Source organism: Diospyros lotus, chromosome 9 (genome assembly GCF_014633365.1).
Source record: "Diospyros lotus cultivar Yz01 chromosome 9, ASM1463336v1, whole genome shotgun sequence".
Classification (NCBI taxonomy): domain Eukaryota; kingdom Viridiplantae; phylum Streptophyta; class Magnoliopsida; order Ericales; family Ebenaceae; genus Diospyros; species Diospyros lotus.
In genome coordinates, this window is record NC_068346.1 from 28,538,448 (window position 1) to 28,682,626 (window position 144,179).

The 144,179-nt window shown below is 37.3% G+C and overlaps 4 protein-coding genes across 9 annotated transcripts; 2 read left to right on the forward strand and 2 right to left on the reverse strand.

Moving 5' to 3' along the window:
* The first annotated feature begins 18,496 nt into the window (after positions 1-18,496).
* Positions 18,497-40,348, forward strand: LOC127809816 (probable LRR receptor-like serine/threonine-protein kinase At5g63710). Of its 3 annotated transcripts, none has more exons than XM_052348935.1 (12): positions 18,497-18,725; positions 20,156-20,320; positions 26,283-26,415; positions 26,575-26,646; positions 31,285-31,428; positions 31,583-31,654; positions 31,733-31,798; positions 36,283-36,353; positions 36,431-36,577; positions 37,462-37,803; positions 38,335-38,729; positions 39,743-40,348. In XM_052348935.1, exons 2-12 carry the CDS (start codon positions 20,170-20,172, stop codon positions 40,052-40,054), a joined length of 1,905 nt encoding a protein of 634 aa, XP_052204895.1. In that variant the 5' UTR covers positions 18,497-18,725; positions 20,156-20,169; the 3' UTR covers positions 40,055-40,348. The 3 variants fall into 3 exon arrangements, with proteins under 3 accessions (XP_052204895.1, XP_052204898.1, XP_052204897.1); XM_052348938.1 differs by having other exon boundaries at positions 36,434-36,577; XM_052348937.1 differs by lacking the exon at positions 18,497-18,725 and adding an exon at positions 19,988-20,008.
* Positions 40,349-49,479: 9,131 nt separating this feature from the next.
* Positions 49,480-64,738, reverse strand: LOC127810563 (uncharacterized). Its single transcript, XM_052350103.1, has 4 exons — positions 64,466-64,738; positions 61,798-62,089; positions 50,491-50,736; positions 49,480-49,967 (listed from the first exon to the last, which is right to left on the reverse strand). The coding sequence occupies exons 2-4, from the start codon at positions 62,011-62,013 to the stop codon at positions 49,707-49,709; spliced, it is 723 nt and encodes a 240-aa protein (XP_052206063.1). The 5' UTR covers positions 62,014-62,089; positions 64,466-64,738; the 3' UTR covers positions 49,480-49,706.
* A 23,302-nt stretch (positions 64,739-88,040) lies between these two features.
* LOC127809645 (spliceosome-associated protein 130 A) lies at positions 88,041-108,318 on the forward strand. Its single transcript, XM_052348605.1, has 4 exons — positions 88,041-91,277; positions 92,075-92,566; positions 94,647-94,788; positions 108,029-108,318. The coding sequence occupies exons 1-3, from the start codon at positions 88,272-88,274 to the stop codon at positions 94,782-94,784; spliced, it is 3,636 nt and encodes a 1,211-aa protein (XP_052204565.1). The 5' UTR covers positions 88,041-88,271; the 3' UTR covers positions 94,785-94,788; positions 108,029-108,318.
* Positions 108,319-109,832: 1,514 nt separating this feature from the next.
* Positions 109,833-111,797, reverse strand: LOC127809470 (caffeoylshikimate esterase-like). Of its 4 annotated transcripts, none has more exons than XM_052348279.1 (6): positions 111,618-111,797; positions 111,425-111,460; positions 111,004-111,287; positions 110,771-110,901; positions 110,463-110,600; positions 109,833-110,374 (listed from the first exon to the last, which is right to left on the reverse strand). In XM_052348279.1, exons 2-6 carry the CDS (start codon positions 111,454-111,456, stop codon positions 109,958-109,960), a joined length of 1,002 nt encoding a protein of 333 aa, XP_052204239.1. In that variant the 5' UTR covers positions 111,457-111,460; positions 111,618-111,797; the 3' UTR covers positions 109,833-109,957. The 4 variants fall into 4 exon arrangements, with proteins under 4 accessions (XP_052204239.1, XP_052204243.1, XP_052204240.1 ...); XM_052348283.1 differs by having other exon boundaries at positions 111,004-111,277; positions 111,425-111,494; XM_052348280.1 differs by having other exon boundaries at positions 111,425-111,494.
* Positions 111,798-144,179: the final 32,382 nt, after the last annotated feature.

Sequence of the window (144,179 nt, forward strand, 5' to 3'; positions counted from 1 at the left end):
AGGTACAAGCAAGGTAAAGCAAACAAAAATCAATTTACTTGTGCATGATTATGAATTATTCTCCATAAAAGCAAATGAATCCATCAAAGACATGTATAATAGGTTTAATGATATAGATATGACCTTAGAATCTCTAGGAAAGACTTGTACAACCGGTGAAAAGGTGAGAAAAATTTTGAGAAGCTTACCAAAAAATTAGGAGCCCAAAGTCACTGCCATAAGTGAAGCTAAGGATTTAGATACTCTTCCCTTTGATAATCTTTTAGGATCTTTAATAACTCATGAGATTATGATGAAAAAAAATGATATAGATGATTCAAAGAAAAAATAAAAAAAGTAGCATTCAAAGTAGAAGATGAAAATCAACACTCACAAAAATAGTGAGACAGAAAATTTTGCTATGTTTGCTAGAAGGTTCAATAGATTCATGAGAATAGGTAAGTATAATCAAAGAGGACATTTTAAGAAAGAAAAATAACAAAAGGAAGAAACTTTTAAACGAAATTAGATGTTATGAGTGCAAGAAAACAGGACACATAAGGACCGAATGTCCTTCTATAATGACCCGTTCCCGTCCCACTTACGAGTGTCACCAGTGAATAATCAATCAGATTACTCACTCGCTAAGCTAATAACTGAAGGGTTGGACTATGTTTCAACAAGAAACGCCCTAGGTGGGCAATAGACTTCGTCATTCCCTTCACTCCACTCAAGGAATCGTCCCAAACACAGATAAAGAAACACAGCGGACCGGGACCCGAACCCCGAGTAAGCTTCACATTTCTTCAGCTCGCCTCACAGCAAGCCAAAGGTAACCCAGGCACAAAACTAGCACATCAAACATCCACTGAGTACTGGGGATTTATGGGAACATACCTTTACGATCCTTGCCTGATCCAAAACTCGGCACCACCAACTAATCCGTATACATCAAGCCATCTCACAATCATCTATCACGCTATGGTGACTACAACAACTAAATACATCTAGCGCTCAACAACATTTACACTCAATCACATAAATACATACATGAATATATCACATACAAACTCAGGCGACAACTCTAGTCGCCACATCAACCTCCTGATACCATCCCTACTTGTATCTGGACTTACACATCTACATTACGAGGTAAAACCTCATGAGTCATAAAGACTCGGTAAGGGTGCAATGCATAAGTAAATGAAGCATGAGAAAAAGCATGTAATGCAAAGGCAATGCCAATGGGTAGTCTTCCATGCCTACATAACCTCCATAGGTTAAGGCATCAACCAACCCCTCCCACAGCACTAGTCCTCCGTATGGCCATAGGTACACTAGAACACATATCATGCAATGTTGACCACTACATGCAACTCATAAAGAAAGACTTACAAATGCAAGAAAGACCACCACCACTTAGGGTCATCCCTTACTTGGCTCGAAGCCTCTTCCCTACCTCGGCACGAGCTCCAGCCTGAACCTCGAGTTCTTCTAGGATCACCGCCTCCCCGGTCGAACCTAGATGCCACACAAAACCCATCACCATCAGACATTAGATTAAGGCCTTCGTTTTTGCAATACACCATAAAAACCACCCATCAACAACTACAACCAACCCCAACAACGGCATAATCCAACCATCACTTAATTCAACATCATCGCACATATTGTGAAGAATTTAAAAAGAAATAATTAATTACCTCGATCAATCTAGAGGATAAGTCCGGAAACACCTACACCGGCGTTGCCTCTCGAGCTGCCACCTGCACCCAAAATCTCATTTTCGAGCCTCTAACATGCTCCTCAAAGCCCCAGAATAATTTCTAGATCTTTTCCCAAATTTTTTGGAATTTTTCTCCTCTTTTTCCTTATTTTATTTTTCTCCATTTTCTTATTTTTTCAGATTTTCTTTTCCTTTCATTTTCTTTTCTTTCTTTCTTTTTTATTTTTCTTCTTCTCTTTCACTTCATCTTCTTCCTCTACTCTCCCGCGCACTAGTCGGCCATTGTCACTGGCCCTCTACCAGTCGTCACTTGTCGTTGTAGCCAGCACCTCTTCTAATGGCCGCCACCTGCTGATGCGCCACTATCGCCATCGACGACCTCGGCCGCGAGCAGTCCCAGCTGATGCTGACCTCCCTAGAGTGCAGCCACTGCTACTCCAATAGAAACCAGCACCATCGACCAACCAAGGCGACCTTCACCGTCGCCTCCAGTAGCTTCCAACTCCATCGGCCAAGGATCAACCCCCTCTTTGCATGACGCAAAATTGCCATGGTTGTCGCTTCCATGGCTGCCGCTGCAACAGACATGACCGACACCATTACCTCCCACTGTTGCTCTCCAGGCAGCCACCACGATCCCAACTCTCTTCCTCGCAATCTCTTCTCCTTCCTAGACTCTTTGTGCCCTACCATAGCTCTCACGAGCTCTCTCTCTCTCTCTCTACATTTGATGATCTCGGCCAAATGCTTCAAATCAGAGAAGAAATCAATTTTGAATTGCAGCTTCACTATTGCAAACTTGGCCCCCAATCCATATATATATATATATCACACATTTGTTGTCACTAATTTTCTTAAATTCCACTTAGGAAATTTCAAGAATTGCAGTCTGACCCTCCAAGCCTTAATTAATTACTGTCAACTACCCAATAACTTGATTTTTCCAAAATTAATAACTGGCTTTTACTCGATAAGGCCGATTTTGTCCCTACACTTACATGGGACCTTCATTCCACCCAAGAACGCTTTAGGGTTACCTCACTCGCAAAACTAGACCACCCCTAGGGTCCCCTCAACTTCCTTGAGGTCCCCTACAACCATTCGATACCTACACTAATTCGCTTATACAGAAATTTATTCCAAAAATTGTTCTCAATTGGATTGCTTCCAGTGTCATTAGTCTCCTCACCTCAAGACTCGCTAATCTCATACCCTCATCCTGGACATTCAAATCCCAGGGCATTCCCTGTTATCAATTCGACCACTTTTATTAATTAATTTCTCAAAATCGACTTTCGGCCTTTCCGGACCACCCAAGGCCCTTTCAAAATAACTAAGAATTATTCTTTTCCAATACCATGTAATACAGGGTATTACACCTTCCTTGAAGAGAAAGGAAAGAAATGGAAGAAAGAATGCTTAGTTGCATGGAGCGATGATGACCTCTCCTCAAGTGATAAGGCTTAAGATGAAGTGACAAATCTTTATCTCTTGGCTAACCTTGAAAAGGTTTCCCTTGCGATCAATGTTGTAAGAAGCAAGTGATTTCTTGATCGTGGATGCTCTAAACACATGACCGGAGATGAGCGTCTCTTCAACAACATCACATACAAACAATGAGCTAATGTTGTCTATGGTGATAACTCAAAAAGTAAGATTCTTGGCACAGGCTCTATATGTTTTCCAAATTTTTTCCTTGAGAATGTAGTTTTGGTAGATGGTCTTAAGCACAGTTAATTAGCATAAGTCAATTATGTGACAAAGAAAATAGAGTATGTTTTAATGCAAATTCATGTGAAGTATCATGTCTAAAATCAAATGAAGTTAAAATAGTAGGAAATAGAGTAGACAATATGTATATCATTCATCTAGATTTATCAAAGTCTCGAATAGAAAAATGTTTAGTTTCCACAATATCTCAAAATACTTGGCTTTGGCTTAATAAACTAGGACATGCTAGTATGAATCTAAAAGGATCACATTGTCTAAACATGATATTGTAAAAGGATTGCCCAAATTAAAATATTAAATAGATCACATTTGTGATGCATCCATGAAAGACAAACAAACAAGTATATCATTCAAACCTACAAATGAAGTAACAACCTCTAGGCCTCTGACCTTACTTCACTTGGATCTTTTTAGACCAATGAGAACCCAAAGCCTAGGTGGAAAGCACTATACTCTTGTTATTGTTGATGACTATTCTAGATTTACTTGGGTTATATTTCTAGCATCCAAAAGTGAAAGATTTAGATCTTTCAAAATATTTTGTAAAAGAGTTCAAAAAGACAAAGCCATATGTATCTCAAAAATTAGAAATGACCAAGGTGGAGATTTGGGAATGAACAATTCAAAATCTTTTAAGAAGATAATGGCATTGAACATAACTTCTCTTGTGCTAGAACACCTCAACAAAATGGGGTAGTAAAAAGAAAAAATAGATTGTTACAAGAAATGGATAGAACAATTCTATGTGACAAAAATCTTCCTAAAAATCTTTGGGCATAAGCAGTAAACACTGCATGTTATATCCTAAATAGAGTCTCTATAAGATTGATCTTAAAAAGAACCCCCTATGAGCTATATATAGGAAGAAAACCCAATATTGCATATTTTCATGTATTTAGTAGCAAATGTTTCATTTTAAATAATGATAAAGACAATTTAGGAAAGTTTGATTCTAAAAGTGATGAAGGAATTTTCTTGGGATATTCAACATTAAGTAAAGCATATAGAGTGTTCAATAAAAGAACTCTAACTGTAGAAGAATCTATTCAAGTGGTAGTAGATGACTTAAATATTGGTATTTCCAAAACTCAAGAGGACCATGAAGATAAGATAGACAAAATTCTTGAAAAATGTTCATTAGAACCTCAAGACATTCTATCACTAATTGATAATACTCTAAATGAAGATAATGTTCCTCAAGAATAAAAAGAACCATCATTCTCAAGTGATATGCCTTGCAAACTTGGAGAGTTACAGGACCTAAAAGAGTCACAAGACATGGACATGAAGCCAAAAGGGCCAACAGGTTGCAGGAGATCAAGGAAACAAGCCGAATGAGCAAGAGGTTGAGCTGAGACCAAGTAGGGAGGACCCACTCAGTCATGATCGAGTGGGTGTGACACTGCTTTGGTTTTTTGGGCATAATTCTCTCGTCTGGGATCCGATTGAGGTGATTCAAAATCCTATAGAAATCCAAGAGAATTATCTACAACTTTGTGTTTTTCATTTTGAGAGATCGCTTCACATCTAGGCTGAAATCAGTTAGGACCAAGTAGAGAGGACCCACTCGGTCATGACTAAGTGGGTGTGACACTACTTTGGTTTTTTGGATATAACTCTCGCGTCTAAGCTCCGATTGAGGTGATTCAAAATCCTATGGAAATATAAGAGAACTATCTACAACTTTCATGTTTTGAGTTTTGAGAGATACAGGCTGAATTAAGGTAGAAATGTGGCTTGAAGTTGAGATATAGGAACCACTCAAGACCAAACCAAGAGGAAGCACAAAAGAAGGCGTTGAAGCCAAGTGGGAATAGACCCACTAGGTCATGACTGAGTAGGTATCATTTGCGCCCTTGTAGATGGGCTCTAAGACTCTCAAATGGGCCACGAAATCTATGGAATGGGCCGCGAGACTCTCGTTGAGATTATCGCACATCTCCCCTCCCCCTACTCTATAAATAGTAGGCCACGCCTTTGACACAAGGTACGCACTCTGGGGCCCCTCACACAACACAATTTGGCACTTTTGCTCTCGAGAACTAACTTACGCATCGAAGGGTTTGCATAGGGACCCCCACCGCGCGTTAACGTTACTCTTGTCTTGCAGGCCACTAGGTTATCAAGGCCACTCGGTCATCAAGGGTCACTCATTCATTAAGGCCACTCGGTCAACAAGGGCCACTAGGTTGTCAAGGGTCACTCAGTCGTCAAGGGCACTCGGTCATCAAGGGTCACTCGGTCATCAAGGGTCACTCATTCATCATGGCCACTCAGTCATCTTGGGGCACCCGTTCATCTTGGGGAACTCGTTCATCTTGGGGCACTCGTTCATCTTAGGGCACTAGGTCATCTTAAGGCACTCGGTCATCTTGGGGCACCTAATCATCGGACCCACCTGATCACCAAACCCACCTAATCATCAGACCCACTCATTCATCAGACTCTCAGCACACGATGGCGAAACTCATAGCACATTGGTGACGAGACTCTCAACGCGTGTTGACTCTCAAAATGGTCACGAGGCCTGAGCAAGACTACCGTGATCAACCACGCACAAATTGTATTCTCCCACGAAAAAAAAAAATAGATTGTTGTATTTTGGAAACAACACCAAGAGAAAGAAGATATATAGAAAATAATGAAATCATGGGATATCCTTTTAAAGGCATTAAAACTATATCATCCCTTAGAAATGAATGTTAATATGCAGCTTTTTTATCTCAAATAGAACTAAAAAACATTAAAGAAGCCCTACAAGATGAAAATTGGATCATTACTATGCAAGAAGATTTAAATCAGTTTGAAAGAAATGAAATATGAAAATTGGTTCTGAGGCCTAAAGATCATCCAACTATAGGAACTAAATGGGTATTTAGAAACAAAATGAATGAAACTGGGATTGCTACAAGAAATAAAGCTAGACTTATGGCACAAGTGTATAGTCAAGAAGAAGGTATTGACTATGATCAAACTTATGCCCCTATTGCTAGGCTTTAAGCTATAAGAATGTTAATAGCATTTGCATGCCATAGAAATTTTAAGTTGTATCGAATGAACATTAAAAGTGCATTCTTGAATGGATATATAAATGAAGTATATGTAGAACAACCCCTCTGTTTTGAAAATTCTCAATATAAGGATCATGTCTATAAACTTACCAAAGCTCTGTATAGTCTAAATCAAGCCCCTAGAGCATGGTATGAAAGACTTAACAAATTTTTATTGGAAAAATGATTCAAAAGAGGTTAAATAGACATAACATTCTTCATCAAAAATCATGGCAAAGATATCCTAATAGTCCAAAATTATGTAGATGATATTATATTTGGATCTTCAAATAAATATCTATGTGATTAATTTGCAAATTTAATGCAAGGGAAGTTTGAAATGAGCATGATGAGTGAACTAAAATTCTTTGTAAGACTACAAATAAGACAAGAAGATGAAGGAATTTTTATATCTCAACAAAATTACATTAAAGATCTTCTTAAGAAATTCAATATTCAAGATAGCAAGCCAATGGCCACTCCCATGGGGAGTTCGTCACACCTAGATAAAGATGAAATAGGTCAAGAGGTGGACAACTATTATACTTAATCGCTAGTAGGCCAGACATTATGTTTAGTGTATGCCTATGTGCAAGATTTCAATCCATTCCTAAATAGTCTCACCTAAAGGTAGTAAAAATAATTTTTAGATATCTTAAAGGATCATTAAACTTTGAACTATTCTATCCAAAATCAAAAGTATTTGATCTTTTAGCCTATACTAATGCAGACTATGATGGATGCAAAATAGATCGAAAGAGCACTAGTGGCTCATGCCAATTTCTAGGAAAATTCATTAGTATCTTAGTTAAGTAGAGAACAAAATACAGTTGCACTCTCTTCCACCGAGGCTGAATATGTAGGAGTGGGAAGTTGTTATGCTCAAGTACTATGGATGAAGCATCAACTTGAAGATTATGGCATAAAACTTTAAAAAATCCCAATAAAATGCGATAACACAAGTGTAATAGCCTTAACCAAAAATCATGTATTTCACCCAAGAACAAAACACATTGAAGTTAAACATCATTTTATTAGGGATCATGTGTAAAAAGGAGATATAATCTTAGAATTCATTGACTCTAATCATCAAAAGGCAGATATTTCCACTAAAACCCTAGATAAAGAAAAATTCAAATTCTTTCAAAGTGTGTTAGGGCTAATTATATCATGAATATGACTTTTGTGTTCAACATTATGATATAAATTATTTTGTTTTCAATATTTGTTGACAAAAGCCACTAAATTAGTCGACAATTCTTCATTTGTCATCAGATGTTTGAGACTTTGTCTACTAAAGGCTAACAGTGTAATGTGATACTAAGAATTGGTCGACAGATTCACTTCATTATGTTGACTAAATGAGTAATTTAGTCTCTATTATTCGAAAAAACACATCATTCTGTCAACTAAATCAAAATGACCCTTATAAAAATCGAGTGACCATCAACATTCCTCAAACTCTAACTCTCTCTCGCCCGACTCTTCTCCTCTCATTCCCTTGCTTTAATCGACCACTCTCTCTAACAAAACTCCCATTTCTCTTGATTTTCATCTCAAATCAATGATGAGAATAAAGAATCCAGGTAAGGGCAAGGGAAAAAGCAAGAAAAAAACTAGTTCAAGCAATCCTCCTCCTTCTCCAAGGCCTCAAATCCATCTCTTCGATAATGATCATCAACATGAAAGGTATTATCACTCATTTCATACTAGGGAGGTTTTAAATGGAAGATACCTCGATCTAGAGTTTTTAGACTCAACCGAGTTTCCTTACAATAGCCACATTTAAAGAATTTGGCTGGTGAGATTTTTTGTTGATTCATAGAAGTATATATGAAGACGTTGTTAAGGCGTTTTACTCAAATGCTAGCAACACATTCCACAAGAGAAAATCTGATCAAAGGTTTAGGACCAATATTGGATCTACTTATTTTGAGGTTAACACGAGCTTGATTCCCAATCGTTTTGGTATTCCATTAGACAATGAAAACTACTCTTCTTGGACTCAAGATTTAGTAAAAGTGTAATACCCCAAGTTTTTCTAGGCATTAAGTACAATGTTTTCTTGGAAATCAAAGGATACGATTGGTACATGGGAAGTTCCTAGGTAATCGCTGAGGAACAAATGAAGGATTTTCCGAAAGATCATGGAAACTACCATGAGGGGGCATCATCTTAAGGTATCTTGGAGAAGTTTAAGGAGTTCTAGGGCTCAAGTGATATAAGTGCAAAGAATTTTTGGGCTAAGAAGTTATTTGTAAGAAGTTTAAAATATCTTGTAACTAATTGGTTAAGGAAACCAAATAAGCTAACTTAGTTAGGAAACATAATCATGAGCAATGATGAGGAATCTTGAAAAACCTAATTAACATGTGGTGACACATGTTTCAATGGACACATGTCGCAAGGAGGTGAAATGGCACAAATCTCTAGGGACACGTGACGCGATCCTACGAAAGCAATGATTACAACCTTATCCAAGTGACACATGGCACACTCGGATTGGCCATAGATACCTATAAATACTAAGCCCTTAGAAGGAACAATCTCACCATTAATCAAGAGCAAAAAAGAAGTGAATTTGAGAGGAAAAGTTATGCCCAAAAATAGAGTGGAGAAACGCTTAGTCGAAAAATTTGGACCGCCACCATAAACAAAGCCAAACAGCATTGAAACAGTAAGTTAATTATAATTTCTTTCCATGGTTTGATATAGAATTGAATAAGGAGTGTGTGGCTTCAAACGGAGGTCAAATCAGAGTCCGAACAAGGGAGAACGGCCGAAAAACCATAAGAGGTCAAAACGGGAAGAGCGGCACGTGCAGCACACGCGCCACCTGACTGCCGCGAGTGCAGCGCATGGGGGTCCTTCCCCCAACGCTTGAGGGCATGTAAAGGGTCCTCCTGGCCCCAAATTTTGTAGTCTTGGTCCTTAAATTTATCCCTAGGACCCTATGTAAAAATATTTTAGTTTTGAGTTATGAAAGTATGTTATTTTTGCAGAAAAGCATTCCCGAACCCTGTGAACAGTACCTTAACACTTTCGAACCAGCAAGGTGAGTGTTTCTTGCATCCTTTTGCTACATCCCTATCATTTTAGCTTCATTGGGTGTGGGTGTTGGCTTGCATATCATACCTTTGTGGCTTATATGTCATATTTTTCCTTGTTTATGCATTTCCTTCTACTTTGTCATATATCATGTTCATTGTGGTGACTGTGGCTAGTTGTTGGGACATCATGGGTGATCTCGTGCTCTTACGGTGAGCCAAGGAGTGACTATGATGACCGCGGAGGTGATTACAACACCTTGGCATTGCTACCACGGGGGTGGATTTCATAATAACCTTATTGCATTCTACATGCATGTACTTCATTGTTTGATTCACTCACCTAGATGTAATATCTTACTTGGGTTGATGCCCCTAGAACGTTCAACGTTCCAGGTATGTTGGAAGTTCCAAGTGTTTCAGGTTCTAGTTCAAGCGTGAGCAAGGAGATGATGCTTGGCTAGCTTTGGGGTTTTTTTGAGTTATTACGTACCCATGTAATTGTACCACAATGATATATTGTAATAGCAGCTAAGGTACTCAAGATTGTAAGAGATGTGCATATGTGGGTGTCCTACAGCTGTACCTACGATTTATGTGTTGAGTCATTTTTAGAGTATTGGATGTCGTGAGCTTTTCCTGTACATATAAAGGAATCTAGTAGAAACCCCTATATTTAGCTTTGATTAAGCTTGCAGGTTTGATCCATTGCTTTCGTTGGCAAGGGTTTCCATAACGCCCATGGTGATGTTAGCTTATATTTTACATCATTATGTATTTGGAAAAGTGGGGCGTTACAAAAAGCTTGTCAAGAAGTTTACGAACATGATACCATCACTACTAGGGTATCTAAAACAACTAGGATGAGCCTGAATACTAGGATACTCCACCTCATTTTTTTTCCAAATGCTAGTCCCTCGAAATGGAAGCTTTTCCCTAGTCACAAGATTGGACTTATGGCTTATGCAGTGTATCATGGCCAAAAGAAGACCAAATTTATATATGCTTATTGATGGTGAATCAGATGATAGTCTTTTTACGATAAAAATCGTTCTCTACCATATGGGATGGCCTTGAGTAAACTGCTAGACAAAGAAGTTGGTAATCTCAATTATGCAAGGAAGGCATACCTAAGTTCATCACAATACATAACTAGAAATACTGACCTCTGTATAGGATTTCATTGCTAAGATGGAGATTGGGTCAGTTCTGGAAAGAAAAGGAAAGCTGAAGAAGAACCTACTCCACACCTTCCTTCCACTGACATTCCATCATCCTTGGCTCCTCATGCCTCACCTATTCATGAGGACCTGAACGTTCATGGGTTAGCCGAACTCAAGTCTGATTTTTCGATCTTTCGAGAGGAAATTTAAGAAGACCTCAAGCGTATTCATAACCATCAAAAGGAGATTTAGCACCACTAAGAAGATATATCATCTTAGATGTCTCGCCTTATGAAAATCATGTTGTCTTATTTCCCTCTGTCGGTGTCATCCTTATCTCTTCCATCAGCATCTTCTCCATCTTCGTCCTTTTTTTCTCAAGACTCTTAGATTTCTTTGTATCACACATATTGTTTTGTAAGCAGACTTATGGGAAGCTAATGTGTATGACCATCTTTCGATAGTAATTATCTTTTACTCTTAAATGTCTCAATTTACTCTTGATTTCTTATTCCATATATGGGTTACTTAAAGTATCACTCTAGTTCAATGATCATAATATCGTGCTTATCCTTCATGTTTTTTCTTATATTTCTCTATTTATGCCATCTTAAGGGGTAGTATGTTTGCTATATCTCTATGGCCACTTACATGGGTGGATATTTTGTTTTCAAAATATATAACCTATTTTTGAGACTAAAGGAAAGTCTTTTCTCAACCTATGCGTCCTTAAGGGGGGAGCTTTGTCATAATCAAGCATATGTAAGTATTGCCTCCTTCTATCTTATATTGTTCAAAAGAAAATGTAAATCTTTTTGACTTATGACAAAAAAGGGGAGAAAATGGTGGAAATTGATTTCTAAGGATGGTTTTGTCATCATCAAAAAGGGGGAGATTGATATTTTACTCTTGATTTTAAGGTTTTGATGATGCAAATTTACTCCAAGTATGTTTCTCTCATATTCTTACTTCTCAATCAAAAATCAATTTCCAAGTGATAAATTAAGAAATTCAAAGCCTAGATATATGTATTGGAAAAACAAAGGGAAACACATCTCAAGTCAAATCTATTGGAAGAAATTGGAAAGATTTTTCTTAAGGAAAAATCAAACCATGTGTCGACTAAATCAACATTTTCCTTCAAAAATTGAATGAAAGTTTCAATTCTCTAAACATTTTCCTTAATCTATCGACTAACAGTGTGCATGATTTTGATTTAACATGCATTAGTCGACTAACCTATATGCATCTGTTGACAAACCCTTGAATTTTACTTACATCTGTCGACTAACTCTCTGTGTCTGTTAATAGTTTCTTTCTCTAACAAGTCTAACGGCTAGTTTCTTGTCCATTTCAATTTGTCTCCACCACTACCAACGACATGATTCTTCAAATGGATGTTCAAGCTCTATAAATAGAGATCAAGGACATGAATCAAGGGTTAGAGAATCTACACAAGAGGCAATCTTACAAGGTTCAAGTTCTCATCTGTTTATGTGCTCCATTGGTGAATTCATTTCTCTCCAAAAGGCTTTGTGTTTTTATTTGTAATTTTAATTTCAAGCCTTGGTTTATTATTGAGAGAATTTGTAACTAAAAGTGATAACTCTTAGATCCTCTCCTATCTTGTACTACTTTGTAAAACTCCTAACTTGTTGTACTAGAGGACTTGCTTATTAAAGCAAGGGGTTGAAATACCTAACTTGACGCTAGAGGGCTTACTTGGGTATAAGTAGGAGAATTGTAATTTCCTAGTCTTGGACTAAAGGGTCTACTTGGGATTAAGTAGGAGGTTTTAATGAATTATTTGAAAATCCTTAGTGAAGAGCTAAGGTAGTGGACTAAGCTTGGTTTAAGCCAAACCATTATATATTGTTGTGTCTCTTACTTGCTTGTGCAACTTGTGTCATTCATTATTTCAAACCTTTCAATAATCCTCACTTTCACTAAAATCTCATATTTAATCAAAAGGTTTTCAAAGCTTAAGCATTTTTTTAATCAACCCAATTCACTCTCCGCTTGGGTATTGGTGCCATTGCTACACAAACCTAATAGGGTTCCGTGGCATCTCAAGCATGGATTGACTAGGTCTTCCACACTTAAAGAGGCAGATTGGTCACCTAGCATTGCAGGTTTGAGGAAGCTAACCAGATAGTAAGGAGTATCCACCATGTTGGACAACCAACACCGACATTGATCTGAAAAGGTATACCTATAAACCCCCTATGACATGGTTTTTTGTTTTTGCATATGGGCGATGAATACCGGGTCTTGCAAGGTCAATTTTGTGTCCGTAGTGTTCTATTTTGCTTCCACTGTGCATGTTTCTATTTGTGAAAATGTTTTGAAAATGTAAAACCCTTGAATTTATCCACCAAGAGTTGGTGTTTTGCCTCGCTTCCTGTAATACCCGGTATTACATGGTATTGAGAATAAATAATTTTTGATTATTTAAAAGGGACCTCGGGTGGTCCGGGAAGCTCGAAAGTCGATTTTAAGAAATTAATTAATGAAATTGTCGAGCTGGCGGCAGGGAGTGCCTCGGGACTTAGATGTCCAGGGAAGAGGACAAGAGATTGGTGAGTGTCTCGAGATGAGGATAATGACACTGGTGGCGATACAACCGGGAATAATTTTCGGAATAAATTTTGTATACGCCCGAGTGGGTGCTAATGCCGAATGGTCGTCGGGGACCTCCGGGAAGCTAAGGGGACCCTAGGGTGGTCTGATTTTGCGAATAAGGCAGCCCCTAGGTGTTTCTGGGTGGAATAAAAGTCCCGTGCAGGCGCAGGGACGAAGTCAGTATTTTTGAGTAAAAGTCGAATATTAATTTTCAAAAAAATCAAGTTGGGAGTGGCTTAATTATAATTAATTTAAGCATTGGGAGGGCCCAAGTGCTATTATAAAAATCCCCAAGTGTGATTATTAATCTCCTTAAGTGGAATTACGAAAATTAAGTGGATTTAATGTGTTATATGTGCATAATATATATATATCGATATATAAGTGGGCGCGCGCGAGAGGAAGCTTCCTTGAAGCTTCCTAAGTGGTTGCCTCTGATATTTCAAAATCAGAAAGGATAGAAGGCAGAGCAACCGAGAGATGGCATGGCCGAGAAGGAAACCCGCGCGAGAGAGAGAGATTTCGAGGGAGAGAGATCGAGAGGGACGATAGCCAGCCTGGGCTAGCCGTTGCATCGATTAGAGGCAGCAGCGGCTGAAGGCAACAGCCATGGCCGCAGTGCTGGAAGCTCGGGGAGTGGCCGATGGCCACGATGGCTCGGGTGGAGGCGGCCTGTGGTGGCCACTGTGACCAGCGACGTCAAAGGAAGCCGGCGATGGCTAGAGTAGCAGGAGCGTCGGCCATGGAAGCTTCGGCGAGCAGGCAGCATGCGCCCATGGGGGGAACCAGCCACGGCAATGGTGGCCGGCCGATGGTTGCGCGGTGGTCCGGGAGCTGGCGATGTAGGGGGGCAGGCCAAGGTAAGGCTGGTGGCGTTCGGTGATGGTGGTGCGCGCGCAGGTCAGTTGCACGAGGAAGAAGAAGGGGGTCGCGCACAGGAATGAAGGAGGAAGAAGAACAGTGGAGGAGGAGAAGAAAATAAAGAAAAAAGAAAAAGAAAAATGAAAAGAAAATAAGAAAATCTAGAAAAAAAATGGGGAAAATAGGAGAAAAATCCTAGAAAATTCTGAAAAAGTTCTAAAAATTATTTCGAGACTCGTGGAGCATACTGGAAGCTCGAGAATGGGATTTTGGGCTTGAGATAGCAATCAATGAGGCAATGTCGGCATGGGCGATTGGCCAATTTTCGTTTTCAAATTGACTGGGGTAAATTTATTAAATTTCTTTACGAATTAATTTCCATTATTTGAGATAATGTGGAATAGGTTATGGTTGGATTATGACCATGGTATGGGTGGTTTCTGTTGAGTTGTTGTCGAGTGGTTTTGCAGCATACGGTGTAGTTGAGGGCATTGGTTAAATGCCGAATGTTAATGGAGTTGGGTTTGTGTGTGTTTGCATCTAGATTCGACCGGGAAGGCGGTAATCCTAGAATAGCTCGGAGTTCGGGCTGGAATTTTCGCCCGTGGCAGATGAGGCTTGGAGCCAGGTAAGGGAAGGCCCCATGTGGAGGTGGCCTTGCAAGTTGGTAAATATGTTTGATAATATTTTTATGTTGCATTGGCATGTAGCAGTTATATCTTGTGTGATGCAAGACCTAGTGGACCGATGGCCATATGGAGGACTAGTATGGTGGGGGCTGATAGGTTGATGCCTCAAACCTTAGTGGGTTGTGAGGATAAGTGGGACTAGCCTCATTTGCATGCATTGGGCATACATAAACATCTTTATATTCATATTTACATGCATTGCACCCTTACTGAGTCTTTATGACTCATGAGGTTTTACCTCATGTGTAGATGTTGCAAGTCCAGATGCAAGCAGGGATGGCGCCAAGAAGCTGTTATGGCAACTAGCTGTGTTGCCCGAGTTGTGCATCTTTGTTATCTCTTGTATGTAGCCATGTGGTACTATGTATGAATACCCATGTGAGTAAATGTATGTGTTGTTGAGCGTTAGATGTATCTAATTGTTGTAACCATCATAATGTGACAACTAATTGTGAGATTTTTCGTTATATATGGCTTAGTTGGAGAAGCCAAGCTCATACCAAGTAAAGATCAGCAAGGTATGTTCTCATAAATCCCCAATACTCAGCGAAATGTTTGTTATGCTAACTTTGTGCTTGGGTCACCTCTGGCTTGCTATGAGGCGAGCTGAAGAGAAGTGAAGCTCACTCGGGTTTCGGGTCTCGGTCCGCTAAGTTTTTCTTGTTTGAGTTGAGACCGATTCTTGAGTGGAGCGAAGGGAAGGACGAAGCCTAGTTCCCACCTAGGGCGTTTCTTGTTGAAACATAGTCCAACCCTTCAGTTGTGATTCATCGAGTGAGAAATTCGGTTGATTATTTACCCGTGGCGCCCGTAAGTGGGAGCGGGTCGTTACAATAAACTCCTTTTCGATTGAGCTTACTTAGCTAAGGGTTTTCCAACGACAACCAACTGAGACCACATCCCATTTGATGGAGGACAATGGATCTCATCAACAAGCATCTACCTCCTTACACCATTATATAGAGACCACATAGAGAGCATCCCCACCTCTTATGTTAGATGATTTCGCTTAACAGTAAATCCCCAATACCAGTGCACAAGATAACTCTGTTGCTTTCGATTTAAGGACTAGATATACAATTGAAAACCAGTAAAAAATTATTTATCCTCATAGTCATGTGATATATTACAGGTGTCACATTTAGTAGATGTTCAACTAACACTTGCTCACATGTCTACTATCTACATCTAATGCAATATGACAAGTGACTTGCCATCCATTATCATTAACATCTCATGTTAATCAATGGTAGTAGCCCATGTGTCGATCCATGATTGATAAATCATATTCCCCTTCTAATAAATCTAAGGATCGAGAATACCTTTAAGAATAAGATCTCTACTAGGAAATGTAGAGACTTATGCATAAGAAAAAATAAGAGTATAAATGAAGATATGACCTTTTATTAATGAACAAAATTACATCATTAGTGTCGTTTACATACATCTAGGGTAGCAAATGAGCTAAGTCATTCGTGAGTGGCTAGGTGTTCGGCTTAATGAAAGATTGTTTGAGTTTATTCGTTAAGGTAAACGAATCGAACTTAAGCCTAACTTTGAAACTCAATTTGTAAATGAGCCTAACTTGAGCTTAGTAAAGCTCGACTCATTAGCTCATGAGCTATTTCGATTAAAGGTTCACGAGTAGGGCCGATTAAAAGTTCGTGATAAGCTTGTGAAAACAGGTTTGTAAAAAAAATACATTAATAAATTTATTCATAATTGTATAAATATATTATTTTATGATTAGATAATATATGTTTATATTAGATATATATTTTATAAATATATATTATTTAACATATATGCATACATATCATGATATTCCTTTCTTCTCCAATAGCCTATACATACATATCAAATATTATATCATTTATTATTTAAATGGGTCTCTCTCTCCAAGAAATCATGTTTCTCTCGCTCATCTCTCTCTTCTATCTCATATTCCTTGTTTGCCTGTTTCTCTTCTTCTCCAACAACTGTATTTCGCCACCACCTCGCCTCTTTTCACTGACCTTCTCTTTGCCTCGACTCTCCTTGTTGTCCCTACTCTCGCTGCCAACCATCGTTGCATCCTCCATTTCCGCCACCTCTCGCTGTCGCTACACACCTTTCTCTTTATTGTTGCTGCTACACAACCTTCTTGGCCAACCAAGCTCGAGCTCAATTCATGTTAACTAAACTTGAGCCTGAGCTTTGGTTTGCCAAGCCAAGACTCGGCTTAGCTCGGCTTGATTGTAACCCTACATACATTTGATGAAATATAAATCTAGTATTTGGGCAATAACACTAACAATAGTTGAGCCTATTAAAAGTTAATATAAATGTTATAATTGAACTTTTCAAAAACTATCGTTATAGAAGATAGTGCTCGCCTCTCTAAATAAATGTTGCTTAGTGGATTCTAAAAATCCTTAATGAGGAGTCAAGGTAGTGGAATAAGCCGAGTTGTTTTGAACTTTTATAAATCTTATGTGCATTGTTTCTCCCATATTTTTTTACATTTGATTTTCACACATTGTGGACTCTTAATTTTATATTTTTTGCATTATTTTCAAAATTATAAAAGAGTAGAAAATAATTTTTATATAAAATTCTTTTAAATAGTAAAATTTTCAAGATACCCAATTCACCCCTCTTAGATATACACCCTAGATATACACCCTTATTTTACATTTTGATTAATTCACCAAGTAGAGCTGCAAGAGAAGCCCTTTTCATGGACCGGTTGTCAAAATTTTCTTTTTATTGAAAGGCATACATGGGTTAGTCTATTATTTCTAAATATCCGGTTTAACCAAAGGTCCCTCGTAGAAAAGGTGGGTAATGGATGGGGAGACCTTTTTCTCTCTTTCCAAAGGATAGAACAAAGGAGTGGTCGTTAGACACTAACAGTACAGTTCCCTACTTGTCGTGCACAATTGGAACCGATTCCACATCAGGTGGTAGCATCGCCAAAGCCAAAGCCAAAGCCACTCCTTTTTCTTTCTTTATTGCAAAGTCTAACCCATTTAGGTCTCGTTTATCCACTGTCTTCTTTTGCTGAAAACATTGTACTTGCAGTTGCCCGTCGCCTTTTCATCAATCCAGAAGGCAAAGCTAGCAACGTGACAAAGAACAAAGTGACAAAATAAAATCTGAAATCTTTCTCAAAGCATCACTCCAAACAATATATATAAAAGAAAAGACAGAGAAGTGAATCGGAATTGTGGCTTGATAAGACACCATCGGTTTATTTATTAGGAATAAACAAAAATATGGTTTGCAATATTTACTCGGAATCTTGTTGATCGATTGCAGAATATTGTTAAAGATAAGACAGGGATTGTATGCAAAAATTTGGGAAAATTACCTTTCAAATTCAATGAGGCTGTGTATCGGGCTGTTCTTCTGTCCACGGAGGACGATATAGATATCCAAATAAAGAAAGAATTATCCCAAACAGGGAATATATATATATATATAATCATGACGAAAGAGGTTTCTTCTATCATTGATTGTCTCTCTGTCTCAGTCTGGGCGTCTGAATTTTTAATTTTGAAAGAAAAGAAAAGAAAGAGTACATTTTCTTATTTTCTTGGTTGTTGACTATGGGATTAGTTTAGTGGGATTCTCATTCACCACCAACTCACCACTAGTAGCCCCTCCACTCTCCCATTGGCTTTGCCGGCATTTCAATTCCATTCCACCCGATCCTTCTTCCTTTTTCTTCCTTTTTCCTTTGAATGCTTGGCGGGTCCCTTGCACTAACCCTTGTGCAATTTCAGATAGTCCTGATGCCCATAATTATCAACTTCTACTTCTTCTTCTTCCCTCATGTTGGGTTTCTCAAGTACCCATCCCCCCCAACCCGCCAGGTATGTCTCTGTTTTTAATGATGGAACTTCGGCCTTGAATTTGATATTTATAGTGTTTTCCTTAATGGGTTCGTTTCAATTTGAAAGTTTTAACTATATCGTATTTGTGGCCGTTTATGGGGCTTTTCTAGCTCATATCTGCTCTCCCAGGAGCTCTGAAATAGCCGCATCATTGATGCTTTGTATTTCCTCAGCTATTTGTGTTTCGTGAGTAGTAGAACAATTAGTATATCGAACACTTTGGTTTGAGAGGTTAATTTAAGCTAATTCGAACTTTACCCCATTAATTTCTTTTAATTAATAATCGTCTTACTTTAATTTTTTGTTGTTCAGAAGTCTTAAAACTTCTTGAAACACATCAACAAACTTTTTGTCAGTAGCTCCATGTACAATTTCCACTAAATGATATACAAGAACTGATAGTAGAGTTACCGATGATGCCAACTTTGTTGAAGCGTTTTGACAAGTTTCAGGACGCAAGCGATACAAATAAAAATAGCACCTGATTTCTAGAGAATATGGTACAGTTACATGACTTTCAATATACTTCTCCCGATTGAGATTTATACATATATATATAGATATAGATATCGTTGAGCTAAATTTGCCAACACGCTTTTCTTTCTTTGGGGTTCTTCCTGTTGCAATTTGCCTTTACAGAGTGGCCAAGTCAGTTAATGCCTGGTTTAGGTAGCTGATGCCTTGGTTACTTAGTCTGAATGAACAACTTCATATACATTTGGAGTAATCTACTGTGTGTTTATGATCAGGCATTGTCTATGAAGTCCTTGAGTTCTTGGGTATCATGCCTCATATTTGTTGTTCACTTTCTGTTCATTAAAAAAATGTTAAGAACCATGTCATTAATGTCATTCCTTGACATGTAAGTACAAAAAAAAAGAGCAACATTTCTTACTTTTTTTTTTTTTTTATTCAACCTTGGCCAGGACTTGAGCATCTAAATTGTTTAGTTAAACAGATAACTTCTTTCAAACATGAAAAAGTTCTCTCCACCGTCCATAGTCTCCTTACCATGCTCACTTTTATCCAATGTATTCTTCAGCAATCTATCAAATGGAGGCATCCCATTCAATGAGCTTTTGAAAAAAATAACTTGCTCTGGAATGGTGAAATGCCAATGGCTGGATTACTCAACGGATTTCCTGTAAAGTGCTTGTAGCTGTGTCCTTAGGAGGCCTAAATCTGTCTCATATGCCTGAGGACGTCACGAAGTTAATTGATTTTTAACATGAATGAAAAAGTTGCTATCTTATTATGAGATGGTAATAGAAAATAGGAGCCTTTATTGATATATTATATTTTCATCGTGGTTTATATTGTTGCAAATATGCATCACACTGCAAAATATCATTTTATACTTTCTTTACATTTGTTATTAATTTTGTTATTTTACACTTTCTTTTGCACAGAAAAAGGTGCAAAAATGTACACACAGTCTTCCTTGGTTGCTAGAGCCAATCAAAGGTTTGGAGGCCTTGGCCACTGGCATACCCATTTAAAGCCACTAGTTAACTACCTTATTTTGTTCTCTCTGTTGAAGGCCAGTTATTCATCTAAGGGTCCTGATATTGAAGGTACTGTAAATTCTAGTCTTTTTTTGTTTTTAAGATCATACATAACTACTATATCTTCAATTAGGATTTCAAGTTTATTTAATATATATGTGTGTGTGTGTGTGTATACCACTTGCAGCATATATGTTATATGTTCTTTTCATTGGGTTACTGTCATGTACCTAGGGTTTACCTAGGGTTTTGATAGGGAATTGAGAGAAATTGAGGGGCAATTAGACTGAGAGGGAGGGAAATTCAACAAGAAATGAGGAAGGATTATAGAGAGAAGAGCAAGGAAAGGGAGATCAGAGGGATCGGGAGAGAGAGAATTCTCTCCCAATTTCCGTGGGAGTCCTTGGGGTCGTGACAATTCTCCCCTTCTTGAGAAAGTTCTTGTCCCCAAGAACTTCAACAATTGGCCACTACTCTTATTTAATACCAACTTTTTCTATCTGTTTTATTACTCTTTCTTTCTTTCTCCTTCGATGCCTCTTCTTTGTTCTTAGGTTCTCAAAATCAATTCCAGGCATAAATTGACCCCAAAACTTCAATAGAAGAAACCTTATTGGGTTCAAGCCCAATATAACCACATCTGGAAATAGCTGTCCAATCAAGATTGGTCTCCAATCTAAGGACATGATTAGCCACTTCCAGACTGACATAGTTAGCTGCTAAAACTTGGAGTCCAAAGGGAGGACTAACTGTGTTCGTGACTTCCTTTAATAGTTCATCACTGTCCAATACAAGTAAGGATGGCAGACACACATCCATAGTTGCAGTTATTGTATTCCCATCCAACCCACCCATGCTCTACTACAAAAATATCAGCAACGTCCTAGAAATGCAGCAATGGAGAATTGTAGACTCGCCTTGGATACTCAAACAAAGGCTGTTTGTGCACATTAGAACTAGGAGCTGTTGTGATACCAATCCCAACCATCGGCTCATCCTTTAATACAACAGACAAAAACTTGGATTTGCCAGCTAGAGTAAGAACCAACAAAGTAGTGGAAGTTTTGTTCCCCATAGCAAAACTTTTGGCTTCTTCAGCTATCTCCCTTAGCTTTCCTCCAATTACCAACTATCCCGAAATTCCTTACCAAATCCACACACCTTCACAACATTAGAAGATATTTTAGCTGCAGATATATCTCCAATCATACCATTTCCGATAATAATAAGGGACTCATATTTCTTTGCCAACCAAGAGCCACTCTGACACTGCAACTCACCAACTGGAATTTGAACAAATAAAACAGCAGGAAACTCTGCCTCCTGAGTTGTTTCCTGCTCACTGTCGTACACCCAAAATTTATCTTCCATAATTTTCTCCTCCAATGGTGCCCCAGTGTCCATCCCTACAATTTCTTTTCTTATATGGACATACTAATTGCATAGGAAGGGATGACCAAGTTCCACAAGTTCCTCAATGGCTGAAACATGGCCTCCATCATGACCTTCATCCCCAACATGATTTATAGCCTGATTATTTGATGAAACAATATCCCTGTCCGAACTATCAAATACATGAAAGCCATCTTCATAGCAGTTCTTATCTCCAATATGATTTATAGATTGCTTATCAACCGAATCATCAAATTCCTGCCCTTGAAAAATGTGGTCTACATAGATCTCCTTATCCAATCTCCTTTCATCTTCAGAATCTTGAGTTACCATTGACAAGTTCATTTCAGTTCCGACGCCAACTTCCTTAATATTAACTGATTTTTCAATTGGAACCTCTTGATTCCATGTAAATAATTAAGCAACTCTTTTTTCTTTCTGTTTGCCAGAATATTCCTCTACATGAACTTCTTTTTCAAAAAAATCAAATAGCTCATTTGGATCTGCTGCCCTTGCAACCTGAACGTTACAGTCTCCCTTTGGATAATCCATTTCACCGCCAATATCATCTCTGATATTGCAGTCATCCTTGTTAATACTACCTAAATCAAAATACTTATTTTGCTCAAAATCAGAGGTAAGCAATGAATCATTTCCCATAATCTTGATTTCTCCTTATATTGTTGTATTTTAAGGAACTCCTGAGGCTGTAATGCTTCCTTAACCATGTCATTCTTCTAAAACTCTTTGTTACGGTCGTCCAATCTTGATGATTGATTGTTTGAATCAATCCTCTTTTGATTAGAACTTCCAAGATGGTCATCTAAAATATCTCTTCTCGGTTTATCGAAGAATTCAGCGGGAATGTTGACCTTATACCTTTTAGACAACATCTTTGCTAACTCCTGTAGCTACTCTTGTTGCACACAGTGTATTTCCACGCACATTTCATGTATCACTCTGCTTGTTTCCTTGTCATTTGATTGAACTCATTATCAAATTTCTTTTCCCATGTCTCATGATTCTAGCCAAAATCCTCATGATTTCTATTGAATCCAACTGCAATTGCATCATTCTTCTGTTACAATTGAGACTTCAATTGTTTCATGCGTGCATTACTCCCCATGACCAACATTTTATGAACAGGACACTTCGAAGACCAAGGAGCAAGAGTTCTGTACATTCTGAATTCCACCCTTCTGTGAGCTAATCAACTCTGAATTAGAATCGCCTAAAACGCAATTCAATAGCTGAGCACCCGCTCTTCTTCGCCTTTCCAATTTGAACAAAATTAACCTGATTTCAGAGTCGAAATCAACCTCTTGTTTCCCTTACTCATAGCTTAGAATTCAATTGGAATCACCACCTGTGGAATTCTCTTAACTGATCCATTGTTATGAGTCGTTAAACTTCTAACTAGAATCTCTTAAATCACCTCGCAATCAGTTCCAATAATGACTGAGGTCGCCTTCCTGAATCGCGACTACAACAGCTAAAGTCCACTGATTCTGTCATAGCTGAGAGAGCAACTTTTGTAACCTTCATAAACATATCGAAAATGAATGCTGACGAGGATCGACTGTTCCGATTGTGATCACAGTGGAATCTACGGAGGAAAATCTTCTGGTATGCTTCATCTTCCACGTTCAGCCTCAGATCTCAGCCAACGCTCAACCTCTGTGCATTAGAATCAATTGGCCCAGTCGCCTTCAAATTCCAAGCCCCAAATATCAGCTAACACTCACCTTAATTACCACTAAAAAGGCTTCCTGATTCTTAGCCGAGACCACCTCCGTCAGAATTACAGGAACTAAATTCGCCTAAATTCAATTCGCTCCACCTGAAGCTCACACCACCTATAATTGATCGACTCAGTTGTTCGATCAATTCCACAGTTGCTTCCGGAAACTCCTACTGCAACTCGATCAGCCTCTTCTAATCTGCAACTAAATTGTCTACTCTGTTTTGCAACTAATTCGCTTCTTTTGATTTGTACTAAATTGCCCGCCCGATCTGCAAATACTATCTTCTCTGATTTGCAATTGATCGCCGATTAGGACTACTAGCAGCTGCAACTCAACAATTTCCTAATCTAAACCGATCGCTAAAAATCACTACAACCAATCACTATGGATCAGCAACCTCCAGATCTAATCACGATCACTGGTTATCAGTTCTGTTGCAGTCGTTGGCTCTTATGACGTAGCCTCCTACGAATCGCCTGCTCTGTTGAATTCGCCGGACTCACCGAATCGCTATTTAATCACTTTACCAGAATCACTGGAAACACCGTCGGAACTACCTGAGTTATCTCCCAATATTACAACCTACCTTGCTGCTGAGTTAAATGACTTATAGAAATCACAACCAAGGATTGACTGCTCTAATACCAAATTGTCATGTACCTAGGGTTTTGATGGGGAATTGAGAGAAATCAAGGGGGATTTAGACTAAGAGGGAGGGAAATTCAACAAGAAATGGGGAAGGATTACAGAGAGAAGAGCAAGGAGAGAAAGATCAGAGGGAAATTGGGAGAGAATTCATGAAAGGGAAAATGTGAGAATTCAATTATCATTCAAACATACCTTCTCATCCTCTAGTTGTGGCTTATATATAGCCTAACAACCTTTCACATGCACCCATGTGCAGTATAACTATAAGCATAACTACCTATAGCTAAGGACAAACATCTATAACAGAAAAGGAAGTTGTACAATATAGTAATGCATGTAAGCCAACTACTACTATATTTACTAATCTATCCTTGGGAATCCTTGGTCGTGACAGTTACTTTCTAGATTTCAAGCCATTAATTTGAGTTTCTGTTAATGATTGCATCAACATCATTGTTTGTGAATTTAATCAATTATTTGAAAATATATTGCATCAAGCCATGTATGAAATTCAGTTTAGTCCTTCCCTGGGCAACTGCAGAGTTATAGCCGAGTTATGTATGGCATTACTACCTGGTTGCATCATTAGCCATTATGTGAAAGGAGCATCTCTTCTGCACTTCTATGCTGTGAACCATACGTCTCGTAGCAGCTATGCTCAGTGCAGACCAAGAAAATTAGTATAGTGGGAGCAACGATATTCTGATAATTTTTTTATTAGAAAAACAATACAAATATCTATAATATTCCTCTATTAGATCTCATATATTTTGGAATGTATAATAGTTTCATTTTCAATGATGTCAAATATATCTCCTTTTATATATATTACTAGGCAATCATTAATCCAGTCATCTCCCATTCAGTTTCCTAGTAAAGTCTTGTATTCATTGCATAAAAAGCTCTTTCCATACTAGCTTTTGCAAATGGTAAGATTAGTATCAACTTCACAAGCAAAAACACAAAGGATAAATTATGTTCTTTCTTGTGTGCACCATTTTTTGAGAATGTTCCCCAATCCTTAACATTGTAAACAAAAAAAAAAAAAAAAAGGAAAATCACAATTTCAGGAGACATCAGCAATGTAGTTTTCTAAGTTGAGTATCAAGTGTCATAAGCACTATTGGGGAAAACTCAGAATGATAGAACTCTCCAAAACTCATAAGCTTTCTCTTGTCAAATGCAGATAATGAATTTGTTGGATGACACGTTATACACAGAAAAACTCTACATTAAATTCGTTAAATTGATTATTTAGCTATTGGAGTTGCAAATGATTAATCACTGTGAAAAATATCTCAACACTATAGTATTAGTAATTGTTAATGGGAGGGGGCAAACTGTCAGAGTGAGAAGAAGCGCCTCAATTTTTAGCACTGTCCTGCTTGACAATTTTTAGCTTTAGTTCTCTTTCATGTGCAAGGCACACATTGACATGCATCCAATTTTCAGTTGAGTCCTTGCACGTATATATCCGGAATATATATCATGCAAAAATTGTACAATGATGATGAACAAAAAAGGGAATCTTCCCCGAACCACGAAGCAACAAGAATGATTTCCTTTACATGATGAAATAGAATGCTCTGGTATTAGCAATACTCAAAAGCCTTAAAATTTGATCTCCTTCCAAATGCTCCACATCATACAAAAAGGAAATGCATCCGATACACAACTTTGGCAACAGCTTGGGTGACCCTAACCCAGGCGCATCAGATTCTCTCCTCACATCACTCATTGAACTCTAAACATGGAAAACAAGAAGGTCCACGTATTTCTTAACCAGAAAATATCAATCTCTCTTAATTTTCTTCCCCCCTTTCCTTTCTTTCCTTTAGTTAAGCAAGAAATACCATTAAAGAACAGTGTATTGAAGAGAACAAACCCTGTACTAAAAGGACAAGTAAAAGACAAAGATGAATAATGTCAAGAATTATCCAAAGACTAGATAAAATACAATTAACAAGGCAGAGAGTCCTTCCTGAACCATAAAACAGGAGAACAGAATGTTCAATGAAACTGAAGGGTCCAAATCCAACACTTTATGCACATTTATTTATTTTCACATGTGTATCTATGCTGCACTCAAACACACACACTTAGATAGTGTTATGTGCTCAAATTATGGGGTCTTTATAGAGTCATCAAACTGGAAAAATTACAGATCTTACTGTTACTGCTGGTAAGGCTTCTGAAACATTTAATACATTCCTGTTGGCTGGGTTTTCCACTTTGGCTATTTTCAGGTGAAGCTTTGATTGAGTTGCTAACGGCTCTGAATGACTCCAATGGAAGTATTACAGATTGGAACGATAATTTTGTCAGCCCATGCTTTAGTTGGTCTCATGTGACTTGTAAAAATGGAAATGTTGTAGCCTTGTAAGTGTTTTTCATTAGAAGATGTCTTTAATTTTTATAACTGTATTACAAACAAAGCATCGCATTTGTATGCTTCATGCATCCCAAATGTGTATTCCCTGTACGATATGTTATAAATGGTCTGCAATAAAATTAGTTTGTGAATGCATACATTTGCAGGAGCTTGGCTTCAAAAGGATTTTCAGGAAATCTCTCACCTTCAATTACAAAATTGCAATTTCTGGTTACCTTGTAAGTCTACATCAGGGTAATAATTTGCATTTATTTGCAATCATTTATAATGATCTCCTGTCTTATCAGAAATATGAACTGGTTCACTGATTCTGGAATATGATATGTTTTCTGTCTACAACAGTGAATTTTGGATCCTAGCTATCATTTTTTCTTTTTCATATTTTGGGACATCTTAGTATCCTAAGAAAAATAGGAATTATATACTTTATAGATGTATTTCCTTGAAAAAAAGTGAAGCAAGCCATAAAAAAAAAAAGAAAAGAAAAATGGTGGTAGATGGACTAGATAATACCCTGATAGAAGCTTGGAAATGCACAGGAGGAGATAGCATTTGTGGTCAACAAAATAATTAAATGTGATTCTTAAATTGAAGAGGATTACCGATGAAGGAGCAATCTAGTGCCTATCTACAGGAACAAAGGAGATCTTCAAAGTTGTACAGTGACCCATAATGACCCACACTATGAAACTTTGGAGAGGGGGGTTGAACAAAAGTTAAGAACAGAAACCAAGGTGTTCAAAAATTAATTTGGTTTCATGCCTAGTAGGTCAAAAATAGAAGCTATCTACATGGTTTCCTGCTAAGGTGCTTGATGAAAATGTCTAGAGATAGGCAAAAGGATTTACATAAGCTTTATATAGATTTAGGAAAAAGATTATGATAGAGAAAAGTCTTCTGAAGGGTTTTAGAGAAGTCCGAGTTACTTATATACAAGTTATCGATGACATGTATCATGGAACAAAAATATGCTTTATAGAACTTGTTGAGGAAATATTGAGGTTTTTTCAATTATAATTGCATTACATCATGGATCTGCTCTAAACCCTTATTTCTTTGCTTCAATGATGGATGAACTGACTGAACACATCCAACAAGGGATGCCTTGATGCATGCTATTTGGTAATAACATTATTTTGGTGGATGAGATAAAAGAAGGCATGAACACTAGGCTCAAGATATGGAGGGACACCTTATAACAAAAAGGGTTTTTGTTGTGTACATTGAAAACCAAAACATAGAATGCAAGTTCAGTAAATATAGAAGTGTGGATGATATTATGTTGTCACTTGATGATCGAGTTATTATGAGAAATAAACAGTCCAGATATCGTGGACCAATTGTTAAAAAAGGTAGGGAGATTATTGACGATGTTACTCATAGAATTAAAGCAAGATGGTTAAAATAGAGAAGTATGTTTAGAATCTTATGCGATAGTAAATATCTTAGATATGATGCGTTCTCTCTTAGTGCAGCAGTTCCATAGCTATGTGCTTCTTTCAGGAAACTAATAAAAAGGTCTTCTGGTCACTACCATCCACCTAGGAGGCATATTTTTGGTGGAATCTAAACCATTTCACTAAACAACAACAACAACAACATTTCACTATTGCTACAAAATTTTCTTTACTTAAGGGCCTAATTGACATTGTTCCTTTCTGCACTAGGATAAGGCCGCTTGGGTACCAGTTGAATATTCTTGTGCTACAGCATATGATGATTAATTAAGCCTATGGACTGTGTCAGGAAGGTTGAGGTCTGTTGGTCACATGGGAAGCACTAGGTGGTTGGTTGTCATGATTTTTGTGCAATATGACCCTTGCAGAGCCATATAAAAAGGCTTTCATCAGCATAACTGTTTTTTTTTTTTTTAACACATATACGCATAATTCGTATCTAGAATGTTCATATCTTGAGTAGGAAGAATGGGGCAGAGGTTCAGAATGCAGGGATATTCCAAAAATGAAGAATGTTTAGGAATGTGTTTTTTGTCAGTGGAGATCCATCAACAACCCATGGCTTCTCTATAAACGCATGCGCAGTGGGCAAATGACCCTTCTACAGTTCTCTTTTAGACTTGTCCTATGGATTTCAGCTTTTTCTTTCACTTTTCTCCATAAACATCGTGGAGAAAGTTAATGTCTCTTAATTAATCAAAGGGCTGTACATGGGCATTATATATATACACAAAGGAAATCTACTCACATCTTTGAACTTGGAAACTCCTAAGAATCTGCAATCAACAAATCAAAGACATTTAGAAACTGTATATTCTCCTAACTGTAAATTGCCTACAATAGAGGGATCTTGGAATATTCTAACACTCCCCAAATATGTGTGTGGATTAGGAAGAAAGGCATGGAAGATCTTTTATTACTAATGGAAAATGCACACATTTATGCTTGGCAAGCTCACAAGTATCACAATGCAGTGTGCTGACATCTACACTTTTAAACAAAGATGAAAACATGACACAAAGAACCTTGAATGAAGGATGACCTAAACAATGATATTAGAGCCAGATCTGACTTGTGGTGGTACTATTGGACAGCAAAGAAGTAGAGTAGTGAGCCTTATTGAACCCACCGATTTTATCTACCTCTTCAAGATAGTAGAGCCCATTGCTTTCCTTAGCACACCCAATCGTCCTCTCCGAATTTTGATCTTGAAAAACACGGTAATTGGGCAGAAAAGCTAGGCTGCAATTTGAGTCACTAAGCAGGTGGTAAATGGAGATGAGATTGGTGGTGAGTTTTGGAACATGTAGGGCATTTTTTAAGGTTAGGGAAGGACTAAGATGAATGTCACCTATCTTGGCTACGATGATGGAAGATCCATCAGCTGTGATAATTTTCTGGGAGCTTGAACAGGGGGTATAAGTGGAGAAAGAGCTTGAGGAAAAAGTCGTGTGATTGGTCGCTCCAAAATCAATTATCCATGAAGAGGGTTGACTGTAATTCGAAGCACTAAAACCATGAGAGGCAAGAGACATACTTGATTGTGAAAATGAGCAGACACTGGGGTTGGTGGAGGATGTACCTAGAGTTTCAAGAAAAGCCTTCAGCTGTTTATTGAGTCCCATTGTGCTAGAGGATTCCTGGGATCCCGGCCATTCCTTTGACTAAGACAGCTCCTTTGACTGGGACAGATTTGCCTGCCCCTTCCTTTGTCCGCCATATCCACGATCAACTTCTTGGGGTCTGCCATGAATCTTATAGCATTCATCCTTAACATGCCCTTTCTTCTTGTAGTAGTTACACACAAGATTATACCTATTGTTCTGCTTGGATTCAGACTTCTTACCCTCTGGCAGCGAAGCAGCTTGCTTGGCTGTAGGATTATCCTTGTAGTTAACGCTGATCCTTCCATTGCTTGGTCCTTAAGCATCACATCCCTTCTACTTTCCTCTGCCCGGATAATGGCAATGGTCTCCTTCAGCGATGTTAATTCTTCTTTGCCAATGATTTGAACCCAGACTTGATCATATTCAGGCCGAAGTCCAGCCAAGAAATCATAGATTCAATCTTTTTCAATAAACTGCCGTAGAGTAGAAGCATCATCTTGTTCTTTCATTAGAAGGGATCAATATTGATCCATCGCCTGCCATAGGTTCTTCAACATATTCATATACTCTGTGACAGAAAGGTTGCTTTGCTTGGCAGCCATCAGTTTGATCTTGATCTCACAAATTTTGGCTGAGTCATTCTTCTTGGAGTATGTCTGTTGGATAGTCTCCCAAATCTCCTTTGACACGAATAAAAACATACACATATCACTGATTTCTGGTACCATTGCATTCCAAAGCCATGCCATGACCATCAAGTCTTGTTCATCCCATGCTGCAAACTTAGGGTCATTGGGTTTTGGTCTTGTGCCAAGAAGATGAATAATCTTTCCTTTCCCTTTGAGGAACGCTCGAACCAATTGCGATCACTTCAAATAGTTTTTTCCATTCAATTTGTAAGAGGAATGGAGATTTTGCAACTCTCCCGAGGGTGTATTGCTGATTGAGTCTTCAGTTGGAACAGGAGTTGCGGGAGTGGTGATGGCAGATTGGTTAGACATAATGATACGGGGAGATTGATCAATCGGTTTTGATTATGGAGGGTATGACAGTAATGAACGCCGAATGTCGACCAGCAGCTTGAATAAGGGTGCTATCTGCAATAGCAAAGGTGAAAAAGGCCGGTAATTGAGGGAAGTGCTCTGCTGGACTTCAATGTTGATTGAGCCTAGGAACGTGGCAGCGGCGATTGAAGCTGACAGAAAGGACACCAAGAAACCCTACAAATGATAAGGGCAAAATGGCCAGCGATGAAGACTGGAGAGACAAAAGGAGCTGGGATGAATGGCGAAGGACAAAAAAAAACACCCTAGGAAAATGGCTCTGATAACATGCGGAGAAAGTTAATTTCTCTTAATTAATCAAAGGGTTGTGCATGGGTAGTATATATATACACAAAGGAAATCTAATCACATCTCTAAACTAGGAAACTCCTAAGAATCTGCAATCAACTAATCAAAGAGATTTGGAAACTATGTATTCTCCTAACTGTACATTGCCTACAATAGGAGGATCTTGGAATATTCTGACAAACATTATAGAGAGGGTGCCAATATTGACCTTCCCACCATGGGCCTCATTGCGTGATGGCCACCAGCCAGGAGACACACATTTGCCTATTAAGTATTTCATACTTTTAGTATTATTTTTTCAGCTGTCATATCTTCACATGTACTAGTGAAAGAATACTGTACCATACATTGGTGTACAATAACTGTTCATGAAGAAACAATTTAAACTCCTGATGGTCATTTCGAAGGAATGTCATCCAGAACTACTCAACTTCATGCAGGGAATTACAGGATAACAATTTATCAGGAGCATTGCCCAACTATCTTGGCAGTATGGAGCGCCTACAATTTCTGAATCTTTCACACAATAATTTTAATGGCCCCATACCTAATTCTTGGGGTCAGCTCTCCAGCCTAAAGCATCTGTAAGCCTGCTTTCTACTTTGTAAATCAATTCCGTATTTTATCTTTAGTGAAAAAGTGATCTGGTTTTTGTTATATCTAAATTATAAATAACTCTTAATATTCTGTATTATGCTTATCAGCTGTCCTGAAACTATAATCTCATCCACTCATCAGGGTTCTAAGCAGTAACCATTTAAGTGGACATGTGCCTGTATCACTTGCAAATATTTTGGGCTTAATAGAACTGTAAGAAATCTTTATTGCTTTCTGACCTGAAAACTACCCTTTGTTTGTTTTCTGCTTATGAATTGTTTTTGCTTGCAGAGATCTTTCATCCAATGGGCTAACTGGAAGAATCCCAATGCAGTTGTTTCATTTGCCATCATTCAAGTAAATTCATTAACCATTTTTTCCAACTCCTGAATTTTCTATATCTTTTCAATCCTTAAGAGTGGTAAATTGTTGATATTTACTCAGCTAAAAAGATACTGATTTTTAGTTTCCTTTGTAACTGGATACTGGATTACTTTAACGAGAAAATCTTTCTTCTATAATTTAGAAAATAGAGGACCAAATTCTATTAACATAACTGTAAATTTTTGAATGTTTTCTAGAAAAACAAAAAGAAAAAAAAAAGAAATGATGTTTTTCTAGTTTGTTGACTTTTAAGTGGGTGTACTGCCTTTCTCAAAGTAGTTTAATGACTTTTAATCAGGTATGACCAGCTAAAACTGCATTCCTTTCATGGTATTGGAAACAACTTTTTCACTCCTTTCTTGATCTAATCTGGAGGGCAATGATAATAAATGATTCTTGATTTGCATATCTTTCCTTGAGAAGGTGATGTGTATAGGTAGAATTACAGTTTTCTTTCACTTTCTTCTTTCCAAGTTTCATTTTCTTCTTTATAAGTTTTTTGACTATTGACCTAACTCGTGTTATCACAACTACCTGTAGTCAGCCATGCAACTTCTGTTTCTCATCCACTTTGGCAATCTCTATTAACTAGCATGCTAACTTGTGTTTCTATATTATGTTAGCTTTTGTTCTCCCTTGTCTCTTAAGAATTATCATTAATATGAATATTATTGCTCTTCCTAACTGCGGCATAAATGGTTATTCTATCTTCTAAATGCCCAAATTTGCCATTTATTGGATCAGAAATGTTATATTCCAGTTCTTTGATATGTGAGCCTAGAATTAGGTTATAAAGCCGCAATAAGTGTTACATTTTATTTTGAACTGTTCACCTGCTCTGTTTTCACGATAGTCTATTCCTTTACAATTGTTATAAGAGGTTACCATTTCCATGATTTTGTTTTGAAGCATACCTTTTATTTCCACTATCTGGTATATATTATATTTGTCCATAACCATGTAAAATATGAGCCCCTGGATTTGTTCGATCTCACATAATGGTTGTGGAGGTTACCGGAGACATCCACAACAATGCCCTAGCCTGCGTTTTTTTTGGTATCTGATGTGTCATAGGCAAAAATTTATTAAAAGACCAAAAAAACCTAAAAGCCCAAAATAACTTTTTGGGTTAAAAAGGTGTAATTTTTTCCTAATCCCGAGGGGGCCCCACACAATGTGCATACTAGATAATTCCGACATTGAAAATCCCTTCGAAAGTCATATGAAAAGGATAAACATTATTTATAAAGAATTTAAAGTCCCGCACAATGCGCATACTGGATAATTTCGACATCGAAAATCCCTTCGAAAGTCATACGAAAAGAATAGACATTATTTATAAAAAATTCTAATTGTAATAAGCTTTGGAATATCAAGATAAATGTGATCCATAAGAATTCTAATCTAGTGGATTCCAAAATGTCAAGAAAGACATTATCCATAAGAATTCTAATTCTAGGGGATTTAGGAAAGCTCCATACTCCTTTATAAATAAATATGCCCTCATTCTATAAAATGTACGTCACTAATATTGGTTTTAATACAACTTTCAACTCTTTAGTGCCTAACTTAAATATTGAAGTGTTTGTGAGAGGTCTTCCCTGCGCCCTTTGATCATTCTCTTTCTTGCAGACCCTAGGCAGCTTAACGATAACGTTTCCTATTATGAAGAAATTTATTATTGTATTCGAGCAATAATGATTGACGTCATCCATGGGAAATATTCAAAAAGTCTAAGGATACTAAAATGGTCCTTACACGATCTCAAGGTAATAGACATGACAACGAGGGTCCTGACATCTATAGCCTTCCTAATCCTAGACTATAAGAGACTATCTGCTAAAATTCCAGGAGCACAAAACTAACTCCAAGAGACCAGGAGACGCCAAAGAACAATCTCCAAAAGACCACGAGATGCTAGAAAACATTCTCTGAGAGATTGTGAGATAGCAAACGACAACTTCTGGGAGATTGTCTTCGTGACTAAGCATGACTTCCAGGAGACCATCGTCGAAGAATGTCAGGAGACCGTTGCCAAAGAACTCTGGGAGACCGATGAAGACGATGATGACTGCAAACTGGGAAATCAAAGATCGACAACGAAAACCTATGGAAGATAAAAAACAACTTTGAAGGACGATATCGTCGGAAAACCAAAAAGAGTCCATGACAATGGCAATAATACCCTCTGGGAGACCGAGGGCGGTGACACTTTCTGGGAGATTGCATAAATGATGACAAATCAAAAAACAGGATTGATGGCAAAAGCGAGATCAAAGCAGGCAAAGAAGCTACAAGAGACAGCCTCCAAGAGACTAAATCAAACCTTAAAAGATACTAGATCGGACTTTCAGGAGATACTGTCGTGACTAAGAAAGACGAATAAGACACTTCTGGAAAACAAAAATCCATCAATCCAACAAAAATTTCAAGAAGAAGAAGAAGCAGAAACTTGGGAGATCGTAAGCAATTTATAGAGAAAGGAGAATCGGCCACCAAGAGAACAAGGATGCACCTCATCAAAAACGATAATGGGAGACTGCAATAGGCTTCAGGAAACCAAAAGACCTACAATAGAGTTTCAAGAGACCTAACATTGTCCTTCAAGAGATGTGAAGGAAAGATTCCAAAATCCCGAGAAAAAACCACTCACAATGAAAAAGGCCCAAAATAATTAAATATGTTGCAATACAATGAATGCACGGAAAGAGTTAAAAGCCATCGTTCATAGCTCTAGTAACATGTACACACAACACTGGGGAGCCACATTCCATAGCGTCCCAATGTTCGGCCTAGCCTCACCTACGTCACCACCTCAAAGAAAATTGGTGTATGCCTTCTCGCCATGATTTACCTTGAGGCTAAAAATTAAGCGACGCTCGACCTAAGTTTCTACAAGGTGGACAGGTTCAAGACCAATGACCAGCAAAGGATAAAGCATGGGTTCTTAACCCCAGTCTTAATTAGCACACTTATCGGGATTTTAAAATCCTAATCACTTTTTGTTTGAGCTCGGCTTTCCCTTACACTCAAACTGGGAACCTGACAAGATTATTCTAAAATGATAGGAAGGCTTTTATTTGAAATGATCGCCTTTAATACAATGATTCATTTGTAAAACCAAGGTATGGCAAGTCTAAGGAAAGCACATTTAAATTGCAAATTACAAAGAGAACGATCTAAAAACCAAAGCGCAAAAGGGTGAGAACGGTCTAAAAATCGAAGCGCAAAAGCGTGAGAACAGTCCAATAACAGAAGCGCAAAAGAATGAGAACGATCTTAAAAAGGAGAAATATAAGAGAAATAAGGGCTGACCATGATATAATCTACTCTTCCCTCTAAGAAACTCGAATGAAAGAGTGGGGAGCAATTGATGTGTCATAGGCAAAAGCCCATTAAAAGACCAATAAAGCCTAAAAGTCCAAAATAACTTTTTAGGCTAAAAAAGTGTAATTTTCCTCTAATTGGGGAGTCCTTGCACAAATCGCAAACTGGATAATTCAAACATTTGAAAATCCCTCCAAGAGTCATACAAAAAGGATAAACATTATCCATAAAGAATTCTAATTCTAATAAGGCCTCGGAATATTAGGATAAATGTTATCCATAAGAATCCTAATCCGAGTGGATTCCAGAATGTCAAGATAGATATTATCCGTAAAAATCCTAATTTTAGGAGATTTAGAAAAGCTCCATGCTTCTCTATAAATAAAGAGGCCCTCATTCCAGAAAAGGCATATCTATGATATTGATTTCAATACAGCCTTTAACTCTTCAATGTTTGACTTAAGCATCAAAATGTTTGCGCGAGAACTTCCCTGTTTCCTCTAATCATTCTCTTTCTTGCAAACTCCAGGCAGCTTGATGACAACGTTTTCTGCTACAAAGAAATTCATTGTTATATTCGAGTAACAACAGTATCATATGTAAAGATTGCCCCAAATGACATAATGGTCCTTCTTAGCATGTCTCATAGCATTTTTAGTCAGATGTGAAATAGAAAGGGTTAGTTAAGAAGTTCTTTGATATGTGTACTTCCTCTCATCCTCTCATTGTACATTGGCATTTGCTGATTCTACAAGCTCTTGCTGCATTCCACAAAGTAGTTCTATATCAGTAGAGTTCATTAGTAATTGGCACTTTACCAAGGTTAATCCCAACTTTTCTTTTTTCCAAAATAATGCCACCTCTAGTAAGAACTGAGTTAAATGGAAATGAGCAGCTATTAATTTGATGTAATATTTTTTATGGATTTTTGTACTCACTATGGATTCAAATTTCATTACTTTTTTATGTGAAGTATTGTACCAAGCATATTACTTTTTTTTTGTCAGTTCTTTCCTTTTCTTTTTTGGTGTGAAAGCTTTTAAATATAATAGGAAATTAAAAGTTCTGCATATCCTTTTCTTTATTTAGTTTCAGTGTCTCCCCTCTATCTCATCCATTGCATACCTCAGCTATACAGGGAATCGTCTTTCTTGTGGGTTGAGTTTGCAGCAGCCTTGTATTTCAAGTTCTCCCATTCCCGGTAACTCTTAACTGTTAAGTTCTACAATTTCTGTCAAAGCAAATTTATATACAAAACCTAACATTCAGATATTACAGCAGTTTCTTCCAGGAAATCAAGACTTGAAATTGTCATTTCTGGTGTAAGCTGTGGTGTGTTCATTCTTCTGTCACTTGGGGCTATTTTTACATACCGATACCAAAAAATGCATAGACTCGAGCGTGATCTTTTTGTAGATGTCTCTGGTAAGCTCTTCTGGTCCCCTTTTTCTTGAATTTCATTAACTAATGTTACTGGGCTTGGCTCCTTGAGTATTATACAAAAAAAAAATTATTTCATATCAACATAGCTAATTTTTCAGTTGAATGCTTCTATAATATCATGCAATTCACTTATCATCACTTTCTAGGTATATATTCTATGCGCTTGAAAAATCACCGTTGAAAAGATTAAATCCAAATTTCTGGAGGTGGATATTTTTAGCTGTCTCTTCAAACCTCAATTGCAATAGCTGGACTTTGCCGAAGTAATTTATAAGTGGGCCATTTTTCCATGTCACATGTTCTGAAGTATTGATCAAGCTTTTATAAATTCAGTGGTCTATTTCTACCAAAAGAAGGCTAAGATATTTAATGCCTAAGGCATAAATGTTTGTACCTGTAAATGTAGTAATACAAAATAGTTGTTTGAGTGCAGTGCATTTCATGGTTCCCCATTGTGTCCTCCATGATGCAGTATTTTCCAAGTAGAACCTCCCTTGATTTTCCAAATACACAACCAACACATCTCAGTTATGCACACCTAGAGAAAGAAATTCACTATTAATGAATTTCACTACTATGGGATAGAAGAGCATGGTTAATTTGTAGTTCTGCACTCCTTCCACACTCCAGGGACTTTTGAGATGCAAAAGGGGAAGATCGAATTCCTGGAGCACATAATGGACTTCTTGAACTTACCTCTTAAAATGGCTCCTTATATGAAAGAATCCTGTTATGTGTCATGACACTCTGCATCCATGGATATATTCTTTATAGAGCAATGCTGATTTCAGCTTGGTCGTATTTCAGTTTGTCCAGTTTTTCCCTTTGTTCTCCTAAGGTTTGTCATTGACATTTTTCCCCTTCAGGTGAAGATGATTGCAAAATTTCATTTGGCCAACTAAGAAGATTCTCATGGCGTGAGATCCAGCTTGCTACTGATAATTTCAGCGAAAGCAGCATAATTGGTCAAGGAGGCTTTGGAAAAGTTTACAGGGGCGTTCTTTCAGATAACACCAAGGTTGCCGTGAAACGTCTCACAGATTATCACAGTCCTGGAGGGGAGGCTGCCTTCCTGCGGGAAATTCAATTGATTAGTGTTGCAGTTCACAGAAATCTTCTCCGTTTGATTGGGTTCTGTACAACATCATGTGAGAGAATTCTCGTTTATCCGTTCATGCAAAATCTCAGTGTTGCTTATCGTTTAAGAGGTTTGTAACTCACAAGCATACACTTTGGTAATGTTTTTTCATTGATAATGTTTTTCATTGAACTGCATTAACCTGTCAAGTAAGTTCTGCTACTATGAAGGGCGAGAAATCAAACACATTACCATTTCTGCACTTCCTTTCTTTTTTCTTCTGGATGGAACATTTTAGCACTTTAAAGTAGTATATTTCACTGCACCAAATAAGGTTCTTTAGAAGTTGCATTCCATATCTTAATTACCGAAAAAATAAATAAATAAAATAAAGAAGTTCCATCCCATACATTATGTAATTGGCAATTGATCATCTCTGTCATTTTGGCTGTGTAATGTTTAAATTTCGCTTGGAAGGCACAGCATTCAGATGATATCTATTCATGAACTGCTGTTGTGACATACAGATTATCAAAAAGTGGATAAAAATATATTTTCTTCAAGAAGTCAATGAACTGGCTTTTTTTTCCATTTCTATAATTATTGAATTTGTGTAGAAGTGATTCACACTTAAGTACTCATCTTTTATGTCCTATGCTAGATTTAAAGCCTGGAGAAAAGGGTTTGGACTGGCCAACAAGAAAGCGTGTGGCTTTTGGCGCAGCCCATGGCTTGGAATACCTACATGAACATTGCAATCCTAAGATCATACATCGTGATTTGAAGGCTGCTAATATCCTTCTGGATGATGATTTTGAAGCCGTTCTTGGAGATTTTGGGCTAGCAAAACTAGTAGATACAAAGTTGACTCATGTTACAACTCAGATTCGTGGGACTATGGGACACATTGCTCCAGAATATTTGTCTACTGGAAAATCATCAGAAATGACAGATGTGTTTGGGTATGGCATAACTCTTCTGGAGCTTGTAACTGGTCAGCGTGCAATAGATTTCTCTCGTCTTGAGGAAGAAGAGGATGTTCTACTCCTTGATCATGTAAGTGCTCACTTATGTTCTATCCTCCTACTTTTGTAGTTTTTCCATCTCTCTCTCTCTCTCTCTCCATTATTTTAATCTTGTTTTACTTGACAAAACAACAAAACATACACTTTTTTGTGGGCATTAGTGACCCCACGCCAAGCGACCCATGTTATTGTTCCTGGTAAATCAAGAGTCCATTGTTGGACTTGATCTAATAATTTTTTTTTTTTGTTGTTGTTGTTTTGGTAACCAATCTAATAAAGTTAGTTGTATTTGATATTTCACATTTTTTTGTATAGTTGATAATCACTTTATATAGCAACAGAGTTTTTGTATAGTTGATAATTGCTTGTGTTAGGAAATTTGAAATCAAATTGTATACAAAAACCATTATTAACTGAAATCGGACTGACTTGATTTCGCACGCGGAATTGTGCTGGATCATTGTAGGTTGAGTTACTGGTTCCAAAACGAAATCACAAAATCAAAAATGGCTTGTTTGCCACAACCTAAAAGCCACACACACAAAGAATCTACTTTGAGAGTTCGTTTCCTTCTACACAAGTCAGAAAGCACACGAGCACTTCAATTTCTTTCGGTCCTTTTTCTCTCTTAGGAATTTCAATCAATTTTTCAGCCAATTTTCCAGCAATCAATCTATTTGTATATACCACAAATATATATATATATATATAGACACACACACTAGCATGGACGAGCATGCTTCTCTCCCATCTGCCCATTTCTTCCAAGTGTGGAGGAAGTGGGTTCAACTACCGGTTTGCAGTTGATCTCCCTGTAACTGCACACAACAATTGCAGATCTGGATCTTGGTCTGGATCCAGATTTGGAGTTGGATTCGAAGCCTATTATGGGCGGGCCAATCCAGGTACATAACCCAGATTTACTACAGCTTGGAATGAAGGAGAATTCACCAAAGAACATACTACTAACTAGAAACTTCATTGCAGCTACTTTGTTTAACTACATATATTTTTACCCTATTTGCTTGCCTATTTCTCCCGCAGATTAAGAAATTGCTCAGAGAAAAGAGGTTGGTGGACATTGTGGACGAAAACTTGAAGGACTACGACCCCAAGGAAGTTGAGACGATTGTGCAGGTTGCATTACTCTGCACCCAGAGTTCACCAGAAGACCGTCCAAGGATGGCAGAAGTGGTCAGCATGCTTCAAGGAGTGGGTTTGGCAGAGAGATGGGCTGAATGGGAGCAGCTTGAAGAAGTAAGAAATCGAGAGTTCTCCCTCTTCTCCAGCCGTTTTGAATGGGCCTATGAAACTACAAATGACCAAGAAGCTATACAGTTGTCGCAAGCAAGATAACCAGAGCTGCTCGGGAATTCCCCTAAAGATATCTGCATGGTTCTCTTACCATTGCGATCATCCATGCACCGTGCTGGATTGACAATATTATTCGAACAAACTTCTTGCCTATTTTACGCGGTATGGTAGTTAGTTGTTGGAACTGCTACTTTTTGGGTTGTCATATATATGATGTAACGGTTGCAATGTACTATAATCGTGCTCATCTTCTTTTGTTTATCTGCATCCAGCAATTAATCCAAATGGATATGTACGATCTTTTGATGATTCCAGTGGCTTGGTTTTTGGGTTTTATTTTGTTTGTTGTAAATGAACTGCGAGGGCTCACTTAGCCAAAATAATGTCAACAGAAAACTAATTAATTTGAAGACAAGTATGAATGTCAGTAACTTCTTGTTTGTATCTCTCATAGCTTCTAGTTCTAGTGTTAATTGTATTCCTGTCAGGCTGAGTACTGCCTGATTTTTCATGCAAAATATAAGAAATTGCACAAGACATGCTTTGCCATGCCCGACAATGAAGCCAAAAATTTTGGTCCATCTCATGAGTAATTCCTGAGCTTTTCCACTTCACTAGCATCTACTGGAAATTGCAGTTCAGTACACGATTATTCTTTGAATTCTTCCTCATCATACCTAGCGATTTTATGGAAACACAAAGTAATTCATTTGAACTTTGTTTTGGCAAGAGAATCAGCATTCAACACTCCTCCATTGATGCTTTTGCTGGCTACTTCAAACTAAAATCTTAGGAAATCGAATTTAGCCTTTGATAAAGTGAAAGATATCTGCAAGGTAAGCTTATGAACTGCTGTCACTCCTCCCTCTACAGGTTGTGTGACCGATTATATAAATCCTAAATTAAGACTTAAAATTAATGAAGCCTAAACATTTATCAAATTTATTATCAAAAAAATAGCCAATGCTTATAAATGAAATAACTAAAATAATATTTCACTTGAATTTCTTAACATTCATATTATCATAATTAATACTTTTAAACTAACTAGCCTAAGTATACTTTGATTCCTGTTGTAGCCATACCTTCAAGGGAAGTTTGGGAAAGAACTTCCCTTGGATAGGTTCATCGGGTGTCGTTCCCCTGCGGGTGACTCCTTAGTTACCGGTGCATCAGCTTTGTGGGTGACTCTTCAGTCACCCGGCATCGGTTGCACAGGTGAACCGAAGCTTGGTCAACTCCCCAATGACCTCTCTTGGTGAATCTATGTAAGGGTATACCAGTTTTAAAACATTTTCAAAAGCAAAACATAAACACAACGAAAATAAAACAAGCCCTTGCAAGACCTGGTATTAAACATCTATATGCATTTGAATAAAAACCATCCATAAGGCAAAAAGTGATATACCTTAAAGGATGATCAAGGTTGTCGGTTGTCCAAAGTGCCTCCAAGTTGTCTAGTCCATTTCCAATCCAGCAACTTTGGGGTGTCCAACCCGCCTCCTCAAATGTGGAAGACATAATTTATCTATGCCTGAGCTGCCTCGGAACCCTTCACTCGAGCCATGCTAGGACCCTTTCAATGAAGATGAACCGAAGGTGTTGTGGTTCTTATCAAGTTGCTTGTGTTTGTCTCACAATCGAGGATAAACAAGGGGAAAAGAGATGGCAAACTTCTTGGAGCAAGAAGAAGAAGCAAGGAAAAAGATAAAGGCTGGAGCTTCTCAAGTTCTCTCGTATACTCTTCCCTTTGCTTCTCTCAATTTAGCTTCTCCCATAAGCTTTTTCTTTGTTTCCCTCTCTCATTATCACTGCATTAGCGCATTAAATGCCCTGATGCGACAAAGAGACAAATTTCCAAAGCATGCAAAATTAATTATGCTCTCAAAACTGTCAACCATTCATAAAGATCACTTGATTGTTTTCTTTGTCTCACAAAGAAAATTGTTGACCACCTTAAGCATTTGTCATCTGTTTGTGCCTAAATTCGTTATCTCTATTATATTGCACTTAAGCCCTACTATTACCTCTTAATAGCCCTTCTATTAACTCTTAATGGAACCAAAGCCCCCATTAACTCTTAACGGTCTCCCAAACATGTTGATCCATATAGTTATCTCTTAACAACAACCAGTATCATTAACAATTGATGATGTGGAACACTATAACAACAAAGGTTTACTAATCCGATACATTACTTAGTATGCATGTGACTTTCTAGGTTCACAACAATGTAGCAATCAGGACACGTCAACTCTTAACACTGGTCGAACACTTTAACCTACTAAGAGGATCTCTCCAACTTCCTAAAGCATCCTGAAAGACCCTGAGTATTCTCTAGCCAAAACTCAAGAAGTCTATACTTCGGATAAACCTAGTAAGGCTCTTCAATTACCGTGCACTATAATCCTTCCATTTACCAACATCCCGACCAAGTGAGAGTTATGGACTAATTAAACTCACAAGACTCGATAATTATGCCAGATCCAGTGCAATGTGATTGAGATAGCATCTCGGAACTCCTTCCGACATCAAAAACTCCTTTCCAATTGAGCTTACCATGGCCAGGGATTTTTCAACCACAACTAACTGAGATCACATAGGATGTTCACCCCCATTTGATGGAGAACAATAGATCCCATCAACAAGCATCTGCCTCTATACACCACTGCACAAATATCAAACAGAGAGCATCCCCATCTCTCACGCTGGATGGTTTTGTTTAACGGTAAATCCCCGACACCAATGCATAAGACAACTTTGTTGCTTTTGGTTAAAAAACTAGATACACAATCAAGAACCAATAATAGATCATTAATCCTCACAGCCATGTGATATGTTATCATTAACATCTCATGTTAATCAATGGTAGTAACCCATGTGTTAATCCATGATTGATAAATCATATTCCCCTTTTGATAAATCTAAGGATCGGGAATATCTTTAAAAAGTCCTGAAATAAATATATTCGTCACATATTCTTAACATTTAAGAATAAGATCTCTACTAGGAAATCTATGGACTCATTCATAATGACAAGAAGAGAGTATGAATGAAGAAGTGACATTTTATTAATGAACAAGATTACATCATTACTATGAATTACATATGTTTGATGAAATGTAAATCTAGCATTTGGGCATTAACACCAACACTCCTTCCTACAGGGACCCTTCCTTTAGGGAGGGAGGGGGGGTTCCTCTAAGCATGCCTAACCCCAAGACCAGGACCATCGTGTGTGGTCGAGAGAGTTGTGTGTTTGCGGCCAAAAGAATCGCATGTCTCTTACATATGTGTCCCACAGTCCCAATCACAATCGAGGAGTATAAATACCCCTTAACCCTTTATATTTTGGATCTTTTTTGGACCCTTGAACTTCTAACACTAGTCACCCGCACAATTCACTCATGCAGTTCGCCCACACACTTCTACACGCATCATCCATGAATCACACATTTTCAATTCATCCGTCTACCCCTGCATAGTTCACCTACGAACTTCATCTACTCCGAGCACCTACATCTTTACTCTCATATGGCAGCATCTGACTTAAACATTGAAGAGGTCATACAAGAGAAATCCATGCATGCCTTCTAACTATCTTCCATCTTGTAGTCTATCTCAACCAAGCATCCTTATCTCAACCAAGCATCCTTAACTCTCTTCTTTATTTGTTATTGAAATAATCAATTCAATTGGTTGTCATCCTATTTTTTGGATTCTTGATTCTGGTATAACATCTCACATATGTGTTTCCATGCAAGATCTAGAGGAAAGTATGCAGTTTTAGAAACGAGAAGTCATCCTTAGAGTGGATAATGGAGCAAGAGTTGAATTAGTTGTAGGGACTTCTTCTATACTTTTTCCATCTAGGCATGTATTAAGATTAAAAGATTGTTTATGTGTACCTAATGCCATTCAGAATGTAGTGTCCATTTTGAGACTTGTAAGAGATAATTATGATTTTTTTTTTTTTTTTTGCAAATAATATATGCTATATTCATTTTGGAAATGAATGTGTTGTCATGGGTATTTTAGCGAAACGATCTTTACATTCTTGAATTGCATGAGAGTATGAGAGATAAAAATGTAAATGTTACCGCCACTAATACCGGGAAGTGTTTTAGCGATGACAGTGTTGCTCCTAAACGACTATGGCACCTTAGACTAGACCATATTAATAAGAGAATGATTAGTGGGTTGGCTAAACATAGATTTATTGATCCAGTGGGTTCTAAACTCAAGTTGACTTGTGAGCCTTGTCTTCTCAGGAAAATGGCCAAGTTGCCCTTTGTTGGACAAAGTGGTAGGGCTAGTGAGTTGTTGGGATTAATCCACATAAATGTATGCGGACCATTCTCTGTGATGGATCGTGATGGTTATAGCTACTTCATAGCCTTTATCGATGACCTTTCGAGGTATGTTTATGTGTAATTGATGAAGTATAAGTCTTTGAAAAGGAATTGAACTCCATGGGCTGCACACTTTGTTTTGTATATGTGAGGATAACTTCTCATTATCATATCACCAACAAGTCCATAATTTGAAGCATTGTCTGTGATAATTTGAACTACATTCTTAGATTCAATCTCCTCAATGACAAATACAAGTAGATCTCTAAGAAAAGAACCACTCTTTCTATAACTTGACCTTTCAAAAGACTTTAAAAAGACAGGCCCTTTCAAAGAATAAGCAATCACATTGATAAATGAGCGACCTTTCATGTATGTCCAAATATCAGACATTAATGTGCATCCTGATAAACTCCACAATTCCTTCACTTTAGCTACATAATCTTCAACCATTGTTTTTCTATTCATCACTAATTTAGTTCTTAGAGTAAAATAACTTGGTAACGAATATCCAATACCAAAGTCAGAAATAGCCTTAATCATCTCAATAAAAGCAGGTGTTTGAATAACATTGAAAGGAATATTATTCCAAAAAAAATGCTAAGCTATTTTCATGTCCACCATATCCTTATCTTTTTTGTTGTATATGGTAGGTATTGAAGTTTGTTGTAAACTTGACAAAATTTCTTGACTAGTTCCAACATTTTCAGTAGATAATTTTGCCTTTTTACTATCACCTCCAATAGCAATAACAGCTAGAGCTTGTACCTCATCTGGCACACTTAGACAAAACATAACATCACGCCCTATTTGACCAAATAAATGTGATTTTACTCTAGATATACCATCAGGATACTCTTTTTGACAAAATTTATATTTGAATCGTCGGTCCAGATTATCAACATACTCCCAAAATTTGTCTCTTTGTCTCATTTCCTACATATAGTTTAATTTTATTTACTAATATGCATAACAATTAATTAACAAAGATTAACATGTATAAGTAGAAACAAATTTATTAAAACTTATATAATTAAAAAAAAATAACAGATTCAACTAACCTACTTTAATGCGAGATAACATAAAAAAATTCAGATGCCACAAACAAACAACTGTTGTTGCCAAAAATACAACAATTAGAATTTGTGAGACAAGAATGTTGGTGCAGAAGTAGAGCAAAGCGAAAAGCTGGCAGGTATGTGCTGGTGGAAGTGTGCGTCAGGTACCTCCGATTTCCGATTAGCTGGCTGAGGCCTAGAGTAAGCCATCGAGGGTATTTCGATACTGAATTAATCCATCTGGGAGTAACCTCTCGTGTGTTCAGGGCATAGTGTAATAAGGAATGGACTAACCGTAGTATTTTACCAGATGTCGGGGACCAGCATGCATGTCATGAGCATTTAGATGGGCTTAAGAGGAATCCCCCTCGAAGGACTAAATGGCCGAGAAAGTCCTCCGGAAGAAGATGGGCCTTACGGTGGGCTGCCGGAGCAAATTCTTGGCCCCTGATGACCTACCCGGGTGAAATTTCAGGGTGACAAAGGATGCTGCTAGCCATTGTCTATTACTCTAAATTTAATGTGATATTTCTAAAAGAGATTAAATTCTTATTGTACATGACATGAATTAATTCCTTCGAGAGGAGTTAGAATGCACCTTAGAAAGCCTTATAATTTGATTGTCACCTCCTCCTTAGCTAATTACATGTATATTATGTATATCTAACTAATCATATTATGTACACAAATATTATGCAATTGAAAATTGCATGGATCAAACCGTGGGTGGAATTGGGGACGTGCAGCACATAAGAAATAATCTATTGCGCGGGACCTACATGGCATTTTGGGCTTGGGGTATTATGTGCGTGCATGCTATGTGAGGACATGCATATTATATAAGTGGTTGGCACATGCTGCCACAATTAAAGAAATGATTTGTAAATATAATATGCATTATGTATCATACTCATATAATATAATTAATTATAAAAAATTGTTAGTGGCACACTTTTGTATACATCTTAGGCTATATAAAGATGTATCAATGACAAAAAAGTCTCTCATGCGCATGGAGACGAAAGGTATTTTGATTATAATATCCCTTTATGTAACTTAAGATGTACAAAAATGATATACAAATAACATGATTCATTAATTAATTATTATACACATTCCATTTGTGTTTGCAAGAAGAAGGCTAGAAGTATCCAGCACGTGAAGGACTCAGAAGGCAGCAGCTTTGCGTAGGGGGGAGGTGGCCATCATCTGGATGGCTGGAAGCAGACTGCCGCAAGACCCAAGGAATGAGTCTTGCCGAGAGGATGAGGGAGTGCCGAGAGAGGAGCAGACCACCGCAAGGAAACGCCGCAAGCAAGCTAGAAGAATCTGTGCCACGATGATGAATTGCTGCAAGGAGAATCGAGGTGCCGCAAGAGGTGCTGCAAGCTACCAGCGAACTGCCGAAAGAAAAGAATGCTGCAAGGAGGACTGCTGCAAGAAATGCTGCAAGAAGGGGTTGCTGTAAGGAGTGTGGCAAGCTACCAACAGACTGCCGCAAGCCCGCAAGGAAATGTCCCAAGCCACCAGCAGACTGCTGCCGTGAGGATGTGCCGCGAGGATGTGCCGCAAGCCCCCCATTTGTGCCGCGAGGATTTGCCGCAAGCCCCCGTTACGCCGTAAGGAGGCTGCGAGAAGAAGAAGTGTTGCAGTAGGTTACCGCAACGAGGGATGCCGTAAGGCACCGTTTTGTTGCGAGGATGTTGCGGCGAGGAGACCAAAAGGAACTTTGGGAATCGTGCCCCCCAAAAAAACCCTTTACTGTTCATTTACTGTACAATTTATAGGAAATAGTGCTACATTTTTCCTTAAATTATTTTATCCAAAAAATCATGAATATTTACATTATAAGTATTATTAATTATTTCTTTACCATTTAATCATAATTTATTTTTTGAAAAAAATACACTCACTTGGAATCACTCATAAAGAATACGCTCACTTGAATTTATTAATTAAAAACTCCCTAGGTAGATGTTTTTCAAAAAATTTATGGCACAACAACAACATATTCAAGTTCCAAAACAAATTAATAAAGTTATATTGAAGTTAACAAACAGAATGCATGCATAGTGGCTAAAATCTTAATTTGGACAAATAATTGAAGTTAGTTGAGGCTATATTTGGAAATTGTGTGAAATGGAAAGTAAAGAAAGCAAAAATCATAATGGTTATTGGTTATTCTGAATCTTAAATCATGTCTCATTTTTTGTCCTCTATAGATCTTAATTTTAATTCTGAAGTTGAACATGATGATAGAATTTTCTTTTTCTTTGTAATAACTGTTACACTTCAAATTTTTCGAGTACTTGTCTTCTTTGTACATAGACAACAACTAAATATTACCAGAATATAACAAACACCTCTACACGGAAGACATAGATACCTCTTTGCAAACAAAAAAAAAAAATTAAAACGAAAACACACAAAAGGCTATATACATATATGTTTCTCGCAACACAAGGAGACTTGTATACTAAGAATAGAAGAAGCACATAAAGTGAATAAAATATTGACCCAAAAAAGGAAAATAACTTGTATTCTCAATTCCCATGATAGAATGGTGAAGAATGAAAATCTATCCACGTATTCTAAATGGTGAAGATCTATCCACATATTCTAAATGGCAAATACCAGTTCTTCAAATCTATCAATCTTACATTGTTTGATTTTAAAATTAAAAATTAATTTAAAAAATGTAACAAAATATGCCCTAAATAATCTTTTATGCATATAAAAATGAAGATAAAGATGAAAAATTAGCACAAAAAAATTACTTCAAGAAATGTTGAGAAAACCACAAAACAAGGAATAAAACGAAGCAACATACAGAGAGATAAAGAGGAGTTGAAGTTATTGAATCTGATGAGAAGTTAAAAACTGAAGAACAAACACTTCGAAGAGAAATGTGGTAAATGAGTAATTTATTAGATAGATGATAGGGAAAGGATAAAGAGATATCTATGGGGATGAAATTGAATAATAATATTTATTAATATTTAATAAAAACAAAAGATGAGGTGGGTGAAAAGTAAAAAATTGATGGAATCTTATTAGCAGCGGAACTATTAGCCATAATAATAATGAGTCATCATGAGCCATTAATGCCATTACAATAATTAAAAAACTTTTCTGATCAGACAGAGACTTTTTGTTCTACACTAAGTTTTTGAAAAAATTGATTAATACACGTTTTATACTTTTTAGATTTAAAATACTTGAATTATATCGAATATTTCAAAAACATGTGAATATAATATTTTTAATAAAAATATAAAATAATTTAGATATAATACACGAATAATAATTCGACAATTACTAACAAGTCTCTCAATTAATAAATCTTTTTATCTCTCAGCCACACAGCCACTTACTCTCTCGCTCAAGTCTCGACAATCTCTCGCTTAATACTTCACCCAAATCTCTCATCCATCGGTCACTCAATGGGCCTATGGTCTCCTTTTAGACTTGTGCTCATCATTAAGCATAACAAAATCAAATTTTATACAAATATTCTAAACTAGACTCCATTTGTTTTTGCTATACAATATTTTTTTTTTAAATGTTTCATAACACAATGCAAAAATAACTCAACAAAATAAATTATCTAACGAGGTAATAAATAGAGCCTAAATTATTTATAATATTATATATATGTGAAATAAATAAACGAAGCCATATTTTGTTTTAAAATTGAAGTTAACGTTTAACCATATTCTCGCTGCCAGACAGCCCAATTTGCATTTCAGTACAGTAAAATCGAAGTTATTCTCCGCTAGGCAAAAAGATAGCCGAGGACTTTGTTGGCTTCTTCCACTTTATATTTTGAATAATAATAAAAAAAAATTATAATGTTAATTAGGCCGAAGATTTTGGTCAAATATCTAAATAGAATGGCCGAAAAATTCATTCTATTCCTATATTAACACAAAAGTTTAGGCTCAATAGGTCCAAAATGAGTGAAAACCCCATTCTACCCTTATTGACACTCACTCCATATAGGTCCTAGAACTGGTGACCCCTCCCTCAAATCACAAGCATTATTAAGACAAAAGGATTTAGTAAGCAAATCAAAATGTAAGCATTTCTCCGTCGTGTCTGAAGTGTGGTGTACTCACTTTTTGAATTGAACACAACACATGAAAGGCCAGGCCTTTAACAGCAAGACAAAAACAATTGAGAAAAGAATTTGACAGATGCTGCTGCTGCTGATGATGATGATGATACAAGAACAAGCAATAGGAAAACCAAGCCAACAGAACACAGAGAGATTACTTACAAGCATCAAACCTCAGACCTTGATGCCAAACGGGACCTGAGGATGCGCTTGTACTTTTCAGGGCTGTCATACCAAGTCGGTGTATTGATAATTGCTCGTTCCAACCAGTCTTCTTGCACCTCCTCCTTCGTATTCAGCCTCTGGAAGAATCTTCCCCATTCATACGACACTCGCCTAAGACGAAAACTCTGCTTTCCACTAAATAGAAACTTAATGAAGTCCTGAACTAGCCGGGTAATGTCCTCACCATCAATTATGTAAATATACTGGAAAAAAACAGGGCAGAAAAAGTCAGTCACTGAATAAGACATGAAGGGGCATACAGATGCATAATGCCCAGTGATTCCCCAAAACTCATTCATGGGTGTGTCGTGTGTGTCAATGTCTGTAATCAAGTTTTTCTGTTTTTGCAAAGGTCTATTATCAAGTTTTTCAATGCAGCAGATGAAGTCCCATTAGCTCTTCAAATCTTTCCACTCCACATCTATATCTAGAAGCAACAGACTAGGAACCATAAAATATTTGACCCGCAATACACGTTAACCATCATTTCCAACAAAAATATTTACATCAGTTTGGGTTTAATCTAGTATCTAGGGACAATTTTTTCAGCCATATTTCTATTAAAAGCAAACCATGAGTAACTTGAATTGGCCACAATGGGGATGCTGCCCTTGAAAGATTTTCTTTTTTTCTTATTTTCAAAACTCGCATGCACACACAGTTCTCTTATTTATTTATTTGGTTTGAAGAAAGGGAGAGGGTGGTACGAGTTCTTGCAGAAATTACCAGGAACACAAAACCAATGGTTGCTAAGGTCACTTGCAGTACTTCATCAATGCTCCCAGCCAAGCCTTCATCCTCTGATTCACCATAACCATCACTGCCGCCGCTGCCGCCGCCAGGGCCATTTCTGCCACCTTTACCGCCGTCGTCATAGTATTCTTGCTTCACCATTTGCTGCTTTAGTACATCCTCTATTGACTGCTTCTTCAAACTTCCCATAGCTTTCTCCAGAGATTTCCAAGGTGAAGCCTGATGCACCAATTTCAAGTTAACAAGGATGAAATTTCCATAGGAGAAAAGTGTGCAAGCTCTTTAAATACCGTGTATTCATGCTTAGTTTTGTGTCCAAGGACATTTTTTGTTTTGCTCTCAACATAAAAAATTTGCTGGTAAAACAGAATTAATAAATTACACCCCCAATTACCGCTGCTACCTGTGTAACGTTTTCATGTTTGGAGTTGGGAGTTCTTACCAAGGTTAAATTTAGATATAAATAGTTGATTTCAAAATTGCATTTACAGTAAGATCCTTTTTCTTTGATGGATAAAAACAGAAAGAGTAAATCAACTGTGCACTCTCTGAACTTTGGCTATTTGACCCCAACAACCTCCAAACTTTAAAATTTGCCCAATTAGTTCCTAAACTTTTCAAAATTGGCTACGACACCCCCTCCATCACTAACGACATTAAGTAAACTGATCGTATACCCCCTGACCTTTGAGTCATTGGCCTGGACAGTGGACACCCTTGAACTTTTATTTTTCTCCAAATCAATCCTTGAATTTTCCCATAATGGCCAAGATTCATTTGGCGAAAAATAAAAGTGCAGGGGGTGTCCAGGCCAAATACCAAAAGTTTAGTGAGTGTATGGTCAATTTACTTAATGTCATTAGAAAGAAGGAAGTGTTGTAGCTAATTTGGAAAGTTTAAGAACTGATTGGGCAAATTTTAAAATTCACAAGCTACTTGAGCCAAATAAGCAAAGTTCAAAGGTTGTATGGTCAATTTACCCAAAAGGAAACCATAAACAGGAGAGAATTTTCAAAAGTTCATAGCCATTCAATTCCTTTAGGCATTCTCAAGCAAAGATGAAAAGGGAGGTCATTTGGCTCATATAACCATTATGGTCAAAACGTTACAGGAACAAAGAGGCACACTTTTGATGGTTAACACCTAGAGACAAGTGTCACATTCCAAGGGCAGTAATTGTAATTTTCTTTTCCTTTTTGTTATAGATATTTGTCCTTAACTATAGGCAGTTATGATTTCCAATTGTACTGCACATAGGTGCATGGCCTGTGAGGCCATATGATTGTATTGCACATGGCTACATGGGTTGTGAGGCTATAAATAAGCCACAGCTGGAGGAGGGGAATTCATGTTGAGAAATGAAGTTAATATTTTCAGTTATCTCTCACTCTCTGATATCTTTCTCTCCCTTTCTCTTGAGCATTCTCCTTCTTTCTTGCTGTCTCCCTACCTTTCATCTGAACTCTCCATCCAAATTCTGCTCTCTTGCTCTCTTAATCTTCTCAATTCCCTTTCTAAACCCTAGCCCAACCCTAGGACGTGACATTGGATATCAGAGCCAGGCCATCCTCAGAAGCTAATTACAGACCATTTTAATGGAGGCAATCAATTTTAAGATCTGGTTGTGATTCCAATTGATTCTCAACTGATATCATAGCAATCCTAGTGAAGCAACATCCGACCGATTTTTAGGAAGTAGCAACTGAGAAGGTGAATTCATGATGGCCGATCATTGCCGACTGCAGTGGACTTAGGCGACTCAAGTAGGAGAGTTTAACAAGAAGTTAGGCGATTCAGGAAGTAAAGCTTGAGGTGATTCTCTCTATTCCGACTAGACGGAGGCGCAAAGCGAGGCCAAGCGATCCCGAGCCCCTGATCTAGCTCAAGTCGACAGCGAGCAGTGAACAAGAGCGATCGACATTCATCCAAGAGGCAATACCGGACGTGATTCGTATCCAACAAACTCGGCAGCGAACCAAAGCGAGGTGGTTCCCGACCTTGCGACGGAGAGCGTGACATTATTGAGGAGTGAATCTGAGCGATCAAAGTTCCTCATAGTCGCTATCCAAGTCGATTCCTCAGGGGACTGCAATAGAGCAATTATGTGGCCTTTGACTTCTCCTACTCGAATTGTTCAAGGACCCGCATTGAAGGCAAAAATAGATAAATCGCCTAGTAGTTCATTTCAATCGAAAATTGAAGGCAGGTTGAGTGACAGGCGATTCAGGAGGTTGAATCAGTTCGATAGCCTAGCCATAATTCTGATTAGAATTTAAAGGCTAATTCAAATCTAGGCGACTGTCAGTGGCAATTTCTAAAGCGGATTAGGTTTGCTAAATTGGAAGCAACAGTGGTAGAGGTTTGGATTTGCTGAATTAGGTTTCAGTGAAAAAATTTAGTACCGGAATAAGTTTTCGATAAGGTCCTTAGAAATTGATCAAGAGGTTGTTACAGTGGTGAATTTTCAAGGAATTGAACTACGAAGATGGCTGAAAGACTTCTTGAAAGTACAGTCATTTGGGAAGACAGTTAAGGAAGAATGTGTTGTAAGAAGAAAAGGAATCAAGGACCTCAGTATAAAGTTGACAATTTTTTGATTCTATTTTCACATAAATTTTTAGGTTAGTATTCTAACTAAATGCTTTTCTTAAGGAATATTTTGTTTCCTTAAATCAGATTGGAGATGAGTGGCAATGAAGAATTCAATAGCCCAAAACAAGAAGGATTTGTAATGAATTATAAGGTCAGATTTGAGAAATTGAAAGCACAGATGCTCAATTCCCACCCGACCTTGAAGGAGTCTTACTTTGTGTCGAAATTCATTAATGGCTTCATGATGTGTTGAGGCCTACTGTGAAAATGATGTCAGTAGAACAAGCGGCTAAGAAGGCGAGGCTGCAAGAAGTGGGCACTGGAAGCCATTTTAAGAAAGCATGGGTTGCAACCTAACAGTTATACTAAAAGCAATCAGTAGATTGGAGGTATTCCTAAGGCTGTTGAGGCCCTAAGATTAGGAATGGCTGCTGTAAGAAGTGAGGAAAGACCTAAATTGGAGCACACAATTCAGGATGACAAAGGAGGAATGGCAGCTACAGGAGGAATTATTAAGGCTCCACCGGAGGAGAAATCTGTTGGAATGAATCCAGTTACAGTTGCTAAGAAATCCGAAGGACAGCTAATAAATCATGAAGTAGCATGGGAACAACACATTGACTCATTTGTGATGCCAGCTAAAAATCAGGCCGAAGATGAGTTGGACCAAGATCCAAATCTTGCAAAAATTGTTTTGAGTTAATTTAGATCATACTGGCCAAGTTGGTACATATTTTTACACTGCACCAAAAATTGAGGAAGGGTGGCCAAAGATTGATGAAAAGGCTGACATGTACAGCTTAAGGGATGTCTTCTTTGTGCTATGGCACCCATTTGGAACAGCTATGGAGAGGCATATTGTTTTTTCTAATCTTAAACAGAAGGGTGAACTTCCTCCAGCATGGATTGTTGAATTTCCACCTGCCACTAAACAACTCCAACATGCTTTTCCTCCTCGGATGGAATATGAATTGTCAGAGCTCTTTAGCTATTTAGAAGTGTGGAAAATTGAGAAACATGTGTTTGTTGACACCTTTATGCCACTAACTGAGGGATATCACAATCATTTGTTTTTTCAGATATATTCAAGGAAGGAGAATAATCTTGCATCGTGTGTGGAAGGGACAATGCTTGATATTGGTGGTCGTTATGACACCTACTTCATCAAATGTGGACTAGTGATTACAAATCAATTCATCCTGGTATTGTTGGGGTTAACCTTGCCCTTGAGATAATAATTCAGCATTCTTCTGCGAAATATTAAACCATTTAGATATGATGGAAGCATTAGTGTACTAGTTTGTTTTGGAGGAGGTGTTGGCTTACTGGAAGAGCACATGGAACTAGTCATCGAGCTGTGGGAGAAGATCATTAAGGCTAAACAGAGGGACTGCCATACAGTTGGGAAGATGTTGAAAGAAAAGGTTGCTGCCAGACTACTTGTTGCTACAACTCACTAACATAATTTTTGTATGAAGGTCCAAGAAATGACTGGGACTTACGGATCAATGGGAAAAGAGAGCCTTTGCATGGAAATCTGTGAGGAACTACATTTTACGAGTGCAGGAAAAACAAAAGAGAAGAAACATAAAAGCAAAGAGAAATATGCCTAGAAGGAGAAAGAAAGAAAGAAAGAAAGATAAAACAAATAGTGAGGATCGGAATTGGAAGAAGAAACGACGGCTCAATGGTAATAAGTTTCTCAGGGACAAGAAACTTTTTGAAAGGGAATTTGTCACATTCCAAGGGCAGTAATTGTAATTTTCCTTTCCTTTCTGTTATAGGTATTTGTCCTTAGCTTTAGGCAATTATGATTTCCAGTTGTACAGCACATGAGTGCACGGGCTGTGAGGCCATATGGTTGTACTGCAAATGGATGCATGGGTTGTAAGGCTATAAATAAGCCACAACTAGAGGAGGGGAATTCATGTTGAGAAATGAAGTGAATATTTTCTATTATCTCTCACTTTCTCTCGAGCATTCTTCTTCTCTCTTGCTGTCTCCCTCCCTTTCATCTGAACTCTCCCTCCAAATTATACTCTCTCACTCTCTTTAATCTTCTCAATTCCCTTTCTAAACCCTAGCCCAACCCTAGGGACGTGACAAGAAGTTGCAGATTGTACTCTCATTTAGTCAAGAAGAAACATCAATAGATACACCCTATTAGGAAACTCAAGCTTTTGTATATGTGCCTCCAACCCACTAGCAGATGTTCCATGCCCATAGGCACCAGTTAACAAACAAAATATCTCTCCCAAGAAAAGAAGATAATTATACGAGGTGGGTTAAACGATCATTGGTATGGGTATAGAGGTGTACATGAAGTCATGGGAGAAAGATTAATGAGGGTAAAAGATGTAGAGGAAAAGCATGAAAAACTTGGTGAGAGCCATTACATATAAGTGATAAGGGTCTTATAAAAGATAAAACCATAAATAGAAATGATTAGCAAGATAGAATTCATGTATTGTAGACAACCCTACATGATGAGATTAAAAGTGATTCAGGCTTGATATTGTAGAGCCAATTCAATTGGCTCGAACCAGGATAAATCTGTTGGATGGAAATAAGGCTCCAAGTGGAAGGAGAAATCTAAATTAAAGAGGAGTGTGAAAGCTGTGCAAAGAAGATTAAATCAGATTATCTTAAGTTATTTAAATTATGTTTTAATTATTGTAAATTTGTATTTTATATCTGTTTTTATCCCCTAAACTTTAGGAGATAGTTGTTCCTAGTTTTTAGGAATAGATTACTAAAATCCTTTCCTACTTTATAGGAAAGAGATTAAGTTGTAACTTGTATATATTTTCGAAGCCATCTCAATATCAAATCAAGCAAGCAATCCCAATTTTTCTAAGACTTGTTTCAAAATCTGTTGTCTCATGTTTATGGTTTGCGCTTCTTGTTTGTTTCATTTTGTTCTATTTGATTTCATTTAATTTCTGTTGTGATATTTGTGTCCAAATCGAGAGGGCTATGAGAGTGTTCAAGAGCGAGCATATCATTGGTTTATAGGGTGTTTTCTGGGACTACCAGTGCTCCCAATTTTAACAGATTGGTATCAGAGCCAAGTATCTCATCAAGAACCTTCAAGAAACATTAGAATTGAACACATACCCATAGGAATGGCTTCTTCTGCCTCTGCCGCAAGGTATGATGTTGAGAAATTCGATCGCCAAAATGATTTTGGCCTATGGAAGATGAAGATGAGGGTCTTATTGGGAAACCTAGGTCTAGATGAAGACCTAGAGGTAGAAAAGAAGATACCCGATTCTCTCCCTGAAGAACAGAAAAAATAAATCTAAGATAGGAGAAAGGAAATCAACAAGAAAGCCTTTAACACCCTTATTCTAAGCCTAGGAGACAAAGTCTTGCGGGAGGTGTCAAAGATGACAACCACGCAAGACCTTTGGAATAGGCTAGAAACCCTTTACATGACCAAGACTCTTTCTACTAGGTTATACTTAAAGACAAAGTTCTTTTCATTCAAGATGGTTGAGAATCAAAAGCTACAAGATCACATTGACAGCTTTAATAAGTTGTGTTTAGATCTTGAGAACATAGACATTAAGTATAATGAAGAGGATAAGGCATTGGTCTTATTGCACTCATTGCCAAAATCATATGAGACTTTTGTTGACATCTTAAAACATGGTAGGGATAAACTGTCTTTAGATGATGTAGTAGGAGCTTTGAATTCTAAAGAATTGCAATTAAAGGTAGAGGATAATCACTCAGTCAGTGATGCTCTCTCGGTTGGGTCTAGACCGGATAGGAATGATCCTAAGCAAAAGGGAAGAGCTAGGTCAAAATCTAGGAATGGCAGGAGAAAAATAAAATATTTTCATTGTCATGAGGAGGGCCACATCAAGAGAAATTTCCCAAACAAAAATAAAGAATCTCAAGAAAGAACCAGCCTCGAATGCTCAAACACCATGTGTGGTTTTGGATATGAGAGTGCGGATGTCCTATAGTTTTCCTAGGTATGCAAAAAAAGTAGCATAGGTCCTAGGTTTAGGGTGTACTTCTCATAAGAAATGGGTATTTACCCATAGAGACATGGTGGAAGGGGAAATGGTTTGTCTAGGCAACAACTAAGGTCAAGGGAATTGGAGATGGAAGAAATTAGGAAGCATGGTGGAGCTATTCCAAAATTTCTTACGAAGCTATAAAATGAAGCCTAATGTCCTTAGGAGGATTAGATAGAAAAAGGTATTCTCCTATGGAGGAGAATTGGAGTCCTAAGAAGTTGCACAAGAATCTCTTAAAGAGATGGAAGCAACCCTCAAGAATGGAGGATTATGTGGTGCATGCTTGCATTTTTATGTGGATAAGTTGCAGCCACTAAGGATAGCCTAGGATAAGTTAGGCAGTGTCATTTGTTAAGGATAGCTCACATGTTGAGCAAGGACTAAGAAAATGTATCTAAAGCTAGGGATATTAGGGGAGGGAAAAGTTTACAGGTATAAGGGAATAAGAACCATGTAGTTTGGTAATCACCAAAGTAGAAATCTCTAAATCAGACCTTTTATATGTCAAAATCCCATTAGAGATCAGTTTCTAGGATCTAGGGGGAACCCATCTAGGCCTTGTCTCATGGTGGAGCTAGGTGAAGTGAACCTAGTGGACATGGTGTGTCCCTAAGGAATTCCCAAGCATATAGAAGCTTGCTGGAATTAAAAATAAACTTGCTGGAAATTGCTTCTGGTGTGAAAGGTTAGGTGGTTTAGAGTTGTGAAATAGGTATGCCTAGGACTTCTAAAGGTAGGGTTCTTACCCATGTAGGAAAACTCAACCAATAGGACATGAAATTAGTTGCTTCTAAGGTCAAGGGATGGAATCTGGAATGCTGTGTAAAGAAGAACAGCAAGTATAGTCCTTTGGGAATGTCCTAAACTAACTTATGAACCAGGGTATAGCAATAGGGAAATCTGGAAAAAAAAATTTGGCCATATTCATTATGTAAGCTTGGGCTGGATTGTGAGAGGGAGGAAGCTAGTGTTTAAGATAGTTTTGGCTCTTGCAGTGAGGGTCCTAGTGAACAGTGAGGGGAAAAGGCCATGTGCAAGTGTTATCTTGTATGGTGTAGCCCATGTTGATCAAAGTCCAGACTAAGCAAGGAAAGGGAAATAGAATCATCAAGCTAATAATAAGCAAGGGAATAGAAGGTTTAGAGTGTTGCCTAGGATGAGGAATAGATAGAACCACAAGAAAGTACTAGTGAGATATGGAAAGAGTTGGGTTTAAGATACTTATGCACTGGTTTTGAGTGCTAAGGAATAGGCTGAAAAATGGAACCTCTTGTATAAGAAGAGGTGATGCACTCTTGTCCAAATGAATGGCATGGAGCCATGTAAATTTGGGGAGAATCTTGGACTTAGGTGGAAGATCCCTTAGGTTAAATGGGTGGAGTGTTGTGTAAGTGTCTATTTGTAAGTAGGGTTGCAAATGAGCCGAGCCGAGCTTTGCTTAGCTCGGCTCAACTCGACAAATTTTATCACAGGCTCAAACTCGAGCTCAAGTTTGAGTCGAGCCTGAAAGCTTGGCTCAAGCTTGAGCTCGATTAGCATAGCCTGAGCTCAAGCTCAGCTCAGGCTTGGCTCATTAATTTGATTGACGAGCCGAGCTCAAGCGAGCCCCAACCTAAGCTCGGGCTCGGGCTGAAATATATCAAAATTTTATTTAAAAAAAACTAATAAATTGATCTACAATAAAAATAAATATCAATCTGATAATCAACAAATAAACCTAAATGAACCCAACCTGATAATCAACAAATATATTTAAATGAACCCAACCTAATAATCAACAAATATAACATCGACATAATAATTAAATAATAATAATTTCACAAATTATAATAAGCATAATATCATTTACCGTACAAAAAAATAATCAAATTACTCGTTTAGTTATTTTTAAAATACGAACATAATCAAAATTACAGCACAACAAATATATTTTCAATTCAACTTCAAATTAGCTACTCCAAATATCAACCAACAATTTCAAATTGTAATATTAATCAGTAATCATAATTATATATCAACCTACAAAATACCAACATATCAAAAGCTTCCAAGAATCACATACCTTGTTTTGTTTCATGTGGCAGAAGAATTTAAGTAATGTTATCCTATATATAAAAACATAAAAATTAATAATTTTTATCAATATCAACTAACAAGGTGCTCACGATCCTATAAGCGAGTTAACTCGCGAACCTCTATTCGAGACAACTCACGAGCCTATAATCGATCTAGCTCATGAGCCTCTATTCAAGCTAATGAGCCAAACTTTACTAAGCTCAAACTCAGCTCGTTTACAAATCAAGCTTCAAAGTTAGGCTCAAGCTTGTCTCGTTTATCTTAACGAACGAACTCAAACGAGCTTTTATCAAGTTGAACACCGACCCGAGCCCGAACGGCTCGGCTCATTTGCACCCCTATTTGTAAGTTAAGGAAATGCTGGAGATGGGAAAGCCTAGGGAGAAAGGCTAGGCAAATGGCTATCAGGTATGACAACCCATAAAGGCTTAACTTTGGATCAAATAAGTATCACGAACAGCTAATTATCCATGTGGAAACTAAGGGAAAAATGATCTTATAATGTAGCCAAGGGATAAGAGGCTAGAGGGAAAGGTAAGCAAAGATTGGTTGCTTAGGTCTTTCTAGGTATGATAGTAATTCCTTAGGTAAGATATAAGATTGGAAGAGTCCAAAAGGGTTAAAATTAAGTGCATGTGGAAGCTGTGAGTATTCTAATGGTATGCCTAGTATATTGAGAGGCAACTTCATCGGTATTTTCTCCAAATAGAACTCTCAAGGTGTAGCTGAGTGTTTAGATCAGTGTTTGAGAGTGTGGGAGGAAGGATAAGCTGGGAAATACTAAGGCATAGAGATTGGAATAGGGTTTGGACAGCTTAAGGCAGCCTAGGTTACCCTAATCTTAAGCATATCTTGGTAGACTGGTAGGTAGATAGAGGAGAATTAAAAGAAAATTCCAGCAATCTTGTTTGTTTGAAGTAAACATTAGAGGAAGGACAGTGGTAAAGCCTAAAGACCGGTTTTGAGAAGGTAGGAGTAAGTCTAGCAATGTTAAGGCCAATCCGGGTATGGTGCACTATTGATGTGATGCTGTGTAAAAGTTTGGAACCTTTGGGATTAAGGAATAACATCATGTATTGATTTAGTTTATGGTGGAGTGTGCCTAGATGAATAGTTATGAATTTAGGGTACATAGAGTGCATTTTGTATGCAGCAGGAACCCTAAAGAAAAATCTAGGTAGGAGGAGTTGAAACAGCCAAATGGGTAGTCAACTTGGTTTAGAATTTAGTCCCACCATGGAGTATATCAATCATATTGATGTTAGGAATATATTCATTAGGAAAACCCCTTGAGAAGGAAGATAATTCTAATGAGAGTTGCAGGTTTAGTTAAATGCAGATGGAAATTATCCAAAGGTGTTTCACTATATCAGTTATAGCATTGATTCGATATCCTTAATGTTTGTTGTTGTTTTGATGATCAGGTATATATCATGCTGAAACCGCTAAGGAGAGCAGATCAAGGCTTTGATGGATGAAGAATGGAATGGATCTTACTCAAGACAATGGTGGAGATTTGTTAGAAGGTTGTCTCGAGAAATCCAAAATATAGGCAGTAAGAATGCATCAAAATTAGAGGGTATAGATAGGTGGGTCCCTACTTGTATTTATAATTAAAGTGGGGGGTCAAAACCAGTAATGTCTATACCGATTATAAAAGTCCTAGAAGTTATCGCCCTATTCTTCTATAAAGAGGACAGAGGTCTGGGATTAGGAGGCATTCATTCTCACAAGAAAGAAAAGAGAGAAAAGGTTGTGTGTTAGAATAGTCTTTGTAATCTTGAAGGCTTGTAATCGTGAGGGTTGTACTAATCATTCTGATAATCAAAGGAGGCTGCTCTCAGGAGGTTTTAGAGCCAATTCAATTGGTTTGAACCAAGATAAATCTATTGTCTCATGTTTATGGTTTGCGTTTCTTGTTTGTTTCATTCTGTTCTATTTGATTTCATTTAATTTCTGTTGTGATGTTTGTGTCCAAATCGAGAGGGCTGTGAGAGTGTTCAAGAGTGAGCATACAGTTGGTCCATAGGGTGTTTTCTTGGACTGCCAATGCTCCCAATTTTAACAGATATGTTGTAGTTGTTGATGGAATATTGAATAAAGAGAAGCACAGTTGATTCATAATCATTCTTCTTTGGATTAAAGGTATTTTCTGAAATCTTTCAATTTGAAGACATGTCTTTGCCTTAATTTATTGACCATAATGATAACCATTAACCAATAACCATAACCACAACAATGATGATGATGATGATGACTATGATCATGATCACAGGAAAGTGTATTATTTCCACAGGAAAGTGTATTATTTGCACTTTGTACTGAACTATTATACTTAACTCCCAATCAACTTTTTAGAAGGTGGTTTTCTGTTGGGACACAATACCTTGTCCAAATCAGTCCATCTCTTCTTTTATACAGTTTCTGGCCAAACCAAACCATGTAAAGGGAAGCATTTCCCCTACTCTTCATTGTGATTTGTGAGTGGAAGGAGATAAGTTTGTGCATACTTTATCAGATCATGCTTAAAATTCAATTAATACAAAGGCAAAAAACTACTGAGCATCAAGAAGGCCCTTACCTCATTGCTGTTCTCTGACTTCCCTTTATCACCAAACAAACAAATAAATGTATGTTTCTGGTATGTTGATGTGCTAGAGGTCAGCTTTCGAGAGGTCTTAGAGAATTGTTTGGTGTTAGTTGGAGTAATACATAACACGCCAGGTGGACTGCTCAAATGATATGAATTTCTAGAATTGAGGGCCAGCTGGCATGAAGTGACTTGAATGCAACTCATCACATCAAAAAGCTCAGTCACCTCAGAAACCAAACATAAAGCTCAAACAATCCAAGGATTCACCCTTCAGGTAACACTGCAAATCAAATTATGATGATAAAACCATTTTAAACTCCAGACCAAGAGGACGTTGTAAAGCTAAACTCACATCCTTTCTATAACTAATTCAGACATAATGAGAGCAGGAAGTAAAAAACTGGTATGGGAACCAAATTGCAAAGGGGATTGTGGTTTCAATCAATACACCTAAAGAAATTTCTGTAAGTATGCCTCAAGGTACTCATTGTAACCCCATCATTTGTATGCAAATCAAAAACGTAAATTGTAAAGGAAAATCACATAAAAAATTAATATCAAAATCCTGCATTTGATTGATTATAATACTACAGCAAAATGACAAAGAAAGTGTGAAACTATAGAACTTCCATATACATCACACTATATTCTTGGTGCATCACGCCGTCTAAAAAAAAAGAAAACTGCAGTCAACTTTTAAGTTGTTCCATTTTCAAAGAAAAACAAAGGCAGACCAAGAAATTATATTTAGAACTCAAGTCTCACTGCATCAAATTGGGACATGCATGTGCAGCTAATTATTTTGAACAGTCACATTTTTTACAGAAGAATGTGACTGGGAGGTACTCAGGTCTCCCAGACTGAAGGCGACTGGCTTTCAATAAATTTTGAACAGTCACATTTTCAAGGGTTTTTAGATCTCTGAATTCTGTTTCAAAGTCTTCCACTTAGTAATTAGAGATATGAGATCCTAAAGGATGCCAATTGGTACTCTTTGAAAAAACAAAAACAAAAACTGTCGGAATGTAGCAGATCTAATTTGCACCAACAGGAATCCCATGAAACAGTTAGAAGGCAAGACAAAGCAGAAAATAAACACAAGAAACAAGCAAAAGCAACTAGAGGAAGCAAGGTTTCTTCTGTAAAAGTATGCAAAAGCCAAGCCAAGGCAGACCACTATCTCCCCACAGATCTGACACACACACACAAAGGGGTGGCAATTCGTGTTCACGTGTCATTTTAGTGTCTTGTCGTATCCAGCTGTGAGTATAACAGAAAACAGGTTAACAAGAACACAACACAATTATTAAACGTCTCATAAACTTAAATATGAACACAACTGTAGAGTAGAAACACAGCAATCCCAATGATTCTCTCAATTCAATAGCACACTGAAATCACTCCCCACACCTGAGAACACAAACGATATAGGAGAAACAAACAAGACAATGAACAGCAGTAAAGAACAACAAAATTTATCCTAGTTCGATCTCAAAATGAGGCCTATGTCCAGACTGAAGCGCCTCATTCCAATCCACTATCTTGAAACAATCAGTAGGAAGATTAGAAAGATTACCCGAATCCTACCCAGCCCATATACACTGAAAGCTAACAAGATTCTAGAGATTACAAGACTTATGCCCAGCCTTACTCTCTCAACCTCTCAATCGACCCCAACCCACAAGATAGAAACAGGAAAATACTCTCAGAATGAAGCACCACACTGCCTATCCCCACGATCCCTATTTATAGACCATAGGGACGTGAGTTTACAACTGCCTAACCGACTGACCGGAACTGACTAGCTAATTAAATCGGTCAGCTACCCTTCTAGAAACAAACCTTCTAGAAGTATACTCATTCTAACTTTAAAACGCAAAGGAAACATACAAATGCAGGCATACAGAAAATTTATTCATACATAACTCCAAATCTAATACAAATGACATAGCAACAACCCATATATTACACCCAAAACTGTGAGTATAACAGAAAACAGGTTAACAAGAACGCAACACAATTATTAAACGTCTCACAAACTTAAATATGAACACAACCCATATATTACACTCGAACCACAAGATGACCCATTTAACAAAATCTCATAACAAGGTTAATAACACGACAACACGATATGACACATTAACCTGTATAAACTAATTTATAAAAAAAATAAACGTTCTAGTATAAAAAAATAACATTACACAATTTAACATAAAAAAACATTCAACAAATTAAGAATCAAATGTAATATAAAACAACATCAAAGTTATATCTTATTTTTATATAATTTTAATTATTTTATATTTATTTATTGTGGGTTAGATAGGTTGGTAAAATGGGTTACACGGGTTAAACGAGTTAAATGCATACGGGTGACACAATTAACACGATTAACCCATTTCATAATCGTGTTAATTTTGCGTTTCACAGGTCAACCCGCCCCCAATGATTGTGTCAGTGTCAGATTTGTGTCTACCTGCTTAACTCAAACCCAAACCCATTAATTTCATGCTAGCTTCAAGTCGCATTCGCGTGTCGAGAACAAAATTGGCGCGCACAAAACACACCTATATTGAGAAATTTAATTTGCATTTCGATATACAGAATGATTAGCTAATTAAACTCAATAAAATTAAATTAAATCAGGGCGTACCCAAGAAGGGCTTCAATCGCCCGGCGACTGGGAGATGCAAGAGGCAGTGGCCGATGGTTCTGCACGGCGACGCGTGACAGAGGGACCGTCGCCCAGAGCGGAAGCTCACGGCGGAGGAGCGCGGTGGCGATGGGGGTTGCGATGGCGGGGCGAAGGAAGTCCGGTTGTGGTGGCGGTAGCCTTCGCCGTTGCTGGCTGGAAAACACGCGAGGGAGAGAGAGAGAGAGGTCCAGAAAAGGACTTGGGCGATAGACGGAGTGTGGATTTTGTTTCTTTTTTTCTTTTTTGTCTTTATTGATATATATATATATATATATCCTTTCCTTCATGGGCTAAGCCCTAATGAGTTTCCAGAATTGAGGTGGCCCAACTGAACCCAATGCTCACTTTGGTTGCCTTTTCTGGGCTAGCCCAACGTCAAATGAGGATAATATATTTATATTTTGTTTTTATTTACTATTTTTATATTGATATAGGTTTCTATCACTCACAATTAGCATAATCTTTAAATAAACAATATTCTATTTTATTTATTCAATTTATTTTCTTTCCCCTTCTTGGGAGGCTCCCGATACTCATACATTCGATTACGGCAAAGGAGGTAAATCACAAGTATGAAACTTCGCTTCACTATACAAGATGAGAATTGAACTCGCGATCCACCAGATTGACATCGACATATCATTTGTTCAATCGCTTGACCTATGCCTTCGGAGCTATTTTATTTCTCTTTCTTGTTTAATAATGGAGTTTTTCATAAAATAAATATATAAAATAAAATTTTTATATACTTAATTTTATCATCTTACTCATTAAAATTTAAGTTTTAAAAAATTAAAATTAACCTGAATTTTCAGAATTTTAAATTCATCCCTTATACAAATTTATTTAGGGTTTAAAACAAATATAATATGTTGTGAGATGTCTTAAGAAATTTTAAAAATTCCAAGAATTCCAAGTTTCGAAAAGTATTTCGCATAAGATCCAGATAATTCTGAAAAGTCTCCCGAACAATAGTCCCTCAGAAACTCCAGAGAGAGAGTCTTCGAGGCGATCGAGCCTTAGCATTGCATAGCTCGAAGATTCCCCCCAAGTCTTCTAAACCTAATTCAATCGATGGCTCTGAAGAGTCTTCAAACCTACCCGGAAGATACCTATCAAGGTGCCTTACCCTGAAAAAATCTTTAGGCCCTCCTGTAATACCCCGAGAGCCCAGAAAAGTTAGTATATATCGAGGATAGTGTAAGGAAGGAAACAACACCAGCTGAATACCTTTTGGGCTGAATGTTGGCAAAGAACTCCCAAGTTAAGCGTGCTTAACCTGGGGTAATCCAGGGATGGGTGACCCCCCTGGAAAGTTCGCGTAGGCCCATTAGGGTAAGTTGTTTCGGATCTTCCTATCGCTCGAGCGGGACGTTACAGGTGGTATCAAAGCCGACCCCCGAGCCTCTGAGCGCGGTGGTGGGGCAAACCTCAGCGAGGAGGCTAAGTCCCGAGAGGGGTGTGAGGCCCCTATGGGGGGTGCGTGTAGGCACCTTAGGCGAATCCCACATCGGCCATGCAAGGGGGGAGAGATCTGGGACCGGTTGTAAGATCGCATGACGGGGACGTCATGTGCTTAAGGGGGGGAGAATGTAATACCCCGAGAGCCCAGAGAAGTTAGTATATATCGAGGATAGTGTAAGGAAGGAAACAACACCAGCTGGATACCTTTTGGGCTGAATGTTGGCAAAGAAGTCCCAAGTTAAGCGTGCTTAACCTGGGGTAATCCAGGGATGGGTGACCCCCCTGGAAAGTTTGCGTAGGCCCATTAGGGTAAGTTGTTCCGGTCCTTCCTATCGCTCGAGCGGGATGTTACACTTCCAATCTCACCTGATGCATTCTTCTCGAAGAGTCTTGAGACTCTTGTCTGTGGATCTTACCAAATGTCTATAAATACATGTCTACTCCAAGATAAACGGATTCTTTTGGGACTTTTTCAGATGTCTCGAACCTCTCAAAACATACTAAAAAACCTTATTGGGAGGACTCTTTTCCCAGATCTTTTCTCTGTCCCAGAGACTTAAGATTATACCTTAACCTAATAGGAGCCTACTCCCCCAAAGACCCAAATTGAGAATGCTACATACATACATACATACATATATACATATTTACATACACATGCATCACATTTTCAGATATCGATATCTGACTTAGGCATCAGAGGTCCACATGGGAAATATCCTCGCATGTCGTTTGACTATCTTAATGACGCAAATATCCCTGAAAACCCTGGAGACTGTATCCCAAAGACTCCCAAGACTGATCTCCCTCGAAGACTCCTAAGACCCTTCGGGGGCTCTCGAAACCTTTGTCCTCTCAATCTTCTGATCGGGCCACCAAATTCTGTGGACCTTAGTAGGTCTCTTAGTTTTCTCAAATAACTTTATTATGTCTGTTCACAAGACAAATAAATTTAATTATTATAGTTAGACAATAACATCATATGTTACCATTGTAGTATTTAGTAACTTTCAAAGAAGTTTGTTATAAAATCTAATTAAGTAGAGTTCACACAGATGTCTGTCACTGTGCTTCAAGTTAAGGAAATTGTTTACTTTTCATATCCTAGATATGAGAATTCTAGCACAATTTGGCGTTGTAACACACACAATAGCGTGATGAACATTGTAAAGGTATTACAAAATATAATTAGGAGACATAATATACACATCCCTTTATTACAATATATTTTTTAGAATACATTGTAGTTTTAAGAATATACTAGTGGTGAACCCGTGTCATACACAGGGAAGTTTAATTTAAAAATAAAAAAATAAACTTGTTATTTTAAATAATTTTAACAAAATTGATAATTATATATATTTTTAATCTTTAATCATTTATCAAAATTTAAGTTTAATTAATTATTCGTTATTCAATATGCTACTGAAAAACACTTTTAATTCAATGTACTGCCATTCAATGTATTAAATAATAATTAACACATTAAGTAGGTCACTTGACAAAATACTTATAAATTTTTTTATTTATTATATTATATTTATTTATAAATAAATTTTATAAAATCTATAATATATCCACTCAAAGATGTTCGTTATTTTTGATTTATTATATTATAATTATAAATATAAATTAAAACTCTTAAATATGAGTAAGAATAAGTTTTTTCAATAATAAAAAAATTTTAAAAATATGAATTTTGATTTCTTCCATAGTCTTAAAAATGTGATACCTTAAATATTAATTAGTATTGAAAAATCATAGCATTTGACAACCTTAAATAATTTTTTATGAATTTGTTAATATATCACATTTTCAAGACTGTAATATAATTATTAAAGTAATTAATAATTAATTAATCACTACCTTTGATTTAATGCAAGTTTTTGAGGGAAAAATTTCACCATTGATTGACACTTGGCAAAATACTTTGTTTGACTATCATATTTTAATATTATATAAATATATATATAATAAAGATATAAAGAAAATATTTTAAATAAATGGACAATTTTCTATGACTTAATTAATAATTTAAGTTATCTATTAATATTTCTCATAAAACCCATGCAAATTTAATATAAATTTTAGAGACAAAAAACAGCTTGACAGATTTTTGGAGGAAACAAAAATTTGCAAACTATTCTACTTTAATATAATATATTATATATTATTATATTATACAAAGATAATATTTTATTCAATGGATAATTTTTCATGACTTAGTTAATATTTTAAATGTCTATTCATATTTATCATAAATAGTATTTATTTTTTATTGATTGACGGATTAATTGATGACAAGATCTAACAAAAAATATTTATTTTTGATTAATTAATAGCATTGAAAAATTTATGCAAGTTTAATGCAAATTTTAGATGTAAAAAATAGTTTGACAGATTTTTGGAGGGAATAAATATTTGCATACTATTCTACTATATATTATATATAATATATAATATTTATATTATATTATATAAAGATAGAATTTTATATAAATGAACAATTTTCTGTGACTTAATTAATAGTTTAAGTGTCTATTCATATTTCTCATAAATAGTATTTATTTTTAATTGATTAACGAATTAATTAAATATTTAATATTCACATAATAATGTATTGAAAATCCTATGATTAGCACTCGTGTATTTAAAATCCATTATTAATTTTACAATAATTAATAAATATTATTTCAAAACAATTAAAATATTTAAATTATTAATGTAAATTATTAATGCAATAAGTACTAAATACAAATCATTCGTGCAAGTTTTCGGGGAAATTTTATCACTACTTATTATTTCAAAGCAATTGAAAGATTTAAATTATTAATGCAAATTACAAAATACAAATTATTAAGGCAATAAGTATTAATTGCAAATTATTAATGCAAGTTTTGGGGGAAAATTTATTTTTTCAAGACTATCCTACTTTTATATATATAAAGATATAAAGATATTATATATTATTATATTATACAAAGATAAAATTTTATTTAATGGATAATTTTTTGTGACTTAGTTAATACTTTAAGTGTCTATTCATATTTATCATAAATAGTATTTATTTTTGATTGATTGATGGATTAATTGATGAGAAGATCTAAAAGAAAATATTTATTTTTGATTATTTAATAGCATTGAAAAATTCATGCAAGTTTAATGCAAATTTTAGATATAAAAAATAGTTTGGCAGATTTTTTGAGGGAATAAATATTTGCATATTATTCTACTATATATTATATATAAAATATAATATTTATATTATATTATATAAAGATAGAATTTTATATAAATGAACAGTTTTATATGACTTAATTAATAGTTTAAGTGTCTATTCATATTCCTCATAAATAGTATTTATTTTTGATTGATTGACAGATTAATTAAATATTTAATATTCACGTAATAATGTATTGAAAATCCTATGATTAGCACTCGTGTATTTAAAATCTATTATTAATTTTACAATAATTAGTACATATTATTTCAAAACAATTGAAAGATTTAAATGATTAATGCAAATTACAAAATGTAAATTATTAATGCAATAAGTACTAAATGCAAATCATTAATGCAATTTTTGGAGGAAATTTCATTACTACTTATTATTTCAAAGCAATTGAAAGATTTAAATTATTAATGCAAATTACAAAATGTAAATTATTAATGCAATAAATATTAATTACAAATCATTAATGCAAGTTTTGGAGGAAAATTTCTTTTTCAAGACTATCATACTTTTATATATATAAAGATTATTAGAGTAAAAAAATTAATATTTTTATAATTATTTGTGATTTTTGAGAAAATAATTAAATTAATGATAAGTGAAATGAGTAAATAGGGTGATAAGTAAGTTAGTTAAGATTAGGGATTTTTAAGAATTTTTGTAACAAGCTTTAGAATTTAGGGTTTGATATAGTATTAAAATATAAAAAATTTAGAATTTAGGGTTTTACCCTAAACTTTATGGGATATTTATGAGTTTGTTAAATAAGAGCTAAGAATCAATTATTAGGTCACTTTAGGTTGTTATGAGATTCTAAATGGATAGAGAATGTGATGTGTCATGAGATAAAAGAAAAAAAATAAAAAATTGGGCTAACTCGAAAAGCCAGGTTGATATCACCGACTAGTTGCATGAGACTTGCAAAAGTCTCATACAGAAGCCAGCCACTGGAGACTTGCAGAAGTTGGCCATGAAAGACCTACAAATAATCCCCCTAAACCAAAGAAATTGAAGGAAAGATGCTTGTCTCGAGGGTTTTGAATCTAATAAGATATTCCTCAAACCAAAAGTTATGACCACCAAGGCCTTCAATTTCTTTAAGATCCAAGGAGAATCCACTAAGGATGCAAAAGGAATTGAAGAAAGTTTGAAAGAAATGAAATTAAAGAAGAAAATAGAAGAGGGGAAGAGATGAACGAGAGATAGAATTGAGAAGAAATGATATTTATTCTCTTTAAAATCATGACCATTTTCCCCTTTGCCTCTCTAATAATCCCCACATTGTCCCATTTCCCAAATATTACAATAACCATTTCTTTTATTTATTTTTTTGTTTACCAAATTTCATAATACCATTTCATGCACACTTCTCACTCACAATATCTTTTCTTACGTTTTAAATATGCATTACTACCATTAAATCCACTATTTTTTACCCATGCACGAGTAAATCCACAACAGCGCTTAAATTTCCCCAACATTATCACCCAGCACATAACAAAATATTAATATCCATACCTCTAATAAGTTTAAGAAAATAACGCCTATTTACCCCAAACCCACTAACAAGTCGTTACACCATTGGAAACGAAACTGCAAGGAATACATTGTAGAGGTGCAGAGTACTTCAAATATTTATGTTATTAGAGTTAATCTATCTACTTTTGATCAGTCCACATGGGTGTTAGATACTGGATCTGTTGGAATTTTAGAGACATTGGTAGCTATGAAGTTAACGAATAAAAGCTATAGAAAAAAAATATATGAATGTGAAGGTTGTAACCTCGTTATTTTTATTTACATCATCATATCTTTAAATAGGCAATACATGTTAATTGAAAAATAAGAAAATAGGATTTACTGCTGAATTTAAATTTAAAAATAACAAAATTATCTCAACCCACTAAATCAGTAAACAGAATCAAAGACCTAATCATAACTGACAATTTTAACTCAGCAACTTTGAATCAATATTCAAAATTCCTACTTGATTCAAAGTTGCAAAACTTCAACTTTTTATGGAGCACTTCTCTCCAAATTTCTTCCGAATTGTGAAGCACTTCTCTTCACTTCTTGATGCACTTCTCATCACAATCAATACTTCATTCAAATGTTGAAAAAAAACTCAATTCAGTTTCATGGAGCACTTCTCTCCAAAAAATTCTTCTTGGTGCACTTCTCACCAACTAGAAGAGCGTTTCCTTTTCAATTGCCCCTTCAACCACCTTCACTGTATTTGCTTATTCTTTCATGTTAAATCTGCAATTCTTTTTCAAATGCCCAAATCTTTTACACTGGAAGCATTGAGGCTTCCCCTTGTGCCAACAATCTTTCTCTTCATGACTAGGTTTTTTGCAATGGTCACATTCTGGAATTTTTCCTTGGTCACATTCTGGAATTTTTCCTTTCTTCTTTGACGATGAACTCTTGGCAGGATAAGCTCTCTCCACCGTCTTTTCACTTTCTTCATTTCTCATAATCCTTCTTTGCTCTTGAGCTTGCAAGGCTCCGATTAATTCTGCTAATGTAATTTGGCTAATGTCCCTTGAATCTTCAAGGGAGGAGATTTTTGCCTCAAACCTCTCAGATGGGCTTATCAAGACTTTCTCTACGATCTTGATGTCAGGTAACTCTTCTCCCATAAGTCTAATTTTATTTACCACCGTCATTAGTTTTTTAGAAAACTCATGGATTGTATCATTTTCATTCATTCTAAGAATCTCAAAATTTCTTTTGAGATTCAACACTTGTATCCTCTTCGTTCTAGCATTCCCTTGATATAGCTCTTTCAATAAATCCCATGCTTTCTTAGCCATTTCACAAGCCGTGATTCTTGAGAAAATTGATTCGGAGACAGCAGCATGTAATTGAGATAAAGCCCTCAGAGCTTTAGCTTTTGCTTCTTCATGAGCTCTGATTTGATTGAGCGTAGGATTATTGCCAAGCGAAGGTATCTCCCTTTCACTTTCGACCCACTGCCATAAACTGAGACCTCTCAAATGAGCTTTCATTTTGACAGCCTATACTTGATAATTTTCTCCATCAAAAGCTGGTGGTGAAAGAGATGATGTGTTGGTGGAAGCCATAGAAATAAAGAAGGCGTTGATGGGTTCTCTCTCACAGGCCCCTTAAGATCATTGAATGCTCTAATATCACTATTGGAATTTTAGAGACGTTGGTAGCTATGAAGTTAACGAATAAAAGTTGTAGAAAGAAAAAAACATGAATGTGAAGGCTGTAACCTCATTATTTTTATTCACATCATTATGTCTTTAAATAGGCAATACATGTCAACTAAATAACAAGAAAATAGAATTTACTGCTGGACTTAAATTTAAAAACGACAAAATTATCTCAACCCACTAAATGAGTAAATAGAATCAAAGACCCAATCATAATTGGCAATTTTGACTCAACAACTTTCAATCAATATTCAATAGCATCTAGTGCTCATATTTGCACTTTTGCGTACGAGCTTAGGAGTACGAGGAGATTAATAATGGGAGAAGTGTACCTACACGTGAGAAATGGATCAAGAGTTGTTCCATTAGTTATAGGGATCTATTTATTGATGCAAACGACTTATATTGGATTTGAATAACTGTTACTACAATCCTAGTTTGACTAGGAATATTGTGTCTAATTTTCGTTTAGATAACAATAGATATTCATTTTTATTTAAGAATAATAGTTGTTCGTTTTATAAAAATGAGTTGTTTTATGGTAAAGCAACAATACGTAATGGTTTGTATGTCCTTAATGTTGATACTTATATTAATAACATAAATATTAAACGACTTAAATCAGGTTATTTAAATAGCACTTATTTATGGCATTGTCACATTGGCCATATAAATGAGACTCGTATATCCAACTTGTATAAAGATAAATATCTTGGCATATTTGATTATGAATCATATGGTGCTTACGAATCTTATTTGCTTGGCAAGATGATTAAGTCTTATTTTAAAAGAAAGAGAAAGAGGGCCACAAAAGTGCTAGGGTTTGTGTACACTGATGTGTGAAGGTCCATGTCCACCTAGGCTAAAGGTTGATATGTCTACTTCATAACCTTTACGGATGATAGATCACGTTTTGTTATGTGTATCTCATGATATACAAATCTGAAGCTTTTAAAAAGTTCAAGAAATTTAGATTTGAAGTAGAAAAACAAACTGGGAAAATCATCAAAGTATTTCGATTGGATAGGGGTGGTGAAACAGTGAGTTTCTAGATCACTTGAAACAGAATAAGATTCTTTCACAATGGACTCCATCTGGAACACTGGAGATGAATGGTGTGTCTGAAAGAAGGAATAAGAGTCCGATCTATGATGAGTCGCTCTATGTGACGCCCTGCTCCCACTTACAGGTATCACTCGTAAACAATCATCCGAACTGCTCACATGCTAAGCCATTTATGAAGGACATGCTATGTTTCAATATGAAACGCCCTAAATGGGAACTAAGTTTCGTCATTCCCTTCCCTTAATTCCAGGATCAATTAACAGATTTGTGTTTTAACCATACCATACTTGGCTGATTAATTTCCATTAAGTTGCCCAATCGTCATTTTTATTATTTTAAAATTTTCTTCTATCCAACAATTCCACCAAGCTCCATAAAATTCACAATTTCAAACAACCCATTGATTTTTACCAATTTCGAGCAAAAACTCATGTAATTTAAATTTCCAAAAATTTTGACATTTTCTCAAAAAATACCCAAAATCCCTTTTGTAGTGGCCCGAAATTTACCATTTTTAAGTTCTTTATCTATGCTTTGATAGTTTAAGGTGTTAGATCTATTAGTTAAAATTTATCATGTGTTAGTGGATTTTAATTAAACTGTGTATGCATACTATTATTAATATTAATAATATTATTATCATTATTATTTCTACTACTATATTATCATTGAAATTATTATTAATTTATTTGTATTTTCTGCTATTAAAATTATTATTGATATGTAATGCCGTGTTTATGTATGTGGTTATATAAAGTGTGTGTGCATATATGTATATCTAAATGCGAGCACTACTGATCGGGCAGGGGTAGGTTCCAGATAATATCATTTGTTCTCGAGTTCCCAAGTCATTGTCTAATCGAAGTGAGGCGGTGGAGTTGAGTGGAAATAGAGGGAATTTGGCGTTCGGCTAGGAAAGGAAGGCAGAGGAAATTGCTTGAGCAGGGGAAGAAGGAGTGCAAAGCAGGGGGGATTTTCGATTTGTTGTTCGGTCTTGGCAGGTTTATCAGGCAAGCTTTTCCTCCCTCCTTTCTTCTTCTAGGGTTATAAATGGCGGTATGTGAGGGTTTTCCTTGGGGTAGTCCAGCTGTTCGGTATATATATATATATATTTACAGTGGATTTATGTTTATAAATGGGAGAGATGGCAGTCGAGTGGGAGTTTCTTCTCTACCTTTTGAATGTTTTTCCAACATTCCTTAGCTAATAGATCTCTTGGAAGTGGTTTCAGTGAGTTTGTTTTTGTGTAGATAGATATATGAGCATTTATATATATATATATGCACACAATTCTGTTTTGGCCGAATGGCCAGCCTCCTCTTGCTTTTAAAATCCCCTATGAACTCTAGATATAATTCTGATTAATTGGATGTGAAAGTTGGTGGCCGGCTTTCATTGAATTGAAGGGGTATAGCTTGGCTGAAAATTGGTTATGGGGGGAGGAGGCAAGCTCTGCGTGTAAGTATAATGGTATATATATATAAGCAATGTGAAGATGGGTTGCATCCAGCCACTATGTGCGTTGGGTGTGTTTGGGGGATATTTAACATTTAAATAATATTAGTGTTAACATATATTATATTATTTGTTAGTCTTATAAATAATATGGATTTTAGTTATATTTAATACTCTTGATTTTAATAATAATAACTAATATTATTATTGTTATCACTATTATTTTTATTATTAATGCTATTATTATTATTACTGCTATTAGTTTATTTACTATTTTGTTTCTTTAAATCCTCAATAATTGCTAATAAATTGTCTTTGTCCTTAACCACGATCAGTCGGGATAAGTATCGATGAACAGTAACCGAGTCAATGAACATTGCCGAGTCATGAATAGTATCAGGTCGTGAGTAGTAAATTGGGTTTTGTTCTTGTTTCAATGGAGAGTTAGTTTCCTCTCATATTCCTTTGTTGGAATGAAGTTAGGAACCCGTGGGTAGGATCTTGTTAGAGGTTGTTGTATATTTGTCTTCCCTTCGGGGCGAGCAGGGCATGATGCATGGCTTATGGGGGCTATGTATCATCGTTTGTGCTCATTATGCCTCTGCATTACATAAGCATTTCATTCTATGTGATTCCTTGTATGGGCGGGGCTTGACAGGATGCTTGGCTTATGGGGGCTTTGTATCCTATCCGGTCTACTACGCCACCCCTTATTTGTTGCATTTGCACAGACTTGGTGCCAGTTTTGAGATACAGTTGTACGGTGTCGGGTTTTTCGAACTGAGTTATTAGGGATGCCTCAGTGTGCCCAGTTTTTATTTTGGTCGCTTATGCAGGCCAGAAGGTGTGGTCACTCCTACCCAGGCGAGCTTTGGCTCGTAGTACAGGTACAATATGCCCTAAATGCAGTAGCAGGTTTGAGATAAGGGCTTGAGTGCTAGTGTATTCTTTATTTGGGCCCCATGATCCTATATATGTGCATTAATACCTATCCAGTTTGTACCTGTGACAGTATATGAGATTACATGGCATGTTATCCATGAGTTTCAATTTGTTATGCACTTGAGACGCAGGTTTACTCTTAGCACCTATTCTATTCGTCCTTTAATTCTTTATAAGCTTGCTGAGTCTTTTGGATTCACATTGTTTTCTCTTCATTCCAGGTAAAGGCAAGGAACCAGTTGTGGGCGAGTCTAGTGGGTCTCGACTTCCGGGTTAGACGGTGTACAGGGCCATGCAGATCTAGTAGTTGTTAGCCTGGCGGTCTCATTTTGCTCATTTTACCGCTTTCGGACTGTATTTTCTTCAGTGTATTATGGTCTGTATGGTTTGTGTGTATTTTTGTGGCCGATGTGCCAGTGTTGTATGTTATGCATGCCTAGGCTATGTAAGCCTAGAGATCAGTTGTTGTGTAGAAAGTTAAGATTTTGATATGCATGTCGGGAGGGCAAGTTTCCTTTAGCAGTTTTCTTTTGATATTTATCAATGGCATGCATGACAGGTCCTTTCAGTTCAGCTTGCCTTTATCTTAGTAGGGCACCCGCCCTGGTTCTTTGGGGACCTGGGTAGGGGCCTTACACCTTTATTTTTTAAAATTCCTCCAGGGCCCAAAATCAACAAAGAAATGTCCAAAAAATCCCCAATTTTTTCAAATTTTTTTAAAAAAATTGGCCCTGAGGAGCTTGTTGGCGCGCCCAGGGCCCTACTAAGCGCTGGTTGCGTAGGCTGGCCGCGCGCGCCCGCACTCCCATGCCCGTGCCAGCCCGGGCGCCCGTTGTGGCCCCCAGCGGGCCACCTATGGGCCCCGACTACTACCACTGCACATCCATGCCCAAAATTTTTCCTTGGACCCCTTCTTGGCCCAAAATTTTCAGCTTTCATACACATCATACATACACTAAAAATACCCATTTTCCCCACAAAATTTACACAACAAAATAATACTCCTTACACCACTCTTAGGCTCATTACAATATGAATCAAATAAACAAGATAGGCTTCTAAAAGCCAAACCAAATATGAGATTTACACCAATACTTTGGCTTCCACATGCCATAAGCCAATATTTTATTTTAAAAAAAAATAAAATCATACATAGCATTTACAATACATGCTTAGGCTTCAACAAGCCACAACCAATAACACACAATGCATCATAAGGCTTCCATAAGCCATACTATGGTCTTGAACTTTCACTCTCATGCATTCACATGCTATTTCATCCTTGCCTTGACTTTCCCATGCCTTGACAACCTATATGTGAGGGTAAAACCTCACGAGCTATTAAGCTCAATAAAGGTGCAATGTAAAATAAATATGGACATAACAACAATATATGATGCCAAGTGCATGCAAGTGTGGCTAGGTTCATTTGCCCTCACAACCCACCAAGGTTAGAGGCATCAACCCACCATTCTCACCATGTCCCAATCTACCCTATGGCCATAAGTCTCATGAACATAATAGAACATGCAAAATGCAACATATATATTTATGAACCATACTTACAACCCATTGCAAGGCCACCTCCCCATAGGGCCATCCCTTACCTTGACTCTTCAAAATCTTCAATAAACTTTAATCTTCAAGACCTCCCTTGCTTCCATACCCTCTAGGCTCTTTACTTCTTCCATTTCCTTCTTCTTCTTCTTCTTTTCTTATTTCTTCCTCTCTTTCTCTCCATTGGAAGACTTCACCCCCTACTCTCTTGAAATTCTCTTTTATATCTAATAACTTCAAGATCCAATACTAGCAATTGATTTTTCTTTAAGAGAGCTAATTTCATTCATTAAAAGTATCACAATCCATGTGCCTTTAAAAGCTTTACTCTCAACCATTCATTTCTTTAATACTTGGGAATCCAGGTCATTTCTTCTCTTTAAACCATAACCCTTTATTGAGATTGGAGATTAATCTCCAGCTTCCAAAGTAGCACAATCCATGCCACTTGAAGACTTTAAATCCCAACCCTTGGATCACTTTCACTTTCCAATCCCAAAATTAGTCATTTTCTATTTATTTAATTTTTGACTAATTTTAACCCATAACTATAAGAGACATAAATCCTTTCTTATCCATTAAATAATTCTCCCATTTTCAAAGCATTAATGAGAGACTATTTTTATTTCCATTTTGGATTTTCCTTTAATCCACACAATTATGGCTCCTCATTAATACAAGAATGACCACTTTCATTTCTTTTTACATGAATTAACTCTCTCATTTCTCTTGGTCAAGAGCTTACCAAGTGTCACTCTATGATATCAGACTTGGCTTCCAAGCCTCTATTTTGGCCATTCATGTGACTTCACCACATTTAATCTCCAATTTGGGGAAAAATAAATTATTTCTCACATATTAACACACTATAATTAATTTTCTTCTTTAATAATTAAATTTTCTCATGGAATTATGCTCTAAATTACCAAAATGCCCTTACTAATTAACAATTCCATCAATTCCATTTAATTACACAAATTGAGAATAATTCCAAACACATTTTCATACCAACAAGGGAAAAATTTTCAAATTTCCTCTTAGCCTTTATTGGGTCTCATTACCTAATTTACCAAAATGCCCCTCCCCAAGAGCACCATTATTCTCAAAGATCCATCACCTTCTCAAGAGTATTTTTAGAAGTTTCTCACTTTTTTTCTTATTCTCTTGACACTAGAAACACTGGGTGTTACACTCTGAACTCCTATGGCTGTGCGCTACACGCATAGGCACAACGTAGCCCCGCTTTTTGACCCTCCGATGCATCTATATGCACCCCGTTTCGCCCTTTAACATGAAACGTTTTGCAATCCAAAAAAATACAAAGGCAACAATATTTATTAATTTCACAAAAATTAACATAATCAAATCCACACGTAAAGAATTTAAAGATTTTGATAATGACTTTGATACCACGGAAAGTAAAGCAATATCGCTATGGGGCAAGCAACATAATTCAAAAAATTTGAATCTTACCCCGATCCTGACGATTGAATCAACGTCGAAATGAAATCAATTATAAATAAAATAAAATAAATATAACCTTTATAAGTTTAAATAAATATTTGGTCCAAATATAATTTAGCCCAAATATAATATTTAATTTAATATTTGGCCCAAATATTAATTTAAGCTAAAATATATTTTATTTCCTATTTGCCACTCCAACAAATAAAAAATTATTAACTTAGAAACTCCTTCATAATTTAATCAATTTTCATTTTAGAAAACTCTTTCCTTTATGACTACCCCTCGTTATATTGATGTCATTACGTCTATTTGTTCTTTTCTGTGAGAACCTACAATGGCACAACTTGCAAGACCCCATTTCGGTATAAAGTTGCCACGCAATTTAGGTAAATTTAGAATACTAAAAAATTGGTTTAATAACACTTATAAGTACCGAATTAATTGCAAGAAATGCCTCGAAGCGAAATTGTCTAAGAAAAATGATATGGTCTCGATAAGCGTTCCGAGATAAGATTTATGGTGTCAAAAGAAATTGGATCGGAAACGATTTTCGGTACAATTAAAATACAACTGCCATTTAGGCTGCAAAACTGAATCGTTGTAAGAGACTCCCGAAAAATCAATGGAACCCTGGGGGGCCCGGTTTTGCATAAGAATGAACCCTTTAGTGGTTTCGAGATTAAACGATGGCCCAATGAGGATACTGGGGTAAAATCGTCATTTTTGAGTAACTTTGAAGTTATTAATTTTGCATTTTTGGTATTGAAATTCAAATTAATTGGATGTTTGAGAGCCTAGTTGCAACAAAGAAATTGCCTAAGTGTAATAGAAATGAAAATTGAGGTTTAATGTGTAAATTTTATATATATTAATGTAATATATGATATATAGATATATATATATGGGCGTGTTGTGTGTGCATGAGTGATGGCTGCAATGCCTCTGCAGATTTTACGCCATTTCTCTGCAAGCTTCATGGGCTTAATAATGTGATTTTCACGCAAACAAGTATGGGACAAGTAAGGTGGAGTTGATTGTGATTATGTGATGTGATATATACATGTACGTTTTTGTGTGGAGCTCAAGTCGTCACTTCCTATAAATTGGCAACAATCTTGGCCGAGAGAAGCAGAGATCCAAGAGATCGGGACAGAGATCAGAGAGTAGAGCGAGAAAGAGAGAGAGAGAGAGGCCGAGAGTGCGGGATCGGAAGAGGGATAAGAGACAGCGACTTGTGGCAGCCATGGCCGCAAGCTCGAGCGATGAAAGGGTGGCCAACGAGCAGAGGCAGAGCTGCATCGGGGTATGAGGAGATTAGTAGAGGCCGGAGCGGCGACAGAGATGACCAGGGGTGCGACCATAGCAGCCGCGAGGTTGCTGTTACAGCAACCAGGCACGGCAATGGTAGTAGGCAGCGAGTAGAGGTAATGGCGGCTAGTTGCAACAGGTCACGATAGTGGCTCCGAAGGCAGCATCGAGCAACGATGACGGAAGCTAGGCGGTGGTGAGCGGCTGCGCTGGTGTGCGAGGCGCATGGTGGAGGCAGTTCGGGCGTCGCAGGTGCAGGCGCAGTGAAGAAACGGAGGTTGAAGATGAGGTGAGGAAGAAATAAAAGAAAAGGAAAAAAGAAAGGAAAAGAAAAAAAAATGAAAAAATGAAAATAAAATGGAGAAAATGTTGAAAAATCCTAGAAAATTCTAGAAAAATAAGAGTCGGAGATTTGTTAATATTCTAGAGATTTTGAGCGAGAAATCAGTTCAAGCACGCATATCGAGAATATGACACGCATACCGAGAAAACCTGTGAAGCTAAGTTAAGGTAAGTAAAATTTCCTAAAAAATTTTAGAAATTCAAGAATATTATTTTATGAATTGTCACAGTGAAATATTTGAGAAATATTTAGTTTGCATTTATTGAGGAAAAATAGGAATTTAATATGAAAAATTATGAGAAAATTTCATAAGTCTAAAAATGCTATTTTAGGAATATTAGTGAAGAAAAATTGAGTTAAATGAAGATTTAGATATTTATTATGAATTTTGAGGAAATAAGACTTAGAAAATAAGGAGAAATTATGAAAATTATGAGGAAAATAAGAAATTGATATTCTGAAATAAATTTAATGTTTTTAGGAACCCTTGAGGCCCGAGGATTGGGAAATAGCTCGTCTGGCACGTTGCTCGAGGTTGACACGCTTATCAAGGTAGCTTAATTTGTGAAAGTAAGTGGTATTTCCCAACTGAATTTAGTTTTATGGGAAATGGTTGGTTGTAGGTGATTTATGTTTCAAACCTTGATCCTCGAGGATGCTTTCATTATATTGACATGCTCTGATATGTATCCATCACGTAGACTGCATACATGACATGCAATGAAATGCATATGTACATGTTAATATCATTGATCACGCGCATTGTGGCCGTAGGGAGTACGAACGAGCATCGCTGCTTTACCAAGGGTGCCCCCATACACCCCGGCTTCGAAATAGGTGGCCCAAAAAATAATGAGTAGCATGAAGGGTGCAGGTTACCCTTACGATGAAGTAAGACATTGCATTCACGCACAAAATATATTTTCTGTACCCTTACTTAGATGATTCATCATCTAATTTGGGTTTTGCCCTTGGAATATTTAAACGTTCCAGATAGATATTGTAGCAGATACGATGATGAATGAGACATGAAATGATACTTAACAAGGTGTATGATGAATGAAATGTATGTTATGTAGCCTATATATTTAACTTCTGCTACTTTGAAATCTGAATGTTTTACAGAATAATGATGTATAATCCTATTTAGGGTTAATGTTGAGAACTTATGCTTTATATTAAGTTATGTTGAGGTACGATGATGTAAGAATTGATTTGTGATTAATGTTAATATATCAGGTTCGATCCTTACTTCCACATTTGATGTATATAATGATTCTCTTTCGAGAAAAATGAATGGGAATTCTGGGACGGATTCGAGAAATGATGTGGTTTAGAATTAGTTTGAAAGAAAAAAAATTTATTATTCTAGAATTGTCCCAAGTTATAACGCACCCGAGAAAGCGAGGCGTTACACAACTTCTTGCCGAAGTGTCCCCCTTAACCATACGTCCGCTCTATTGGTTTAAGCCAATGACCGTACATATTGCGTATGACTTATTAGGCTTCTGAATATGTTGGCAATATGTCGGTATGAACACATAAGATAAGATTGGTCTCTAGTAAGGCATCATGCCTACCAAATTATTCAGAATGATTCATAATTCGTAAACAACCTTTCACGAGCATGGTTACCATGTAATTTGATCATTTCGTCAATGTATCTTATGTGATCTCAAGTCTGGCGATGTGTTACTTGATTATGATCATATGAGTTTTATTTTGTCATCCGGATATCTTCACTTAATAGAAAGTGAATTAATAACTCCTTATTGATCTTTTTCACCATGGCCATGGATTTAAAGTGAATATCTACTGAAAGCACTTTAGATACATCATCATCTATCAAGGGATAGACGAGTCTCATCTTGGTTATACACCAATCTCAATAAGTCTCACGATATGCCCAACAATCGCCCACATACACCTTTTGTCTAGGTCCATTAAAACAATGTTAAAGCATATTGGTCTTCTTATGAGATGACTATGACAACCTCAAGTCCAATGATTAGTTACACACATCTCATATGAGAATTCCATCAACATATAACCAAAATGGATTCTCATTGCGAGTCATGTCCAGTGATATATTCTCAATATTAGTCACCTATGTACTTGTCTAGGCATCCCCATGCCTATGAGTGTGAGACCACATTGTTATCACATAGTAAAAACATAGCACATACAAGTCTTACCGCAATTGTCATTGTCCATTCTTGACATTGTTACGACTTGGGATATTTAATGATATCTAGAAACTGTGATACATCATCTCACATCTTTATAGATTAATCATAGTATATATCATATGGACTTCTATATAGTTTCATTCGGTTGTTGCAATAATAACAAAAAACTAATAAAACTATTTATTGTGAGATTGAATAACTCTTTATTCAAAAGTAAATATGATTGTAATTGTCAGTGTACAACATGTCCAATTTGATTGGTTTGGAGCACCTACACTAACATAAAGAAGGTTGAAGACTTGAAAGATCCTGAAGAGTCTTCAGGGCATAAGTCACTCGATGACTCCAAAAAGTCTTTCGGGGTAGCCATGCTCTTAAGTATTTAATCCCGAAGACTCATCCCAAAGAGTCTTTTAGGCATAGGTTACCCAATGACTTTGAAGAATCTTTGGGGAAAATTCCCTCGTAATACCCTTAAGCCATTAATCTTGAAGAGTCTTTCAAGTTAGCCCATGTATTCGAAAGACTTGAAGAGTTTTTGTGGTCTTCGGGGGAGTCTCATCCGAAGGATTATCTTTAGGGGCATCTCATCTTTGAATGTACTTTCAGGCCCTTTGATCTAATCTGTAGCCTTTTCGACCAAAGAGTCGGGCCACTCATGTCTTGCCTTGCCATGTGGCCTAACCATTGAAGCCTATAAATACCTCATCGAGTTCGCACCCTCGAGATCCAGATCTAGCACTCGAATACCCAGACCTAACACTTCATATCCAAACCCATCCAAAGACATTCACCAGAAGCTTCATACAACCCATATTCATACTTTATTCCGTATCATGACATTGTCTGACTTTAACATCGGAGGGTATACACATGAGAGTTCCTTACATACTTTCTAACTGTTATTGTGTAACACCCCGCCCTATACAGGCGTGTCACTATAAGGGTATCCCCGGGATTTCTTTTTTTTTTTTTTCTCCAAGCTCATCATGCGCGGTGTGTCAAGAACAATCTTCACATGCATATACAAACCCCGAGAACCCCAGCCTTGCCCGTTTAACTATTAAGATCAATAATCTTAAACTAAACGAGACTTAATACAACGCAGCGGATACATTAATATCAAAACACCATAGTCTTACATTGATTCCATAGCAAAGTACGTAATACAGATCAAAAGATAACATTGTTAATATACAACTGTTCATTTACAACTTGAAATACATACTAAAGCCTCCAAACGTTACAACGACTAACAAACTAAGCACCATTGGCCCTCAACCGGCCACATCCTTGCCTTCGCAGCAGTCCCTGGCTGGAACATTAAACGTTCCAGGGGCATAGCCCAGGTTAGATGATAAACATCTAAGTGAAGGCGTAAAATAGTTTATACAATACATGATAGACATGAGCATGGCATACTCAGACAAACGAAAATATGGAAGACACGTCAAACTTGAGAAATTTCCCTGACATACTTAATCCCCGGGTGCCCTACCGTGTCACTCGGTTACCAGTCCCGGATGCCCTACCATGTCACCCGATCACCAGTATTGGCCCCGGATGCCTTACCGTGTCACCCGATCACCAGGACTAACCGTGTCCCATTCCCAAGAAGACCCCGTCCCGCATGAACCCAACAATGCAATGAAACTTGACCCCAAACGATATGAAAATTCACACGCCATGTACCAACATTTTAAAGTATATCAGTTAATGCAATGCAGCGAATGTCGACACAGTGTTCATAAGTAAAAGCCTGGTAAAACAATCTAAGTCTAGGAGGGCGAAACCGCTCGCTAGAACTCACCACAAGCATTTAAAAACACTTCCAAGACAAGGTAAAGTTAGAATCAAACCACTCACCTCGAACGTATTCAGATCGTCTTGATCCTTGTGCAACGCCTTGATTTGCATGCCAAATCCCAAATACTTGAACTTATACTCAACCTCGAGCCATAATACTTCCTAAACACCATATTTAATTAAGGAAGCATTAAAATCCATTTTTCCTCAATTTCCCATAATTTTCTCTATTTTCTCCCCGATAATTCCAAAATAATTATTTCTTCAACTATTTTCCAAAATATTTCCATACAATAAATCCTAAAATAAATTAATAAAAATGCTGGAAGAAAAATACCAGAATGCCCCTATCACACGCGCCTGGCGCGTGTTTGCGCGTGGAAGCTAGCGCGTGCAGCCACGCGCGTCTTCTTCCTCAAGACCGGCCGGCGACGACTCCTCCGATGACCAATCTAAGCATACCCCCTTCTAGCCTTCGATGAGTCGATCCCATTGGTACCATTTTTCGGTCGAAAGGACGCCGAAAAAGCTGCCAAATCGGCAGTTGTAGGTCCGGCAAGGCGGACCGCCTCGCTTCTTCAAACAGCCTCCAAATGCACACCAAATCTCACGAAACTCTCCAGAATCGCTCGCCTTGATGCAAGGATGAAAAGCCCCCTATTCACTCTTCTTGATTCATACCAAATCATGGCTTATTTTTTGTGCAAAGTTTCGGCCAAAACCCTAGGTATTTATAGTCGAATTCCGGCCAATTTCCGGCCAATCAGCTGCCGAGGCTTGCTTACAAGCTTCCTAGCGCCGGATACTACCTTCCCCGAACCTCCCTCGGCCGTCCCATCGCCTGAAATGACCTCCACATGCGGCGGAAGACGGCGACCGTTTTTGCCTTGTGAGTTCACACTATGCATTTTTTATTTTTTGCATTTTGACCCCTGTTTTCTTCAAATGACATTTTTGCCCTTTTTACAACACCCCTGATAAATTCAAATATACCTCTAAGTTCCACAAGTTTAGTACATATCATTTGACCCTCAAAACTCCTAAAAAATTACCGTTTTGACCTCCCTCGGGTAAAAAGTAGAAAACTGCGCTTAGGCCCGGCTGGTCAAATTGACCTTAAATCCATTTAATTCAACTTGAAATTGCTTAAGGGTTGTTCTACACGTTAAATACTAGTCCTTGACGCACTTCGTTGACCTTCTGGACGTCTCCTACGTTGATTCGATTTTCTTAGTCTGGTTGACAGCTGTACCGAAAACTGTTCCCGATCCAATCTCTTTCACCACTAAAAATCATAATTTAAATCACTCGTCGATATTATACAATTTTCCTTATTCGTCTAGGGTCCGGGGTACTCCCTCGAGCCACTTCGGTCTTTTAAGACTGCAACAGTGTGTCCTTAAGCCTTATTCTTTTGATAATTCCACTTGTACCCTTCATCAAATATTACTTATGACCTCAAATTATTCCTGGGTATTACATATTGTGCCATAGACTCATCTGTAGACAACAAAGGCATAACACTTCCTGGAGACTTCTCAATTCTCCCAAAGCCGAGCCATCCGAAGACTCATTTAGTTGAAAAGTCATAATCTTCAGGGAACTAGCCTCTTAAAGACTTTTTGGCCCATTAGCCATCCAAAGACTTATTCAGCCAAAGAGTCATAGTCTTTAGGGAAGTTGCCACCCAAAGACTTTTCGCCGTATTAGCCATCCGATGACCCAAGGCATCCATCTGGCTCTTTCTGACAGCGAATCAAGCCTAGCCTTGTGATATCTATTCTTCCAGATAGTGGATTGAGCAATTCTGCTACAAAACGCTTGCTAGTGCCTCTTGCCGACATAGACCTTATCATTGACTTCCTCGTTAGGCCTGCTAAGCTGTTTCTTAAGATATACAAATTTTAATTGTTGTATTCTGATAAGAACAATAATGATTAAGGGAATGGATTTTGTTGATTTATGGGGTTTCTAAGTAAGACAATACTATTTATTTCTTGGATTTAAATAAGTATTGATACAATAAATATTCAATGTATCATTTATTAGATAACATACAAATGGGCTCAGTAGCATTTATAAGCTAATTTGCTATTTAGCCTTATTATCTTAGGGTAAGCTTGTTACATAGCCTTATTAGCTTATAAAGGTTCTTAAGAAAAATGTATATGTGAGTGTATAAAACTAATAAAGTGCTACGCCTCATTTCTCAATAATTAAAAAATATGATATTTGATTTTTAAAATATAAAATATCAAAATTTAGTACCTCAATTATTAAAAATTATTGATTTAAATCTTTCCAATAATTAAAATTAAATGGAGCCATTATCTACGTCACATAAAATATTACATCACATAAAAAAAGCTATATTAGTAAGACATATCAAATTAAATTTAATACATAAATATGATATTTTATTTCTTAATAATTAAAAAATTTAACATTTGATCCTTGATATGAAAAAAAAATCAAATTTGATAAAAAAAATCTAAATTTTATAAAAAGACCCAAAGATTTTATAAAAAATACATTAAAATATTAAAAAATACATAAATTTCATAAAAATACCTAAAAAATTCATAAAAAGATATGAAAATAATAAAAAAATACCTAGATTTCACTAAAAACCTAAAAATATCTTTAAAAAGTCCTAAAAATATTCAAAAAAGATCTGAATTTCATAAACGAAATAAAAATATCTAAAATTTTCATAAAAAAGACCTTAAATATTAAAAAAAACCTAAAAAATTTATAAAAGACCTAAAAATATATATTTTTTATTTTTATGAAAATTTTAGGTTTTTTATGAAATTTAGGTCTTTTTTTGAATATTTTTATATCCATTTTAATGGTTTTTTAGGTCTTTTTATGAAATTTAGGTATTTTAAAAATATTTTTAGGTCTTTTTATAAAATTTAAGTATTTTTGAATATTTTTAATGAAATTTTTAGAATTTTTTATTATTTTCGATCTTTTTTATGAAAATTTTAAGTTTTTCTATGAAATTTAAATATTTGTTATCAAATTTAATATTTTTTCATATCAGGCCTAAATGTTAAAATTTTTAGTTATTAAGCAACCAAATATCATATTGATATATTAAGTTTTATTTGATGTGTCTTGCAGACGTTATTTTTTTATGTGACGTAATATTTTATTTAGTATAGATAACGGTTCCGTTTATTCTTAGACATGATTATGAATTAAAATAATAATTTTTAATAATTAATATATTTAATCTTAACATTTTACATTTAAAAAATGAAAGACTGTATTTCTTAATCATTAAGCCTAATATAAATAAATGCTATTCTTGGAGCAGTTCTCGTTTTGCCTGGCTACCTAACGAAATCTTTGCTTCACCTGGTACATTGAATGTCCCTTCAATACTATTTTGATAAATAATTTAAAATAATTATTATTTTAATAGTTAACTTTAAAATTAATATTAGTTAAATAAAAGACTCACCACTTGATCAACCTCGCACCGCCGCACGTACCAACAGGGTAATGACTATTCCCACAAAATAAAAGCTGGTTTGACAATAGCTGGCTTGCTCGGCTCGTTTCTCTTGCTTCATTTCGCAGTATCTATTGTGGTTAGGGTTTACAGGGTTTAACTATGCCTCTGTAGGTTCTTCTCTTCTTGCTCACTCTGTTTGCATTAGGGCTGTCCACTGTTACTTTCGGTCTCTCAAGCCCTAGGGTTTTTCAAAGTTCATCCTTCTGATTTTCAGTTCTAGGGTTTACGATGTACCTTTACAGCCTCACTCTTCAACAAGCTACGGGTGTAGTTTGCGCCATCAATGGAAGCTTCTCTGGTGGAAAATCCCAAGAAATCGTCGTGGCCAGGGGCAAAGTTCTCGATCTTCTCCGACCCGACGAGAACGGTAAGATACAAACACTTCTCTCCGTTGAAATCTTCGGCGCGATTAGGTCTTTAGCTCAGTTTAGATTAACGGGTGCCCAGAAGGACTACATTGTGGTTGGGTCCGATTCGGGCCGAATTGTGATCCTTGAATATAACAAGGAAAAGAATTTTTTTGATAAAATTCATCAGGAGACGTTTGGGAAGTCGGGCTGTCGCCGAATTGTTCCAGGGCAGTACTTGGCGATTGACCCTAAGGGTAGGGCTGTCATGATTGGGGCTTGTGAGAAGCAAAAGCTTGTTTACGTACTGAATAGGGATACGGCAGCAAGGCTGACGATCTCGTCTCCTTTGGAGGCGCACAAGTCGCATACAATTAGTTATTCGATTTGTGGGGTGGATTGTGGGTTTGATAACCCGATATTTGCTGCCATTGAGTTGGATTATTCGGAGGCTGATCAGGATTCAACTGGTCTGGCAGCTGCAGAGGCTCAGAAACACCTGACTTTTTATGAGCTTGATCTTGGGCTTAATCATGTGTCTAGGAAGTGGTCTGAACAGGTTGATAATGGGGCTAATATGCTTGTGACTGTTCCTGGTGGTGGAGATGGGCCTAGTGGAGTGCTTGTTTGTGCTGAAAATTTTGTGATATATAAGAACCAGGGTCACCCTGATGTCCGTGCTGTTATTCCAAGGCGAGCAGATTTACCTGCTGAACGTGGGGTTCTTATAGTTTCAGCTGCTATGCACAAGCAAAAATCCATGTTCTTCTTTCTTTTGCAAACTGAATATGGAGATATCTTCAAGGTTACGTTGGATCATGACAATGACCGAGTCAAGGAGTTGAAGATTAAGTACTTCGATACAATTCCTGTGACGTCTTCATTGTGTGTTTTGAAGTCAGGGTTCCTCTTTGCTGCATCAGAGTTTGGGAACCATGCTTTATATCAATTTCAGGCAATAGGGGATGAACCTGATGTAGAGTCTTCTTCAGCTACACTGATGGAAACTGAAGAAGGTTTCCAGCCTTTATTTTTCCAGCCTAGAAGACTTAAGAACCTGGTTAGGATTGACCAAGTTGAGAGTTTGATGCCAATTATGGACATGAAAGTTATAAATCTTTTTGAGGAAGAAACTCCTCAGATATTTGCACTTTGTGGGAGGGGGCCTCGCTCGTCACTAAGGATACTGAGGCCAGGTTTGGCTATTAGTGAAATGGCTGTGTCGCAGCTTCCTGGTGTCCCAAGTGCTGTTTGGACAGTCAAGAAGAATGTCAATGATGAGTTTGATGCTTACATCGTTGTCTCATTTGCAAATGCAACTCTTGTCCTTTCAATTGGTGAGACAGTTGAAGAAGTTAGTGATAGTGGATTCCTTGACACTACCCCCTCGCTTGCTGTTTCTTTGATAGGTGATGATTCTCTGATGCAGGTTCACCCTAGTGGTATTAGACATATAAGGGAAGATGGGCGTATTAATGAATGGAGAACTCCTGGAAAGAGGACAATAGTTAAGGTTGGGTCTAACAGACTTCAAGTGGTTATCGCACTGAGTGGTGGGGAGCTTATATATTTTGAGGTGGACATGACTGGCCAGCTGATGGAGGTTGAGAAGCATGAAATGTCTGGGGATGTGGCGTGTTTGGACATTGCACCTGTACCTGAAGGGCGGCAGAGGTCCCGTTTCCTTGCAGTCGGATCATATGACAACTGCATTCGTATATTGTCTCTGGATCCTGATGATTGTATGCAGGTCTTAAGTTTACAAAGTGTCTCTTCCCCTCCAGAGTCTCTCCTTTTTCTTGAAGTTCAGGCTTCTGTTGGTGGGGAGGATGGTGCAGATCACCCTGCCAGCCTTTTCCTTAATGCTGGTTTACAGAATGGGGTTTTATTTAGAACGGTGGTGGACATGGTGACGGGTCAGCTTTCGGATGCCCGCTCTCGATTCTTAGGACTGAGAGCCCCAAAGCTTTTCTCTGTCATTGTAAGAGGACGGCGAGCTATGCTTTGCTTGTCAAGTAGACCCTGGCTGGGTTACATCCATCAAGGTCATTTCCTTCTAACACCACTTTCATATGAAACCCTTGAATATGCAGCGTCATTTTCATCTGATCAGTGTGCGGAAGGTGTAGTTGCTGTTGCTGGGGATGCATTACGGGTATTTACTATTGAGAGATTGGGGGAGACATTTAATGAAAATGCAATTCCTCTGAGGTACACCCCGAGAAAGTTCGTCCTTCAACCAAAGCGGAAGCTTTTGGTAATTATTGAGAGCGATCAAGGAGCATTTGCAGCTGAGGAGCGTGAAACTGCAAAAAAAGAATGCTTTGAAGATGCTGGAATGGGGGAAAATGGAAAGATGGAAATGGAGAATGGTGGGGATGATGAGGATAAGGAAGATCCGCTTTCGGATGAGCAATATGGTTATCCAAAGGCAGAGTCAGAAAGGTGGGTTTCTTGCATAAGAGTTCTTGACCCAAAGACAGCAAACACTACTTGTTTGCTGGAGCTTCAGGATAATGAAGCTGCATTCAGCATTTGCACTGTAAATTTCCATGATAAGGAGTTTGGGACTCTTTTGGCAGTTGGTACAGCAAAGGGCCTGCAATTTTGGCCCAAAAGATCTCTTGTTGCTGGATATATTCATATTTATAGGTTTCTGGACGATGGAAAATCCCTTGAACTTCTGCATAAGACACAAGTGGATGGTGTTCCTCTTGCTTTGTCCCAATTCCAGGGAAGGTTACTTGCTGGTATTGGACCTGTGCTCAGATTATATGATTTGGGGAAAAGGAGGTTGCTTAGAAAATGCGAGAATAAATTGTTCCCCAACACAATCATGTCTATCCATACCTACCGTGATCGTATTTATGTAGGTGACATTCAGGAGGTATGCTCTTTATGGGTTATTTGATTTCTCATATTATGCTCTGTTATGTTCAATTTCACTTAGTATGTTTTTAGATATGTTATTTTGTGGCATCAATAATTTGTCTGTTGTTTCTGAATCTGATATGTTATTTTGAGAACTTATATTGAACACATTAATGCAATTACTCATTTACTTTCCTCTGTTTAATATATGTTTCTTTTTCCTGTTGTTTACTTTCTGTTTGTTTGTTCATGTTGTAATTGTTTCTGTTATTATCCAAGAAGGATGGCATTTCTGTTAGTATTTTTGTTCTATCTGGTTGGAGTCCTGGCAGGCTTTGTTACCCCTTTTTATTGGTAGTACTATGTTTTGTGGAATTAGAGACTTGTCATGTTAATAATAGGATATAACTGGGGAAATGTATAAAGATGACTGGTTTTAAGATTTATCAACTAGCTTGCTGTCTTGATATAGGTATTACTTATTAGGTTCTTGAATTGACCAATGCTAATTAGGGTGTGTGATATGAGCTTGGCCCAAAATGGAATGATTATTCTGATTTCATAATCAAATGTGGGTAGAGAGTTTGGAAAATTGCAAATCTGGAAATCTAAAACAGACTAATTTTAAATTTTATTGAATTGGAAAAATAAACTGGAGGAATCATGACATTGGCCTTGTCTTGATATTGGTTTATTTACTGTATCTTTACAGATGCAAATTTTTCTATTGCTCACTGAGTACCAAAGTTTTGAGTTTTGATCTGTTAATTTTTGTACTGACCATGTATAGTCTGCTGCATGTTTGCTCTACAGTCATTCCACTATTGCAAGTATCGACGAGATGAAAATCAACTATACATATTTGCTGATGATAGTGTTCCAAGATGGCTTACTGCAGCATATCACATCGATTTTGACACCATGGCTGGTGCAGACAAGTTTGGTAATATTTATTTTGTGCGGTTACCGCAAGATGTGTCAGATGAGATTGAAGAAGATCCAACTGGTGGGAAGATAAAGTGGGAACAGGGGAAGCTGAATGGAGCCCCTAACAAGGTAGAGGAAATAGTGCAGTTCCACATTGGTGATGTGGTCAGTTGCTTGCAAAAGGCATCTCTAATGCCAGGTGGTGGAGAATGTGTCATTTATGGGACTGTGATGGGAAGTTTGGGTGCATTGTTTGCTTTCTCTTCCCGTGATGACGTTGATTTTTTTTCTCATTTGGAGATGCATATGAGGCAAGAGCACCCGCCTTTGTGTGGAAGAGATCACATGGCTTATAGATCAGCCTATTTTCCAGTTAAGGTAAATATATTGCTTGTTTGAATAAGTCCCATCAATTAGAAGACTAGAAATGGATGTGGGAATCCCTTGGAACAATCAACTTGTACATGGGAATAGCTTCATATATGTTCATTTAGGCTTACTCTTTTCTTCTTTTCAGAGTTTCAAGCCCTTGATTTTTCTTGCCATTGATGCTGTGGCTATTTGGGATGTTAAAGGTTTTTTAGGGTATATGTGCTTATTGCTTATTTTATTACTACTTAAAAGGGGTTAATTACCTAGTTAAGCATATGGAAGCAAGTACTGTGCCATTTTACCTTGACAGGTTTTGGAATTGAATTCTTGCCTCTATAATATGTTCTTCCTTTCTTTGTTTCATCTTCTATTTCCTTTTGGGGGATAGTTCTGTGGATTGAGGGGAAATTTATTCCTTTTCCATTTTTAACTGATATTGGAATTGAATTCATGCCTTCTCCTGTTCTCATCATTTGTTCTCTTTGTTTCATCCTATTTTTTTTTCCTCTTGGATGTGTGTGTGGATTGAGAGGTAATGTATTCATTTTCCATTTCTTTTTCTAACTCTTACCAATTTCTAATGCTGATTTTATTTTTTCAGCACTTGATTATAGAATACCGTTTTATAATAATTTCATAGAACTAGGATTCTGTTAGATCTGTGTCTTCCTAAATAATTACTGTAAAAACAAGGTGTAACAATTAGATTTCCCTGGTCTAGTTAAAACACCTGGATATGTCCTTGATAACTGGTTTTTAAGCCAAGTGTGAGTATTCACTCTCTATGATCCATTGACCTGGGATGATTATCAAGAATGGAATATGTTCACATGTCAGACCTCATTAAACTTTTTAGTTTGAGGATATTAGGGTATGTTTCTGGGGGAAGTATGCAGGTGGATGGATATGATATGTGAATATTTAAATATATTGTGTTTTGCGTAATATTTTAACATAAATGACAATATTAATAATGTTTCAAATTACATGAAACTTAAAAGGAAAATAAGATCTCTCTCTTATCTGGATTTGGATTTTGAAAATTTTCTGCAACATCATACCAATAGGATATAAGTTTTCGATTTGGGCATTAGGTTTCAAATACTTGACCCAAACTTCATCCTTGTCATATTTATTGGACACAAGTGGACATAGAAGAGCCCATGTAACAAAATTCTGATACTAGATCATAGAAGCATGACATGGATTTACTAGAATGTTGAGTAGTTAAAAAAGAAGAACAATAATATGGCAATACTAATTTCTGAGCGAGACCAATATTGTTTGAATTGATGCACTCGTTAGTTTGCATGGCTTTTGAGGTGAAACTCATAATTAATAATGCATTCTTTTGTATGACAACCACTGCTCTTGTTTTAATGTTTCTTACTACTAAGAAAACTTACCACTATGGTGGTAGCCTAGCTGTCCAGGAGTTCTCCTGTATCCCCCACTGTCTAGGGTTTGAACCTTAACTTCATTTTTCTTTCAAGATGACCTAGATACATGATGTCAAAAAGAGGTGGATGCAGGGCCTGACATTGTGCACTGCGGTGGGGATAGGGTGACAGGCTTGCCTTCCCAATGGTAGCTATGGCTCAAACTGGATATTTCCTATTAAGGAAAGGTCCTCATTGTCATGTCTAGAGGGCGTTGCTACACTAGTTGTCCCACCTTCCTCTTTTACTTAGCAAAAAGAAGAAAATTTGATGTTGCATTTTGGCTTTGTGGTCATGGATTTATGTGGAAACATTATTGAAAATCATTAGGTTAATATGTGAAATGATTGAGGGTGGCTCAACAGCATAATAGTTGGCTTCTTGAGTGAAATGCCTATACCCTTGCAGACAAGGGTTTAATACTACTGCTACTACTGCTTTTGCATGTGTTATGTTTATTTATCAAATAGTGTCCTACTTGTACTAGTTAGTCATTAATGAAATTTTACCATTGTTGCTACTTGAGACTCTGTGTGCATATATATACATTTCTATCAAGTATTCCTGCTTCTTTAACATTTTTTTTTTAAATTATTATATTTTTTTGTTATTTTCTTAGCACACTGTAACCTCGCATAACTTTGTAGGATGTGATCGATGGAGATTTGTGTGAGCAGTTCCCAACATTGCCCATGGATTTGCAGCGGAAGATTGCAGAGGAATTGGATAGAACTCCGGCTGAGATTCTCAAAAAACTTGAAGATATTCGAAATAAAATCATTTGAGAAGGTTAGGTCAAAGTTGCAGTCTGTCTTGCATACATCCATATCTGTCTTCATGTTATATGTGCATGCATGCATGAATGTCTTTAAGTTCTGTATTCAGTTCACTGAAAGCTATCCATTTTCCACTGTATGACAAATATTGAGGTTTTGATTTTGAAGTTTATTGCTGTAGGAAAAGCTTTCCGTACATAACTTTCATGTATCCATATGAAATTACTTTTGCAGAAATATCTTTAGAGGCACTTAAACTCCAAATGCAAGGTTTGACCTTCGAAGCATTTTATTCCTTATTATGGGCACAACATAATGTAGGCACAGGATGGCGCATTGCTGGTTATAGTAGTCCAATTATATAACATGAATAATCAGCGAAAAATTAACAAAAAGGAAACAAAACTATCATACGGGATGCATGCTGGTTATAGTGGTCCATTTTCTAACATAAATAATCTGAGGAAAATGAGAAAAAATTCATTGAAACAAAAAACCAAAAAAAATAAAAACAAAATCAGCGCAAAAAAACAAACACAAACAAAAAGCAAAAAGAAACAGCTAAAATTACAGAAACCAATGAAGAAAATGAGGTTGCAAGCAGTTGAGTAAAAGACAAAAACAAAGGAAAAAATAGTAAGCCAGCTTTTGAATGAGCCTCTTTATTGCCGAAAGAATGACAAAGTACACAAAGACACAGCATTGAAGAAAGAGAAATGAAGGAAAATAGAAAGTGATGCAATAAAACATAAACGGAAAGTAAAAATTAAAGATTAGTCGCTGCAGGTGGTTCTCCTGCCTATGGTGGCACTGCCAATGGAAAACTGGTTGCTGGAGGTTGGCTCAGTGTTCTAAAAAGCGCTAGGCGCTAGTCGGGCGCCAAGCTGGGGCCTAGCGCCTAGGGCACCTAGGCGGGGTCTAGAAAACTGTTATTTTTTTTTATTTTTTAAATTTTATAATGTAATTTGATGTTATTTTTAATTAAATCAAAGTTGAAAAGCATTAATAATGCAACATAAACCAATAATAAAAACATCAATATACTATAAGCAAGTAGCAGATTTTTTGCAAATATCATAGAATATATATAATTAATAATAAAAATTAAATATAAATCTAATAATTATATATAAATAGAAAAGAAAATGAAATAAAATAAAAAATAAAAAACAAACCAGAAATGCAGCAAAAACGCACAACCCACAGAGAGAGAGAGAGAGAGGTTACGAGTCGACGGAGATGGAGCTTGCCGCGGCGGAGATGGAGCTCGACGGTGAGGACGGGGGCGGGGGCGACGACGCTGAGGCAACGAGGACGAGGAGGACGCGACAGATAAGAGGCGGTGACGATGAAGCTTGGCGGCGAGGATGGAGCTGGACGCAGCAACGACGGTGAGCTACTGGCGGGCCGATGAAGCTTGGCGACGTTGAGGCAGCAGTGTTGAGGTGAGAAGAGAGTGAAGAGGGGGAGACGCTAACAGGTTCGATTTATGATTTAGCAAAAAAAGCCCTTAAAAGCCCTAGGCGCGCTGGCCGACTAGGCGCCGCTTGGGCCGCCTGGGCGCCCAAGCCGGACATTTACTCGGGCCGGCGCCTAGGAGGCCCGACTAGGGCAATTTCGGGGTGGCCAGCGGCCGCCTAGCGGCTAGGCGGCGCCTAGGCGGGCGCCTAGCCCGATTTTTAGAACACTGGGTTGGCTCATGCACCAGCAGCTTATTGGCAAGCTGCCAGCATGGGGGCAGTCTGGCAGTTATGATCACCACTTGATTTACATCTCTCCAATCTAATTGATTATGCTTTCATATTTACAAAAAAAAAAAAAAACAGATTCTCCAATGAGAAAGCATGCTAACAGCTTTTGGAAATAAAAATGTTAACCTAGATCTCACCCTTTATATGATCACTCAAACACTCAAACTTTCCCAACGAAATCTCTCTCTAATTTGCAAATGAATGGAAATCAGAATACAATCAAGAAACCAATCAAGAACTGCACAACACACAAGAATTTACCTTGGTTCGGTCTCAATGAAAGACCTGCATCTAGTTTGGCTTTCGCCCCTACTTTCTCCACTATCTTGAATATTAATGCAAGATTACAAGTGCATCCAAACTCAACTCTTACCTAGCCCTAAGCCTGAAAGCTATATAGAGTTGTTACAAGAAAGATATTCACTCTTCCTCATTGCACAATCTCACCCCAAGACAGCTTGCTATCCCACAAAAGAAAGCATACATCAAACCTTCCTCTCGGCTGCTACTTATAAGCAATAGAGGCGGGAGACTTACTTGACCGACTGCCCAAACCGGCAGTTACAACAAACTCGGTCAGCCCTAGAAAAAATAATAAAACTCTTCCTAGAAACATAACAACAGAAATATAACATAAAATTTCCTTCACATTACAAGCCCTAATCTAGAACAAATGCTTTAACAAAAAAAAAATGACATAAGTGAAAAGGCATCTGCCTTTCACCTCAATCTAAGGCACCCACCTTAGCACTTGGGCTGGTGGCTCATAGAGGGCACCTTGCACACCTCTAACAATTGTGCTTAATACACATCCAATGCGGATCAATATGTCCTTTTATAGGCTCCTTGCCTGATCTTGAATGATCTTGCCAGGAGTTGGTACGTAGTACCTTGTACCCACATTGTATTACCTCTAAGTGGCTTTGATAATTGTTGTTGTTGAGATATAATAATAAATTTATTTGACTAAAAACTTCATTGTCAAGCTGCCTGAGTCTGCAAGAAAGAAAACAGTCAGAGAGCGTGGGGAGGTCTCCGCGCAAACACTCCAATGCTTAAGTTAAACATTGAAAATGATGAATGCTGTATTGAAACTAGTATCAGAGGTGTACCTTTTCTAGAATGAGTGCTTGCTTATTTATAGAGGGGTATGAGATAATCCTAAGTAGTTTAGGATTAAGATTCTTACAGATAACGTCTATCTTGACATTTTGGAAACTATTAGGATTATGATTTTTATAGATAACGTCTATCTTGACACTCTGAAACCTGTTAAGATTATGATTCTTATAGATGTTTATCTTGACATTTTGGAACCCGTTAGGATTAAGATTCTTAGAGATGATGTTTATCCCAATATTCCAAAATCCTTTTAGAATTAGAATTTTTTATGGATAATTGCCCATCCCTTTTGTAGAATATTTGGAAGGATTTTCGAATGTCGGAGTCATCTAATTTGCACGTTTGTGTGGGACCTCTCTGTTTACGAGAAAATTTACACCTTTTAACCCAAAGAGTTATTTTGGGCTTTTGGGCCTTTTGGTCTTTTAATGGGCTTTTGCGTATGACACAAAAATAATAATTGCCATAAGGTGAACACTTATCACGTAACCCAAAGGTAATTAATGTTAGATTGGTACTGTGTCTACCCCTTATATAGTTTGATTTGGGATTAACATGTGTCATGCCACACCTTGTCCCACCCAAGGTGCCATAGAGGGTTAGCCAGCCCTAACTTAGAAAACACCAAATAAGAGGCTAAACTTGGGAGTATTAGGGCTCCAAACTATTATTTCGAATTATTAGGGCTCCAATCCCTAAACCCTAAACACCAAATAAGTGGAATTATTAGATGGATTTTGTTCTATATTCACATGGTGGGAAAAGTCTCATTGAGACATTTGTTAAGCTTTTGCAAGTATGTGTGTGATTTCAGTGGGTCAGGGAACTTTCTAATTCTTTAGAGCCTAATAATCCTAGGTTAGTATCTTATTGGGTGTTTCCCTGGGTGAGGGGGTGGTTAACCCCCTTACAATCTTGGGTTGGGTCAGGGTGTTATACCTCATGGTAGGCTCCCTCACTTAAACTTTGGGACCCCCACAGGGAGACATGCTCAGTGTCTTCAATCCAAGTACATCTAAGTGTGTTGCTACTACTTTTCACGGGCTGGCACTTGCTGTCCTATCAAAAATAACTGTCATTAGGTTTTGTTGCTCTCTCCTTTTATATAGTCTAAGATCACTTACTAAGGTGACTTAGTACACATTCCATCCGCAACTAACAGCCGTCTTTTGATAGGTTTCAACTGCCAATGCGCTTATGGTTTAGGCTAAGTATGATAAAGTATGTTTGATTTTTGTTTGTGGAAGAAGACCTGCTATATGCAATGGGTCAGAGGTTGTACGTGCGAAATGAAAGCTTGTGGTAGGAGGTTTTGCAAGAGTGCTACTATTTTAAGTGCCAGGCCTTCTTGGCATGCATTGCATGGATGCACTAGTCAAGGGTTGGTACTGCTAACCACACCTATGAGACAATGTTGAAGCTTGCTTGAGGACTTGATTGGTGTGCCATCCAAATAAGATTGAGCAGCATGCCGACAGGATTGCTGGAGTTCCTGCTCCTCCCTGAGTGACCATGGGAGTCAATGATCCTAGATTCTTCAAGTAGGCCACCTGTATTCTCGTGCCCAATGATTGCACAAGTGTAGTGGCACCCAAGGTGAAGCTCAAGCATGTACCTGATATTGGGGCATCTTGTAAATGATCTTGAGTGATTGTCACCTTAGATTTACAGGGAGGCTACTAATCAAACTGTTTTAGCCGATGGATTCATTTTTATTTTTTTTATTTTTATCAAACCAACATGCATCCACAGACCAGTAACCATACCCAGAAGGTTAGCATATTGTTGGATGTACACCTGAGGCACAGCACAAGTGCCTGGCATAGGAATTTTGATGGGATGTTTAGTTTTCTTGTTTTTTTAAGTTTTATTTAGATTTTAGATTTTGACTTATTTATTTGGATCATTGTAATTAAGGTATTTATCTTTTAGTTGGACTTATAAATAGGCTTAGGATGTAAAAAAAAAAAACAATATCAGATTATTGATATTGAATACAAATCAAACTCTCTCTGCCCCCAAATTCTTCCCTAATCCTTCTCTTCTTCAAAATTTCTCTACACTCTGGCTGTCTTGCATCCGATTGTAGGGTGCACCGGGAGTAGTCCAATGGGATACTAGTTCACAAAAGACTAGTAGGATGGAACAATGTGGCCAAACTTGCTAGCACAAAGCTGTCAAGTGCATAAAGAAGTGGGCGACCACAAGTGGTAACCAACTTAGTTTCCAGTAAGTGATGTTGTGATGATCTAGGTGTACATGAAACAGAAGCTATGGGGATTGTGCAAGAGATTAGTCTGATGCTATGAGGGACCTTTTAGTGTTCTTAGGTGATTAAAGTGTCCTACAAGCTTGACCTATCCCCTGAAAGTCGTGCTGCACCTAGTGTTCCACTTTAGTCAAGCCCTACAATAAGGATAAAGAAGACCCTAGTTTTGGTGAGTTGAAGCGTACACCCTTCAGCATTCGTGAATTCTATAATTGAGAGTTCAAGAACATCTTAGCTGATTGTGTAGTGGGATGAAGTGGACACTCATGGGTGTCTTAGTACCGAGTCTGATGGGAGGGACTGCTATGTGAGACTAGCCTGGGAGCTAGAGCATGGGTTAGCATTATTTGGTTCAAAAACTTTTAGCTAATTTGGTTCGATTTTGTTCTCTTTTCTTACAAACAATATGATTCAGTTTTTTATGTAGGAATTTTGATTTTCAGTTCAGTTTGAAATTTAGACTTCAATTTTATTCAAAAAATTGAATTATAAATCACTGTACAAAAATATCCTCATATTTTGTTTTATTTATAAGTATGCCATTGAGTATAAAAGCTATTTAAATGTTTGAGGGTTTCAACATTTTTTTTGAGCATCTTCTCCTCCCCGCTTTGAGTCAATTTCTCAGTTGACTCATCTTCTTCTCCTCCTTGAAAGGACAATGTTCTTAGGTCTGCCATCTATTCTCATTCTTCATCTTCATCTTTGTTTTTTTTTCCTTCATCTTTTTGCGAACCATAATCTGGTTTTTTGAACTCAGATCTGGGTTTGTTGAGTTGAGGAGATCCTTTGAGACTTAATCTTCTTTCCTTCATTTTTTCATTTCTTGCAAACCTCAATCTGGTTTCTGTGAGTAGAGGAGGAGATCTGGTAGTCTCTCCTCTATCCTAAGATGACTTGTTCTTCATTTTCTCTGTCTGTTTTTTTCCCTCTTCTTTTTTCCCCATTTACTCTTCTTGTAAACCCAGTTCTGGGTTGGGGGAGTGAGGATGGAGGAACTTCTACAACACCTCTTCTGTGTCTTCCTTTTCTTTCATTTTCTTCTCCTCAGTTCGAACCCCCGTCTCTTCATTTATTATTATTGTTATTATTATTGGTTGCTGATTCAAGTCTGGGTTTTTGATGCTTCTTTGTCTGTCACTTTTTCTTCTTTTTCTCAGTTCTTCTTCATGAGCCTACTAGATTTGCATTTGGTGATCCTAGATCTAGGTTTGGTGATACCTGATCTAAGTTCATTGAGCCCAAACTTGATATGGTTAGGTTCAGTGAACCTTCTCCATTAGCCTGCCTAGATTTGGGTTTTCTGATCCTAAGATCTAGGTTTTGTGGTACCAGATCAAAGTTCATCAAACCCAACCCTGATTTTGTTAGGTTCAACGAGTCTAGAAGCTTTTGGGTTCATTGAACCTTTTGGTTCTTTTTGTTAGTTTGTTAGAAGAAGGAAGATAGAGGGGTTTTTGGAAAGAGAGAATTGGGTGTACTTGGGCAATAAAAGCCATAAACTGTTTCATTCATTTACATCTGTAAATTAAAATCCACCATCTTCAACCTATATATATATATATATATATGTTTCCACAATTGTAGTTTACTTGCCAAACATCTCTCTCTCTCTCTCTCTCTCTTTCTCTCTATGGAATTTATTTGTACTTTATTTTTATTATATGATACTGAAGTACTCAAGTAGAGCAAAAATCAAGGATATTTTTCATCACCTTTACCTGGGTGGTAAGGCATTTTATGTAGTTTCACCCAACAAGGTCCACAAATCCATGCTTTCACCTCCTGGAACAAGTCTTTGAAATAGATCAGTTTGGACACACTGACTCTTTCCTAGCGCCTTGTTTCCACTCTTCTTTCTCGACACTCTTCAGATCTTTTTCTTCTAGCCAAAACATGCCTCCTGTCTCCTTGGTGTTTGGCAATGGGTTTTCTAAATCAAGGCCCTGCTCTAGGCTCTTCTTGATACCATTGCAGAAGGTATTGGTTTACCCCCCCCTCGCAACTGCATCATTCATAGTCTTTACAGCTAACCCATCTACCGACTCCTCTCCCTTTCTTCCTTCTTCTTAACTTTGGTATATTCTATTGGGTTCCTACAATGGAACCTGACCATCGGTTCTCCAGATCTAGAACCCAAACCGGTTCCAGCTGGAACCCATTTGGGTTCTTGATTTGTCCCTCTTGCTGAAGAACAGATTCAATTTGTTCTTCGGCCATCCATTTTTCTTTTTTTATTTTTAATTAGATAAAGACTATATTGCATGGACACGGTGAACAAGTCGCCCCATACTGTTGTCGGCATGTAGGATGCAGTGACATGTTGGCATCATGTGTCGGACACCACATGGTGAGTCAGACACTTCTTATTATTTTACGAAAGGGAAACATGAGGGGACACGTGATGGACACGCGTGCCCCCTTTTGGGACACATTAGAGATGTATGGATTAGGATCTGTTCTTATTTCCATACCTTGATTTGTGCATCTCTTTGGTTGGATTGCCAGATTCTTCAGTTTCCTTTCTATTCAAGCTTGCATTCACATTATATTTGACCATCGACTGCTGGAAACTGGAACGTTTATAAGAAGGTTGAACTCCAAAGATGAGAGGAGAGAGGGCTGGTGTGAGTACTACTGAACTTGGGTTTTCAGTTGGCAGACATCTGTACTGTTGGTACTGTCCTGTTATAAATTGGGAGCACTGGCAGCCTTTAAACCCTTCAAGAAACCGATCAAACAACCCTCCAAACACTCCTAACTCACCGGCAACACACAACCAACACAACAGTCTATAAAAGAACAGAATTTAAGTGCAAGAACAAAACAAGAAAGAAAATATTCAAACCATATAAGAAGACAGAATTTATCCTGGTTCATGCCAATTGAATTGGCACTACATCCAGCCTTCAAACCACCACCGAGCGCAGCCTTCTTTATTGATGAAAACAGTACAAGATTTATCTCTTCTCTCTCTCACGATACAAGCCTCCCAAAAGAGTACAAAACTATAACTCACAGCTTTCTCTCTCTCAAAGCTCTCGTGAAATCAGAAGAGAACATGCGGTTAACTTTCCCTCAGCCCCCCCTGCCCTCCCTGCCCTATTTATAGAGAATAGGGAGATATTTCTTAGGGCTGGACATGATAGTACCGGTTTTGCCCTTCATTAATAACTAATTATTACAAGAAAGCTCCCTGCCTATCAACTAATCATAACCACATACAAGACTGCATATTTAACCTATCACTAACTCTAGACAATTCTTAACATGTCCCTGTCTACTGAGGCACGGTGAGTGGTCTGGCGGCTGGATTGGGTTTTCACTTTTCCAGCTGGACTGGGTTTGTGATGCAGTGTACCAGTACTGTGTCGTTTCGTTTTCATGAGGAGCCAATAGTTCAGATGAGAGTCATGAGATTTCAGCTCCTTTTGTGTTTCATCAAATTCTGTCAGTTCAATTTGTGTGTCGTTCTTTTTATTTTATTGTATGCTATACTATATAGGTTATGCTTATAAAGTTATTAATGATTGTGTTTCTGATTGTTGAATCTTGAAGTTGACTATTCAATTTTAATGAATCTCGATTCTTCCAAATTGCAATATAATATTAATTTATACTGAATACTGATTTCTGGAGGGCGGCATGGTTTTTGTGGATGATACTGATGAAGCTGAAGATGAAGAAGTTGAAAGAATGAAGGATTGATTTACATTTTTCATTTATATATTTCCTAGCTCTAGTCTTTATTTTCTTTGAATCCTAGATACTTGCTTTAGAATTTTTGGTGTTTTCAAAATGCGAATGAGATTTGAGTTACATATCTGGATTTTTTTATTTTGAAATTTAATGCACATTTATCAGTTTGGAGTACAGTTTTGATATTTTGTTATGTCATTAGAAATATAAAAATTTAGTTTATTAATTAATGTGGCCCGATAGTGTCTTGTCCTACTTTTTTGAAGCTCGTGCGCCTGTGTGCATCACTGCGCAATGAGAAAGGAGAACAGAGGGAGTACAAGGGAGAGGAGGAAGTTATCTATGGTTTGCTGGAGAAGATGCCATCATCAGAGAAGAGTTGACACGGAAATTGGGTTCAGGGAGAGGCGGAAGAGGGTTGGCCATTGGTTTGATTGCAGTGCAGAGAGAGGGAGAGGGGCCGAGGGAGGGCATTTTGGGCATTTAGAAAGTCATAACAGTATTAAGTTAACAATAGGGGAAATTTGAAACACTGTTTGTGAAGTAACGGCAGTTTCTATCATTTGTCGTACTTTAGGGGTAACTCTCTTTTCAGGTTAAACCTCAAGGGTACCATGTACCAAACAACCAAACATGGTTGTCAAAAGCACCTTGAGGTGCAAATTGTAGGCCTTTTGCTAATAATTTTATTTTGATGGACTCGTTAAGATCTAACTAGGAAAAAAACTTGAAAGAAACATGGGAAAATTATAAGAACACCCTGTTAGCTATCTAATAAATGTGCACCTCACATCCAAAAGGCTCACATCTAGCCTTCAAGCACTCTTGTGCCTTTGACAACTTTAGTACTAAGGTAGTGTCTGTTAAAATGAGAAAAGACAAGACTCTATTAAGATAATTTATCTATAAAGTTCAAAATAAGAAGTCATGTGACTTTTTTTCAGAAAATTTAACAAACACAATGTAAAACATTTTTGTCCAAGATGCTTTCCATATCCCACTTTTTCCGATCTATATCTTGGTTAACAAACACTACCTAAGTGTATTTTACCTTTGTAATAAATATTAGGGTAAATTTCTGGAAAATTTTGAACTTTACACATGTTTTCAAATTTAGGCTGATCTTTTAATTTTTTTTCAATAAGGACATCCAATGTTGTAAAACGTTGCAGTTATAGACCATCTTTACCTCACTTCCAATTTTGCCGGTTAAGTGATGACAAGGATCAGCTTGGTGTAAATTGAAAAATGACATGGCTGCCACATGTATAAGCTTGCAAGTCAAGAGAGAGAGAGAGATGCTGCAACTCATCGTAGCTCCATCAAGACTTGAATCTGCGATTAGCCATTCACCTGCTTGGCCATGTTGAGAAGCTCTGATGCCTTTCCCTGTATTTCTTCTGCTTTCTTCATCTGCAAATACTTGTGAAAACTAAGATCCCTAAAATTCTGATAAGATATTAGCACGTTATCAAAATTTGGAAATCGTATCAATCAATATTGTTATTTTTGAACAAACTGAGGGATAGAAGATTTACTCGAGTAAATAGGAGGATTATCTTGAGTACTTGGAGTGTAATCGAGTAGAAGAAAAACTTACTCAATTAATTGTGAAATGTTTTTCTCATCTTGCATTGGACTCAAGATGGGTATATATACACTAGATCTCCTAAAATACAGGGATAAATACAGGAAAAACAAATTCAAACTAGACTTGAAAGATCCAGATAAACAGAGAAATTTTTGAACTAGCTGATCTTTTCCTATTCTTCTGGAACGGCTTCATCTCTTATCTCTTATCTGCACTGCTTTCTCTTTTATCTCTTATCATTTTAGTTTGTAAATCACTTCTGCCCAACAACCTTCTCTCTTGATTTCCGGCCATGATAGAGACAACTTGAACCTATTGTCTCTAACTTCTCCACAATTTTTTTTTTCTTTCAAAACAGAAAAGTTAATCCAAGGGATGCAACAGCAGTAATTAGATTAGATCTGATTGAAGCAGTCATTGACATCCCCAATGTTTTCAGTTTCTCAAGAGGAAAAAAGAAGTGAGAGAAAACCCAACGAACAGAAGAAGACAAGGAAGGATACAGGGACCTTACAGATTGGTCAGGAAGATGGGAGGATTTGATTGGAATTTATGAAAACAAAAAAACTTAACTCTCTCTATATCTATCTATCTCTGTGTGTGTATTGGCAATTTGGGTGGCTCACTACATAGTTTTTTCCAGTTCTTTGTTTGGATTCTCTTTGCAAATCAAAACCAAGCTTTGGGGCCAAATCTTTCTAGGCTCCGATACCTAATTATCTCTCTTCACGTTATTATATCATACATACATATAGATGCCTGCATGTGCACATACTTTTGTTTCTTTGGTTCTGTATTGCTATTAATATAGAATAGGAGTGGAGGAGAGGGCGGTGGTGGGGAAGTGAACCTCTCCCCCCCTCTCTCTCCCCCAATGCCTGTTGGCTTGTCATGTAGCAGCCTTGCCATTTTTCAATTTGTACATAGGGAGTCCATGTGATCACTTTACGCCAAAATTAGATTGGAGGTAACAGTGGTCTACAATTGCAATGTTTTAAGATGTTGGATTTCTCTATTAGAAAAATTAAAAGGCGAGTCTAAATTTAAAAACATGGGTAATAAAATTTAGCACTTTTTTGGCAATTATTCTAAATATTAATATTGATGGTATAATATTCATTAGAAGTGTGCTATAATTTAATTTTGATATTGTTATTAGCATGATAAAAGAATTAAGTCAATATGGGTAATGAGAGGTGTTTCTAGTGTTTTATTTTATTATAAATTTTCTTTAAAACTAAATAGAAATTTTTTTGTGTGACATTAATGCAATTTTGTTGTACGGCATGGAGTGTTAAAAAATTTAGAGTTAATATATGCAAATATGAGCATAACTAAGATGAAAATGTTACAAGAGATGTATGATCACACAAAAAAGGATAAAATTGGAAATGAGATTACTAGAAATAAGGTTAGAGTTATGTCTATTGTAATAAGATGCATAAGATGGGATTAAAATGGTTCGAATATATGGAAACAAACTATGAGAGTGGGTATTAATCCTACTATGTGGGGACAACTTCATGTATTATAGTTTGCAAATCATTTTTTGTCTATGGGCTTATTGTTTGTAAGACCCATATACTTTATATCACTTAGAAGTCTCCTAGCATATTTATCTTGTTCTTCCTCTACTTCTTTTTCTAGAAACTTATTCCATCCCACCCACTCTCTTCATAGGAGCCTCTATTGGGCTTCTTCTTGTATAACCAAGCCATTCTAATCATGTCTCAAGCATCTTATCTTCAATAGTCACTCCAACCTTATTATGAGTTACCTCATTTTTATTTTTATCTTTCCTTGTATGGTTGCATATCCATTGTAACGTCGTCCTCTTTGCTAGTTCACATTTTGCACATGTTGGGACTTTTTGTACTGTTGTTTCATGATTTTAAGCTGCCATAATTTTTAGACACTTGAATCTTGATTAGAGGATGATTCAGTGTCACCTAAAGACGAGACCTCCTATTGCTTTCAAATGTAGGATTGTTTATATAGTGGTATATATTGTCTTGTTCAATTGTTACAACAACAAATACAACCATTAACTGTGGGGTGAGGTCAGCTATATGATTTCTAGTTTTTATTGTTGGCCATATCCTTTATGTGACCATTATATTCTACGTCATATCCTAGGGTTCCCATCATGTTTTCTTTCATTTTCCTTTCCCCTTGTTATTAATTTTCTCTATTTCATCCACTTTCTTGGCGATGTTTTTATTAGTCTTGTTCTTACATGTCCAAACTGACCTTAATTGTGCCTCCCATTTCTTATTTCCAATAGGCATCACTTCAAACTTATTATGTATTGATTTTATGAGTAGCATCCTCCAAGATCTCCATATATTGTTTTTTTGGGAACATTTGATCAAATCAAAATTGATCCTTCTTTTTTCTCTTCTTCTAGATAACTTGATCTGGAAGAAAAATGTTTGGATTTTAAGGTGTTTTTCCATAATTCAAATTTATTACACATTTTTTTTTTCTCTTTTCACGTATTTTTTTGGGTCTTCTATCACGACAATGTTATTTATAAATAACATACAACACTGAAGCACTCCTTTTGAGATGTTGGTGAGTTTATTCATCACAAGAGTAAAGAGGAAAGAGTTAAATGCAAATCCTTGATGTAATTCAGTTATAATTGGGGAAAGAGCAAGTTACAAATCACCATGGCATATGAGTAATTGGTTAAGATTCTGCAACCTGAAATACATGAATTTTGAGGAGTTGTAGCAGTGAGCATCTGCGCAATATGTGAATTATGTATAGGATTGGTTACTGATTCACGATTGGTTGTGTTTGATTCGTGTTCATGTAGGGTGTTAGGTATTTGCATATGCTGGAATCTGACATAAGAGGATGATCGGTTGGCTCAGATGGAATGCTCGAAATTGCTTGATTTGTCCGACAGAAATGCATTATAATGTGCCCATCTCGTTTATGGAAGACCTGGGAAGAAAGAAACTTTGTTGGATTCATTTATCAATTTTTGTTTTTTTTGTATCAAAGTAATAGTGGCTGGCAGATTGTAGTGGTTGGTCTGTGAATTAATGAATGTGTGTTTTTTGTTGTACAAGTAGGATTTGATTGTAAAAGTAAATTAGTCTCTCTCCCTCCCCGTGTGTGTGTGTGTGTGTCTCTCTCTCTCTCTCTCTCTCTCTCTCTCTCTCTCTCATGCTTTTACTTTGTAGTTCGTTACCTTTAGTGACGAGATCTAGTTTGGGAATGCGTTGGTTTGTTATATAGGAGACAGGAATGCAGAAAATAAAAAATAAAAATTGTGTAGAAAGAGTGAGTTGACGATAATATATGATAAGGTGGGAAGGATTAATTACTACATGGTTTTAGCTGGTCATCCCACTCTAGCACTAGTTAATGGTTGTTCTCTTTACTACGGGTTATTTATTATGAATGTTGATCTCTCTCTCTTTCTTATTTTTGATGACTCAGGTGTTTGAACTTCGTTAGAATAATCTTGAGAAGAATAATTTTCTCCTCTTGATTTGTTCTTTAAGTAAATTTGGATGTGATCACACCATATACATACTCAGAATGAACTTTCAAGAAATGATTATTTTTTTTGTGGATTCTATCTTTACGTTGTGCGAACTAAATTTTTGGAGAGGCGATAGGGTATCTCTAAATGACGTGATTTGTCTTTTAATTTTATTATTATTTTTTAGTTAATATTGTCTTTCAACAATAATTTTATCTTTTAAAATATTATTAAATTGTACAAAGTAATAATTAACGTGTAAACACTGTTATGACAAGGATATAATTCAAATCACATGACTAATGAATACACCAAAATTAAGGCTCTGTTTGGCAATGCAATTTGATCACTTATAAGCTATTAGTATAGCGTTTAAGTTAGGAGGCTTATTTTTTTACCTATTTGGATTTGGATTTATCAACAACTGCATGGCTTAAACGCTAATACATTAGCATTTAAGGAAAGCTATGGGGCAACAGCTTTTGCAAAATACCTTCTGAGAGCATTTGGAGTTGATTAATGAAATGACAATTTTGCCCTCTACCAATTTTAATATTTACACTTATTGTTCTTATATATTCCTAACCCTCCTCTTCTCCATTAACGAAGCCCTCTTCTCCTGTAGCATCTATGTTTCCTCTATTACTACCATCGTCGAATTTCCTCTATTACTACCATCGTTGTTGCTAACCACTTTCTATTGTTGCCCAGCGCAAAAAACCCTTTATTGCTGCACTGTGACTCATATTGCTGTCCAATGCTGCCATCGTTGCCCAGCGCCACCCAAGTACGCCCAATGCCGCCCATTGCTGCCATGGCCTTTAGCGCTGTAAACTGCTGTCATCGCCTCCTGCTTCCACACATATATATATATATTAAAGATTTTTATAAATTAAATCTAAATTTATACATAAAGTTTAAAAATGATATATTTTTATTTTTTTTATAATTTATTAAATATAATTGTAAGTATTTTAGCAATTAGACATCAATTTAATTTTTTTTAAAAAAATATATTTTTTTAAAATTTATTTACATTATTCAATATTATGTCCATTTTAATTTTTTTTGTCAAGTTATAACATCTTATTAGTTTTTACAGATCAAACACATAACTCTACGCTAATAGTTTAAAAACATATTTATTTAAATATATTATCAGTTTAAATACTATTTAATTTAAATGTTATTATACAATTTAAATACTATTTAACTTTTCAACTTTTATAAAAAAACCTAGCCAAACTAAGCCTAAAACGCGTGGGTGTGGGTGTGGTCAGTGCTTGAGGCGGCGGGGACATCATTATCATTTTCAAGCTTGAGCTGCCGCTCCAAGTTGTCGGACGAGGACGATGCCAGTCTCTCGTCCAACCATGCCAATATGTCGGAAAACACCGTGTCGATGTTGTGGGGAAGCTCGCCGTAGTAGAGGGAATGCCACATTTCTGGGTACAGCTTCAAGGTCTTGTCTCTAATGGGCGTGCGAGCCGAGTCGTACAGAAGCCTGCTCACCGCCGGATCCGTCACCTTGTCCTCTTCCCCGTGCAATACCAGAAATGGCAACGAGACCTCTTCAAGCCTTTTCTCCAGATCCATACTCACGGTCAAAAGCTGATAGCCGGTAAGCAGTCGAAGTCGGCCTTTGTAGCAGTAAGGATTTGATGGAATCTGTCATTTTATTATTATTATTATTATATTACTAATAACGTATGTACGAGGTTGGTTCAAAAACAAAAGGAGAATAGAAATTGCCAACCTGTTCCCTGACACTGGCATCTCTGACGGCAGCATCAATGATATCAGGAATGGGTGTGATTTTCCAGGTTGGAATCAGACGGCTCAGCTTTCTCAGCACTTTTATCATCAATGGGTGTGGCCTCATACCATCTGCTATCTGTTTTTATATAATGGTTGTTTTACCATACAATTCCCAGTTACTATCATCATCAATCATCCATCTTAATACTACCCACTAATTAATTAATTAACATGCTATATATATATGTGTGTGTGTGTATATATATATATATATAGAGAGAGAGAGAGAGAGAGAGAGAGAGAGACCTTACACATAGGTGCAACCAAAATGGCGCCATCCCAGAAGTGAGGCTTCTTCCTGTGCAAGAGCAGAGCCACCGCTCCTCCCATGGATTCCCCCATCACGATCCTCAACTTGTTCCTATTCTCCTCCCTCTCTGCTCAACCCCACCCATATTCAAACAAATTTCATCAACTCTATTATTTGATATGTTTGTTTCCCGAGAAATTAATTAAATAAAACAAACAAACCAACTAACCGCAGATGGATGTGTAGTGATGAGAGCAGTCAGAAACAACATCATCAAAGCAGGGGACGAAGCCCTGAAGGCCAGATGATTTCCCATGTCCTTCATAGTCCATCCCATACACCTCATATCCTGCCTTTGCCAGCCTCGTTGCAGCACCTCTCATTGAGATGCTGCACCCCACGCCATACCCATGGCACAGCAAGATCAAAGCTTTTGCCTCGCTCTCTGCAGGCACCCATCTGCATGTGAAAAGCTCCATCCCCCTTGCATTCACTATGAATTCCTGTATTTTTCTTTATTTATTTCCCAATAAATATATGAAATTAAGTAACTAACTGGGTTGGGCTTATTATTGCGTATTTCATCTACAAGAAACTTATAATTTCAGATTAATACAAATAAAACAGTTGATCGAGCAGCTGGGACTAACCTCTCCATAGATGATACCTTCATCAGTGTCATGAGCCTGTTGTTATCAGCCCCACAAAAACAAACAGATTCTGGTCACAGTCGAAACATACATATAAACACACACACACACACACCCTTATATATATATATGTGTATATATACATACGTATGCAGTTAATTATATGGAAGATAGAGGGAGAGACCGGACAGACCATATGTATCTAAAAGTTGGATGGAATTGAAGCGGAAGAAGTTGTTGGGATCGACTGTTGCTGCTATGAGATTAGATGAAGCAAAAGGAATATGGATGTTGAAGTTGAAGAATCAGACTCTGATGGGTAGATCGAGCACTTTCGGCTTAATTTGCTCTCTTCTTTCTTTTGTGGATACAAATGTATGTATGATATAGACTTGGGTGCCACTTTCTCTGTGGGGACAAATCGCCTATGGAACATCCAATTTTGACCCATTTATTGCTTCCCCCTTAATTCTTCTCTCCATTATCATGATTATTAAGATCCACAAATTCAATCATGAGATAAGTCTAACACATGTAACAAAATATTTTATATAATTTCTCCACTATTTGTATATACTGGCCGTCTACATTATTATATATTTGATAAATTTGTTAAAAAATGTTAAAAGAGGCATTAATTTATTTTAAAAAATAATAATCTCAAAAATGACAAAAATGATTCAGTTGTTAAATACACGTAGCTTGGGAGTGTTTATGACCTATGAGTTGAGTTAAATTTCTTTTTGATATGAAGTTAAAGTTAATCACCAAATTATATATAATTTTGGATTCAACGTTAATTTAATTATAAAGTAGAAGTAAGACTACAACTTAACCAAATCAAATTAGAATGTGATTGGGTTGAGTCTTAGTTCTAAAATATGTATAATCACATAGGAAATTAGTAACTCAAAACTTGTAGCACATTAAAATATTAAAATTTATAGAGCTTATTTTATCATAAACCATAAATTAACACTTTCAAGATACATTTAAAACCAATGCAGCAGGAGTACTTCAAATCAAAATTATTCAATTTAACATTTAACGATTGACAGGGATTCTAAGGCTATGGCAAAATTTTAAAGGCACTTTTAGAGTGTCTTATTAGTTTGGCTTGGGTCTTTGGACCTAAGGATTAACCCATAATAGATCTAGGATGTATTTGATAGCATTATTTAAAATTAAATTCTAGGTAATTTTATCTAGAAAATAAAAACAACCCCATCCCTTTGGAAAATAAATTTTATGAAAATAATCTTTAAATGCTTATACTATACACAATTTTTTCACAAAAAAATTAAGAGTGTTTAATTATTTTCATAAAAAATATGTATAATAATTACAAATTATTAGACATTTTCTATGAAAAATGTGTGTTAGGCCCTAACGTCAATTGGAATTTAAAGTCAAATTTGGGGGCAAAACAAAATTGACCCATTCATCACTCTAATTTTTGTCTCTATCTAAGCGTATGGCCACCATTATATTTAATAGATAAAATAATTTTGTTATCATTGAAATATAATAATGGATTTATGATTGCGAAAGAGTTTGTCGGAATCTTTGAACTTGTAAAATAATAAACAGTCAAAGGGTGAGACGTGTCCCTCGCATTGGCCCTCTGATTCTTAACTCAACTCAGTCAAAAACCAAAAAGTATGTTATATTTGCAATAGAAATGTAGTTGCAGTAGAGTTTCCGTGTTAGAGAAAAGTGAGGAGTTGATAGATGGGATAATATCCACATCTTTTGGGATGCAGGAATTTCTCACTCGCGTAGGTCTTCCGATACTTAAGTCACTATCATGTAATGGCAAATGCTCATAGAGGACTGTTAGGTCCTTCCGGGTGGAATGTGTGTGAGGTAATTGGTATAAGTTGAAGAATAAACTGAGTAGAATGAGTGAGGTCATTTTTTACTGAAATTGGAAGATCCTTTCTTTGTTAAAATGTGGGGTATTTATAGGCACAATTCTCAAGAATCTCACGTGGGCCACGTGTCACATGAAGAGGTCGCTAACTGTTTGATTGGTCTAGGTGAAATCTCCCCGGAGGATTATTTAAGGTTAGGAAATCCTCCAAGTGAAGGTGATATACTCGTGGCTAGTTGCCCAATGGGCAAGGTATACTCTCGGTAATTTCTTCTTCTTCTTTTTTTTTTTTTTCTCCAGGTAATTTCCTTTAGAAAAAAATGGCCGCGTTTTGTCTTCTTTGGTTTGGGTAAATTCCACCAAGAGCATAATGCTTTTTTGGGTGGACACTTGCTCACATTCGATTCACGTGGGAGGATGTTCCAGGTGGAAATCTACTCCACTTGGAGGAATTGGTATAACAATTGTCCCCACTCTTCTGTTTTACCTTTGGTAAAATCGAAAAGTATTTTTTCAAAATCCTTACAAAAATTATTCACTCATTTTCTCTTCATTTTTTGCTCCGGGTGGAATTTTTTTTCCATTCGTTGCACAAACCATTTTTCACCTTTCAGGTGGAACTCGTCTATATATACTGCATTTTACTATGATCATTTTATTCTTTCACCATACATTTACTGCAAGAGCTCTGACTCTTTTCTTCCCAGAAGATTCAACTTTCCACCTGGAATAATTCGTATTACTCCTGATATAGGTGATTTCCCACCCAGAAGACTTCGTACAACTTTTGCTTCCCTTTTGCTCTTCATGAAGGCTTATTTTTCCAGCCAGAGAAAATTATTTCTTCCCGAAAGGAATTATTTTCACCTAGAAGAAATTTCATTTCCCCAAGAAGATTTTGTACTCCTTGGAGGACATTTTCGGAGGAAATTTCATTTCACCCGGAAGACTTTACACTCCTCAGAGGACGTTCTTGTAGGAGTTTGTTGAAGTTATTTCTTCATTTTCTTTCCCATCCTTAAATTATGGCGAGTGACAGTCTACGTTACTACCAAGACTCTCGAGGGTAGAGCATACACGATGTTTTTAGGCAGTAACTCCAAATTGAATGAGGTGCAAGTCAATCACTTAAAGAGGAACTATGGGATACCATCTACTTATTGAGTTAGGGAGGCTCAACAAGGCGAGAAATGCACAATGGCAATTAAGGGTGGATGGCTCACTATTTATGAAGCCAGACAGAGAAACGTTATGCGCTTACCTCTCCATCCATTTGGTATCAAATTCTTTTAGAGGAATAGATTGGCCCTGGCCCAACTTCATCCCAATGATTGGACCCAACTTGTGGGCTTCTCTGTTATGTGCTGGGAAAAAGAAGTGGTTCCAACCTTCAAATTGTTCCACTGCTTTTTCCACTTGTTCGTGGTGGAAGGATGTGACCATTTCTTTACCCTTTAGAAAACCTAGCCCAAGGATCGTATTTTCATAATTTCTCCACCCAAAGTCGACCACTTCGAGACAAGATGGCTCGTAATGAAATTGCCACGTGGGAAATGATGAAGAAATTGTGGTGAAGCTCAACATTCTTGAACTCAAAGAACTCTATGAGCAACACCTGGAAACTATGGCTCTACTCCTACATTGAGGTCTAGTGAACCTTCTAGACCTTTTCACCAAGGACAAGTTAAGGAGGATTGGTTAGGTTATCCATGTAACACCCCAAATTTCTTGAGTGTGTTATAACTTAGGATTTCGGGAATATAAAAATTTTTCATATCACAATCGTTGTCATACATCACACAATATCTCAAAAACTCTAATTTTCACCTTCTTAGCTTAACAAACCCAATAATCGAATAGCTAAGACAGGTGTTAAAATTTCAAATGCGGAAGCTAGATCGAACCTGATATGGTTCACAACCATAATGCTTTATTTATCATAAATAAAATCGTTCAAGACGTCTACAAAATGTATTATAAGGACATCATCTCTTGAAGATAACTAAACGCTTTAAACATATCCAAGACATACATAGGTTCGCACATAAATAAAGATATGATAAACATGCTACAAGCAGTAAATTAAACTTATTCTTCAGCTACCTCATTTCCCTTAGAGCCGCTTGTCGAACCTGGAACGTTTGAATATTCCAGGGACATAGTCCAATTAGAAGATGAATCTTCTAGTGAGAAACTCCAAAAAAACAGTTTATATCAATGCATGATCAAGGATAAAACGTATAAGGAAAATAATGAGAACTATTCTGAAGTGTCTTGTGAACATGTCAGCCTCCTCCAACGAGAGCTTTATCAATGGCGCACGCATAGCGCCTCTCGGGAGGTCCCTAACCATGTCACCTTGGCCTGAGCTCATAGAACTCATGCAAGTACCATATCCGTTGTCCCTTAGACTCACGGTCTTCCCCACGAGAGGTTTCTCGATGGCGCACGCATAGCACCTCTTGAGGGATATCTGACTTTTGCCCTCGGCCAACAACAAATATTTACAATAGTATGGCCACACGAATTTTATAAATGCAACAATTAAAAAACCAATAGCATATAATTTTTAGAAAAATACATTTCATATATACAACATGATTTCACGTAAGAGAATAACAAGAGTTTACGTATAAGAATTTCATGAAACACGTATCATGCAATAGAAGTCTCTCATAAGAGAATAAAAAATAAGATTTGGAGTATAGGAGTCTCACTTTGTTGGTTTATCTCTTAGACGATACGATTTTACTGCAAATGGCCCAGATTTCTATAGAAAATATACATTTTCGTAAACCTAATATCAAATATGTTTACATAGGATTGAGGGGAATTAAAATAGGGACAAAACTGGAAAATTTGAAGAAAAAAGGGCTTCTCACTCGCCCTGGAAAGGTGGGCCACGCGCCTTCACGCCCAGCCACTTTCCGGCGGGTGTAACTCACGCGCGGCTACCAGATTTCGGACAACTTCGTCTCGTTTTCGTATTTCGGTCATAATTTTCTCATTTTAACTCCGATTCGACCCCCGTTTGAACCTACGCGACCCTCTCTTCCCCTATACAGGATTATAAAAAAAAAAGGGGACTTACCTCACTTTTTTTCTGACTAATTTTGGCAAATTCCGACGAAGACCCGCAACTCTGACAAGGTTCGTTGTCCGTTGCTTCTCCGCCGCTTTCTTCCCGCCTTCTTAGAGAACTTCCTCCTCTCTCTCTAGAGCAAGCTCCTCCACTTAGAATGCCTTAACTCTCAAACCTTCCTTGAATGATTTGAGAACAACTCATGGTACCTATTTATAGATTACTTGAACCAATCATATTATGCTATTTGTCACAATCTTCGCCATGGACTCCAAAGACTCAAACCTATAATTGAATGGCTTTTCAAATCCAAAGCTAGAATGAATTTAACTTTTGAAATCCAAGATAAAACCTCAAACTTCTTCCAAATGACATTTTGGCCCTTATTTCAAGTTCTCAACTTTAATATTTTACCACATGAGCTTATAATTTCATCCTTATTTCATTTGGATAATTCTTTAATTACAATTACACCATCAAACATCAAATTTATCGAGATACCTAAAATCTCAAAATTAATAACTCAAAATTACATGATATGTACAATTTTCGGGAAGCCCTTACCATCATTCGGTCTTTTTAGGCTACAACTTAGCTTAATCGAAAAATCGTCTCTGATTTGATTTCTTTCAGCGTCATAAATCTCGCCTCGAGACACTCGTCAAAGATATACTTTTGTCCTTAGGTATCTAAGCTCCAAGGCACTCCCTGCGACCAATTTGGTTACTTGTTGCCATTTCAAACATATTTTTTGATATTTTAAACTCATTTAAAATACGTGGCATCTTCATGAAAATATGGGATATTATAATCCATGTGGTAGAGCCTTTGAGATGTGTGGGACTGTTTGTACCTCCTTCGTAGCCCCCAGCTCCTCCCACAACCCACTTCCCTACAAAGGGATTGGCCACCCACTCACAGGAGCTAATGTCTGCCGAGGATTGGTTTATTTGGACCAGCTCAAAATTGACAAAGGTATGGGCGAGGTCTCACACTTGCTGCAAGTTTTTCATCAGAATATGTTCTCTAGTCTCGAAGGACCCTTAAAATTGTTGGACCACCAGCTCAAAGTCACTGTGAGCCACAAGCTTCTTTACTTCTAGCTTCTTAGCTAAGTTCATGCCGGTTATGAGATCTCCATACTCGGCGGTATTATTGGATTCTAGAAAGTAAACCGTAGTGAATATTCCAAGACCTCTTCTTCAGGAGAAATCAATACAACTCCTACCCCACTTCATTTGGCATTCATGGCCCCGTCTACAAAAAACATCCATTCAGCTAGAGAAGTGTTATGAGATTTCTGGAGCATGTGTGCATTCAACAATGAAGTCAGTGAGAGCTTGCCCCCCAATAGCCTTTCAAGGCTTAAAATGAATATCATACTCATTGAGTTCTATCACAGACTTCATTAATTTCCTAGAATACTTTGACCTTTGCAAGATTTGTCATAATGGCTGGTTTGTTAAGATTGTAATGGTGCAAGCTTTAAAGTTGAAAGTATGGCCTTAACTTTCTGGCTACAGTTACAAGTGTTAGGGCTACCTTTATTAGCATATGGATAGCGGGACTCTACACCTTGTAGCACCTTGCTCACATAGTAGATTAGACAATCGATCTATTCCATCCTTTTTATTAGCATTGCACCGACTGTTTGATGATTGACTCCCAAATATAGATAGAAGGTCTCCCTAGTATTAAGTCGGGGCAATAGGGGTATTTCTTTGAGATATGCCTTTAGTGCTTGAAAAGCTTCTTCATATTCGCCAATTCCATTGAAATTTCTTATCCCCTTTTAGAGCTTGGAAGCAGCGAAGGCTTATTTTGACCAATTTTGAAAGGAATTGTCCCAGGGTTGCCAGACATCTTGTTAATTGCTGCACTTATTTAACAGAGGAAGAGGGCTGCATATCCATAACGACCTGAACCTTCTCAGAGTTGGCTTCTATCCCTCGTTGTGTAATCATGTATCCTAAAAACTTTCCTGAGCGAACTCCAGAAGTGCACTTGCTGGGATTCAAACGCATATTATTTTTTTGAAACACAGAGAAGACCTGAGACAACTTTGTGGTGTGAGATTCATCTTGTTTACTTTTAATGATCATATCGTCCACATATGCCTCTATCACTCTCCCTAATAGATCCTTGAAAACCTTGTTCACCATCCTCTGATATGTGGATCCCACATTTTTCAACTAGAATGGCATTATTGGTAGCGATAAGTCCCTTTTCAGTGATGAAAGCCATTTTCTTAGCATCTAGAGGGTATATTTTGATCTGGTGATATCCAGAGAAAGCATTAAGAAAAGTCAGCATTGCATATCCGAATGTATCATCAACAAGGAGATCAATTCTTTGTAAGGGGTAAAAGTCTTTGAGGCAAGCTTTGTTGAGGTCAATGAAATCGATGAATACCTACCATTTGCTGTTGGGCTTTTTTTTACCATAACCACTTTAACCAACCACTCCGTGTAAAGCACCTCTCGGATGAAACCCACCTCTTGGAGTCTATTAACCTCTTCTTCCAAATATTTGAGTTGATATCGGGTTATATGTCTTTTCTTCTACTTCACCAGCTTAGCGTTTTACTATACATTTAAGTGGTGAGAGATAACTATTGGATTTATCCCAGGTGATGAGTACATAATTTCATATATTTATTTCCCTTAGATATGGTCTCTTGGGTGAGATTTATGCCTGATTGTGCTGATTTATGCTTATTTTTATGATTAAGGCAATTATGGATAGGTTAGAATAAATTAGGCTTTTACTTAGAAAATTTTAGCTTTTTAATATTTTGACATTTTGGGATTCTTGCATATTTTTGACCATGTTAGAGTTCAAGAACATGAATGAGGTCTTTAGAGATTTTGTATAGGACTTCTTGGGATTTCCAGAATGGTATTATAATCTGAGTTCGTTTGGGCCTCCAAACATTACTTCAACGTTAGGGTCGAAAACTTGGGCCAAATCCTAATCGGATTAGAATTCTGCACGAACACTGAATTTTTAAAAGGACATAACTTGAGCGTCTGATGTCTAAAAAGAGTGATTCAAAAGCCTAAATTCATCTACACATTCTGAACTACAATTCTTAAAGGGATAAAGCCCAAAAATCTTTTTATATAACCCAAAATGGGCTCATAATTTATGGGAGTCTAGGAAGCCCTAATTCTTTGGTTGATTTGGATTGTTTGTTGGGGACTATTTAAGGTCTTGATCCAAACTCCAAAAAAGGGGAGCTCAGGAGGCAGAGAAGGTGCACGAAGGCAAAGGGGTAGCGACATATTGGTTTTCTCCTCCCTTCTTTTCATTATTCTCTTTGGGATTTTTGATGATAGCCCTGCATGGCTAATTTTTTATACTTGGTTTAAGAAAACGGAAGCCCTCAGAATCAATGAAATTGTGAGATCTAATTGATTTTTATTTCTCAATTTATGCTTTGAGTGTCGGATGTTCTTTTGTATCTATCTTCATGATTGTTTCATTTAATTACTAGTAGGCCTACTAGTTTATTATTAATTGAAATCTACTATTAAGTTAGATATTAAATCCGTAATTGTTTGATCCCTCTAATTTGTAAAGGAACTAAGATTTAATGATTTGTTAAGTTATAAATTATTAGATCTTAGGAAGAACACTAGACTAAATTAAATGCAACCGCTAGTGCTTATGTTGTTTAGTTTCATCGATCTCTCTAACTCTTAAGGCTACTACTAGATTAAACCTTTAGCGCTTGTCTTGGGTTATTTAGTAGTTAAGGTTTATTAGATTGCTTGTTTTCTAATTAACTATGACTAAGGAAGATAGAAAAATAATTCTAACGATGAATATTCAGAGTATGAATTGATATATATTTGTATCGATGATCAGTTGTAAGATTTTAATGGTGGATGTTGACTTAGATTAAGGTTTGTTCTTTTGATTGATTTTGATATTTCAATTTGAATTGTTCCTTAGTTGTTTTTCTTAAAGTTGTTTTCGTTATACTTAAATCCCCACCGTCAGTGTTCACATAGCATAAAACTAGGCTAGATACTCTCTGTGGGATCGATTCTTACTTGCACTACTACATATATTTTTAAGAGTATAGATTTTATTTTCGTTGCATGCCTTTTGGCCTTTGCAATGCCCCAGTCGCTTTCCAAAGCTCTTCATTATTTAATGACCAAGAAAGAGGCAAAACCAAGATTAATAAGATGGATACTTCTCTTGAGCGAATTTGATTTGGAGATCAAAGACAAAAGAGGGACAAAAAATCATGTCGCGGATCATCTGAGTAGTTTAGTTCATGTGGAGGATGAACTTCATCTATAGGAAACGTTCACTGACGAGAAATTGTTCTCTGCAAGTTTGACCAAAATAAGGGTGTCTTGGCTGATTTTTTGAGCCACAAGTGATTCCATTGTATTCAGAAGGAAAATTAGAGCAAGATTGAAGAAGAAAACAAGAGATTTGATGCAAAAACTGTTAGAATGAGAGGTTCTATGGCACACACCAAGAGGGGGGGTGAATTGGTTATTTTAAAAACTTAATTGAACTTGAAAAGCTTTTTAACACAAATTGAGGTTTTATGAAATAAAACGTGAAGTATATAAAAATGGAAGATGTAAGTTTACAAAGATAAATATGTGAACCAAGTGAGGAATAATGAAATGCTTGGAAAGATAAATAGATCAAAGAGCACAAACACATGAAACACAAGGATTTATAGTGGTTCGGCTTAACCCAAGCCTAATCCACTACCTTAGCTCCTCACTAAGAATTTTGCAAACAATCCACTAAAATACCCTACTTAAACCAAGTAGGTCCTCTAGTCCAAGACTAGGAATTACAACCTCTTGCTTATATAAGCAAGCCCTCTAGCACCTAGCTAGGAATTACAGCCCCTTGCTTCAAACGAGCAAGTCTTCTAGCACAAAGCTAGGAAAATAAGAGTGATACAAATGTAAATGAGATGCTAAGAGTTGGCACTCTTAGTTACAAGTTCTCTCACAAAGAAAACAAGGCTTAAATGAATTATTAGAAGTTAAAATCAAAGCCTCGAAGAGAGAAAAAATTGAAGCCCAATCACTGTAAATACAAACGAGAGTAACAGTAAGCTTAAATTATTTTATTCCCGTTCATTAGCCTTCTCTTGATCTCCTTGATATGTATATATAAGCATCCCAAGAGTCTTGCACAAAACTAGCCATTATTGAGCCGTTGGAGAATGAGAAACTAACCGTTGGAGATTGAAAAACTAGCCGTTGTAAGTTTCTGTGAAACACATAGTCGACAAATCAAATGGGTTAGTCGACTATTTATTCAAATAAAACTAGGCATAGTCGACAGATAAGAAAGCATAGTCGACTATTTCTCAACCAAAACTTCTCATAGTCGACAGATCCTTTTACATAGTCGACAGATAAAAAATACAAGGAAAATTTTGAAATTCATGAACGAAAATAGTCGACAGATGAAAAGCCATAGTCGACTATCCTTACTTGATAGTCAAGAGATCCAAAAATAGTCGATAGATACAAGATATAGTCGACAGACTGAACAAGCATAGTCGACTATCCTTATGCATAGTCGACAGATTGAAGCACACAGTCGACAGATGAGGAAGATTTTCAACAGAATGAAGCTTGAAAACATTACAACATATTTACATTTCTTTAGTTAAAGTAAATGTCCTCATTTTGTTTAATTTATATTTTACCTTCCATTTACTTTAATACATAAATGTAAATAAGAAAGTACCCCCCATTTGGATTCAATAAAAATATCTAAAAAATCAAAATCCATAAGAATAAAAAAGTAGAATTTGGGTTTTAATAGGAACTTAGGATTTTGCAATTTTACTACCTCCAAGATATAACTTTCTATTTCTTGAAAAATTCGTTAAAAATCATTTTATCACTAATGAATGTTAGCTATTGAATTACCGGGAGTTAGTTTTCTAAAAGGGAAACATTTTCATATATGTCTCCTTATAAGGTGCTAGTCTTCCAGACTTAGAAAAATATTGAAACGTTATCAAAACGAGTTTCAAGACATGATGCATGAACTAAAGGATTTTGTTAGTGTAGGTGCTCTAGACCCAATTAGATTGGGCAAATTGTACGCTGACATTTTTAATCATATTTCATATTGAATAAAGAGTTATTTAATTCTACAAGAAGTCGTTCTATTAGTTTCTTGTTATTAATGTAATGATCGGATGAAACTAGATAGAAGTCCATATGATGTATACTGTGATTAATCTATGAAGATGTGAGATGATGCATCACAGTTTCTCGACATCATTAAATGTCCCAAGTCGTAGTAATGTCAAGAATGGACATTGACAATTGCGGTAAGACTTGTATGTGCTATGTTTTTGCTATGTGATAGTAATGAGAGTCTCACACCCATAGGCATAGGGATGCCTAGACAAGTACATAGGTGATCAATGTTGGAGAACATGTCACTGGACATGACTCGCCATGAGAATCCATTTTGGTTATATGTTGATGGAATTCTCATACTAGATGGGTGTAATTAATCCTTGGACTTGAGGTTGTCACGGTTATCTCATAAGAAGACCGATATGCTTTGACATCGTTTCAATGGTCCTAGATAAAGGCTGCATGTGGGCGATCGTTGGGCATATCGTGAGGCTTATGGAGATGGGTGGGTAACCAAGATGGGACTCGTCTATCCCTTGATAGAGGATGATGTATCTAAGGCGCCTTCGGTGGATATTCACTTTAAATCCATGGACATGGTGAAAGAGATCAATAAGGAGTTATTGATTCACTTTCTATTAAGTGAAGATATCCGGATAACCGAAGAAAGACTTATGTGATTATAATCAAGAAACACATTGCCAACTTGAGATCACATAGGATACATTGATGAGAGGATCAAATTACACGGTAACCATGCTCCTGAAAGGTTATTTACGGATTATGAATCCTTCTGAATAATTGGGTAGGCATGATGCCTTGCTAGAGGCCAATCTTGTCTTATGTGTTCGTACCGACACATTGCCAATATATTCGGGAGCCTAATGAGTCATACGCAATAGACACAGTCCCTGGCTTAAACCAGGAAAGCGGACGAATGGTTAAGTGGGACACTTCGGCAAGAAGTTGTGCCGTCGTAGGTTCTCGCGGGAAAAGAACAAACAGACGTAATGACGTTGATATGACGAGGGGTCGTTATAAAGGAAAAAATTTCCTAAAATATTAATTGATTAAATTAGAAAGAAGTTTCTAATTTAATAATTTGGGCTTAATTTAATACTTGGGCTAAATAAAGTATTTGGGCCAAATATTAAATTAAATTAAATATTTGGGCTAAATTAGATTTGGGTCAAATATTAAATAATAAATATTATATTTGGGCTAAATTAGATTTGGGCTAAATATTAAATATTAAATATTAAATATTTGGGCTTGAATTAGATTTGGGCTAAATATTTTATAAATGGATTTGGGCCACTTTAATTTCTAGTTGGACTAGGATTAATGGGCTAGCCCAATCCATGTCCATTAGGGTTTGAGAAACCCTAGGAGGTTGCCTCTCTATATATAGCCCTTTATGGGATGCCCAAATTAAGCGATTATATTTTGTTGGTTTTCAAGAGTTGAAAATTGATTATTTTCCCGTCCATTCATAAGCCTTGTTAGGAGAAGGAGCTAGCACTCCCATTCCGCTCTCCTCGCCAACGAACGCGTGCCGCGTATCACAAGTTAGAGGCCGGACACTTGGATAGCTTGAATCCACAAACGACTTAAAAATCTAAAGGTTAGACTTACTTTATTATGTATGTGATTGTTTGATTTCGACGTTGATCCAATCGCCGGGATTGGGGGTAAGGTTCAAAATTTTTGAACTATGCTGCTTGCCCCATAGCGATCTTACTTAACTTTTAGTGGTATCAGAGCCATCGTCGAAATATTTCATTCCTTATGTGCGGATTCGGTTATGTTATTATTTGTGAAATAATTAAATAATTGTTGCGTTTGTATTTTTTTGGATTGCAAAACGTTTTTGGTGAAAGGGAAAAAGTTCGTGTATGACATGAAAAAGCGAAAAACGGGGTTCGGGGTGCGTACGGATGCACAGGGGTGTCGAAAGACGCGGCCGAGCGGGGCCCGCGCGCGCTGGGCAAGGCCTGGGCGCGCGCAGGGCCCGGCCAGGCGCAGCCGTGTGCGCGCATGGCGGGCACAGGCGTGGCCGCGCGCGCGCGCGGGACGGCCGGGCGCGGCCCGCGGGTTCGACCCGCACGCGGCCGCGGATGACCCGCGCGGCCCTTGCGCGCCCCGCGTGGCCCAGTGGCCCGCGCTCGGCCTCCCCAGCAGCCCTTGCTCACGCCCAGGCGCGGCCGTGCCTGCTAGGCGTGGCCCATGCGAGCCCAGCGTGTGCCAAGCGCGGCCCATGCGCGCCCAGTGCGCGCCAGCCGAGGCCATTGGCCCCTTTTGGGCTGGCAGCATGTGTGACATGCTGCCCAGCCACCTCTCGTCCCCTTCCGCTCCCTCGGGCTTTGATTTAACCCTTCCCCGGGGTCCACGTGAAGCACCCGGGCTGACCCTTCGGTGGCCCAGTGCGTTCCGTTCCCTTTGGTGGGGCCTGGCCAAATTGTTTGGCTATTTTTTATTATTTTTATCCGATCCATGAGTGTATGACACTTATGGGCCGTGATTAAAATTGGGCCAGGGTCGTTAATTGGATTATTTTTAATTATTGGGCTGCTAGTGTATGTTTGACATACATTTGTTGATCCAAGGCCTGTTGAGCCTTGTTAGTTAGACTAATGGATGGAGCTCAAGCCCAACACAATTAAAACAATTTTGTTTTTTCAAAATTATACAAATTTTCAATTTATTGAAAGCGTTTCATTAAGTTTGAAATAGATGCAACAATTAATTAACATAATCTAAATGAATCAATGTGATTGATTGCATGGGTGTATAGTATGGAATGAATGCTTGTAAATTTGGTTTTTGAAATAGGGCCTGCGTGTCCTGCCTCTCTTATACTCTGATGTACATTCTCATCTCATCTCACTCCCCCCGAATGTAACTCGGGGTTTCTGATTTTATGTAATGTATGTAGAATAGAATAGAGTAGTGATAGTTGTAGTTTGTATGAAGAGAAAGAGATGGAGCCAAATTGAAGACAAGATTCGAAGACCAAGGAAGGCTTGAAGAATGTGCTTGAGAAGCAAATTGTGATTCTTCACCTAGATTTGACCCGCTAGCTTCCCTTCTATGGCTCGAGGGGGCTAGCCGTAGTTATCCATACCATACACCGGTTTGAGTCATTTATTATGCATTATTAAGTTGATTAATTGCATGTGATGAGACCTAAATAAATAAATAATAAATCCCTCATTAATATTAAGCCAACTTGCCTTCCATCATTATGATGCATTAGGATTCTAGCTGGCACTTGATTTGTCGAGTCACTCAAGGTCATGTGTCACCTATGATACCTGTGTTTCATGGGCCATGAGATGTCCTTGAATGATGGGTCTGACTTAACTAGAAAGGTGAGGTTTGTTGAGTCACTCAAGGCCTTACTGAGTATAGAAGCAAAGATTGGGAGTCACATAAGATGTGCTTGACAAGGAGTTGTCAACCCAATGAATCTAGGAGTTGCATGGAGATGCAATTGGTAGCAAGTACCTACCTAATCGATCCTAACACAATTTGTTGAGTCACTCAAGGTTGTGCGAGGGGAGATGGGATCCTAGCTCACTAGGAAATCTTCCAACGGGATTTCCCGAGTTATGTCTTAAGGGTGGCAAACTCGTAGAAAATAGTGGGAGCAATAATAAAATGTTACTTTTTGCAATTTATGATTTCGTAATTAAATATGATTATAACATTTATCTCTATAATTCAGGTTGTTGATTCAGAATGTCTGGAAACGTGTCGATAAGATCGATACTCGATGGTAATAATACCTTCAATGGGACGAATTTCCTCGATTGGGAGATGAATGTGAGGATAGTCCTCACTCATGAGAAGATCCTCTATACGATAGAGACACCTCTTCCTCCCGAACCATCACTCGAGGATGTCGTAGCACATGAGGCCTGGAAGACACACAAGGGTGATATGATCACTGCTCAGTGTATCATCCTGGCAGCCATGACCTCGGAACATAGGCGTCAGCATAAGGGTTATACTGCCTATGAGATCATGGCTATGCTCAAGGATCTCTATGAGGAGCGAACTAGGCATAAACGTTATGACGTTGCCAAAAAGATCTTCAGGTGCCGTATGGCTGAGGGATCATCTGTTGAAAAGCATGTCACTGAGATGATAGGCTATATTGACAGATTGTCAGAGCTTGGTGTGGGTATGGATGCAGAACTTACCCTTGATTTTGTGCTACAGTCCCTTCCTAATTGTTATGGATAGTTCATCATGAATTTCAATATGATGAATATGGATAAAACTCTTGGAGAGTTACTGTCCATGTTGCGGGAGGCTGAGCCCGAGATAAACAAGAAGGCTAAGGGAAGTGTTCTCTTAGTTGGAGGTCCCAAGGGGCGCAAGGGCAAGCCTAAGAGTAAGAAAGCCAAACAGAAGAAGAGTTCTTCCACAGTGCCATCTGGAAGAGTCCAGAGACCAAAGCCCGTAAGGGCAAGGAGGATGCGGTCTGTTTCCACTGTAACAAGCCGGGCCATTGGAAACGGAACTGTAAGGAATACCTTGCAGAGGTGCAGAAGAAGAAGAGTTTTACTTCGAGTACTTCAGGTATTTATGTTATTGAAGTTAATTTATCTACTTCTGATCAGTCCACATGGGTATTAGATAATGGATCTGGTGCTCACATTTGCACTTCTGTGCAGGGGCTTAGAGGTACGAGACGATTGACTTCAGGAGAGGTGGACCTACGCGTCGGCAATGGATCAAGAGTTATTCCATTAGTTGTAAGGACTTTTTCATTAACATTGCCCTCTGGGCTTGTGTTAGATTTACATAACTATTACTTTATTCCTAGTTTGACTAGAAATATTATTTCTATTTCTTGTTTGGACAAAGATGGATTTTCATTTTTATTTAAGAACAATAGTTGTTTATTTTATAAAAATGAGTTGTTTTATGGTAAAGCAACATTATGTAACGGTTTGTATGTTCTTGATGTTGATACTCCTGTTAATAACATAAATGTTAAGTGACTGAAATCAAGTGATTTAAATAGCACTTATTTATGGCATTGTCGCCTTGGCCATATAAATGAGACTCGCATATCCAATTTGTATAAAAATGGATACCTTAACACATTTGATTATGAATCATATGGTGCTTGCGAATCTTGTTTACTTGGTAAGATGACTAAGTCTCCTTTTAAAGGAAAGGGAGAAAGGGCAACAGAAGTGCTAGAGCTTGTGCACACTGATGTTTGTGGGCCCATGTCCACCCAGGCTCGAGGTGGGTATGTCTACTTCATAACCTTTACTGATGATAGATCACGTTTTGGTTATGTGTATCTCATGAGACACAAATTTGAAGCTTTTGAAAAGTTCAAGGAATTCATATTTGTAGTAGAGAAACAAACTGGAAAAAGCATCAAAGTACTTCGATCAGATCAAGGTGGTGAATACTTGAACAGTGAGTTTTTAGATCATCTGAAGCAGAATGAGATTATCTCACAATGGACTCCACCTGGAACACCAGAGATGAATGGTGTGTCTGAGAGGAGGAATAGGACCTTGTTGGACATGGTTCGATCCATGATGAGTCGCATTGAACTCCCCATTTCATTTTGGGGATACGCACTCCTCGCCGCGATCTTTATTTTGAATAGGGTTCCAAGTAAATTAGTTACTCAGACTCCATATGAGATATGGAAAGGAAAGAAGCTAAGTTTATCTTTCCTTAAGATTTGGGGTTGTGAAGCTTATGTCAAGCGTGTTGATAGTAATAAGCTAGAACCTAAATCAATGAGAAGTTTGTTTGTGGGATATCCAAAAGAAACAAATGGATATTACTTTTACCTCCCACAGGAACAAAAGGTGTTTGTTGCCAAGCATGCGGTATTCCTTGAGAAGGAATTCTTAGATGCTGTGGTTAGTGGGAGGAATGTTAAACTCGATGAGATTCGAGGTGATCCACAAACAGATACTCCCCTCTAGGAACCCGAGGAAGATCAGACACAAGATGTTGTGTCAATTCCCCAATCTTCCACACAAGGACTTCGTAGGTCAACGAGAGTTCGTCATGAGCCTGAGAGATATGGATTTCTCATCTCGACACATGGAGATGTGCTTCTGGTTTAGAATGACGAACCAAATACCTATGATGAAGCAATGTCAGACATTGACTCTAGGAAATGGCTTGATGCCATGAAATCCGAAATGGATTCCATGTACACTAACCAAGTATGGACTTTGGTTGATCCACCCGAGGGTATTAGACCCATTGGGTGTAAGTGGGTCTTCAAAAAGAAGACTGACATGGAAGGCAATGTACAAACGTACAAAGCCAGGCTCATGGCCAAAGGTTTCTGTCAAAGACAAGGAGTTGACTATGACGAAACCTTCTCGCCTGTAGCAATGATAAAATCCATTCGGATTCTGCTTGCAATAGTTGCCTATCATGACTATGAGATTTGGCAGATGGATGTCAAAACAGCTTTCCTCAATGGAAACCTGATTGAGGATGTGTATATGACACAACCTGATGGTTTTGTCATCCAAGAACACGCAAATAAGATTTGTAAGTTACAAAGGGCCATTTATGGTCTAAAGCAAGCATCCTGGAGTTGGAATCAACATTTTGATGAAACAATCAAAGAGTTTGATTTTTCACAAAACAAAGATGATCCTTGTGTTTACAAGAAGATTAGTTGGAGCGCGGTGGTCTTTTTAGTCCTCTATGTAGACGATATATTGCTCATAGGGAATGATGTTCCCATGTTGCAATCAGTTAAAAAATGGCTTTCAGAAAATTTCTCCATGAAGGATTTGGGAGAAGCAACCTATATTCTGGGAATAAGGATCTATAGAGATAGATCCAGGAGGTTGCTAGGACTCTCCCAAAGCACGTACATTGACAAGGTGCTAAAGAGGTTTAGCATGGAAGATTCTAAGAGGGGGAATGTTCCCATATCACATGGAATACATCTTTCCAAGGCTATGTGTCCGAAGACACAAGATGAAAGAGATAAAATGAGTCGAGCACCATATGCCTTAGCCATTGGCTCGATCATGTATGCCATGTTATGTACGAGGTATGATGTCGCATATGCTTTGAGCATATGTAGTAGATATCAAGCTGATCCAGGTGAGAAACACTGGATTACAGTGAAGAACATCCTTAAGTACTTGAGAAGGACTGAAGAGATGTTCTTGGTATATGGAGAAGGAGAGCTTACCGTGAAGGGGTTCACGGATGCCAGTTTTCAGTCCGACCATGATGATTTTAAATCACAGTCGGGATTCATATTCTGCCTGAACGGCGGGGCCGTTTGTTGGAAGAGTTCCAAACAGGAGACAGTTGCAGATTCAATAACCGAAGCTGAGTACATAGAAGCTGCCGAAGCAGCTAAGGAGGTTGTATGGATCCGTAAGTTCATTGGTGAACTTGGAGTGGTGCCCAGCATTGTTGATCCAATAACAGTGTATTGTGACAACAATGGAGCCATCGCGCAAGCGAATGAACCACGGTCTCATCAACGGACCAGACATGTATTACGGCGTTACCATCTGATAAGAGAAGTTATCAGCCGGGGTGACATGCGTACAGAGAAAGTACCGACGGACGACAACGTCGTAGATCCCTTAACTAAAGCTCTATCCCAGGAGAAATATGAAAGTCATGTTCGATCATTAGGTATGAGATACATGAGTGATTGGCTCTAGTGCAAGTGGGAGATTGTTAGTGTAGGTGCTCTAGACCCAATTAGATTGGGCAAATTATACGCTGACATTTTTAATCATATTTCATATTGAATAAAGAGTTATTTAATTCTACAAAAAGTCGTTCTATTAGTTTCTTGTTATTAATGTAATGATCGGATGAAACTAGATAGAAGTCCATATGATGTATACTGTGATTAATCTATAAAGATGTGAGATGATGCATCACAGTTTCTCGACATCATTAAATGTCCCAAGTCGTAGTAATGTCAAGAATGGACATTGACAATTGCGGTAAGACTTGTATGTGCTATGTTTTTGCTATGTGATAGCAATGGGGGTCTCACACCCATAGGCATGGGGATGCCTAGACAAGTACATAGGTGACCAATGTTGGAGAACATGTCACTGGACATGACTCGCCATGAGAATCCATTTTAGTTATATGTTGATGGAATTCTCATACGAGATGGGTGTAACTAATTGTTGGACCTGAGGTTGTCACGGTCATCTCATAAGAAGACCGATATGCTTTGACATCGTGTCGGTGGGCGTTGATAAAGTCTGCACGTGGGCGATCGTTGGGCATATCGTGAGGCTTATGGAGATGGGTGCGTAACCAAGATGGGACTCGTCTATCCCTTGATAGAGGATGATGTATCTAAGGCGCCTTCAATGGATATTCACTTTAAATCCATGGCCATGGTGAAAGAGATCAATAATGAGTTATTGATTCACTTTCTATTAAGTGAAGATATCCGAATAACCGAAGAAAGACTTATGTGATCATAATCAAGAAACACATTGCCAACTTGAGATCACATAGGATACATTGACGAGAGGATCGAATTACACGGTAACCATGCTCGTGAAAGGTTATTTGTGAATTACGAATCCTTCTGAATAATTGGGTAGGCATGATGCCTTGCTAGAGGCCAATCTTGTCTTATGTGTTCGTACCGACACATTGCCAACATATTCGGGAGCCTAATGAGTCATACGCAATAAGCACGGTCCCTGGCTTAAACAAAGAAAGCGGACGTATGGTTAAGTGGGACACTTCGGCAAGAAGTTGTGCCGTCATAGGTTCTCACGGAAAAAGAACAAACAGACGTAATGACGTCGATATGATGAGGGGTCGTTATAAAAGAAAAAGTTTCCTAAAATAGCAATTGATTAAATTAGAAAGAAGTTTCTAATTTAATGATTAAATTAGAAATAAGTTTCTAATTTAATAATTTGGGCTTAATTTAATACTTGGGCTAAATAAAGTATTTGGGCCAAATATTAAATTAAATTAAATATTTGGGCTAAATTAGATTTGGGTCAAATATTAAATAATAAATATTATATTTGGGCTAAATTAGATTTGGGCCAAATATTAAATATTAAATATTTGGGCTTGAATTAGATTTGGGCCAAATATTTTATAAATGGATTTGGGCCACTTTAATTTCTAATTGGACTAGGATTAATGGGTTAGCCCAATCCATGTCCATTAGGGTTTGGGAAACCCTAGGAGGTTGCCTCTCTCTATATATAGCCCTTTATGGGATGCCCAAATTAAGCGATTATATTTTGTTGGTTTTCAAGAGTTAAAAATTGATTATTTTCCCGTCCATTCATAAGCCTTGTTAGGAGAAGGAGCTAGCACTCCCATTCCACTCTCCTCGCCAACGAACGCGTGCCGCGTATCACAAGTTAGAGGCCGGACATTTGGACGGTTTGAATCCGCAAACGACTTAAAAATCTAAAGGTTAGACTTACTTTATTATGTATGTGATTGTTTGATTTTGACGTTGATCCAATCGTCGGGATTGGGGGTAAGGTTCAAAATTTTTGAACTATGCTGCTTGCCCCGTAGCGATCTTGCTTAACTTTTAGATTTTTCATACATTTAAGTTTCAAGCCAAAACCTTTCATGCACGCTTCAAAATATGAAAGCTTATTCTGAAGTATGAGATTAACATAAATGTTTTTTTATACTTAAGATTGGATTTTTATCAAACACATTTATGTTTAAGTTGGTCTTTTGTCTTAGAACAATTTTAGCTCTATGTTGACCAACGACTTCAAAGCTAATTTGAAAATCATTTTAGGAGATTATTTTAGGACTAAATACTTGACTTTGCAAATCTCCAACTAATATAGAAAATCATAAATCTTTTTCGTTTTCATTTTAACAAAGCACTTAAAATTGATTTTTGTTGAAAACCATATACTTGACTCATGACTTAGGGATAAAACAAGGTATTGTTTTTCATCATCAAAACTAAACACAAGGGTAGAACATCAAAAACTAGTGGCTTGCGGTGAGAGGGCAATTGGAGAAGGTGCGTGGGTGCGAGCGAATGTAAGTGTGTGAAGGTAAGAAAAAATAGGAAAAAATTAGAAAAAGATGGAAAAAAATGGGAAAAAATTTAAAATATTAGGGAATTTAATTTTATTATTTTTTCTAAAATTTGGTCGGGAAAAATATCAGGGCATGTGTTTTGAGGTGGTCACAAGTTTTGTAATGACTTGCTCCTACTTTCGGGCGCCACTGGTGAATAATCACCTGGATTACTCTCCCGACAAACCACAACTAAAGGGTTGGACTATGTTTCAACTGGAAACGCCCTAGGTGGGCTCTAGGCTTTGTCCTTCCCTTTGCTCCACTCGAGGAATCGGTCTCAAACATAAAAGGAAGTACAGCGGAATGAGACTCGAAACCCGAGAGAGCTTCACCTTTTTTCAGCTCGTCTCATAACAAGCTGAAGGTGACCTAGGCACAAAATAATAATAATATATTACACATCTGCTGAGTACTGGAGATTTATGGGAACATACCTTTCGATCCTTACCTGACCCGAAACTCGGCTTTGCCAATTAAAGCCATATACATCAAGCAATCTCACAATCACCCGTCACACCATGATGATTACAACAACTAGATACATCTAGTGCTCAATAACGCTTACACTCAATCACATGAATACATACAAGAGATAATAAAATATATAAACTCGGGAAACACCGTTAGTTGCCATAATAACCTCTCGGCACCGTCCTTGCTTGCATATGGACTTGCAACATTTACACATGAGGTAAAACCTCATGAGTCATAAAGACTTAGTAAAGGTGTAATACATAAGTAAATGAAGCATCAGAGAGCATGTAATGCAAAATGCAATGCAAATGGGTAGTCTTCCATGCCCTCATAACCTCCACAGCTATCAGTCCTCACTAAACATGGAACTTAGGCTTAGCCTGGACATAACCTACAGTTTGCTCTAGATTTTCGGCTTTTAATTGTCTCCACTACAGACTAATTACGCTCCACAGAGGGCTGCGGTCCCTCGTCATGAGTTAACCCAATGGCCACCTGCCATTTACATCTGCATTAGTGGTCCCTAGCATTAGACTCGTCACTGGTAGGCATCACTTGTAGCATTATTCCATGCTAGAGCCATTCCTCGTTCCTTGGGTTCCACTCTTTTTAAACATCTCAAGACACCACATGGTTTCAACATGCGGCGAACCATTTCATCACCGCTTCACTGCCACAAAGGACTTAACCCCCACTTGGGCCTTTGTGCACTTCGCCCATCTTGGCCTCCATGCACTTACCCAACTCGCAACTCTCAGCTACTCTATTAAGCTTGCTCTTCAACACTAAGCAGCTAACCACCACGACACACGAGACATTATCACAAATTGAGCTACCCTAGCTCCTCAGTCAACATGACCTTCGTGAAAGATTTTTAGTGCTACGAAACTTAGATCTTTACTCAACATAATTCTTATGGTGCTGCTCCAGCTCCTCGGCATCTAATCGTCACCTACAATTCACTATGTTACTCCAGTCAATGGGCCACCAGCCCTAACCGTGAGCCAACCCGCTAGTCCTCTGTCACATGGTCCATAGCATCAGATCCGCCACTGTGAACCTTGCACCTATACCATTAACGCTACGTTAAAGACTCAGCGAGCTACGATGGTTTCACCACCATCTAACGAAAGCCATCTTACTCGGTTATCCTTGCCTTAATAACCTTAGGCTCACCCTATAAGCCTCAGGATCTTACCCCACAAGATCATGCTTCACCACTTTCAACCACTTTTTGAAAGTTCTCACTTTCCATGACAATGGATCCAAATCCATCTTAAATCACCTTACCACCAAGCTCATCCTAAAGCTTGACTACCCAGGTTCTAGCACCTATTGCTTGGAACACAACTGTCACCTCCCAGGTGAGTCGAGACCTCTCATCTCTCCTTGCATACTCTTGTATGCCTCGTATGCATTCAGTTGTTACGCCCAGCTCAGCTTTCCAATAAGCCTTGCTCAGGCTCCCATGACTTTGAAATTACAACCCGGGGCCTCTACATCACTCGCTACGCCCCTCGCCTACCCAGGCATCCGAAGTTGGCATTTCCAGTGTGCACATAACCCATGGATGTCCTGTTGCCACAACCTCATCGACATTGCACTGGGACCACACAGCACATTCACACCCTTCATCGAGCGACCTCCTCATCACCCTAACAAGGGTCCCGTGACCTTATGCATCAACCCCGACCCCAAGCATCATAATGAGGGTCTATTCACCTCTCAACTCTTGACCTTAGGCATTCCACCAGACCCCAAGCATCACCATGAGAGTTTGATTGGCCCCCCATCCATTAATCACATGAACGGTCTCTTGGCCCTACACAACATGGACTCTAATCCAGTGGCTCTCACATGCATATCAACACATACCTAACTCTGACATTCCCAATCTGGATTCCCCTAAATCACAACTCAATTTGCTAGGGATTTTCCATCTCATACCAATGCCCACTAGGATCCATTCACCACACACCTATCCCTCCTTGGGATAGACCCTGTTTCATATCGAAACCAACTAGGGTCCACTCCTACCTTAGGCACATTCCCTCTGGGGATGCCATAACAATACGATCACCTCGTACCATATATATATGTATATAACATGCATACATTACACATGACTCCCTTTGGAGCCCCTTCCGGATGCTACTTATGTCATGCCTACACTGACCATGACATGCATATGCATTACATGTACTCCCCTCGGAGCTTCATTGCAGGTAACCTTACTCCTAGGAGCTCATCACATAGCCTAATGACGACTCATTTCCTCGAGCTTCGAGCTAATTCCCACTATAGCGCATTCTATCTCAAGCACACAAACCTCACCACACCATTTTTAAAGGAAAACTCTATTTCCTCGATCATGCTCGGCCAATTCCCCAAACATAGGGACGCTCCACTAATCCCTTCCCGGATTAGTTATACCTTATGCTCTTCTCGCCCCATTATGACTCTTGTCATGACTCAGCTTTGTGTCCCCACACAAGCCTCAACACTTCAACCTCAAGGAGGTCCCATCCTTAGAATACTTCATGTCCCCTGAAATCCCACATTCGGGTTTTCTTGACACCAACACCCACACTTTGGTTTTCGGTTATTCATTGCCCCGACCCGTATACCACTTACGAGTATATCATCTCAACCCATGATATTCTCCTATTCCTATAACAGGAATATCCGAACTTACCCTTCAAACTATCACAGGCCCCAACGCCTCGACCCAATCCCTAGGGTCCTCGGTGTTAGAGTTATGCCCCACAAGCCAATTATATTTACATGTAATTGATCATATTTTTCCATTGTGACTCTTTATCTTCAATCAATTATTATTGTAAGGCATTATGTTTTATTTGTCATTGATGGTTGACTTTATTATTTCCACTCTTGACAAAGTCCATAGATCAAACAGGCTCATGGAATATGGTCGTGCATAGAGATGACGATCATGAAACATATTCCTTATAAGCCTTGATCTTAAATGTTCCTAGTCATAGAGTTATTAGGATTGGACACTAATAACTCGGATAGACTAGCATATATGATGCATGCTCAATTAGGAGAATGTCTTGTTTCATAGACATTGGTGTGTGGACACTAATGCATATATGTGGGTGCTTATTATAAGAATAAGTACACTGAACTGACCCGCTACAGAATTCCTAATGGTAATTGTTGATTGTCGAATTGGAATTTCTGTGTTGCAGTAGTGCAGATTGGTCCTTAGACTTGAGACATCATGGTAGTCTTATATTTGACTGGTTACGCTTTGGTTCTTTTTGGATTCCAATGGAGTCATTAACAAATTATCACTGGGCGTAACCTTATCACATATGAAGGCTTGTGAATGTCGAAATAGGATTCATCACTTATTGACAAGATGAGAAGATGTCCTATGTATTCCGATGATTTCATGACTAAGGAAATCCTTGGCCAAGGTGAGATGGAAATCAAAAGGTGTTTTGATTTCATCGAACAAGTCATAAATCTGGAATGGATACATAGTTATTGAATGACTAGGGTTTCGTCATAAAACCATACCCTAAATTCAATCGGGACATAGTTGATGAAAGGATTTTACTGTACGGTAATTGCAATCGAAAAGGTCCGTGTTTTTCATCGTTGGCTAGGCGTTCATGGCATGTTGCTAGACGTTAACCATGATATGTAGGGTTTTAGAATTAATATGATTAATTCTAAAACTATTAATTAAAGAGTTTAATTAAGAAGCCCATGAGATGAGTTAATTATGAAGCCCATAAGTTTAATTAAAAGAGTTTAATTATTCTAAGGAGTTGGGCCTTCATATAGCCCAATAGAATTGGCCCTACATCTAGCCCAATGGTGGACCTAAGGGGTCACACACTTGGGTCGAGTCCGTTCCACAAATTAAAAGAGAGATACGGCCCAATATGATTATGGGCCAGACCTAAATCGTTTAGGGTTTTTCCAAAGGCATAATTAGGGTTTTAACTCTATAAATAGGCCACTTAAGAAGCTGGAAAAAGTAAGAAAAATTTGGATCTCTCATTGGAGGCGCCTAGGGTTACTAGCATTACTCAAGGCGTTCGTGGAAACGGCCGATCGTGTGGACCGACTTGGAGGAGTTCGTGTTTGCGGCTCTACGGATCTATTAAGGCAGAATCACATCTTCACGGTTGCCCGGTTCCTAACAGTGGTATCAGAGAGACAGGTTATCTCGAACCTTTGGTAATTTCGTTAGATATATTCTGATTTTATCATCATTTTCTGGCAGTGTAATCGTTGTGAAATCTGTCATTACTTTTGATAAATCGGAATAGCAGTAACGAATCAGTTTTGATTATCGATTCTGCCATGTTTAAATGATGTATTTATGTATCGAAAAGCATCCTAAGATGGTAGATTAAAAGGCTTAGTAATCAGTTTTTAATGTGTTACGAAACTGATATACATGAACGGTTTGAATCTGCCATTCATTGCTGTTTTCGGTGATGCATCTAATCAGCTTATTTTCGAGAGTTAAAAAGAAGGATCTGTAATCGATTTGCAATTAGATTAAAACCGATTCAGAAGATGGGGTCGTGTTATAGAACAGTATGTTCGAAAAGAATCGGTTTTATATGATCAAACCGAGATTAGTATTGATGTGATATCAGATTCAAAGAATCGGTTTGAATCTGCCATTATAATCTGTTTTGATATGATCGATTCGAGACTATCATCTGATCGAATAGAAGCATCCTGATGTGTTCTAAATCGAACAGTAATAATGATATGATTAGTGTTTAAACGAACAGCAATCTTGATGCGATCAGTATTTGCTTATCGTTTAAATATGATTAGTATATGTTCGAACAGTTTGCAGTGTGTGTTAAGTTTATGATATGATCAAAACCGAACACTAAGTAGTTTCTGATATGATCTTAAACGAACAGCATTGTGATGATATACATATTGATGGTGAGGGTTTATGATATGATATAATCAGTGCAACAATCATCGCTGTATGTTTCTGTTCTGTAAAAATTTTTGTCCGGGGGCGTTGCCCCCGAACCCCCGTATAGGGTGGAACATAATCTGTTGTGTGCATAAGATATGCAAAAGCTGAAAAACTGTTTTGTTTAGATGTCCTTTTAACTTGTATTCAATTGCTATCTTCATTGCTTGAGATGGTTTTATTAATTTTAAGATACATGCTTATACACATTTTGATATCATTGTGTATTAGATGCATGCTTATGATGTATTGATTATGCAATGTGTTAAATGCATGTAATATGATATATATATGATAGATTAAAACCCCTCGCTTAAAATTGTTTTAAGAATGAATTTTAAGTCATGAATGGGGAAATCAAAAGAGTTTAATTTCTCCATAGCCTTCCATCATTGGCATGTAATATTAGGTTTTAAATGTTTAATATGTATTGCCAATATCATTTGGGGCATACTAAGTATGGCAATCTATATTATATGTTACACATGTTGATGTACATTAGGTGATAAAGTAGAAATACTATCGTCAATATTATTTGGGGGTATCTCTATTTATCACACTTGTGATTGATGATGGTTTGACTTAACATGTTTTGCATAAGAGCTTCAATAGTATTTGAGTTTATGCAAATATGAGGCAAAATAGTTTTGAGGGTTACATGAGATGTAATTGGTAAGAGTTGCCTACCTTTTAAAATTACTATAAGAGCTTCGATATTATTCGAGTTTATGGTAATTCTAATTGGGTCTCAAGCCCACTAGAAAGCCTATGTATTTAAGCTTTCCAAATCTTATTTTGAGGGTGCTAAGATTTGATTAAAATAGTGGGAGTATCACTTATGACACAAAAGTCCTTAATCATATGTGAATGTAATTGATTGAATGTTTAAATGTATGATCATGTTTATATTTGCAGATTTGTGAAATCAAAAATGGCCAAGAATCCACTTGCAGGTTTGCTAGACACTAACAAGTTGACAGGTCCCAATTATCTGGATTGGCTTAGGAATCTCAAAATTGTTTTGGATTCCGAAAAAATAACATATGTTATGGATAAGGCCCCACCTGAAAAAGTTTCAGAGGCGTCCACGCCAGAGGAACTTACCACTTGGCAGAAGTGGAAAGATGATGATCTTCAGGCTCGTTGCTATATGATGGCATCGATGTCAAATGAGCTGCAAAAGCAGCATGAGAAAATGGAGCATGCAGCAGAGATTCATTTACACCTACAAGAGTTGTATGGTGAGCAGACTAGACATGTGAGATATCAGATCTCAAAGGAGCTTTTCAGGGCCCGTATGACGGATACTGAATCTGTCAATACTCATGTATTGAAGATGATAAGCCTGATTGAAAAGCTTGAGTCTTTGAGTGTTGTCATGGATAATGATCTATATGTAGATCTTATTTTACAATCTCTTCCTGATTCATTTGATCATTTTGTCATGAACTTCAATATGCATAAGCTTGAAACTACTCTTCCTGAGTTGCTTAACATGTTGAAGACTGCTGAAATGACAATGAAGAAGGATAAACCTGTCATGCTCATTGGTTCCTCACATTCCTCTAAACCAAAGAAGAATTGGTCAAAGCAAGGAAAGGAGAAGAGTTCTCAAAAGGGGAAGACAAAGCCAAAGGGTGGAGTTAAGAAAGCAAAGCCAAGTCAATCAGAGAAAGGAAATTGCTTCCATTGTGGAAAGCTTGGGCACTGGAAAAGGAATTGTAAGACTTATCTTGCAGAACTGAAACAGAAACGTTCTGATTCAGGTATGTACTTTGTTGAAATTAACCTTTCAGTTAATGATGCTTCTTGGGTATTAGATACCGGATGTGGTAGTCATATTTGCAATGATTTGCAGTTGATGACAACAAGCAGGAGGCTAAATAAAGATGAGGCTTCTCTACGGCTTGGGAATGGAGCAAGAGTTGCTGCTATAGCCATAGGGACAGTTTATTTAGTTTTAGAATCTGGAATAAAGTTAGTTTTGAATGATTGTTTTTATGTGCCAGACATTATTAAGAACATTATTTCTGTTCCTGTTTTGGACAAGGAAGGTTTTAATTTTTCAATAGCAAATGGAGTTTGTTCTATTTTCAAAAATGGTTTTTTATATGGTACTGGTGCATTATCAAATAATTTGTATTCTGTTCAAACTAAAGATTCCATGATTTGTCTACAACAAAGTAACAAAAGAAAGGCTGATGATCAAAATTATGCTTACATGTGGCATTTGAGATTAGGTCATATTTCCAAAGACAGGATAAATGAGTTGGTTAAAAATGGGTTATTGAACTTGTTTGACTTACAGTCACTTCCAACTTGTGAATCGTGTCTTAAAGGAAAGATGACGAAATCTCCATTTGTTGGACAAGTGGAGCGTGCATCTAACCTATTGGATTTGATCCATTCAGATGTCTGTGGGCCACTAAATGTTAGTGCAAGAGGTGGTTTTTCATACTTCATTACTTTCACCGATGATTTCTCACGGTATGGCTATGTATACCTTATGAAGCACAAGTCAGAAGCCTTTGAAAAGTTCAAAGAATTCAAGAATGAAGTAGAAAAACAAACAGGAAAAAGTATTAAGGTCCTTCGATCTGATCGAGGGGGGGAATACTTGAGTACTGCATTCATTGATCATCTTAAAGAGAATGGGATTCTCTCCCAGTGGACTCCACCAGGAACACCACAACTCAATGGAGTTTCTGAACGTAGGAATCGAACCCTATTAGATATGGTGAGATCCATGAAGAGTTTCGCTGATCTTCCTTTATCCTTTTGGGGCTATGCTCTTGAGACGGCTGCTCATTTACTGAATAGAGTCCCCTCTAAATCAGTGCCTAAGACACCATATGAGATGTGGTTTGGTAAGACACCCAGTTACAAATATTTAAGAATATGGGGATGTCCTACCTATGTTAAGAAAACAGTGGGAGATAAGTTGGATACTAGATCCACTAAGTGTAAGTTTGTGGGATATCCAAAAGAATCAATTGGATATTATTTCTATCATCCCCTTGAACAAAAGGTGTTTGTTTCAAGGAATGCCACTTTTCTAGAAAAAGAATTCCTATTAGATGGGAATAATGGCAATATGATAGATCTTGAAGAAATTCAAGAATCACAAACTACTATCCCACAGGTGGAAGCAGAAAACAACTTTGAACCTCAAAGTACACAATCTCCTCGTAGATCCCAAAGGATCACGAGACCTCCTGATAGGTATGGTTTCTTAGTTGAAGGTAATAAAGATAACCTTCTATTGGATGAGGATCCAAGAACCTACAAGGAGGCGATATCTGATATCGACTCGGGAAATTGGAAAGAAGCTATGAAATCTGAAATGGATTCCATGTACTCTAACAAAGTATGGACTTTGGTGGATCCTCCTGAAGGTATTGTACCTATTGGCTGTAAATGGATCTACAAGCGAAAGCTTGGAGTTGATGGAAAAGTAGAGACTTATAAAGCTCGTTTGGTGGCAAAGGGTTACACTCAAACTCAAGGTATTGATTTTGAAGAAACCTTTTCACCAGTTGCGATGCTTAAATCCATTCGGATTTTACTTGCCATAGCCACATATTATGACTATGAGATATGGCAAATGGATGTGAAAACAGCCTTCCTTAATGGTGACATTAAGGAGGATATTTATATGGTACAGCCAGAGGGATTCATATCCAATGGAAATGAGCAGAAAGTCTGCAAGCTTCAAAGGTCCATTTATGGACTAAAACAAGCTTCCCGGAGTTGGAACATTCGTTTTGATGAGACAATCAAATTGTTTGATTTCATCAGAAACTTGGATGAACCATGTGTGTATAAGAAGGTTAGTGGGAGTGCAGTCACTTTTCTGGTGCTCTATGTTGATGACATACTACTCATTGGGAATGATGTAGGTATGTTACAAGCAACAAAAGCCTGGTTATCTACTAATTTCTCCATGAAAGATTTGGGCGAAGCATCTTACATTTTGGGGATTAAGATCTATAGAGATAGATCAAAAAGGATGCTTGGATTGTCCCAATCAATGTATATAGATAAAATGTTAAAAAGGTTTAACATGGAAGGATCTAAAAGAGGATTTCTTCCAATGCGCCATGGGATTTCTCTCTCCAAGTCTATGTCTCCAAAGACTCCAGAGGAGAGGAAAAGAATGGCATCTATACCCTATGCTTCTGCCATAGGTAGCATAATGTATGCTATGCTATGCACTAGACCTGATGTTGCACATGCTTTGAGTGTCACAAGCAGATATCAGTCTAATCCAGGTGAGGAGCATTGGATAGCTGTGAAAGGAGTTCTTAAGTACTTGAGAAGGACAAAAGACACTTTCATGGTATATGGAGGAGGTGAACTGAAATTGGAATGCTTTACGGATTCAAGTTTTCAGTCTGATGTAGATGACTCAAAATCAGTGTCTGGTTATGTATTCACCCTTAATGGTGGAGCAGTTTGTTGGAAGAGTTCCAAACAAGAAACTACTGCAGATTCTACCACTGAGGCTGAATATATTGCAGCATCTGATGCTGCAAAGGAAGCAGTTTGGATGAGAAATTTTATCTCAGCATTGGGAGTGGTTCCTACTATTGTTGATCCAGTTCTAGTTTACTGTGATAACAATGGTGCAATTGCTCAAGCAAAGGAACCAAGGTCCCATCAAAGATCCAAACACATATTGCGGAGATTTCATTTAATCCGTGAGATAATTGGCCGTGGTGACATCAAAATGGAGAAGGTTGCATCAGCGGAGAATGTAGCAGATCCCCTTACGAAACCATTGTCACAACAAGTTTTTGAACGTCATCTTGAGAAGATGGGCTTAAGATACATGGGAAATTGGCTTTAGGGCAAGTGGGAGATTGTTAGAGTTATGCCCCACAAGCCAATTATATTTACATGTAATTGATCATATTTTTCCATTGTGACTCTTTATCTTCAATCAATTATTATTGTAAGGCATTATGTTTTATTTGTCATTGATGGTTGACTTTATTATTTCCACTCTTGACAAAGTCCATAGATCAAACAGGCTCATGGAATATGGTCGTGCATAGAGATGACGATCATGAAACATATTCCTTATAAGCCTTGATCTTAAATGTTCCTAGTCATAGAGTTATTAGGATTGGACACTAATAACTCGGATAGACTAGCATATATGATGCATGCTCAATTAGGAGAATGTCTTGTTTCATAGACATTGGTGTGTGGACACTAATGCATATATGTGGGTGCTTATTATAAGAATAAGTACACTGAACTGACCCGCTACAGAATTCCTAATGGTAATTGTTGATTGTCGAATTGGAATTTCTGTGTTGCAGTAGTGCAGATTGGTCCTTAGACTTGAGACATCATGGTAGTCTTATATTTGACTGGTTACGCTTTGGTTCTTTTTTGGATTCCAATGGAGTCATTAACAAATTATCACTGGGCGTAACCTTATCACATATGAAGGCTTGTGAATGTCGAAATAGGATTCATCACTTATTGACAAGATGAGAAGATGTCCTATGTATTCCGATGATTTCATGACTAAGGAAATCCTTGGCCAAGGTGAGATGGAAATCAAAAGGTGTTTTGATTTCATCGAACAAGTCATAAATCTGGAATGGATACATAGTTATTGAATGACTAGGGTTTCGTCATAAAACCATACCCTAAATTCAATCGGGACATAGTTGATGAAAGGATTTTACTGTACGGTAATTGCAATCGAAAAGGTCCGTGTTTTTTCATCGTTGGCTAGGCGTTCATGGCATGTTGCTAGACGTTAACCATGATATGTAGGGTTTTAGAATTAATATGATTAATTCTAAAACTATTAATTAAAGAGTTTAATTAAGAAGCCCATGAGATGAGTTAATTATGAAGCCCATAAGTTTAATTAAAAGAGTTTAATTATTCTAAGGAGTTGGGCCTTCATATAGCCCAATAGAATTGGCCCTACATCTAGCCCAATGGTGGACCTAAGGGGTCACACACTTGGGTCGAGTCCGTTCCACAAATTAAAAGAGAGATACGGCCCAATATGATTATGGGCCAAACCTAAATCGTTTAGGGTTTTTCCAAAGGCATAATTAGGGTTTTAACTCTATAAA

Coding starts and splice junctions, on each gene's coding strand:
- LOC127809816 (XM_052348935.1), top strand. CDS start 20,170: ATGTACACACAGTCTTCCTTGGTTGCTAGAGCCAATCAAAGGTTTGGA. Junction 36,354..36,430: donor TTCAAGTTCTCCCATTCCCG/GTAACTCTTAAC, acceptor CAGATATTACAG/CAGTTTCTTCCAGGAAATCA. Junction 36,578..37,461: donor TCTTTTTGTAGATGTCTCTG/GTAAGCTCTTCT, acceptor TTTCCCCTTCAG/GTGAAGATGATTGCAAAATT.
- LOC127810563 (XM_052350103.1), bottom strand. CDS start 62,013: ATGAGTTGCATTCAAGTCACTTCATGCCAGCTGGCCCTCAATTCTAGA. Junction 50,737..61,797: donor AGTCAGAGAACAGCAATGAG/GTAAGGGCCTTC, acceptor TTGGTGCATCAG/GCTTCACCTTGGAAATCTCT. Junction 49,968..50,490: donor CCATTGGTTTTGTGTTCCTG/GTAATTTCTGCA, acceptor GTTTTTTTCCAG/TATATTTACATAATTGATGG.
- LOC127809645 (XM_052348605.1), top strand. CDS start 88,272: ATGTACCTTTACAGCCTCACTCTTCAACAAGCTACGGGTGTAGTTTGC. Junction 91,278..92,074: donor ATGTAGGTGACATTCAGGAG/GTATGCTCTTTA, acceptor TTTGCTCTACAG/TCATTCCACTATTGCAAGTA. Junction 92,567..94,646: donor CAGCCTATTTTCCAGTTAAG/GTAAATATATTG, acceptor ATAACTTTGTAG/GATGTGATCGATGGAGATTT.
- LOC127809470 (XM_052348279.1), bottom strand. CDS start 111,456: ATGACACTGATGAAGGTATCATCTATGGAGAG. Junction 111,288..111,424: donor AAGGTATCATCTATGGAGAG/GTTAGTCCCAGC, acceptor AAATAAATAAAG/AAAAATACAGGAATTCATAG. Junction 110,902..111,003: donor TCACTACACATCCATCTGCG/GTTAGTTGGTTT, acceptor GGGGTTGAGCAG/AGAGGGAGGAGAATAGGAAC.